General features: G+C 42.8%; 9 protein-coding genes across 11 annotated transcripts; 5 read left to right on the forward strand and 4 right to left on the reverse strand.

Annotated features, from left to right (window-relative positions):
* Nucleotides 1-13,511: 13,511 nt before the first annotated feature.
* LOC133908689 (phosphatidylglycerophosphate phosphatase PTPMT2-like) lies at nucleotides 13,512-17,586 on the forward strand. Of its 2 annotated transcripts, none has more exons than XM_062350811.1 (6): nucleotides 13,512-13,992; nucleotides 15,047-15,169; nucleotides 15,382-15,475; nucleotides 16,592-16,674; nucleotides 16,757-16,846; nucleotides 16,941-17,586. In XM_062350811.1, exons 1-6 carry the CDS (start codon nucleotides 13,780-13,782, stop codon nucleotides 17,337-17,339), a joined length of 1,002 nt encoding a protein of 333 aa, XP_062206795.1. In that variant the 5' UTR covers nucleotides 13,512-13,779; the 3' UTR covers nucleotides 17,340-17,586. The 2 variants fall into 2 exon arrangements, with proteins under 2 accessions (XP_062206795.1, XP_062206797.1); XM_062350813.1 differs by having other exon boundaries at nucleotides 13,853-13,992; nucleotides 14,992-15,169.
* A 13,710-nt stretch (nucleotides 17,587-31,296) lies between these two features.
* Nucleotides 31,297-41,418, forward strand: LOC133908690 (endoribonuclease YBEY, chloroplastic-like). Its single transcript, XM_062350814.1, has 12 exons — nucleotides 31,297-31,794; nucleotides 32,351-32,602; nucleotides 32,696-32,791; nucleotides 33,050-33,218; nucleotides 33,343-33,426; nucleotides 33,509-33,609; nucleotides 34,435-34,527; nucleotides 35,237-35,308; nucleotides 35,890-36,009; nucleotides 36,100-36,150; nucleotides 36,591-36,779; nucleotides 41,012-41,418. The coding sequence occupies exons 1-12, from the start codon at nucleotides 31,417-31,419 to the stop codon at nucleotides 41,177-41,179; spliced, it is 1,773 nt and encodes a 590-aa protein (XP_062206798.1). The 5' UTR covers nucleotides 31,297-31,416; the 3' UTR covers nucleotides 41,180-41,418.
* Nucleotides 41,419-41,621: 203 nt separating this feature from the next.
* LOC133908691 (protein OXIDATIVE STRESS 3-like) lies at nucleotides 41,622-42,592 on the reverse strand. Its single transcript, XM_062350815.1, has 2 exons — nucleotides 42,213-42,592; nucleotides 41,622-42,100 (listed from the first exon to the last, which is right to left on the reverse strand). The coding sequence occupies exons 1-2, from the start codon at nucleotides 42,461-42,463 to the stop codon at nucleotides 41,803-41,805; spliced, it is 549 nt and encodes a 182-aa protein (XP_062206799.1). The 5' UTR covers nucleotides 42,464-42,592; the 3' UTR covers nucleotides 41,622-41,802.
* Nucleotides 42,593-65,896: 23,304 nt separating this feature from the next.
* LOC133908692 (glucan endo-1,3-beta-glucosidase 13-like) lies at nucleotides 65,897-69,228 on the forward strand. Of its 2 annotated transcripts, none has more exons than XM_062350816.1 (4): nucleotides 65,897-66,264; nucleotides 66,624-67,898; nucleotides 68,784-68,814; nucleotides 68,899-69,228. In XM_062350816.1, exons 1-4 carry the CDS (start codon nucleotides 66,210-66,212, stop codon nucleotides 69,026-69,028), a joined length of 1,491 nt encoding a protein of 496 aa, XP_062206800.1. In that variant the 5' UTR covers nucleotides 65,897-66,209; the 3' UTR covers nucleotides 69,029-69,228. The 2 variants fall into 2 exon arrangements, with proteins under 2 accessions (XP_062206800.1, XP_062206801.1); XM_062350817.1 differs by having other exon boundaries at nucleotides 68,902-69,228.
* Nucleotides 69,229-70,646: 1,418 nt separating this feature from the next.
* LOC133908693 (profilin) lies at nucleotides 70,647-71,883 on the forward strand. Its single transcript, XM_062350818.1, has 3 exons — nucleotides 70,647-70,985; nucleotides 71,086-71,223; nucleotides 71,342-71,883. Exons 1-3 carry the CDS (start codon nucleotides 70,863-70,865, stop codon nucleotides 71,474-71,476), a joined length of 396 nt encoding a protein of 131 aa, XP_062206802.1. The 5' UTR covers nucleotides 70,647-70,862; the 3' UTR covers nucleotides 71,477-71,883.
* A 12,784-nt stretch (nucleotides 71,884-84,667) lies between these two features.
* On the forward strand, nucleotides 84,668-87,876 carry LOC133908694 (uncharacterized). The gene is made up of 2 exons (XM_062350819.1): nucleotides 84,668-85,485; nucleotides 86,965-87,876. The coding sequence occupies exons 1-2, from the start codon at nucleotides 84,839-84,841 to the stop codon at nucleotides 87,650-87,652; spliced, it is 1,335 nt and encodes a 444-aa protein (XP_062206803.1). The 5' UTR covers nucleotides 84,668-84,838; the 3' UTR covers nucleotides 87,653-87,876.
* Nucleotides 87,877-89,667: 1,791 nt separating this feature from the next.
* LOC133908696 (probable glutamate carboxypeptidase LAMP1) lies at nucleotides 89,668-95,515 on the reverse strand. The gene is made up of 12 exons (XM_062350820.1): nucleotides 94,362-95,515; nucleotides 94,208-94,275; nucleotides 92,298-92,379; nucleotides 91,950-92,042; nucleotides 91,701-91,853; nucleotides 91,461-91,529; nucleotides 91,127-91,214; nucleotides 90,953-91,042; nucleotides 90,778-90,866; nucleotides 90,528-90,644; nucleotides 90,285-90,425; nucleotides 89,668-90,201 (listed from the first exon to the last, which is right to left on the reverse strand). The coding sequence occupies exons 1-12, from the start codon at nucleotides 95,385-95,387 to the stop codon at nucleotides 90,019-90,021; spliced, it is 2,199 nt and encodes a 732-aa protein (XP_062206804.1). The 5' UTR covers nucleotides 95,388-95,515; the 3' UTR covers nucleotides 89,668-90,018.
* Nucleotides 95,516-106,875: 11,360 nt separating this feature from the next.
* LOC133908697 (probable glutamate carboxypeptidase LAMP1) lies at nucleotides 106,876-111,026 on the reverse strand. The gene is made up of 12 exons (XM_062350821.1): nucleotides 109,827-111,026; nucleotides 109,674-109,741; nucleotides 109,266-109,347; nucleotides 108,978-109,070; nucleotides 108,732-108,887; nucleotides 108,558-108,620; nucleotides 108,346-108,433; nucleotides 108,084-108,173; nucleotides 107,915-108,003; nucleotides 107,678-107,794; nucleotides 107,460-107,600; nucleotides 106,876-107,358 (listed from the first exon to the last, which is right to left on the reverse strand). The coding sequence occupies exons 1-12, from the start codon at nucleotides 110,853-110,855 to the stop codon at nucleotides 107,176-107,178; spliced, it is 2,199 nt and encodes a 732-aa protein (XP_062206805.1). The 5' UTR covers nucleotides 110,856-111,026; the 3' UTR covers nucleotides 106,876-107,175.
* A 2,508-nt stretch (nucleotides 111,027-113,534) lies between these two features.
* On the reverse strand, nucleotides 113,535-118,830 carry LOC133908698 (lysM domain receptor-like kinase 3). The gene is made up of 11 exons (XM_062350822.1): nucleotides 118,044-118,830; nucleotides 116,956-117,030; nucleotides 116,378-116,677; nucleotides 115,756-115,901; nucleotides 115,588-115,677; nucleotides 115,379-115,484; nucleotides 114,790-114,941; nucleotides 114,596-114,693; nucleotides 114,356-114,506; nucleotides 114,081-114,188; nucleotides 113,535-113,956 (listed from the first exon to the last, which is right to left on the reverse strand). The coding sequence occupies exons 1-11, from the start codon at nucleotides 118,678-118,680 to the stop codon at nucleotides 113,792-113,794; spliced, it is 2,028 nt and encodes a 675-aa protein (XP_062206806.1). The 5' UTR covers nucleotides 118,681-118,830; the 3' UTR covers nucleotides 113,535-113,791.
* Nucleotides 118,831-121,896: the final 3,066 nt, after the last annotated feature.

A 121,896-nucleotide genomic window follows, 5' to 3' on the forward strand; every position in this document is an offset into this window, starting at 1 on the left:
TGTATTCATCTTGATGCATATCTCTACTCCATGCATCACCTATAGAACAACCTACTAACAAATTTAATATTATTGTTAGTACATAGGTATTGTCATTAATTAACAAAATTACACATATAGGCTAGATGCACTTTCAATCTCTCCTATTTTGATAATTGATGACAATCTCATTATATGGTTATATTTGACAAAATTTAAAGTTCTAAGCATACATTTAATCCGAAGATAAATGTATACAAAGAACATGCTTTGGAAAGATCAAATATCACAAAGACATTTGAGATTGCTAAAATTAGCTTTACTAGCATCAAACACCATAAAGATTTTGATGTTACTAAAATCAGTATGTGTATAGTAAACTCCCCCATAATATATGCATATGTAAATGAATCTTGAACATCATTGCATAAAAATTAGAAAATATATACTAATTAAAAAAATAAAAAATACTATGCATCTTTTAGCCATTAAAAACATTTAAGAGAGGCTTACTATATATGGTGGATCAAAGAATGAAACATGTTATAGATATTAACAATGATGTCAAACAAGCATGTTCGTCATTTTCAAGATTCGATAAAGATATAATTTGGACAAAAATAGCATATAAGACTTAAATTTACCAAATGAAAGACAAAATACCAATAATGATATCCAAACTACATATAAGACCAAAAGATCAACAAATGGTCATTCACAAAGTTCAACAAATGAAGTAAGTGAAGATTGAGCATATAGAGATATGAAGAAGTGCTAAACATGCTTAAAAACTTATCTCAAGCAAGTATATGGAGAAAGATACAAATATTGAGATAGCAAGCTTCCATAAACTCCAAAAGGAAAGTTTCCGTGTAGAAACCAATTTTCCTATCAGGAGAGTTAAATTAATTCTTTCACACAGAAGGAAATTACTTGAAAGCAAAAATTGAAACAAAGATGATCAATAAGGATTATCACTTGTATTACTACCAATTGTAAGAAAACAATTGTATATAGAGATATCACAAGATGGTAATGGCAACTAGGCACAGGTCAACTTTCTTTCAAAGAAGCATGTAAAGAAGGTTTAGAAAAAAAAAGCACCATGCTTCAACATCATTCTTCACAAAATCAACGAACATAAATAAACATACAAAAACTATAGTTGATTTGATCCAAATACGAGAAAGTACGAAGAATCTCAAGTTTTAATTTAAGATCAAATGTGGATTAATTAATGGATTCTTGCCAAATTTAGTTTTATATGAGCTTGACATACCATATAGATACTAGATAAGCAATAATATCAATTTTAAGTGGTATTGCTCAAATTTTCACACTTTATGGGTATTTAAAATGCACAAAGCATAATACTCCTCTATAATGTGATATTCCATTAATTTATCCAAAAGAGCCAAAATAGAATTCAATAAGATAGATAAAATCAAATAAGACTCTAAAACCATACAATCAACAAATGAGTGTGCAATGCATCTTACACATCCTAGTTATATGACTTACATATACAAGTTGTTAAGAGAAGCTAGAAGCATCACAAAAAAATTATAGCATATTTAACAAGTAATCAAGACATGTATGGATATAAAATATAGACATGACAATATTGCAATCATGTCTACACATGCTAGGATAAGCATAAACTCTAAAACAAGTATAGATACAAAACCTACACATGCAAAGAGCTAGAAACTTCCAAAATCAAGAATTTTCAGATACAACCCAGAACTTTCGAGTTCTGGAGCACTTGGATATTCCGGTCTGACCAGAAACCTCCGAGTTCTGGAGCACTCGAATACTCTGGCCTGACCTGAAACTTTCCAAAAAATTGTGCAGAATAAAAATCTAACGCAATAAACAAGAATATGAATTTAAGGTATTATGATAGAATGTTACCTTCATAGAATGATATTGGATGGATAGTAAATATATTTTCATATAACTCACTCTTTGAACAATTAGATAGCTCTTCAAATAAATAGTCAAGTCTCCAATACCAATTCTCATTGACATCCTTGAGGATATTCATTTCACAAAGAGACTAAACACAACTTTTACTTGAAGAAATATTAGTCTCAAAGCACAAAACATAGAATGAGTCCCCCCTAAATATGTGCATTCAAATACTTGAATTACATGTAACATACACATAGTTCATTCAAGAATCTTGAGGAGTTTACCCTATATTTTAAGTTAAGACACAAAATAAATTTATAAATGAAATACTTGTGACAAGAATAAACTTACAACCATGAGATCATATAGATTAAGTTTATCTTCCGTAGCCATCACCAAGTCCAAATCCTCTAGTATTTCACTCTTCTTTTAAATGTCTCCTTGAATCATCGATGGGATGATCTTTTGGATTATTGATGAGCTATTGAACAAGGCACTTGTAGTGGAGGTTTAATTTTAACTCCTTTCTTCATCTCAATATACCTCTAACTTTCTACAGATTTTGAAACTTCCGAATTTAGGACGGAATGTCCGGTTTACAAAGATCGTAACCTCCGGATTCAATCTGGAATATCCGAATTATCCAAAAAGCTAAGATGCTTGTGGTTTTCATGAGTCTTGACCTTTTCTTGATATTTTTCTTTATGACCACCACCAAGTATTCATTGTCTGCATTACTCACAAGACTTTGTTCTAGAGAGCATTATTAAATGTATTACTTTATAAGAATGTAGACATTTAAGTAAAAACAACCTAGCCAACTTTGAGTGTTCACAATCAAAAAATATTGTGAATGACTCACACCTACATAAGGTTAAGAAGGCTAGATATTTCAAGGTAGATACATGTTATCGCGATGTCATTGGTTCTTAATGTTGGATTAATAATCTTCATACTTAGCGCTCTTTCCATAAATGATGAGAAATACGATTTGAAAGGAAACTTGATATGAGATTTCCAATAAATTCTTCTCAAGTAAGCTAAGTATTCAATGCATCTCTAAGTACATATTTAGCAAATTAAGAACTTTGTGATACTCAAATCATATTGGGTCCTTTAAGGTTATTCACGAGAGACTTAGATACCTAAATAGTCATTACATTAACATGAGGTGAACTAATCATCTTAGCAATACAAGTATCACTCTTAACCTTACTAGGTAAATATTGATCATTATTGCATAAGTTAGGCTTATAAATGTTACCATTGGGATAATTTTTACCAACATATCTCTTTGCCTGACAAATGTAGCAAAGTCGAATTTTGCTTCCACAAGATCTTTTCTTCCTCTTGTCTTGCTCCTTGTTTTGCTTGCTACAGGATTGCCTCTCACTCGATGACTTGCAAAGTTCTTACTTCTTATAAGGACATAATCATTCCATGTCCCTTCCCATTGCAACCATAACACTTCTTTTGTTGATTCTTGATTTTCTTGTTGAAAGTATTGTTTCATCATTAACTTTGCTATGACAATTTGAGGAAAAGTGTCCCGTATTGGTGCACTTGACGCACTTGATGTGAGCAAAAATTTTCTCATTTTCTTCTTCTTGTTCATTTTCTTTTTCTACTTTCTTCAAAAGGTAATCTCTCACGTGGTGGCCCTCTTTCTTGCACTTGAAGCAAGTGATGGGAGCCTTGATTTTCTTTTGATTTTTCTTCTTCATCTTGATATTGTTGGACTTGTTCTTCTTTTTGGAATTGACTCCAAGTCTAGTTTTATTTCTTGAATGCATTTGATCTTTGAGATTCTTACTTTTCCCTTTACTATCAATATTACAAGCAACATTAGGGAAAATTTTAGCTTTAGAGCAACAAGAATTAGTAGACAATTCATCATTGAATATGGAATTGACATCAAATGAATTGCTAGAACTAGCACATATCATATTTATATTAGGCAAAGAAAATGTGTTAATGTTCACATGAGGTTCATATGATTTTACCGTGATGACCATTACCTCACGAGCTATTTCTAGCATGGCATGAGAATCTACAAGATCTTCATGAGTGCACAAAAGCTTGTCATGATTTTCTTATAGGCTCGCATGCTTGCTAATAAGTCTTTTAAGTTGAGCTTTTAGCTTAAAATTTTTTCTTAAAAAGATGCTATACAAGAATTAGACTTAGTAGCATAAGCATCATCAATAGAAAAAATAGTAAATTTATCCTTATATAAAATATTGTAATTGGGATATGGTATTTCTAAATCCATTAGAGGCATAACATCTAATTTATCAAGCAAAAAAATATACTTAATTTTAAGATCCCTATAAAGATTAGATAAAAAATTATGAGATTCTTGAAGTTTTTCATATTTCACATTTAAGGTTTTGGGTTCCTCAATTTTTCCAATGAGAAATTCCTCTTGCCTCTCAAAGCTATCCTCTAAGCCTTCTATGACGGCCATGACCTTGATCATTTTAGATATATTATTTTTTCTCAAATGATCAAAGTTAAGTCCGTCAATGGCACTATCACTATCATCCTTACTTATCGGTTTCCTTTTATCTTTAGCCATAAGGCTCATGTGGGTGTCGGAATGGGGAGATGAACATCTTGGAGAGGTGAATGCTTCTCCACTTATACTTTGTCTCTCATAGACTTCTATTTTCTTCAAAAAGTTAGTCTCACAAGTACAAGTGGAAATAGATACATTGTTATGAGAATAAGTAACCATATCATCATGATCAATAACCATTTTTGCACTAGATGATATGCAAGAGTTAACAACATGAGTAGATATATAAATTTCATTGTAAATATTGTTAAAGTCCAAAAGGAGGGATTGAACACTTATTAATCATACTCACCATATTATTACTTTGCTCGGATACGTCAATTGGTGAGGTAGATGATAAAGTAATATCCTCTTGGACAAAGAGGAAGCCATTTTTTGCTCTTCATGGTGTGATGATGAAGTAGAGCATTCCACAAATGACGTCTCCAAAGAAGTTCTTTTTCATCACATTTGGGCTTATCATATCTTTCTTTAAGAGTAGTCCAAATGAGATGAGCGTCTTCAAGCGGCAAGATGAATTTAACCACATCTATACTCAAAGCATTAAATAAAGTATTAGTGGCTTTAGCATTGAGATGTATGCATTTCTCTTCCTCTTCAACTGATAAGAGTTTATCACTAGGAGGAGAAATGCTCACATCTACAACTTGCTATATTTGAGAACTCATGATCCTAAAGATATTTAGTATGCGAGTACTTCACTCAAAATAATTAGAGCCATATAATAAGAGTGGCTCTATGTGCACTAATTCACTAGTCGACATCTTTACTCTCTATGCGGTAAAGCCCTAAAAGGAGAGATTTGGCTCTGATACCAATTAAAATGACAATGATGTCATCTAAAGGAGGGTGAATAGACAATTTTACAAAAATTTATCCCTTTTTACTGTTGGTCTCAACTTACAGCGAAAAATAAACTAACAGATTTTTCACAAGTCAAAATCCTAAATATGCTAGAATCAACTAGTGCATAATCATCCTAAATAAGTGTGAAAGTTATAATCCTAGAATGACAAATATTATTTAAAACTAGCAAAAGATATGCAAGAAACTTTAGTTGAACATCCTAAAAATATTGTTCACCAGAGGTTCCGGGTTCAATCCGGAACCTTCGGGTTCATATATGATTATACAGAATCCAGAGTTTCCGGGTTAAATTTGGAACTTCTGGGTTTAGCAGAGAATGAACTCTAAACTGAAATTAAAATATGCCTAAAGAGTTCTAGTTCAAACCAAATGAAGTTGTGTGTTCCAAGTGATGATTCTAAGTAGATCCACAGAGAACCTACAATTAATTTCACACGAGCAAGTAGATCGAGCAATATGCACAAATATTAAGCAAGAACTCAAGAACAAGGAAACAAGAGAGGAGACATGCGATTTATTTTCCAAAGTTCAAACATCTTCACTATGAAAGGATAATGATGTCGCCTAGAGAGGGTGTGAATATGCATTTTTACAAAAAATCATCCTAAACTTGCAGTGAAAAATAAACTAATAGATTTTTCACAAGTGAAAATACTAAATATGCTAGGCTCAACTAGTGCATAATCACCCTAAATAAGTATGGATATTACAATCTTAGGGTGACAAAAATTACTCAAATCTAGCAAAAGATATGAAGGAAAACTCTAGTTGAAAAATCCTAAAAATACTGTTCACCATAGACTCCGAGTTGACCCGGATACTCTGAGTTCATAGCTGATTGCATAGTATCCGGAGTTTCCAGGTTATATCCGGAACCTCCTGGTTCAACAGAGAATGAACTCAAAATTAAAATTAAACAACCCCTAAAGGGTTCTAACTCAAACCAAATGAAGTCATGTGTTCCAAGTGATGATTCCACGTAGATCCATAGAGAACCTACAATCAAATGCACACGAATAAATAGATATAGCAAAATGCACAAATATTAATCAAGAACACAAGAATATGAAAACAAGAGAGGAGACACGCGATTTGTTTCCTGAAGTTCGAACACCTCCTCTAGAGGTTCCTACGTCTCCATTGAGAGGCTCAGTCACACTTGAACCGGGTCTCTCTCAACCCTTTTCCTCTTCAAGACCGGTCACACTTGAGCTTGCCTTCCACTCGTGGTTTCTTCCCTTACGAAGGCAAAATCGAAACCTTCACAAACTTCCTGCGGCACACCGCAACCTTAGGTGCTCGCTGATGATGCCTAACAGCCTAGGAGCTCCAAGCTCCAAGAGTAACAAACGCTTCGCGAACTTCTCGCTGATGAACTCGAGTGCTTAAGAATGGATTTTAGCTCACTTGCACTCAATCTTTCAATCTCTCAACCCAACTTACTTTTCTTCTCAAATCTCTCACTAAAATGGAGTGGGGAGGAGTTATTTTGGCTCTAAAGATGTTCTTTTTCGTGCTAGCAGCAACAAAGAATGGGGGTGAGAGGGTATATATACCTAACACCCCAAAACTAGCCGTTATACACCTTTTTGTACTGATCCGAAGTATCCGGGTCAACCCAGAGTCTCTGGGTTGGCATTAGAACTCGTAACCGAGAGCACTGGCCGGAGTACAACTCGGAGGGTCCAGAACCCGAAGTCTTCGGGTCAACCCAGAGTATATAGGTGAAACATTTAGGTCCTAACCTCACTCGGAGATTTCGGACAACCCGGAGTATCCGAGTTCATCACAGTTGGCCCTCTGAAAAACAGCGATAATTTTTTATCCTGAAATCCGTTTTCAACGATTTTGGACTCTATAGAAAACTTATTTAGAGGGATACACATCCCAACTGAATTCATAACCTCAAACACATTGGATCAAAATAGGAACACTTTGAAATCAAATTTGGACACTTTCACACTTTTCGCACCAAGCTTCTTAAGCTAACTCTCACTTTGGGTTAGTTAGAAAACTATTGAGCACTGAGACACAACAAATAGCTTATGTTGCACCCCTCTTAATAATACGACATACCTATACTCAATTTCAAAGATAAAACACGTTTGAATCACATTGAGACTTTGAATACCTTTGAGTACCGCTTCTTTCCTTCAAACTTAGATGGTTGCCAACTTATATATCATCGTCACTCCATCTCTTCTTGATTTTTTATGTGATTGAAGTGAATCACTGGTAGCTTTATATGACCTTGCACGGTATAGACGTAAAGTCTTCACTCGCTCTTCACCACCGCATTGGTCCTTCGGCGCCAAGCCATTTGTTTGCCCTTCACCACCGGATGGTCCATCGCAGTTGAGTCTTGCTTGCTATTCACCGTATTGCTATAGAAAACCACTTTGTATTCGATATGTTTAATAAATTCACTTTATCATATATGAAGTCCAATCTTGTTCTTCACTCTTGACATATAGAATATCTCAACTCAACGCATGTCTTCTTATGGATCCTAACCGTAACTCACTCTCAAACACAAAGCACATGGGTTAGTTCAAAAAACTTAATTGATAACTTTTATATCTTAAGTTACTTGATCTCTACAAGTAACTTATTAGCCTTCATGCATATTATCAATCTTATTGAGCTTCTTCTTCTCCTCATGAGCATCACCTAGCACCACATAGAGCTCATTCATCTTGATGCACTTTCAGTTTCTCTATTTACCTAGAGCTCATGCATATTTCTGCTCCATACATCACATATGGAACAACCTACTAATAATTCTCAATAACATTGTTAGTCCATAGATATTATCATTAATTACCAAAACCACATATAAGGGCTAGATGTACTTTCACACTAGAGGTTCCTACATCTCCGTTGAGCGACTCGATCACCTTGAGCGGTGTCTCTCTTAACCCTTTTCCTCTCCAAGCTCGGTCACTCTTGAGCTTGGCTTACATTCTTGATTTCTTTCCTTGTGGAGGTAAAATTCAAGCCTTTACAAACTCCTCATGGCACACCACAACCTTGGGTGCTCGCCGGCGACGTCTAGCCACCTAGGAGCTTAAAGGTCTAAGAGTAACAAACACGATGATAAGCTTCTTGCCGATGAGCCCAAGTGCTCAAGATGGGAGATATGCTCACTTGCATATCAAACTTGAAATCTCTCAACCCAACTCACTTTTTTTCTCAAATCACACACTATATTGGAGTGGGAGGGAGTTCTTTTGGCTCTAAAAGGTTTTTTTTTCGTGCCCAAGCAGCAGCAAACAACGGTGGGTGTGATGGGTTATTTATACCCTTCCCATAAAAACTAGCTGTTACACAGCTTTTTGTACCGAACCAAAGTATCTAGGTCAATTCGGAGTATCCAGGTTAGCACTTGAACAAGTAATCGAAAAACCTGGCCGGAGTAAAACTCAGAAGGTCTGGAGTCTGGACAACTACTAGAACCCAGAGTCTCCGGATCAATCCACAATATCCAGATGAAACACTTAGGCCCTAACAGACTACTTGACTTGGAGCTAAGCCCAGAGGCTCTTGCCAACCCGAACTATCCGGGTTAGCCCGGAATGTCTGAGTTTAGCATAGCTGACCCTCTGAAAACGATTTTGGAATCTACAGAAAGTTTATTCAGAGGGCTACACATCTCATCTAAAATCATAATCTCAAACACATAGGATCAAATTAGGAATACTCCAAAATCTAATTTGGACACTTCCACACTTTTCGCACCGGATTCCTTAAGCAAAATCTCACTTTGGGTTGATTAGAAACTCCTGAGCACTGGGACACAACAAATAGCTCTACGTTGTATCACTTTTAATAGTGCGACATGCATATACTCAATTTTAAAGATAAAACACGTTTGAATCACATTGAGCCTTTGAATACCTTCAAGTACTGCTCCTTTCCTTCAAAATTAGAGGGTTACCAACTTTTATATCGTTGTCACTTCATTTCTTCTTGATTCTTCATGTGATTGATGCAAATCACCCGTAGCTTCCCATGGCCTCCCACGGTATTGGCGCAAAGCCTTTACTCGCTCTTCACCACCGCCTTAGTCCTTTCGATGCCAAGCCATTTGCTTGCCCTTCACTACAGATCATCCATCGCAGCTGAGTCTTACTTGCCCTTCACCGTCTTGCTATAGAAAAAATACTTTGTATTTGACATCTTAAAGGAATTCACTTTATCATATATGGAGTCCACTCTTGTTCTTCACTCTTGACATATATAATTTTAATTCAACTTATGTCTTCTTATGGATTCTAATTCCAAGTCACTCTCAAGTGCAAAGCATATGAGTCGGTTCATAAAACTCTATTGACAATGGTATACCTTTAGTTATTTGATCTCTATAAGTAACTTAGCATTCACGCTTATCGTCAATCTTCTATGAGTTTTTCTTTTCTCTTATGAGCATCACTAATACCTCAATGACTTTGATGCAATTCTTTGAACTCATGGCAATTCTTAACAAATTCATGCTTCCTCATTTATGCATCTCATATGAAATAACCTAATAAGAATTCTCAACAGAATTGTTAGTCTATAGGTATTATCATTAACTTACCCGAGCATTACTAAGAGCTCATTCATCTTGATGCATATCTTTCTTTTGTGCATCACATATGAAACAACCTATTAACAAACTCAATACCCGAGCATTACTAAGAGCTCATTCATCTTGATGCATATCTTTCTTTCATGCATCACATATGAAACAATATAGGTATTATTATTAATTACCAAAACCACACATAGAGGCTAGATACACTTTCAGAGACCAAGAGATAAAATTTAGGGAAAATTGGAAAATTGCCATTGAAACAAAAAAAATCATTGTTCATGTGTCACTGACATAGTAGCATTTTTCCAAATGGTCCTAAAATTTAGGTAAAGCCTCTTACATTCTTGGTATTAAGATTCACCGAGAATGGTCCAAAAGGAGTATTAGGTTTATCTCAAAAGACATACATTAATAGAGTACTGAAGAAATACAATATGCATAAGTGCTCTGCCACGGTTTAAAGGAATATTAGGTTTGTCTCAAAGGGCATTAATTGTATATGGGGGAGAATGATGAAGCACTTGCAACTTCAAATCAAGATCGTGAGGTTGAGGTAGAGAAAGGCAATGGGAAGCAACAGTAACAGCGGAATGAGAAAGAGGAGGAGGTGGAGGCAAGCAAGAAAATGAAAGCTATGACATCAAGATCAGAAGTATGAGATAGCTTCACCAAGATCATGATTGCAGATGAAGCGAAGCAGGCTAGATGCAAGCACTGCTCCAGCATGCTTCGCTGCAATGTGAGGGATCGTGTGTATCACTGATCTGAATATATGTAAAGACGATAATGTGTTTGTCAATTATTATCATTGTAGAGATCTGTTTAAGTGTTCATGCTGCTGCATCAGTGCATAACTGGTCTGATAATATAGGCTTATCTGATAATGTATTATCAGTTTGTTTGTGTGATATGAGTCTGATATTAGATTAACAATCTGTTCAAGTGTTGATGATGCATCAGTTTATCAGTTTGTTTGTGTAATATCAGTTTATCTGTTACTCTGTTAGAACTTGTTCATATAACATCAGCACTTTGCTTGGATACTCTGATCTGAAACCGTCTGGTACGAAATTCGGTGAAAACCGAACCTTAAAAGCTGAAACCGAACTAGGTTATTTTCCAATATTTTTCATCATTTTTGGTTTGCATATATTGAAAACCGAATTGTTCAAAACTGAACCGTAAAACCGGATGCCCCAGGCCTATCATGTTGTGCCGCATAGTGCTAGGCGATGTGTGCATATCCAGAACGGATGCATACTGTCAGTTGATGCACCAGATGCATGTGTACGTTCTATTTTGTCGAGAATACGCGGAGTATATATACATAATATTCAAGTGTTTAGTGTTCCGCATATTGCGTACGCATTTTTGTTTTGTTTTTTTACATTATCTGTGTTGTCGTCAAAACACAGAAGAGTACAACGCACTCCACTGACCACTCAAAGGCAGCACGTCAGATGACGAGTAGAATCGCCCAGTCCCAGTGGCAATGAATCCGTTGGGTACAAGTCCAGCACGAGCCGGCCGCCCCCGCACCAAGTCAAACACCATGCGCAAGTGGTGGGCCCGCTCCAACCCGTGGGCCCAACATTTCATTATCGTTCCCGAGGAGCTCAGCCGCCGCGGGCCCACGTCCCGCCAACGGGATGCATCCAACCGACACCGTACCGAGTTCACGTCCGCCCAGCCGGGCCAGGCGGGTACACTGGACTGCTTCTGCAGGAACGGGTGGGCGACGTGGACCCGTGAGGGGGCAGGTCGTGCGCCGTGCGCGTACGTCACGCGTGACGCCGCTGACGACGCCAACTCGCCGCGGTCCAATCACGCGCGTAGGCGAGCAGTGCGGTGTCCGTCTCGGTGCTGTGGTGCCGATCTTGTGGATCATTGGATGGAAAATATACGGCCAGGATGAGACGAGGCACATTTGGCGGAAGGGGCGCGGCTGAGGCGCAAAGATATTGGAAGCGTATAATTCTCGGAATGTTAATGAAATTCTCCATTCACCACTAAAAAAATTTATGACATCTTTAAAAAAATAAAGTGATTTCCACGAAAAATAAAATAAAAAATAAACGCGCGGTTTCCAGTAAAAAAATAAACGCGCGGAGTTGACGTCATTCGAAGTGCTGGGCAATAAACGCGCGGTTTCACGATTATACCCCTAGAAAGTGATTGACGCGTGTGATTGGTAATTAGGAAAATTTTCGTCCATACCCTCCAATAACTCGTAACTGTGTATATGTTTGCTTGTAAGGTAGGTTTCGAGTTTCAGTATCAAAAGGGAGTGTATTTTAATTAGGTGTCGTTTTCATTAGCACTTCTAGTTAGTTGCCGTGTATTGCAACCGGTTATTATGTACTAGTACTGTTAACTACTCTATTATTTTTACTTATTGTTTAAACATTGACACAGTCTCTAATGAACATGTTTATCATTACTTTTCACTACTATTTATTATTAAAATTTGATGATGTGAAAATATTTTTTATGAAAACTCCACTAATATCATTTTCATATGATAATTCTCAAAAGTTTTATATATACTTAGTGAGCAAAGCTTATAAAATTTAACTATATGTATTTAGGACGTCTTTTATTTAAGAACCGATGTAGTAGTACTATTGACTGTGTAAAGCTAGAGTTATTTCCTATACATTCTTCGTCCAGTTGGCAGGGAATAAACAGAGAAGTTAAATATAAGCATCTTAGCTTTTCACTCACCGTGTGCTAGTTTGGTATCGCAGCTTTGCCCATCCTGTATGTGAGCATGACAACCTTCCTAATATGCTATATCATGCACCATATTTCCTTTGTAATTGCCTACAATTTAATTTCACCCTGGCATTGAGTAACAAAACTGAGCTCAAGTTCCTCGCGAAAAAAGGAGAGATTTTGTGCATTAATGAATAAGGATCATATACAACTTGTAGCTAATTTCCTTCAAGGCGAGGAATGCTGATTCATTAAAAGGGTAAGTTCATAGAAAAAAAAGGTAGCAATACAACTTTTCCTTACAAGGTCATACGGTGTAGTTCATTTTCAATTATGTTTTCCTAATCTTTTTAGAGGAACATCACTTGATCTATTCCCACGTCATCGATTTAGCATCAATTTTCTTGCAAGAAATTGAATGGTGATTTGTTGAGCTGTCATATGTCCTTCTTTATCAGAGATAATTGCCAATTATATTAATAAAATAGAAAAAAGATGCAACGCCATACTAACTTAAATAATTTCACACCTGATAAATAAGTCACCATAGGAGAATTCACTTCACAGACAGAACGTAACCCACACAAACCAACACAACGCTAAACTAGTGGCCAACACTCGACAAAAAGCTTCAAGTAGGGTACGGCTCGACAATGCAAAGGGTCCATATTGCGCAAAGCTTGAGAGATAGATAAGCACACTATTTTTTTGGAGTGCATTCTACTTCCTAATGATTTTCCACCATGTAAGTTAAGACCTTTCGAAGACATGGGTGCTGGAGCATGAATAAAACGTTGAAGAATTGTTGTTGCACCTACCAACAAGAAACATTACAATTATGCAAGCGTACAAGGAGCTAAGGAGAAAACGCACCCACGTTTCCGCCACCAATAAACCCACCAACGAAAAAAACAGCGAGCCAGCTCCGCCTCCTTCCGATTCGGCATTTTCCGTGCCACCTGTTTCCTGGGGTTTTCTTCCCATTTCTCGCGTCCCCAGGCCACGACCACGACGAGCAAAGCCACCCACTCTCTCCCTCTCTATCCACGGTTTTTTTTCCTCTTCCACGCCTAAGCGGATCTGCTCGCTGAGGAAGGGGAAGCGTTTAAGCGCCAATTGATCGGGTCTGAGCTGCTGGGGGAGGTGGGGAATGAAAATTTGCGAGCTGGGATACGGTGACGGGAGGCTGGTGGGGCAGGAGGAGGAAGTTGAGGCCAGAGGCAGCGGCGAGGTCGTGAGGCTGAAGGCGAAGCGCGCGCTCGTCGGCGCCGGCGCGAGGGTGCTGTTCTACCCGACGCTGCTCTACAACGTACTGCGGAACCGCTTTGAGGCGGACTTCCGGTGGTGGGATCGCGTCGACCAGGTGGTTGCCCAACTCCTGCCTTGAGTCCGGTTTCCATGGATCGGGTGATTATTTCGGATGGTATTATAGTCTCTGCTCTAGTACCCGAGAGCTTTAGTGTGGCTATTGACTTGTTCCTGTGAGATTAGTGCATGTTTTGACTTTCCAGTTTCTTTCCTCTGGGATTATGTCGTCTGTTTTTACATTTGCTTGCTTCGGCACGGTGGCACTTGATCTTGAGTTCTTTGCCGGGATCGCCTCTTTTTGTTAAGCTGGACGTGTGATTTTCACTCAGTAGTTGGGGAATCGAGTGCCTTGTTTCTCTCTTGGTAACAGTGGTTGTTGTCCTAAAAAGATCTGTCAATGTCTCGGCTTCTTATACGGTTCTGTAGCATATCCCAGTCTCTGATTCGGCACTAGTGGATGGATATGCATATGCCTCGGACCACAGAGCCCTGTCTTTTACATAAGAAGCTAAAGGGCATATGGTCATTTCTAAGTAGCATGCCTTTGGTTGCTGTTGTTATTGTTTTAGAGAACTTTTACAGTACACCTAAATGAGTGCATACCGTCCATTTTCTTCATCCGGTAGTTTAGATTGGCCTAATAATACTCTATCGTCCATCCGTATCATGAGTATCATTAAATAGTATCATGGGTATCATAAGGGTAGGATTGAAAAAAAAAACTATGATAAACTTGTAAATTATATGTTTAATTAGTGAAGATCAAAATGTTAGTTTATTCTTCGGATAAGCTTTCACTTATTCTGTTCATTTCATTTATTAGGGTTTCCATCCTCCATCGGTCGGTCGATGATGGGTGACGAAAGTCCGAAGTCCGGTCAGTCAATGACGTAATTACCCTTAAGAGTATCAAAATAATTACAATAATACCTACTAAAATGGACGGTTGGATCACAACAATGATACTCTCCATCATCTAGTATCATGGTGTACTGTAAAGGTTCTCTTGTTTTATTGTTGCTTCGCGTAACTTTGTACTTTGATCGTGTATCAGATGAATGTACACTGTAAAGATGCCGGCGCCTAACCTTTTCAACTCCCGTCCACAGTGTGTTTTGCTAGGCGCTGTCCCTTTTCCAAGTGATGTTCCACATTTGAAGAAGCTTGGAGTTCAAGGAGTTGTAACGCTGAATGAACCTTATGAGACTTTGGTCTCGACATCCTTATACCAGGTAAACTTTTCCGTCACTTGCCAGTTATGTGATTTCTTTTGTATTTCAATTTAAACACCCCCAATATCATTTTGGCTCGACTTCATATAGTGTGGTTTCATACGATTATGGTTTGTTCAGAGTTCTCAGAGAACTGTCAATCAAACTGTTGGGCTTATGCAGTGAGCAAAACAAGTATTTCATATGAGTAATAACGCACTTTCTTTTGCTAGGCCCATGACATTGATCACCTGGTGATTCCAACAAGAGATTACCTTTTCGCACCTTCGCTGGAGGATATTTGTCGAGCCATAGATTTCATCCACCGTAAGTTCATGCTCTATTGCCCTTTCTTTTTCTTTTTCACGCCCTTTCTGAATCATAACCCCAACTGTGATCAATTTGCGGTTCAGTTTTCCCAGTATCTGTAGTTCTTTGGCCTCGTTTGTTTCAGCTTTTAGATTGTGGATTAAGATCACAATCTGTAAACTGAAACAAACATGTAGATTGTGCAATCCAGCTTTTAACAATCCAACCTCCAGATTGTAACAATCCAGCAATCTGCATTCCACTAGCTTATGCAGATTCTACAATCCAGCTTCTTACAATCCACAATCAACAAGCTTGTAGTGGTTGACTAAAATCTCGGAAGCAAAGTAGGTAGCAATCAACTCAGACAAGGAGGTGATATTTTTTTATCATTGGTCGGATAATATTTAGGGAATTAGGTATTACATCTATTGCCGCTAATTAGTTTCTGATGTAGTAGGTATAGGCGTATAGCTACATCTAAGTTGCAGTACTATCTTTTAATGCACACCCCTTTCCCAACTGCAGGGTGAAGTTAGCTGTAATTGTCTACAACATCATGCACGAGAATTAGGTGAAATGTTTATTATATAGTTGCTGATGAAAATTTAGAACTAGTCCGACCACTAGACATGGTCAGCATTCCAGGCATTTAAATAGACTGGAAGGGTAACCTACCAAAGCATTGCTACAAGCTGTTTCTGCCATAGGTGCTTGATTTATGTGTGTCAACAGCCACTGAACACTATATTGAAGAACACCATTTTCTTGTGACCTGGAGTTTTTTCTGTTTGGCAAATCGTATTGCTTTCTGATTTCTGCCACACCAAAAGTTGATGATGGTGATTTGTTGTCTACAGTCTGCGCAACCTTTTAAAAAAGAATTACAATTACCTAAGAAATTATGAACTATATTCATAAGTTTCCTTGTGAAATGTGGTTTTCCAGTTCTGATCTGATGGCAAATGAATCATTAAGGCATGCATTTATGCATTAGCATTTAGCACTGACAGATATTCATCGGGTTTGAGTTAAGTGTGAAGAAAATAAAGAACCAATTTTATTCATCCTCTCAACAATCGACATAAATCTCAAATTTTTAGAACTAATATATAGTTGGGTTTTTTTTTTCAGGGAATGCAGCACAGGGTGGTACTACTTATGTTCACTGTAAAGCTGGAAGAGGTCGAAGCACCACTATTGTTTTGTGCTATTTGGTAAGATAAACTATATTAAATTCTGAACTCAACATTGTACGTGCTCCAGTTCAGTTTCCTGATGACAATCCTTGTGTTACAGATTAAATATAGAAGCATGACCCCTGAAGCAGCTTTGGATCATGTCCGATCCATTAGGCCTAGAGTGCTTCTGGCACCATCACAGTGGCATGTATGAAGCCTCTTTCGTGATTGCATTCTTAGCTATGATTACAATCCTATACTGGTCGCTAAGCTGTGTCATGATGATTAACACAATTTTGCAGGCTATTAACGCATTTGGCACTCTCACCACTGGACTTCATCCAATACGAAGTTCAAACCTGGGCTGTTTCCTAGAGGCCACCGAAGCCTGTGCCACTAACACAGAATTTGATGATTACCACGCCATGGAGTTTGATTGCGAAGATGGTGGTTTGCCGCTTTGTCAAGTTATGCTACCTAGGCCAACCAGTTCCACTGGATGCATTGATGCAGTCCTCATAACAGAAGAAGACCTTGAGGGCTACGATACGTACGTTGACACCAGGAAGGATGCCGTGTTGTTAGAAGTTGTCACTCGCAAGTCCTTCATGAGGAGATTGTCCTGCCTCTTTGGATCGCTGAAACTTGACAGCAATTGTGAACCAGCCCCAAGCCGGTTCACCGAGGTTCGGGCCTGCTAGGCAGGCTCTTTCGACAGTTTTTCCATGTTGTGAATCGCGAGTGTATTTCTAGATATGCAATTAGCCAAGCTGAGGAGTTTCTGTAGTCATGGCAGTGCCATCGGGGGGAAAAGTTGTGTGCATAGCCAGAGGTTGTAGGCTGTAGAGTGTAGAGTTGTGAATGCGTCGATTTTCCTTGTTTTTCCTTCAAAACATGTGATTCATTTGCATCATTGTTTCCTCGGAATAAAAGGCTAAATGCGTCGAATATCCTTGTTCTTCCTTCAAAACATGTGATTCATTTGCATCATTGTTTCCTCGGAATGAAAGGCTATTCCAGCCACGATGACACTAATGACCTCAATTCGATGATTCTTGACACTGCAGCTTGTAAATGCCTTCTGACTGTACAAGAAATCGATGCACTTGTGTTAGCAAGATTGTGTCACTGCCCTGTTGTCTCACGAGCATGGCGATCGGAGAACAGCAGCCGGAGGTGAGGGAGAGGCAGAACGGGAGGTTGGGGAAGACAGAGGTAGGAAAGTAGAATATTTTCTTCTATTGTCTGGCTGTCTCAACACGGCAGTCCAATCCCTTTTTAAACCCTCCACAGGCACGCTACACGGCCCACTCGGCCGAGGGGTACAACGAATTGGGCTTCGACACATGGGCCCCCTTCCTTCTGTCTAGGCTCGTGATCCTCATCTGGTCTTCGGCTTCTTCAGTTGTATCTGGTAATGCCACCGGTACATAGGTCGTGACATCCCTCCCTCCCTCCCCCTTAGGGCCCAGCTTGACCCCAAGCCGCCAGATGAGGGAAGCGGTGACGGAGCTCCGATTCATCTTCCCAGGTGGCCAACTCAGGAGGAAGGCCCATCCACTACACCTAGATCTGGTACACTGCCTTGGATCCTTTGCGATAGAGGTGACACTGCAGTAGGCGTTCTGGTACAATAGGTTCATCCATGTCTTCATTGGGTAGCTCTGGTTAGGATGCCTAGACTGCAGTAGAAGGCGGCAAACCTTTCTTCAACTAGGATACATGAACTACTGGTTGAATCTTGCTATGCTCCGGTAGTCGAATGCGATAGGCAATAGTGCCCAAGCGCGCCACCACCTGAAACGGGCCAAAATACCGAAAGGAGAGTTTATGGTTAGCTCTGTTAGCTATGGATGATTGCACATACTACTGAATTTTGAGGTAGACCCAATCATCCACAGCAAAGGTTCTCTCCGAGCGGTGCTTGTTCGCCTGATGTTTCATCCTTAGACGCGCTCCTGCTAGGTGTTGACGCAATAGATTCATATTGAGCTGCCTCTCCTTTAACCACTGGTGCAAATCCAGCACAACACAAGTTGCAACATCAGTCAAGCTGAAGTGGCAAGGAGGATGGTCGTATAGTGCTTCAAAAGGAGAACACCCTAGAGTCGAATGCCAACAAGTGTTGTACCAAAACTCCGCCAACGAGAGCCACTGCGACCATTTGTTCAGACAAGTATGAGCAAAGCAATGTAAGTAGGCCTCCATGCGCTGATTCACTCGCTTCGTCTAGCCATCAGACTTGAGATGGTAGGAGGAGCTCATACAAAGCTTGGTGCCCGCCAATTTGAATAGCTCCCACAGCAATGTACTAGTGAATATCTTATCTCGATCAGAGATCAATTCTTGCGGCATACCGTGCATTTTATAAATGTGATTGATGTGTGTTTGAGCTATTTGGAGCCTGTGAAAGGGTGCTTGAGAGGAAATAAGTGAGCATACTTGGTCAATTTGTCGATGATCACAAAGATGCAATTGAACCTTGATGAGCTCAGAAGTCCTTCCATGAAATCCATACTGGCAACTTGCCAGGCCTGTTGGGGAACTGACAATGGCTGGAGTAATTTGGGGGTATCTAACATGTTCTGATTTCGCTTGCAAATAGACCATGCACTGAGCAATGAACTCCTTAACACCTTGTTTCATCTGGGGCCAAGCAAACAAGCGCTTAACATGAGCATACATCACATGAAACCCCGTGTGCCCTTCAATGGTGTTGTTGTGCAGAGCTGTTAAGATAGAGGCTTGCACTGACATGTTGTTGTCCACCCATATGCGAACCTTGTATCACAACATACCATCTTATAAGCTGAAGTTGGGTATCGAAGAGCAATCGACTACCAATTTGGACAGAATTTCTTGGGCATCAGAATCAGATTTGTAATCGATGTAAATACCTCCCAACCAAGCTGGCACAACTATAGAAATAGCATAAGTCTTAGTTGTAGAACACCTCGATAGTGCATTTGTCGCTTTGTTCTCGGGTCCCTTCCTGTAGATCAACCGAAATTGCAGGCCAATAAGTTTAGTCATCACCTTTTGTTGCAACGGTGTTTCCAGCCGTTGATCATCCAAATGGACTAAGCTTTGTTGGTCAGTACATATTACAACCTCGACTCCCTACAGATATTGCCACCACTTATCCTCTGCTAACATGATCGTCAGACTTTCCTTATCAGACATGTCGATCTCCACTATAAACACCTTTGAGAAATCGGGAAAAATGAGGACAAGCGCTATGACTAACGCCTTCTTCAGAGTTTGGAACGCTCTTCTTGCTCAGCTAACCACTGGAACATTGCTTGTTTTTTGAGTAGCTCAGTCAGAGGGTGGCAAATCACCTTGAAGTTGTGCACGAACTTTCTGTAATAACACGGTGGCCCAAAAAATCATCTGACCTCCTTCGCAGTTTTGGGTGTTGGCCAGTTCACCACAGCCTGAATGTTCTTTTTGTTCATTCTCACTCCTTCAGCGTTGACTACATGACCCAGGTATGCGAGGCAATCTTTAGCGAATGAGCACTTTGATCATTTGAGTTTCAGTTTATTGTCGGACAAAAGCTAGAACACTTGTCTGAGCAATCAAACATAATCCTCCAAAGGACGGCTATACACCAAGATGTTGTCGATGAAAACCAAGACGTCCTTGTGCAGCAGCGAAGCCAAGATTCAGTTCATCACACTCTGAAAGGCGATCGATGCTCCCGTCAACCCATACGCCATTACTCAGAACTTGTAATGTCCATGGTGCATTTTGAATGCCATCTTTGGTTCATCCACTGGGCTCATCTGGAACTGGTGATACCCCGCGCACATATCCAAACTGGAAAACACTCAGGCGCATGCCAGCTCGTCCAATAGTTCATCAATCACCGACAATGGAAAACAATTTTTTTTATTGTGGTTGCATTAATGCACCAGTAGTCCACGCAAAATCTCCATGTGTCATCCTTCTTTTGCACCAGGAGAATCGAAGACGCGAAGGGCTACTGCTATATTGGATAACGTCTTGTTCAAGCATATCTGCCACATGTTGCTCGATCTCATTCTTCTGTGCATGCTGTAGCGGTAAGGCCGAAGATTCACGGGTCTTGCTCTGGGCACCAGTGGAATTGAGTGGTCATGCGGCCATCGCGGAGGCAGGCCCTTAGGTTTTGAGAGTAGGTTAGCGAATTCCTCCAGCAGTCGCTACACTGAAATGGGTAATTGTTCAGTCCCGACAGTTTCTTTGTTGCTGCACAATTGGACAATTCCTGCTATTGCCTCTCACCTCATTAGACTCCAGAGTTGGCTAGCTATTAGCATAACTCTAGGTTTCCCATTTTGCTAAACACCTCTCAATGTGACCCGCCATCCTTGATAATCGAAGGATAACAACTTCCTCCTCCAATGTACTGCCATTGGACTGTGCTCCTTGAGCTAGTCCATCCCCAAGATGATGTCGTAGCACGTGAGTGGTAGAATTTCTAGATTGGTACGGAAGGAGACTCCTTGAGCCCACCACTTGCACACAATCATTTCTTGGAAGCAATTTAGAGTTTCCCCATTAGCTATTCTGACAGAGAATGGTGATACCTCACGTCTAATTCCTGTCAGGTTGTTTGCGAAGGATCCACTAACAAAGTTGTGTGAGCTGCTGGAGTTGATCCGCATAAGTACCTATTTCTTCTGGATCCACCTTCTCAACTGAATTATTTTAGGCCCTTCTGTGCCATTGACTACAGCTGCCAAAATAGCCATAGTTTCCTCGCCTGCCTGTGACTGTCCCAGTCCGAAACGAGGGAAATGCCTTTCGGTCCGCCCAAGAACTTGAGCATCTCTTTGACCATATGTAGTTGCATAGTGGTGGCGCAACGATGCTCCCCAGACCACTTCTCCCCACACTTCATACATAAACCTTGCAAGCGGTGGTGCGCTCGAAGGGTAGCTAAGCAATCACCCGGTTGTCCCAACTTGGTTTCTTCACCACCTTTAGAATAGGGGTATGGGGGTGGTCGAGATCAACTTGGTGGTGGTGGTAGGGGCAAACCCGTATGCTGAATCGGACGCTCGGCCAGCTCAAACCTTCGGGCTCGCAGTGTCTTTCGTTCTTAAGGACCTCCTTTTGCAAACAGGCAAGCGCAACAACAGTGTTCAATTCCAGCAGCCTATGCAAAATAACAGGAGCTCTAACTTCTTCTCTAAGGCCATCTAAGAATTGGGTGACCAAAAATTGTGGATCCCATGGCTCATGATGCACCAAAAGGTTGTGCATCAAGCCATTAAATTTCTCTGCATACTGTTGAACAACTCCCATTTGCCGCAGATGAGAAAATTGACGCAATGTGCTATGAAATTCCCCCTTCCAAAATTTGTCACTAACTATCAGCATGAACTTTTCCCATGTTGCGAATTGGACTAGCAGATGTGTTTGTAACCACAATACCGCTCTACCAATCGAGTGCATCATTGCAACATTGACCCACAACTCCTCAACAATCCCAAACACATGAAAATATGCCTCACACTTAGCTGCCACACCTGCATATTATCCCCATCAAATTGGGGAAAATCCATCCGAGGTAGTACTCCTTGAGTTCCCCCCAAATAGCGACCTGGTCCATCTCTACCCCCCTTCAAAACTTGATCAAAACTTGAGGAAGAACACATACCCTTCTCCGGAGGTGTAATCGGGTGAGATTTAACCCCAATTGACCACCCACAGTTACAGTTGTGCTCGCAGTGGCCACCGAGCCTGGGTGCATGATCCGTGCGGCAAGCTGACAGGTCGCATTCCTTTGTTCACCCCGACATTGATGATGACGGTGGAGATAGTAGCGGTATGGTGGCCGTCTTCGTGACCAGTGAAGGTAGATCGAAGGCCTTCACAGACAGAATGGGATTCTGCACCATCTGCTCTCTGCTCCACTTGGTTTTGCAGCACCTGGATCTCTTCCCACATCCATTCCACAACCGTGTCCACCTTCAACTTCCAGCCTGCCAAGTCCATCATGGTATCCAAGATAGACTTGTTCAACTCCTACAGAGTCACAAGCACTTTGGTGATCTCCATCAGCTGCTTGTCCATCTCTGTGGTTAGATGTTGTTTGTGAGTGTCACACCTCAAAACCATAATATAGCCATTAAGCATGCATAATCATCACGACATCATGCTTCATGTGGTTGGTTTTAATTTAAGTAATTAAACACGTTTCGAAAATGTTACATTACTGATCAATGCGTGTTTCCACTATGTGTGTGTGTGTATGCTGTGAGTGGAAATCGTTTAGTGATAGTTAGGAAGACCCTAAAGTCATTTAAGAAGGAGAAGAAAAAAAAGGAAGAAATGGGGAAAAGAATGAAGGCTTTCAGCACGTGAGCCTTTCCCGCGGTCTGACCGTCAGAGTGCAGAGGCTCCACTTAAAGCCATCAATCAACTCTCTCTCTCTCTCTCTCTCTCTCTCTCTCTCTCTCTCTCTCTCTCTGCCTCTCTCTAGTTCATTCACTTCCTCACTCCCCCCCCTTCACCAAACTGGTAGTTTGGTGAAGGGGAGGGAGTGAGGAAGTGAATGAATGAGAGAGAGAGAGAGAGAGAGAGTCACCTCGACCACCTCGACAGCTGGAGATCGATGGAGAGGACTTCCCCAAACTCCCCTATGATTTCCCCAAGCTCCTTTCTGTCGTATTCTTTGCTGGAGACACTTCCACATGATTTCTTCCACCTCAAGGCCAACCCCACCCCGGAGCCCGATCTTCGAATCGAAGCTTTCCTGGAGTTGGTCAACACCCTAGAAAGCTTCACCACGTTGAGGTGAGACTCCTCGCTGATGTTGGTGACGGGCAGAAGTAGTGTGAACTACTCTATTGTTTTAGAGTGGTGCCTCAGGAAAAATGGTGCCACCTATATTTTGTTGTAACAAACTTTAATTCCACCTTGTTCCTACGTACATCTTTTTCCTTGTTCCTTTATACATCGGCTTGTACTGGTGCCCCATGTCAGTAAGCAGGGTCTATAGCATCCTTGGTAAGATCCCATGGCGAAATCCGTTGGAATGACGAACTCCGTTGAGGTCTGACTCCATCTGTAGGTTTAAACATACGAAGAAGGATAAGCAAACTATACTAGAAGAGAAGAAGGTAAGGGGTCTTTGAGCATAGATTTTATTTTCTCTTCAAAAGTTCCTGTTTTTAGGGTTCACCAGGTATCTAAGGCTGCGTTCTAGGTTGACATGACTCTGATACCACCTCAGTCGAGACCAGTTCTATAAATAAACTAATCTAAACTATGTGTTGAGCCTAGAAATCAATCCCAACACATAGTGACTTCACTGATGATAATCATTAAAATATTCATACTTAAATGTATTAACTGACTTACAAAAGTAACCTTCAAGGATCGAAGAACCAAATAAACTACAATGGAACTAAACGAACTACGAAAACTCTAATCCTTTACGACTCTTCCACAGATATTATCGGCGTAGAAAGCATCTTAGAACGATCCACCTTCAGCGTACTCCTCGATACCTTCTCCAACTGAGTGTTTGGTGATAGCAAGAGTGAGTAATTATCGTACTCAGCAAGTTGTGAAGAAAATAGTATGCATATGAAGGCTTTAACAAGAATATAGCTGAATGACTCTTTTGCATAAAACAATATTTAAGTACAAACATTTAAAAAGCAATAATAATTAAGTAAATAACAAACCACCTCAAGATTCCATCTATCTTGACCTAACCAACTTTTCATACCTCAACCAAAGTTCCATCCACTAAGGTTAACTCTCAATCATAGTTCCCACCACTATGATTGATCGCCCTCAATTATGATTCCCTCCATCACAGTTGACCAACTAACTAAAAAATAAATTTATAATCATGGTAGGTTTTTAGTGTCGCTCGTGACTGTGAGCACGACTGAATATTCAGTTTTAACTCTGCAAAGGTTGTACTTTACCCATAAGATGTTTCTTTCTATATTGCTGAGCATCTGTTGGCTGACGAAAAACTCTTACACACAACCCAGGTGTGAGCTAGGATTTCATTACAAAGCCTTTACAATGCCCCTCTCAGCATATGTTTACCCGCTAAGGTTTCACCGCCACATGATTCTACCTCAACAACGAAATCCCACTCTTGCGCCTTTCGGATCAAAAGAAGTCCACCCCGTCTATTCCTCATACTACCAAATGGTCTAAACTATACTAAGAGTAAAGCTAATTATTTAGCTAGGCCCGTTTCATACCAGGCTTATAGTTGTACTGTAAACACAGAAAGATCACCCCACGAACTGGTCCTTATATTTGAGCAAAACTACCACTTTTCCAACCGTACATCACATACCAGTCTTATCATACCACTTGCTCAAATTCCTATACCATGTTGCTAAAAAATCATTCAATCATATTTTATCATTGTTGCATAGGAACATTATCAAGTTCGTAGAGCAATTATTATGATTACCATCCCAAAGCAAGGCTAAGCATCATCTACTCTTCTATAACCCAAAATCATACTATGACGACAAGGATGATGAGGAAAAACTAGGGTAAAAACTAACTCTTGGGATTCCCAATAAAATTATTAGCATGCATGTTTGTAAAACAAAATATTTATAAAACTAGGATAAATATGTTCAAAAACACAACTTGCCTTCATTGAACTCAGATAGGTCTTCAAATCCTGATCCTGCAAACCTTCTACTCCTCTGATACGTTGGCGTTCACTCACAACATACGTGGAAAACAATAACACATAAACACCAAGATCCAAAAAGAACCAAGTATCATACAATAAACATCATCACATACAAGATCACACTATTCCAAATAATCTGGCGAAAGAATGGATCAAAACAGAGCTACGTTTGACAAGTTATGGTTTTCTAAGGATTAAAACACGACTAAAAAGATTATCTATAGATGAAATTATGTTTCTAGGAATTTTCTATAATTTTTTCAAAGTCGTCTATGAATTTCTGGGATTTTCTAGGATTTTTCTAGAATTTAATAGCATTTATTCGAATTATAAAACTATTTAAAACTTTTAAAAAATTAAATAAACCTATTAAACATTATTAAACATCATCAAAAATTAATTTTCTATTTATTATTATTTAAAATTATTTTATATTAGAAAACTATTTATTGCGTAATATTTAGTATTTATGATGTTAGCAAAACAATTAAAACAATTAAAAAGAAAAACAAAAGCTGACTGGGCTGCTGACTAGGCACTGCAAGCTGAGGTGACGTGACACATCGGCAAAAACGCTGACGTGACTGCCACGTCACCTTGCCGACTAAGTAACCGACTGATTGGGTTTATGGATCCCACATGTCAACACTAGATTGGATTGTGAAGGGGTATGAGGGGTTCTAATCATCACCGTTGAGTCTAGATCTGACGGCTCAGATGCTTTGGGTCTCGGCTCCGGCGAACAGAAGGCGACGACAGCTCTTCCCGTGGCGACACACGGCTAGAATCCCGCAAGAATAGCGCTCCGGTGGTCCAACAACTTCGGCGAGCAGAGGAAAAGAATTTGGGAAGCATGGGGAACTCACCTAGGGCATGCGTCGATGTCAGTGATGCTCCAGAGAAGCTTGCGACAGCGAGGGCGGCTTGAAGCTTCGGCTCTCGTCGGCAAAGGGCTCTGGGCATCGATCTCTTGGCGAGGAGTTGGTGAAATGGCTCTAGATGATGTGGGATGGTCTAGGGTCGTATATATATATGGGTCGGCAACTCTCTTATCTTGAGTTTGATTCAGATTTTGAAAAGGGCGATGACAGCGATCCGAACTTGGTTCTGGCGATTCAAACACGCTTGGGCTTGTATCTTTTGGGCAAAAGATCGCGTATAACTCAAGGATTCTTCCTCCTTTTGATCCATCGCTCATCTCTAACTCTATCATGCAGATTTGAGTGGGATTTCAGGTGGTCGACGGATGAGCTTAGGTGTCCAACACGAATTTGGCTCAGGCTTTGGCCAAATTGGCTCGGGTTTGAGCTTCTAGATGCTTTGGCGATCTCGTCTGGCGGTTGGGTGGTCGATCTTCGACTTGGACACGGTGGCATTGACACGGGCGACGGCCGGCTGCTGCTGCGCTGCACTGAGCAGAAAAGAGAGAGGAGAGGAAAGTAGCAGCTGGGCTTGGCTGAAACAGATAGTAGAGAGGGAAAGAGTGAAACAGAGAGATGGGCTTCGGTCCAAAAACTCTAAAGACTTTTCTAATTTCCTTATATATATATATATACACATGTATATTTATACATACAATATATATACCATATATATATATAATACTAGCTCACAAAATCAATCAATCTACCAAGCAAACTATCAAACGCATGAATGTCTATAAACACACTTTTATAGGAAAACAACCCCCAATGTATACATGTATTTATACACATAACACACATATTCACATAAATGTATATACATGTATAAAGACACACATACACACTTAGGGTTTTTATTTAATTTTTGAAAACTCTTTTTATTTTCTTTAGAAAGTTTTATTTTTCTGGTTTCAAGAATTTGGTTTGTTACAAAACCTACCCCCTTAAAAGAATCTTGTCCGTGAAGAAATACCTCCATAACTTAAGGGTACAACCTACCCTTGATGAGCAAGTCAAACAAGCCCATCACAAGGATCAAGAGTTGATTAAGATCCGTAAACACACCGGTGAAGACAAAGCTCTAAACTTCAGAATAGATGAGAATGGAATCTTATGGTGTAAAGATAGGCTTTATGTGCCATAGGAAGGGAATTTTCGGAAATTAATCCTGGATGAAGCTCATAACTCAGCTTATTTCATCCACCCAGGTGCCACAAAGATCTACATGGACCTAAAAATACTGGTGGAATGGGATGAAGGCAGACATAGCCAAGTTCATTGCCCTGTGCGACACCTGCCAGAGGGTTAAGGCAGAGCATAAGAAACCCGTTAGATTACTTCAACCCCTACCAATTCCAGTGTGGAAATGAAATGAACTAGGCATAGACCTCATAGTCAGACTCCCCAAGACAAAGAAGGGAAATAACTTAGTATGGGTAACAGTGGACCGTCTCACTTAGGTTGCTCACTTCAAACCCGTACGAACAAGCTATGGTGGAGATAAGCTAGCTCAACTGTACATTGAGTTTTAGAAGGTGATCCGGACTTCACCGAAGCAGACGGTGAGGCTGCCGAAGGTCTCCGTCGTGTCCGCACCCAAGTTGCCTGTGGAGTGGCGTGTCTTCATGTTGTTCCTACTGTGCTCTCTGATAACATGAATTCTGTTGATTGCAAGAATCTTTTATGTATTTTTAGAATTGTGGATCTTTCTCACCACTCCTTATGTTGTATGACTACGGTATTATCTATTGTAAGACTCCTATTTACCAGCGACTGATCTAAGAACTGATATAATAATAGTTTTAAGCACCGGGGGTAACCCGTGGCACTTCACCTATTAGTTGGACTTACCTCCACCCCTCTTCGCCGTTTTAATTTAAGTAACAATGACATCATGCTTCATGTTGTTGGTTTTAATTTAAGTAATTAAACACATTTCAAAAATGTTAATTGATCAATGAGCATTTCCACTATGTATAGATATGTTGTGAGTGAAAATTGTTTAGAGATAGTAGAAAGACCTCAAAGTCATTTAAGAAGAAGAAGAAAAAGAAAAGGAAGAAACAGGGAAAAGAATGAAGGCTTTCAGTACATGGGCCTTTCCCGTGGTCTGACCGGGAACCCCGCGGTCTAACCGCCAGAACGTAGAGGCTCCACTTAAAGCCATCGACCAACTCTTACTCTCTTTCTCTCATTCATCCCTCACTTTCTCCCCTTCACCAAACCGAGGAGAGAGAGAGAGAGAGAGAGAGAGAGAGAGAGAGAGAGAGAAATGATTACCTCGACAGTTGGAGATTGATGGAGAGGACTTCCCCGAACTCCTTTTCATTGTATTCTTTGCCAGAGACGATTCCACGTGACATCTTCCACCTCAAGGCCAAACCCCACATCGGAGTCCGATCTTTGAATTGAAGCTTCCCTGGAGTTGGCCAACCCCCTAAAAAGCTTCTCCACGTCGAGGTGAGACTTCTCGTACCATTTCCCCGTTGTTTGTGAGCTCTAACCGATCCTCATTTCATTTAGACCCGAACTCCACCCTAGCCATTGACTTCATCCATGGGGTCCTCAAGTTTGGCCCTGTGCATGTAGCCCAAATCACCCAAGAAACACTTCCCTAATCTTGTAGTGTATTTTGGTATCCTTTCATGGTCAAAGGCATCACCAGAGCCTTTGTCAGCGACCTTGCCGAGGTGTCGTCGACTAGGCTCAGTGGTCTGACTGTCGCTAAGGCCGGTCTGACCGCTAGGTTGTGACTTAATGGTCAAACTTTTAATCAAACTTCATAGTTAGGAGTCAGATCACGACTAGGGCTAGTTTGACCGCCAGGCCTACGGTCTGACCACCATGGGTCTGATCTGATCACCAGATCTACTTAGTATCATTTTCTTTTCTATTCGACCCTCACAGTCTGACTGCCATTTGGGCCGGTCTGACCGCCAGCTACCCAGCACACTGTAACCTTATGTTGTCTTATACGAGGTTCAAACCTCTTTTAACCCAATCGCTTAGGCATTTTTTTTTTGCAAATGCTTTTGAAACATAGCGCATTTCATCTTGTTCATGATAATACATCATAAGCATATATTTCTATTCGTTCGTTTGTTTATTCAATGTGTTCTTAAATTGTTTAGAGAGTGATGCATCGACGGTTCAAATAGTCGAGGCCGACATCGAACCAGAACTGTACGTGAGTGAAGTACTGGAGCAACAAGGCAAGCATGTAAGTATATTTCACCTTTTACTTTGGATATTCTGGTGTCTAACTTGATAAATTATCACTTTATGTATGTTATGCGAGTTAGTGAGTCGATGTCAAAATTTGTGGGTAGAACCTATGTTGATATATTGTTCCTACCTTGAACTATTGATGATTCATATCCTTGTAACTTGGGTATAACAATATTGTTATCTAACTTAAAAATTATCTAAGATGTTTAGCAATTCATATATCATCGGTAGAAGTCGAGCGATGGCTCGACGATCATTCATGAGCTATATGGCTTAATTATTGTTTCACAATGAAAATGATATTGGGATGTATGAGTTGTGAGAATGAGACGTGATGTGAGCGGTGCTAGGGATAGTTCGGGAGATGTACAAGTTGTTAAGTTATAGATGCTCTCACATTTGAGTCGATAAAATACTTTTGCATATAAATTCATTAAACCTTATAGCCGATTCCTTACTACGTATCCTCAAATACATGATTCTTAAAATCGGGTTATTATATGTACCTAATATAAATTAAATCTTGCGATTACTTTTGTACTCATCTTGTTTTGGTTGAGTTTTGCTAATGAAGAAGAAGTAGTGTACAGTTACTTCATGCTCGTTGATGTTACCGATGGGTAGGAATAGTGTAAGCTACTCGTGTTGTTTTGGGATGGTGTCTCAGGGCAAATGATGCTACCTATCTTTTATTGTTATGAATTTTAATTCTGTTATGTAGTAACTCTAACCGGTTAGGAAGTGAAACTGTGTATTTTGTTCTCCAAATGTTCATTGTTCTAGAAATTGTTGAAAATGTAATAATTTATAGACTTGTAATATAGTTACATTACTCGTTCTTTATTATGTCTTAATGTGATAAAATTTATTATAAAGACGTGTATTCTGATCTTGGCCATAAAACACATACTGGAACTATCAGAATTAGATTTAAGTTAATCATTGTGGGTTGCGATCGTTATGGTGAGATGCGGTTAGCACGTGGCATATCGAAAGACGTACGCTACATCTCATCTTATTAAATGATCGTCATAATGATTAATTCGAATATAATTTGAACGGTTCCTCATAGTGAGTCTAGGATTGGGGTTTCTTGAGGTACTCCGAAGGTTCCAATACGTATAACTTTGATACCAGTTGTCACCGTCCAATTGTCTAACATGAGCATGACATTAGAGGAGAACAACCAAAGGTGAGGGAGAGGGAGAACATGAGGTTGTGGAAAAGAGAGGTAGGAAGGTAGAATTTTTTTCTTCTATCATTTAACTATCTCAACACGGTAGTTAGAATTTTTTCTTCTATTATTTAACTGTATCAACACGGCAGTCAAATACTTTTTTAAATCTTTCACGTGCACACTACACGCTACATAGCCCACTCCACTAAGAGATACAACGAATTGAGCATCGACACACATACTTTCCTTCCTCCGTCCCAGGCTCAAGATCCTCAACTGGTCTTCCCCTTCTTTTTTCAGTCATCTGTGGTAATGCCATCGGCAGAGAGACCGTGACAGATTGAAGGAATTAGTCCGTTGTGAAATTGCCTTTGACTCAGCTAAAGTTATTCTGGTGCTGTTTAGTGTGGTGTGCTGTAATCCTGGTTTCTTTGCACATTCCGTACCTCCTTTCGTTCACTTGTGAGGAAGCGAGCAGCGAGCACGCCAAACAGAATAAAAAAGCTACGCCAAATAGATACCTGTGCACGTAAAGCAATTGAAAGGCATTTGAACTTGCGCTCCAACCAAATGTCCGAGCAAAAACGGCAATACTGAGCTCAAGCTCGGATTTCAGGAGGGACCCGAAGGAAAACCCCTGCACCGTCGGAAACAGGTTCCGCACGAATCACAAGTTCGCAAAAGGACGAAGCGAATCAAAAACCAAAAAAACCCTCCTCCACTCCTTCCTCTCCCTTCGCTCCCGCCGCCACACGACCACGGGCACGAGCGCGGCCATGGCGCGCATCGTGTCACGCGCGCTCCCGTTCGCCTCGCGCTCGTCCCTCCACCTCCCGCTCCCGCCGCCCCGTCGCGGCGCGGCGCTACTCCATTCCGCCCCCGCGCCGCCCCTCCCGCCCCCGGCCTCGCTGCTCTCCTGGCGCGGGCTCACGGCCAACCCCGAACCCTCGCTCCCGGAGCCGCCGCCACCGCCATTCGCGGGGTTCCTCGCTGGAATGCGCGGCTTCCGCAGGGGGCGGCGTGGACAGGCGGCGGCCAAACGGGCGCAGCCGCAGGCCGCCGCGCCGCCCCCGCCCCCGCCCAAGGAGAGCGAGATCAAGCTCTACGCCCGCATCGGCGTCGAGGAGGACATGCCCGACGACCCAGAAGTGATGGTACACATCGCACTTTATGAAACTTCGCTGTATTCTCGATGTAGCTGTTATTTCGAAGGTGTCATTTGGAAACACAGATGAAAATGTTCGCGATCGTTATTTTTGGCCTAGCATTAGCCTTTTCCTGATATTTCGAAACAGTTTAGAACTGCTGGACTGTTAGTCTTGTTGTTGTGATCAATGTAGCCGTTCATTTATGGTAATTGGCCGATTAGAAACTGTGTTTTGCCATTTCGAATTTGTATTGTTGTCATATCTAAATAGAAACGGTTGGAGTGGCACATCCTTAAAAGTACTTTTGCATTAAAAGGAAGTATGTATTTAAGGTAGTTCAGCATATGTCTTAGTAGATATATATTCGACCAAGACATCAGTATGTAGGTTATAGCTAAGCATATCTGTAAATCTGTAATTGAAGTGTGATTCTGGCTTTGGTTTTGGTATCAGTACCTGTTAGTTACTTAGGTTAATTTTATCTATGTTTAGATGTTGCTTGTGGAGTTCTGCCGTTCTTGTGTGATTGGCTTTTGTGAGTGGTCTGTTCCCCTCAGTGCAGAACATTATAGAAATCCTAAAGTTAAATGTTCCGATGGCGATGAAAATTGCACTTGACGGACTTCTGGATTCTGACTACAACACACGAGATACCTCAATAAGTGATGTTGGCAAGTATGAAAAGGTTGAGGTTTCTGTATTGCTATGCAATGATAACTTCATCCAGAATCTTAGCAAGGAATGGAGAGGCGAGGACTGCATTATTGATATGCTCTCGATGTCACAGTACATTCCAGATCTTGATGTTCCCATTGTAAGTACGAATCATTTGTTTGAATGCTGTTATACTCTTAACTCTGTCATGCCACCTTATTCTCTTCTCCCTCTCAGTATATTTTTTATGCAGCTAATGTTAGGTGATATAGTAATATCAGTCGAGACAGCTGCAAGGCAAGCTGAGGAGAGAGGCCTTACGCTTCTTGATGAAGTGCGGGTGCAAGTGGTATGTTCTTCCTTTTTTCATCCCAGAACTTGCATAATGATTTCCATTTCCCACAACTTTTTAGAAGTTTGAGAATAGTTTGTATGTTAAGTTTTCGTTTTGGAGTTCCCATCTGCTTTACTTGTGTATTACTTGCCCAAGTGAGAACAAATTCTTGTTTTTCAAACTGCTTAACTGCACCGTGTCTTCCATTGATTGCTTCACATAATATTCTATACACATGGACTGTTTATTACTTTATTACTTCTGCTCTATTAGGTTCGTGGCCTATTACACCTTCTCGGTTTTCATCATGAGACAAGCGATGAGTCTGCCATTGAAATGGAGAAGGAAGAGCAGCTCATTTTAAAAAGCCTAAGGTGGAAAGGAAAAGGTCTTGCTAAGAGTGCTCAGGATTCAAGCAAGATTCATACAGATTCATTGGATGGTATGTTCTTTTGAAATTTTTAAGTTGTTCTCCTTGCCACTATCTTTATATTGTTATCTTATAGGAATGCTTATCACACACATGATGATATAATCTAACTCTTTCTGTCTAAGAATGTTTACAGGGCAAGTGACAAATAGTCTAAAGAGAGCTGGCAGCCTAAGATTTTACAGACCAAAATTCAAATATATATTTTGTGATATGGATGGTATATCCTTTGCTCTTTGCACATATTTGCAGTTCAGGTGTGTTATAGTTTTGATTTACAAGGGCTCTTTTGTTTGAGCAAGGTACACTGCTCAATAGTAAAAGTCAAGTTACAGCAAGGAATGCAGAAGCTCTAAGGGAAGCTAGGTCAAGAGGAGTAAACATAGTTATCGCCACGGGAAAGGTAGTATAAGTTATTTTCTCTTGTTCAACTAATATATTCGATTATTTAATTATTTTATATGAAGCCATTAGATTACCTTGGTGTCCTAGGATACCAAGATGCCAAAATTAATCATTGTTAGAATTAGGATAATTGAGGCTCAGTTGGGGTATCCTGCAGTATCCAAGAGAAAGTCACCTAGTTTCAAAACCGCACACACATGTGGATCCAGGGGTGATTAATAAAGTAAACTAAAGGAACTGGCTCACTGGAGAACAGACTTTCTGAAGCGTAGGGCTTTGTCGCATAATACACTTGCTGAGAGAGGTTGACCACAGGCTAGAGTGTTCAGAGAAGACCAGTCGTTAAAAGGGCTTGCCATAGAAGGGACTTGCAGGCACAGAGAGAAAAGTGGCGTTAACTTGCCATAGAAGGGACTTGCAGGTACAGAGAGAAAAGTGGCGACTTGCTGGATATGCATGGGCTTCCTCCCGCAAATTGCAGTGGATGCCAGCTGTTCCTCCCGTACCAGATCAACAAAAGAGAAAAAAATGACCATATCATTGCATATTTTTTTTATTATCCTCAGCGTTAACTTCTTTCATCGATACTCCACCTTTTTTTGGCAAAGCCAAACACATCTAAAGATCAACTAACTTAAACACTCGTCTACATTCCTGCTGGAATGGGCCAAAAACAGGCTTGTTTGGACCGGATATTTTCATTTAAAATATTTATATGAAGCTTGAATGGACACTTTCTTTAGGGTTATCTAATTTTTTGGGCAATGTGATCTTTTCCAGGATGCTGATTATTATTCTATTTTCATGTTCATTTTGGAAACAGGCACGTCCTGCTGTAATTGATGCTCTCAGTATGGCTGATTTATCTGGAAGAACCGGCATTGTTTCAGAATCCTCACCTGGTGTATTCCTTCAGGTTGGTATAATGTACATTTAGTGGAAAAATGCAGTCTTTTGGGAACTTGTCTTGATTGATGAAAGTGCTGCATCTCTAAACATCCTGATCACTGGCAATGCATTCTGTTGATTGAAGACCGTGTATTGCCTACAACATGGCCTTATTGGGACCCTAAATAAATGTTCAGGAAGATAAGACATAATCGGAGAGTGATTACAGTGTGTGTATTTTTCCATACACTTTTCTCAAGCATTTATTAATTATCTAACAGGTAAGAGTGACGGAAATGGGAAAATTTATAGAAGAAGGAAAAGGTTGAGAAACCTTTCTAGCCAAAATCTTTTTGTGGCATAGCCACCCACAATCATGAATAAAGGTTTCTCTTGTCTATACTACTCAAAACTTCCAACTTGGGACTAATCCACCTCCACACCACACCACATGGTCCACCCGGGCCCCTAATAACTGGCTGGGATGATGCACTGACAACGTAGGACATACAAATGTTTATGACGTCTGTACATAATTCCAAGTGCTTCGACCCTTCATCTCGTGTTCTGCTACTCTGAGCTTGATGTCCCCTCACATTACGTATGTTAGTTTAATTTATTATTCTATGATGTTAGTCAAAACTGTAGTCATATTCTCATCAGGTACACTGTGCTTTATTGATTATACTCATCAGCATTATCCCCATCCTGATCATGTGCAAGACTTCCAACTGCAGGGGTTGTTGGTTTATGGTTTGGAAGGGAGAGAAATTTACAAAAGAAATTTGGATCAAGAAGTATGTAGAGAGGTAAGAAAATACTTTTGTTTCATTATGCTTTGAGATAAAAAATATGGACTGAAGTCGTAATATTGATGAAGGAAGGTTACGGCTCTGTTCGCTGTTCAGAATTGGTGGCTTTTATGAAGTACTTATTTTCAACTTTTTAATGCCATAACACCAAAACCGTACTAGAATTAGCAAATATTTCCGCAACTAACTAGATGGCCACAGTGCATCACAACAATCACAAACTGACGATACATAATTTTCAGGGTTTTGCGTGCATACTGGTATAGTGCCTTGTGCTATATCTCTCCAGGACTCTGCTAGCATAACAGCTTATAGCTTAATAGCTCTCTTGTCTCTGAGATAATACCTGAATGCTCAACAGAAAAACCTGCAGAACTGTTTATCTGAATACATTAATCTTACTCTCCATCATCAGTAGTTTGCAATGCTTGCTCTGTGCTCCTGTATTATCTTTGGAAACTAGCAAATGCTTCTAAGTAATTAGTGGCATATCACTACTACTTTTCTTTAAAGTGTTGGACAACTTATAACTATTCTTGTATTGTTGTTAGATTAGTGATATCCTTGGCATGTTGCAGGCACTCTTATATTCTTTGGAGCACAAGATACCATCAGTAGCATTTAGTCAGGATCATTGTTATTCTATGTTTGACCACCCTTTGGTTGATTCTCTCCACTATATATACCATGAACCTAAGGTATGATGGGGGTTTGTCAGTCCTTTCTTAAGCGCACTTCAGTTCTGGTATTCCTTTTGGTTTTGAATGTAGTTGGGATTTATTTTGCAGGCTAAAATATTGTCATCTGTTGATCAGCTTCTAGGAACAGCTCAGATACAGGCAAGCATGTTCATTTCTTCAGTATCAAATGATTTCTCGTGATCATTTCATTTGGTTCTGCACGGATCATTTTAGTGTTCCTTCTCTTGAAAACTATGAGCATAAGAACAATAGTTTGTAGGTAATTTATTGCTTGTATATCCATGCTTGAGGGCCTGGTTAGTAAGGTTCTACATTAATTACTATAAACAGAATAAGGTTTCTTTCAGATGCATGGAGGGTTAGGTTGTAGAAAAGGTTTCATCGCATTCGCAACAAAGACCCAAGTTATGCTATAAAAATATGCTGATCTTGATTGAGTTTTCCATTTTGTATCTATAAATAGCTATTAGTTTTTGGAACATCATCGGGCCCATTACACTTTGAGATGATAAGATCTGTTACAATTTGTGATGCTAAGATAAGTTGTAGATTAACAATGTCATAATTTTCAAATTCAGAAAGTGCTGTTCCTTGAAACTCCGGAGGGAATTTCGTCTGCATTGAGACCGTACTGGGCAAAGGTGATAGAGGGAAGAGCCCATGTTGTTCAGGCACAACCTGATATGCTTGAACTTGTACCACCTGCAACTTCGAAGGGCAATGGGGTGAAGATTCTGTTGGACCACCTTTGCATTAATCCGGATGAGGTATATGCTATCTAGTTCCAAACTAAATATTATATGCATGACACAAGCCAAAGTTTCTAGCCCTATTGTAGAAACATCAATGGTATATGAGGGCGTTTAGGCTCATTACTGCATCCTGTAGTGTGTGGTACATCGTGCACCTACTTGATTTAATAATTTAGGTATTTGCAGGGATCAGTATAGCATTTCCCCTTTATGAAATAGTGAGCCACATGTTGCAATAGGTCAGGTAGAACGTTGCAAGACATTTCAGCAGAATAAAAGATACTGCAACATTCTTCCAGAGCAATGAGATTAGTCTTTCCTTTGCACTGGCGCAAGAACTGATTGCAGGACACAAAATATAGTGGTATACAATTTTTGCAATCAAGATTAGTTAATTTTTCCTGAACACTTCCTACAACATTGCTGATCGTGGAGTTTTGCTGTTCGAGTCCTGGTTATTCTAGTGTTTGCTCATGATAAACTTTCAAACATAGATACCAGTGAATCAGCTGTTAAAATGCTTGTGATGTTAATACTGTCTTAGTCATGCTAATCGGTCCCAACCAGAGGAACTTACCGGGTGTTTGGTTTGAGAATGTGACGGTAAATGGACCATCCTATTCTAGCGTTGAACCTAATCTACATGTTTGGTTTGAGGAAGTAAAAATAGAATGAGTTGGTCCTGGTCCATCACTACCTCATTCCTCATAAGCACATGCTAGCTAGCATAAAAATAAGGAGTGGCCATCCCACCAAAAATCATGGAATGATTTCATGATGGACCAAAACATTTTAGGACGAGCTGCAGTAGCTCCTCAAATGAAACATTTTAGTTGCTGCATTTTGTTCTCAAGTTGATCTCTTCTATTGCTGATCTTATCTGTGTTATATGTATACTGAGTAAGCCTCTTCAGTTCTAAACTTCTAATGTTTTGAAATAGTTTACAGAACAAGACCACATAGTAAAACTTCATTTGTCATAGTGTAATGGTGGTTGTTTATTGGAGGGAGGAGAGGAGGGGGATGTCGACCGTAGAGGTCGCCGATGGCTATGGTGGGTGGCGGCTAGGGTTTGGGCGCAAGGAGGTGGCGGCGTGAGAAAGAGAACATAAGGGTTGGCCAGGCATTAGGCGTCTGGACGGCAAGAAGGGTTTTCCTTCTTATTCTTGCTTATCATCTTTATTGATGATTTGCTTTTCTTTATATAGAGAGGCTAACTTGGCCCTCAAGTAATTTATTACAATTTGAAAAGTTCTGGAAACCTTAATCTACTTAACGGTCAAAAAACGGCATGGACCGTTTGTCGCTACAATATACACGATACTGTTTACATCGGTGAACAGTACCCACAGGTGAGCTTTTGGGCCGGCCGGTCTTATTGGGCCATGGGTTGGATCTTGACACATGACATCTCTCCCCCCTTTCATCCTCAAGCTGCTAATTGGGAAAAGCTGTGCATGCTGCTAATTGGGGGCTATAGTTGAAGCCCGAGGAAACCTCATGTTGAAGAATGAGTTATGCTTCCATGCGGCTCCCTGACGTGACGAGGCAGTGCCAGATATGGTTGATGAACTCCATTCGCCTTGTTTTGATGTTGACGTCGGTGGCCTTGAGTTGAAGGAGCACGTAGATGATTGCATCGCCATTGATGTAGGTGAAGGAGGCAGACTCCACGATGAGTGTGATGAAGACGTGGATTATGGTGACGACGTCCTTGGAGATGTATAATCCCTTGAAGATGATTGCAGTGTCATTGGAGTTGCCATTGATGAAGGTAAAGCCCTTGCAATTCTGGTATCCTGCTGCATCATGGTTGCCAATGGGGACGCCAGCCAACTTGTCGGCTGTAGATGTGACAAACAGTTCTATCATGAACATTGAGGTGTTAGCGACACCACTCGGATTTGTCCCTTGAAGATCCGCTACGCGCTCCTCTTGAGCACTGTCATTGATCGTGACATGGCCTTCTTCCCTAGGCACAACGTCGAGGACAGCAGGTGCGTCGTCGGAACCTATTGCGAGGAAGCCGTTGATGGAGGATGTTACCTGGATGTTGATGACTGGCCTTGATTGGGGTGCGCAGCCTTGTTGAGCGTGGAGTCGGTGTAGAATGCCCAAAGATTAAGTTGTTAACAATAGGATGGACACGATCATTGATCTTGGTCGACTGCAGTAGAAGTGACAATCGATCGACCCAACATGAAGGATGTGTTGTCCTAGCTGGGAAAAAAGCACACCTGGAGGACACCCGGTGCTGCTAGGGTGGTGTTTGGTCGCTCTGCCGTTGTTGAGGTATAAGCGGCGGTGTCGTGGAACATGGAGATAGTTGCGACCTTGGAGCCTTCTCTCGCCATTGAAGGCAAGGTAGTCGGGGAGGGATATCGCACGTAGCCGTTGTATAAGGATGCGAACAGCGACGCACTGAACGACGAACCTGAAGGTGTAGGGAACTTCTTGTTGAGGGAGATGGTCGACAAGGGGAGGTTAGTGGTCGTAGCCCGAGAATTGACCTGGCCCCTTGAGGTGGAGGAGGTCGGATCAGGCAGCCGGTCCGCGCCACTGGATACGGAAGCCGTCGTCGGATTAGCGCCACTGTAGGGTTGTTTGGTGTCAAGCAGTGTTGTTTGGTGTCAAGCTCGAAGGTTTCCCACCGAAGGACTTGCAAATCAGCGGTGGTTCAGTGGCATCAAATGCCCTGGGGCTTCCTGCCCTGAGCGTGAACTCTAGGTTGGCCGTGGACGGCGAACGAGAGTCCGTGGCTGTTGAAGTGTCATAAGCTTTAGTGAGGGACTTCTTGATCGCGGACACCGCAAAATCCTATGTAGTGGCCGTGTGTTCCTCCTAAACACTATGGGCTGCCATAATAACAGGTTCTGCATTGTGCGCGATCTGACCATCTGCAGAGAAAAACTTTGGGTCATGGGAGGGAGCAGATGGTACGGCGAAACCTGCAGAAAGGAAGTCTTCGGTTACATCCTCCGTAGATTTTGGAGAAGCAGATGAGACGATGCCACGCGTGTCAGAGAAGAAGTTGTTGGCGGACGGCGCACAAAGGTCGGGGAAGCCGGTCAACTCCTGATGAACAATATCATTGATACCGTTCACGTAGTGTGTAGTAGAATCCACATGGAACTACCCGCCTTGTGCTGAAGTGGAAGAAGAGGCCGGAAGAAGCATCCTAGAAGGCGACGTGGTGGCGGGCTTGGTGAAGTCGTGGAGAACAGTGTCGATGCCGGCGACAGAGGAGTCGTTGTCAGGCACTCTTAAGGAGACATGGGCAGCACTGCCTGGCGTCAAGATAGGGTGGAAGACTGGCATAGAGGGAACACTAATGTTCGACGTGTAGGCGATGTTGCCGAAGTGTTCATCTGGCAGGACGACGGTTGTCGGCGGTGAAGTAGCTGAAGATGAGTCGATGATCAACAATGTGCTAGCAGGCGGTGGGATGAAGAAAGCATCCATCGAGGCAGCACAATTATCATGTTGTAGATCATCCTTGTTGGTATAGACATCTGAGGTTGGCGGTCGGCGCGATAAGGGGGAAGAAAGCTTAGGCGTCTCCTTTGGATCCCGAGGGCCGTTGAGTGCGACGAATAAATTAGTAAACCATTGTCGGCATTCTTGACGGTATTCCTCAAGTTACCGAGACGGATCAGCCCATGATGGCGCAGGATTGAAGACGAGTGGAGCATGAAGATCGGAGGAAATCGAATTGGCATGGGTACGGTCACAGACGGAACAATGATGTGGGTATTGTTCACATGAGGAACAATCATGTGGTTGTCGTTGTCGAGGTCGATGCAATCCTTCGTGATCGCATCTGCACATGTAGATCTTGAGTTGACTACAGGATTGATCCCTCCGATGGAATCCATGACATCAGAATGGTATCTGATACCAGATGTAATTGTGGTTATATATTGAAGAGAGGGAATGAGAGGGATGGCGACCATGGAGGTCGCCGGCGGCTATGGTGGGAGGCGGCTAGGGTTCAGGTGTAAGGAGGCGGCTGTGTGAAAGAGAAGTCGAGGGTCGGCCAGGCGTCTGGACGACAAGAAGAAGGGTGGTTGCTTATTTTTTTTATTGATGATTTGCCTCTCTTTAACTTGGTCCTTAAGTAATCAATTACAATTTGGAAAGTTTTGGAAAACCCTAATCTACTTAACGGCCTAGAAACAGTGTGGACCTGGCCACAGCTACAGTACACGTGGTAATGGCAATTCTAACTTCTATTTTTGTTATGCTAGGTAATGGCAATTGGAGATGGAGAAAATGACATAGAAATGCTGCAACTAGCTTCATTAGGTGTTGCTCTTGCAAATGGATCTGAGAAGACTAAAGCGGTGGCAGATGTAATCGGCGCCAATAATGATGAAGATGGAGTTGCACAGGCTATTTATGAATATGCCTTCTAATAGCCACTAAATCTCTTTGGATAGGATTAATTTCTGCTCTTATTCCCCCATTTTTCCTGGACTCACCAAAGAACAAGTTTCAATTACACATCTGTTCACAAAATTATACGGGAGTGTGATCTCAATTTGGGGCTAGAACTTTTGAATTGTTAGATTGAGACATTTTGGTTGGCAGACATTGAAGTTCAGCTCTGCATTTTCTTGACTGGAATATATAATCGAATTGTTATTTTTCTCAATCTGTAAGACTGTAACTAAGGGTTCCTTTCGTACTCTACTTTGTGCCTCTTCTTAACTTCGACCACAATAAAACCAAGTTAATTAGATCTACTGGTGGTATAATTAAGAATTCAGATATACAGAGAAATATATACATCAGCCCCTTGTAAGGAATGTCAGTATAGTATTCTCTGTTATTTACACGAACCAGTGTCTTCGTTAATAAGATGAAAGAAGATACTCTATTCATTAATAAGATGAAAGAAGATGCTCTATTGACTGCAGAGAAGGAAAACCTCTTGCATCTGAGACAGGCTAATATGCTTGTCAACAAAATCCCTCAAGAAAGAAGAAGGAACATAGGTGAAACCCTGGACAGAAACATTTCAATGATGTCCAAGAGTCTACTGATGGTATCCACTTCTGTTTACAGGAATTGGGGGAGGTCTGTAGAGCATGCTTGTGCTGTTGTTTCGAGCCATCAGATTTGCACAAGAACTTCCGGAGGGCTTCTTGGCTATTGCTCTGCTGTTAGGACCAGGTAAATGGCAATCCTGTTCTCCATCTAGTGCTACATAGCTCTTGGATGGTTTGATCTTCCTGTAGGGAATCTCTTTCTTGCGTAGATCTTCCAGACATCTCACCTCAGACATACACGCGAACGATTGAGACTTCCCGTCATAATATTTGGATAGCCCTTTCCTGTATAAAATAGCACAATTCTTGGTTAGTGATCCCCTCCCCCCTTATGATAAGGTCAAAACATATACTTATGTAGATTTACTGATTCATGAAAAAAATCTCAGAAACTTACTTGATAGGTAGTTGTGCCATCATAGATGACAGATCGTAGAGGCTATCAGAATTCAATTTCTGCATCATCTGCTGCGCCGAGGAAGCCGCCTGCTGCATAAACTGGTGCTCTAGAGGTCCGGTGTCTTCACCATCTGAGAATTGTTCCTCATCTTCGGAGTCACCGGAGATGGAAGATGATGTCTCAAACAACTCTTCGTCTTCATCTTCACGGTACACCGGGAGGGCTGTAGCGCTGCTGAACCTGCTCATGCTTGCGGCTTGAGATTTCTAGAACCCAAGAAACGGCAAGAAAAGGTACGAGTGGTGTATGGATATCTATATTCTTCCTTAGCTCGTCTTGCTTCCTCTCTTTCACGACCTTAGCGAGGGCTGGTGCCTGGTGGGAGGGGGTATATATAAAGCTCTAGCCGGGAACGGGATAATGCTAGGTGCCTTCGCCTTTATTCAAACTCGGCATAGTGCCCTTTGACTAGTATAATGCGCGCAATTTGCATCAGTGACATCACCATTTCGTTGTGTTTACATGGCTGGCGCCTGGTTGTAGTTAGGTTTTCTTAGGACGCTGGCATGGACCCAATCAACATGGTTTCTGCTTTTGCCCCGGTTTTCCCCAGAATAAAAAAACTTGTGTCAGAAAGAGTGTGAAAGTTGGTTGGCCATTTCCGCATGCCTTTGTCAGATTCTGCTTCTGGTGCCCTGATCTGATCTTATCTTCTTAGTTTGCTGAACGTGACCCGGATTTATTCATCTATCCTTTGGCAAGTTGGTGCTGAGCCTGACACGTGGACCATGAATGTTATGGTGGAGATGATGCCGCGTCGTGTTGCTTGTTTATGTGGGGAGGCGAGCGTGGACACGCGACGCACTGTTGTTGGGTTCTGGTCTTCTTTTCTGTCACTGGATAAGTCGGTGGAGGTTGGGTTAGATCTCATATTTTTCACGAAACCCTTTTAAAGAATCGTGTCATTTGAGGGAGATTTCAATTGTGATGTTTTTACTTAACAGCGTGGATAGGAGAAATTTAGTTGATCACACAGTTACTTTAGTCCCTGATTAGCGCCATTTAATACTCTTTGGCTGTCTCCTAATTCGGGACAGAAGCTCTGCATACGAACAGTGTGAGTGGAACACCTGGGTCGGAAGTTGGCTGCAATTTTACGTAAGCTTGACCACAATCTTACCTTACAAGTGTCAATTTTACTCTTTGTTCTGGACCATTGGATTTCCGGTCGCGCTATCGTCTCAGACAATTTAAGAGCAAAAGTAGAATCCATGGCCCCAATCTGAGTAGATGAGAAAACACGTGTATGGTTTTCCCATCACATCTGTGATTGCACAGCATTGTTCCTTGGCTTCCACTGCAAGGGAGTAAAAGAGAAGTACCATGCGTATGGCTGGCTCAACATATAAGTTTCTAAAGTAAAGCTCAAAATATAAGCTGTAGCTCACCAAAATAGTGATGGTTCACGTTACCGATTTTCCTAAAAAATTATGGAGGAAAAATGGAGCAATCGAATCTAAAGGAAAAATAGTGATGGTTCACGTTACCAGTTCATTTGAAGCTCTCTTTATTCTATCTTGCTAAATAACATCACATCTTAGATTCCTGTCTTTTTCCTGTGAAGCAACCGAACATCCAGCATGAGCAATTCCAGTATTGTCTATATGGAACTAGAAAGCCGGCGGCACTCTAATACTATGTTTTTCTTATTTCTACGTTTTGAGAATCTTGCGATATTCAGTCTTAACTTCCTGTATTTAATTAGTGTTCTTAAAAACCTGAAGTATTAGTTGGGGTTAGGAGGGACTAACCAAGAACTCACATAACCTGATGAGCTGCGCAAAACTGGACACCCGTCGCGCAATCTAAGCTACGGAGTACGAGACTACGAGCCGAGCGCATGTTCAGTGAACAAAACAAACGACACACCGCACGTCTTCTGCCACTAATGCAAACACTAGATAACAGTTTAAATAAGTAGTGTGAATACAATGTCAGTGGACACATGGCACGAGCAGCGTTTCTGACGACACGGCCACAGGCCGGGTGGACCAAGAAAATCGGCGACAGTCTCTCGTGTCCACATGTGTGTTGGCCGCTTGGCACAAGGCTGCTAAATGGTGTCTCCAACGTGGTTTCAAGTCCCATCGATGCAGACATCCATGTGCTGGTGTCTTCGCGTTTTTTCGCTCAACTACTTTGTTTTCCCCTTGTCCTCGAGCCAATTGCGCCCATGGTTTCAAAATGTGATGGTTACCGTCGAAAACTGTGGTTGCTGACTTTATCGCTCCGTATCGATTTCAGGATGATAACGATTTTTAAATTTGAATTAAAAAGTTCAAAAAAAATTAGAGATAATTCTAAGACCTTCTAAATTTTTTATAAAAATAATATTGTTTACATCATATTATATAGGGAGGAAGATTGAAAAAGAAAAGAAAAAAAATTGAAACGTACAGCTCATTTATTAACTTATATTAAGAAAAAGCTTAATATATAAACACATATTTTTCTTACGTATAACGTATCGTAAGAGAATCTTTAAAATTGTTTTCACTTTATTTATAGTTTTATTAATTTCTCCATAATTTTACAAAGTTCACAAGCATAAAGTGAATATGTTAATAAACAATATTGTAATTAACTTTTTCATATCTATCATTATTTTTCCTACATAAAGCATATTATAAGTAACCTAATAAAAGTGGTTTAATTAATTTTGGAGATGTGATAGGTTAGTTATAAATTAATATAGTCGCAACACATTTACATAATCCTGCATGTTACAATAACTAATTTATGAGTTCATGTATTTTCAAAAGACGTAGGATCATGTAAGAAGACTAACAAAATTAGTTTTATGATTTTTGGATTAGCAAATAGTAAACTATGCATTTAACTTGGTTTAGCAAAATACATTTTCTCACATAAAATATTTAACTTTTTTATGAGTATAAATACTTTTATAATGTAGATCATGTTACAAGAAAACCAACAAAATTTGTTTCACTTGATTTGAAGCTCAGATGAATTAGTTATTGATTTTACAAGGTTGAACCTTTTTTATTTTTTTAGTTGTACTTCACTCAAATTCGAGAAAATCGTTCGATAAATCGCGAAAATCGAGCGGTTACTGATAAAACCGAGTGGTTACTGACAATGCGGAAAATGCGCTCGATAAATCGGCGAAACCGCTCGGTAACCGGTGCAAACCTAGCGGTTACCGTTCGGTTGATTCAGTCCGAATTCTCGTCGAATTTTAAATTTGATCGAGTGAATTTTAAGCGAATTCTCGTCGAATTTCGAGCGGTTTCAATTTTCATGCCCTAAACGGTTTTGTAAACCCTGATTGCACCATGGTTCAAACATTAAGCCCTGTGCTTTAAAAAATCCCAGTGCTTTAGTCAGGAGAATGGCTGCTAAGAATCTGTACGTAGGATATCGTGGTGCTCTGTAATCCTTATCCATGTCTAGACTCGTTCAAGCTCACCGTGGTGGACAAGCTCAAAATCTTCAAAACTTGTCCCGGATATGGCCCACCTGCCTCACACCTCAGCAAAATTCACGACTTTATATTGGAATGTTAGGTCTTTTTTTTTCTTCTCTTTTCGAACTATTTAAACAAGCTTGATACCGAGGTTGACGAGTACGACTCTTCCGGTTGATTCTTTATGTGGAATCTACGTCAGAGGGCAGTCCAACCCCTAATCGTGGTCCAAACCGCATCGCATGGTAGAGAATCCCGATGGCTCTCTCCTGTGCGTTGTACAGCCCACGAAGGATTGTGCGCCGTGTGACACGAGTTCAGTGGCCCGGTGCGAGCGCGAGAGGGACAAAATGAGCGCCAGACACTAAAACAGAGGGAAAACGAACTGTTTTGGCACGAGCAGCGATCGCTGGATGGGAGACGGTGACGACATGCTCTGTGCTCCGCTTCTCTGCTCGTGTGTTGTGTGCGTGAGTACCCTCAGAATGCCATCATCAGGTTTCATTTGGAATTGATCAAGGTTTCCCTGTCTCCCTTGTCAGGTTTCATTGGGAATTGATCAAGCGCTTCCCCCTTCACCTACAGAAGAAGCAACCACGTGGATATCTAGGTTTGCACTTGTACTTACCACAAACCGTTTGGATATCTTTGTGTGTTTCATTCATAAATGACTAAGGTTTGCTGTCTCCCTCCTCAGGTTTCATTAGAATTGATCAAGGTTTCCCCTTCTCCCATAAAAGAAGCAACTAATTGAATATTTAGATCTGCTATCAAAGTGAATTATATAGTCTTAAGATGGAAGGACATAGGTAAGTAATACAACTCTATGCAATTTTTTGACAGTATGTGTATGCTATTATTGGTCAAGATGGTTAGCATCACGTGTATATGTTATTTTTTTTATCAGCATATGCATAAGTCTCATACTCGTGGTACTTTTGTTCATTGCAGAGAGAGCCTGGTGCCTAGTTTGGTACCTCATGTTGGCATGGAATTCAGAAATTCAGATGAGGCTTGGATGTTTTAGCTTAGCTATAGAGGTCAGAAGGGCTTTGAGGTCAGATAAAGGTACATAAACAAAACAAAGACCAATGGCAATGTTACATCATGTAGATATATTCGTGGAAATGAGGATCATCGAAGGAAAGACCAAAGGGATCATATAACAAAGTATCCTCGAGCTGAAACAAGAACTAACTGTCAAGTCCGCATGGGTCTTTCAATGGACCGAAAGAAGGGAAATTATAAAGTGACTGAAGTGGTTCTGGAATATAATCACAGCTTGCACTTGCCACAAACCTTGCATTGTATGGTGTCATAAAGAAAATTTTTAGATTTACAAGCCTTTGAGATTGAAACAACCGATGATGCTAGAATTGGGCCAAAGGCAGCACATGAGTTGGCAAGTCGCCAAGTTGGTGGATCACTTAATCTTATCTACACCCTTCGTGATCACAAGAACTATTTGCGTAGCAAGCGCCAACGAGAGATGGCATATGATCAAGCAGGTAGCATGCTTATGTTTCTTCAAGATAAAATTGACGAGAACCCGTCTTTCTAATATGTACTGCAAATGGATTGTGAAGAGCAAATAGCAAACATTTTGGTGTTGTTGTTAGTTTTGATACTACATTTGGAGCAAACAAAGAGAGCAAGCCTGAAAGGATCAAATGATCCAAGAGAGGGGTGAATTGGGCAATTAAAAAATAAGCAAGTTAGAACACAAAGTAAATATGGAGAGTAAATTTTGCAAGTAAATAAAATGCTAAAATGTAAATACGGGAAAGTAAGAAGATGGACAAGAGAACACTAATTTTTCTCTGAGGTATTGAAAAGTTGGCACACCTTCTAGTCCTAGTTGGATCATCCACAAAGGATATCACTCCCCTTGAGTCATGAAGTCTCAAGTGCTCACTCATGATTGTCACTTTTCCATTTCTGAATTGACGGACATCAAACTAAACACATAGCTCTTCTCGGGGCTCCCACAAGAACTCCAAAAGCTCATCAAGGCACCTCTAATCATCAAAGATTGGCTAAGTGTTGCCAACCATCGAGAGTAACAAGCCAATAATTTCACTTGACCAATACCAAGCCTAGACTATGACTAGATATACACTTGCTACTCTCCAAACACTAAAGATGTTCTTAACCTTCAATTAAGAATTTTGGAATTCACTCAAGTGCACTCTCTTGCTTCTTGATGACACACAGTATATGAGTTCTTTTGGAGTCACAAGAGAGCCAACTAAAACCAAGTGAGGGGGTATTTATAGGCTAGAGATCCAAATTTAGCCGTTGCTTAACAATCCACTTTTTCTGTTAACACTGGATGATCTGGTGAACATCTCCTCACAATCATCGAACAATCCGGTGAGTACAAACTTCAAATACCCACTGTGCTAGCTATCATTAGCCGTTACTGCTGATGATAGTCCGGTGTATGCATTCAGTGAGCATACCTTTAGCCCGGACCATCTGGTGAGTTAACCTTCATTTTTCAAACAGCCGCAACCTTCTCTGCAAAAATTAGTCCGGTGATTCCTCTTGCCTTCACTGGATCATCCGGTGAGTATAGCTTCTTCTAGAACCAACAAATCTTCTCTGCAAGAATTGCTCCAGTGTGAGAGTCCAGTGTACACACCATGATCACCAGATCATCTGGTGAATTGAGCTTCATACTTCATCACTTGAATCGCCTCTGGAATAAATAGTCTGGTGCTTTCATCATTGCATCACTACATAATACGGTGAGTTAAACTTTAATTTTTTTTTGGACAATTCCACTTCTACAGAAATTAGTCCGGTGCTCTCACCAAACTAACACATGACCATCCGGTAAAACACTTCTAATATTTTTGGACACATGTCTCCAAGAAAAGCATTCGGTGATTCCATCACCTTAATCATCGGAACATCCGGTGAACTCAACATCTTTCTGTTTTGACAAACAAAACATGCTCCGGCGAGAACAAACTTCACAAGATCGGACCATCCAGTGAAGCTAAATTCACTGAACTCGTCCAATTCAATCTTTTATTGAGCTATAACTTCACGACATCTCAACAATAAGCTTCTATGAGCTACCTAGCGCTAGACATTCACAAGTGTGCATCAAACCAAGTCTAGGCTCAACTAGATCAAGCTACTACTCTCAGCCCCGCTTTATAGTACAGTCAAAAAGACTAAGAAAGAGACTAAGAAAGAAGACCTATAGTACTCTAAGTGTCCTTCATCTCCTTTGTAACATTTAGAACTAGAAGATCCTTAATCCTCTTGCACATGTTCTTTTATCGTCCATATAATCAACTTAGGGACCAAGAACACCCAATCATCATTCTGAACTAATATTTTTTATACCCTTCAAAACAAAATTGTTAGTCATAATGATACGATTGTCATTAATCATCGAAAAACTTACCATTTACCTAGGGACCTAGATGCTACAAGGTCTTTTTGTGTGTTTGTTGGATTCAATCATTTTAGAGAAACGATAGTTTTTGGTGCGGCTCTTTGAGACCTTTCTAAAAGCACACAATGGGCGGTAACCTAAAACAATATATACATATAAAGATTTTGCAATGGGAAAAGCAGTTGGAGAAGTATTTTCAAAAGCATGGTATGGACCGTGCACCTTTCGCATTATGCAAAATGCTGCCAAACATCTAACTCAAGAGAAGAATGAAGAATCAAGTATTCTCTCATATCATGCATGTATGAGTATGAGGATGAGGCAAAATTTGAAGAGGCATTTGACATGATGAGGAAAAAGTTGAGCAAACAAACTTGGTTCAATAGTATATACAAGCTGAAAGAGAAATAGGTTGATTGTTATATGAAGGATGTTTTCACACTAGGAATGAGAATGTCGAGGGTTAACCTCTGACAATAATTCTGGGGTGTACCGGTCGATGGGTGCATGAACGACGCTTGCGGTGTGTGTGTTTGTGATGAACTCAAGAACACATAAATTATCTAGGTTTAAGCCTTCGTAAGGATAACAACCCTACGTTTTGTGTATTTTGCTATTAGTGTTTGTGAACCAGTTACATATAAGTTTTCTTGACTCCTACCTCTTCCTCCTTTTACAAATTGGGTCCTCCTTTCTTTATATACTAGAGAGAAAGAGAACTTACAAGTGGGTCATATTTAGCAGACTTATGCCTTACTAGATATTCTACTCTTGGATCATCACCATAAAAAATTGGGTTAACCCAACTTGCCTAAGAGCTCTGCATGCCCGTCCCATCCGTGAAACATGCCACACCTGCCTTCCCTGGTCACCCGGCCTGTCCCATCGCTGTGCGTCCTAAGTTTGTCTACTAAACCGCCCCGTCCCTGCACTCCTCGATTCTACATGCAAAAGCATCCACTTGCCTGGTTGTTCTGTAGATCCCGTCCCATCCGTTGCATGGCGAAGTCGGTCCACAATACCCCACTCTATAGCAATTAACGCTACGGGATGAGACACTGCCCATCTGCGTCGGTCACGACTTTGTTCACTAGAGGAGGTGCTTCGAGAAGGAAAATATTTGAGTAGACATCAATAAATGTGATTAGACAAGTTAGGTATGTGCGTCCTGCGATCAGCAATGGCTGATCGTGGGACCATATTATATCGTAAGGAGACTGATCACGCAAGCCTCGCACTGGTCGTGTAAGCCAAGGGCTGATTGCGCAATAGGCCAGGGTTCAGAAAATATCCTCCGCCGACGTCACATCCCTCACAGGACTCATTAGCGAGGATGTCCCCTTACTCAATACTCCGACAAAGAAGTACACAATTGAGTGAGAGTCTGAACAATGACCAGAAAATTCATTTCAAATCTAATTTTGATATCATTCAGTTTCTTAAGCATTTTGAAAGGGTGGTGCAAGGAAAAAAAATAATGAACTGAATTCAGAATTTGATTCAAGGAAAAAACTACCTAGAATCAAGATGAGGACACCTATGCTGTTGTAAGCTAGCAAGCTTTACACACATATTATATTTGAAGCTTTTCAAGGTGAATATGAAAGATCCATAGCAGCATGCACCAAGGCATTGGATGAAAATAATGAATATCTTGTAGCAATTGGAAGTCGTGAGGGAGATTTGATCTTTGATTAGGAGTACAAAGTTATTGGTGATCCTTTGGAGCAAACAATTGTATGCAGCTACAGGCAATTCAACATAATTGGGAAATTATGTGCCCATGCTTTGAAAGTTCTTGATTTGATCAACATCAAGTCACCGCCAACACAATATATATTAAAGAGATGGACACGGGAAGCGCGGAGTGGAACAATACAAGACAACAAGGAAGAAACATAATTGAGAATCCAAGGTTGGATGCTATGCTTCGCTATAAATTTCTATCCCACAAATTTCTCAATTTGGCACATCGAGCCGCCAGCTATTCATAATGCAGCTTGTTAGTAAACAATGTACTTGACATGCTTAGCAGACAAGTTGAAGAACAAATTAATGCATGCACTAGTACTGCTGATCCATGTACAATCTGCACAGATGTTATGCCTCCAAATGAATTGTTGAGTAATGCAAGCCTAAAGAAAAAGGAGGTACACATCAGAGTTTCAAAGCAAAAAAGAACTTGGCTTGATAAGAAGTGCAAGACTAGGAAAAAAATAGAGTAAAAAAGGAAAAAAAATCAATGGTATGTTCTTAAAAAAAACTCTGCATTTCAATGTTATTATTCAGTCATATATTTTTTTCTTGATCTTTTGATATTATTTTCTTGGAAGGAACACGAGGCTGGGGAAGAAACACTCCATGTTGGTGCAACAGCAGAAGTGGCAAATGATAGTGCTTCTAAGGATAATGAGAAATCTGGAGAATACATGGTCCTTAATAGCTTCACTCAACTCTTGACGGGACCAATCAATGATGATTTTTTTACTGAAGAATTATTTTAGCAATGGAGTCATATGTTTTAATTTCATTTTCGTTTGATTGTTTCCTGCAAGCTTGATTCTTTGGCTATGGACTGGTTTGATACAAGCATCACTGAATTTCCTTTTGGTTTTGATACTAGCATGTATTAGTACTTGCCACAAACCTTGCATTTGATGGTGTTACAAAGGAAAATTTCAGATCTACAACTCTAGTTCTGTTTATATGTCTTCTTTTGCCATTTTGCAAGTGAGCATTCTGGGAGCACTCTCCTGTAAAATTTCTTGAAGGTATGTATCTCTAAATGTTCAATGTTTAGTGTTTCCAGTGTTCAGTCTTCGACATTCAATGTAAATGCATTCTAGAGCCTTTTGCTCAATCTCATTCTCAAATGAACACACTAGTCGAGCCCAATAGGCACACCGACATGGTTTGGTTAGTCCACGATGGGAAATGGCAGTGAAAATTGGCAGCAAAATGCCACACATAATGTTCAATTGACAAAACAGTCAGTGATCACAATCTCAGGTCACAAAATAATCAATCTTTACATTCAATCTACATAATAATCAGTCGGTGCTACTGCCATTATAAAACATTCAGTCTTTACAAAACCACGTTATTGATGCTGCTACTGCCAAGGACGTCTAAAGCTACTACTGCAAAGGGCGTCTGAAGCTACTACTAATGTCGTGCTTCAGTCTAAATGTGTCGCTGATTCCGCTACTCCTCAAAGGGCAGTCCATATGACAGAGGAGCCGATTCCGAGGTAGGGCACCTGTGTCGCTGATAGGACGGCTGAGGCAAGGTTGGACGGGGGAGCGTACTTGGAGCCCGCATCCCCGGTCCACACTTGCCAGTCCATGTCACGTCGCAGTCCAACAGGATGTTGTCGCGAGGCGCGAATGCGGTGGAGTTGCCACCTCCCGCTGCTTGCACCCACGCCACCGCCACGTAGGCGGCCAAGAGCAATACGACTAGCAAAAAGGCCCTCATGGTGGGGTCCCTCTCATAGATCAGGCATCAAACCTTCAAACTTCGTTGTCGTTGGAGTGGAGCTCAGCATTACGCGAGACAGAGGAGGCGAGATTTGCTTGGAGCTTAGGGGAGGAAGAGGAGAAAGGGGAAGCTGGTAGACAGCCACGCCGCAGACAGGGAGGAGGGGTGGTAGCGTTAAGGGAGGGAAGCCTCAACATTTTTTATCGTGTTATTTGGTTTGGATGCTAATACGAGGTTAAACTGCCTCTCTGATATAGATTACTCTTACATCGGAGGAGTCGATTCCCTTTCTGTTCCGTGCCAAGACTGCGATCCAGGCCAACCAGGTGATATTTTTTCTCGAGCTTGTGTGCGTTCAAACGCTGTAACGCGTCCACGACGAAACCGACCGCTCTGACCACCTTGCTCGTGCGTAGAACATGGAATGCTATACTCCATTTTATCCGCAGAAGACTCTGAAAGCCATCACCCAAAAGGCACGCCGCGCTCGCGGTCCTCGTATAGCCCCCCCCCCCCAAGCCGATAAGGGCCCTGTTTGGGGGAACTTTTGGCAGCTTTTGCTTCTCAGAAAAGCTGAGAAGCTGAGAAGCTCCCCCAAACAGGCTGGTTGCTGAGGAGCTTTTCTGAGAAGCAGAAGCTGGTTTATGGTGAAATGAACTAAAAGCTGAAAAGCTAACTGAGGGTGGCTTTTCTGAAAAACTGATATGCTGAGAAGCTAAAAATTAAACCCATAAACCAAACCGCTTATTTCAGAAGCCATAAGCAACTTTTCAGAAAAACAGCTTTTCAGAAAAGAAAAGAAAAAAACTCATAAGCATCAGCTCCCTAAACAAACAGGGCCAAGGGCGCACCGAAACGATCCGTAGCGGACCCTGCCGAATCGTGCGAGGATCCGACGAAAGCGACCGGCAACGATCTTAGCGCGGCGCGGCGCGACGCGACGCCCATAAAAATCATGTGCGGCGAGACAAATTTCCCCAGCTTTTGCGTGGACCACACGTGGACTACCTGTCCCGGCTACGCGCCAGGCGCGGGAACGGCGCCGGCGGAAGCCGAGCCGAGCCGAGCGGGGCATGTGAATCCCGCCGCGACGATCCTAGTCCACGCGCTCTCTTTTTCAGTGTTTCTATCGTCGGAGGCTCGGAGCCGACTCAACAATAAAGTTACCTTTAATAATTATGTCAAATTATTATCTTTTATTTCTCTTAGTATTTTTTTAAAATATTTTATTCTTAATTTTACATCTCTTTTAAAAATTAGTTTTTTAAGATTTTTCGTTACATGGGCTAGAGTTTTCTCGATACCTGTTTTATCTCTACTTACTCATTTCTTTTCTCTGTATATATTATAATAATAAAAATTAGTAGCTATCTATAATTATTAGAGTTTAACTTATAGACTACCACTTAACGAAAGAGGTGAAAATGACGAGAAAAGGTGCGTAGGTCCGGCAGATCGATGCTCAGGTATATCCGTTCGCATATGCATGCTATTGCTACCTGTGCTTCTCCTGTGCATTAGTGAGTGCCATGTATATCTGTGAATTAACCATCTTTCTTGAGAAATCTTTTTCATTTGGCATTCTAAGGGCATATACCTAAAACTATTTGTAGGCTTATCTGGTGTTGCTTCAAATACTATCTCTATTTTTATACTTACCACTATTAATTTACGGTAATAATTTTGATTTTATATTTTTTTAAATATATATATATATATATATATATATATAACTCTAATATCATTACATTCATAGTGAAATATACTTTATTTGTATTATATATTTTTAAATATTCATAAATTATTTATAAAAATACAAAGTCGAAATTACTATAAAAAATTAATGGTGACAAATAATAAAATAGAGGTAATAAAAAGACGATAGATACGTGGTAGGCTACTACTAGTACGTATCTCTCTTAGCGTCTCCCATGAAACTTTGATTCAAACCTAACGCTGAAATCGTCGATGGTCGGATGCCAAGTCTTGCTAAGCTTCCTGCTTGGACAGAATCAGCGCTGCTGTTCTTGAACCCTGACTCAACTGCATGTCTGAATAAACGAGACACGACGGCCGTTGCAGACTTCTGCGAAACCAAAGACGCGCTGCCCTCGACACGTCCTGTCTGCCGTGACGACTGACGAGTGAAGGCTCAGGTTCAGGGGCTTCGGCCAAGTCGTCGCAGGTGGCGTGCGGTTTCAACCGACGGAGGGAGGGGCAGGTACGCCACCTCACCTTTGCCGTTTCGCGGCGGATGCCAGATGACGGGACCGGTAATCGGTTGGGTGGATGTGGATAGGTTTGGATTGGGCTGTGAAGAGATACTATTTACTAGTTTAACTGTGTAAATAATTTATTAATTATTAAGAATTGTATTTATTGTGAAGCAGTATTTTCTCAATAGATATATTTTTTATTATGTCTATTTAACATGTATAAATATGTAAATATCATATAAATCAATAAAAGAGTTTTTATTTTCTTTACTTCTTTGTCTCTGTACAATTACTTGTAATATATTATTAGACACGCTAGTTCTACGACTACTGAGTTATTAGGCCTCGACACATGGTAAGCATTCTCATGGAAGATGTTCATACCTCACACATAGCATTGGGAAAGAATAGCATCTCATTCTTCCTCTGTCTTGTCCTTACCGACCAAGGCGTGGTCTCTCTTGACCACACCTGAAACGATGTCCTTCGACATCCTCCTGGCTCAATCCCCATTGCCATCGGTGCTGGATCCACCCGATTCGAAGGGGGTGAAGCCACATTGACAGCGGCGGACCTCAATGTCCACGAGTAGCCACCCACACTTAGGTGCATCCCTCTCCTCCTCTCCACCGCAACAACAAACAGCTCAGATCCAAGGCAATGCGGTTCCAAGACCGCAACGCTCGTGGATCTTATCCACACCAACAGTGTCAGCTGGGGCCAACAGCGCCCTCCACCCACACTCGCTCGCGCGAACACACCGGCCTCTTTAGTGGTCAAGCCAACCTCGAGCCACCAGCCACCACCTCAATCGCGCGAATGAGGGAGGGACTAGAGCACCCCCACGACCAACGACCCCTTTCTAGGGCTAGCGGTGGCCCTCTGGCAAGACCTTAACATGGTGGCTCTACGGATGACGGTGGCATATGGCATCCACGCTCATCGCTGCACGATGATGCACCTGCATCGGTGCCTCCATCCTTCAGCAGTGGTTGGCGGCTCTTCGGCGTATCTGTGGCTGGCGTGTGGTGATGCACGAGGCTTGCCCATCCAAAACGGCGGTGGACGACCACTACCCGAGCCTCAGGCGCGGCTCATGGAACCCAGAGGCCCTCGACCTCCCCTACACCGCAGAGCACCGGCCATGCCAGGAACAGTGTGGCACATGGTTTGTCATGTCCCAAAGCCGTAACTACGTAATCAAGACTAATTATGCTTCATAAGCATCATGTTTAATTTTAAATAATTTTATTTCGGAGCATTAGAGCACTTGGTTTTAAGTCAATTGTATGAGAGAAATAAATTCAGCAGAGCCAACCACCCCATCTCCTCATGGGGCAGCAGCCCCCACCAACTCCCCCTCTCTCTCTCCCTCACTCTACTAGCTCTCTCTCACTCCCACCATGCAGCTGAGCCCCCTTTCTCTCAAGCTCTCTCTCTTTCTCCCTCGATTCCTTCCTCTAGAAGCTGAATCGAGGTACGCATATAGTATTCACACGATCCCTAGCTTCTAAGCTCCTCATCCATTCAATTAATTTTCATTTTCCCTAAGGATTCGAGCTGTTCTTGGTGTTTTTGCTTGAAGCACGAGGAACCGCAGTTGGACTCCTCTTCCCAGGCGATTTCTTCGTTTCCTTCATCATCTGGTGGTCACCAACCTCCACAAGCACCATGGGTAAGTCCCTTATGCTTCTGTTGGCAAGAATGTGTAAATTGGTGGGTCGATTTCGAGTTTAGAGCTAAGTTTATGGAGTTCTTGAGTTCTTGAGCTTTGGAGAAAAAGAGAGGATTTAGATAAGATTTGTGCTAGGAATCATGTTGCTAGGTTGGTGAGTGAGTTCTAGACTCTATGAACTATCTTAAACATATTTTCCTTTGGTTTGGAGAGGCTTACAAACCAAATCGGCTAAGTTTCCCCCCTCGAAGTAACCTCTCTGGACAACCCGAATAGTCTGGGTAGCCCAGTGAAAACTCTGATGATTTGTGCAAAAAAATCGTTAAGGTTTAGGGTGCATGTTTAGTCTAGAACCCTTTGTATAGTGTATATGTATGTTTATGCAGGATAGATTTAACATACGAGTCGAATCGGCCAAAGAAGATTATCGAGAAGTGCAAGTCTGCCTAACCCGGATAGTCCGGGTTAAATCCGGAGGGTTTGGGTAATTTACGATGCTTTTAACCGAGCACCTCGCTCGGAGCCTCAACCGAATAATCCGCCCAACCCGAATAGTCCAAGTTAAACCCGGAGGGTCTCCGAGTTAATTCGATTTAGGTTTAGGAGAGAACCCCCGTCCGGAGTACAACTTGAAGGTTCCGGAACCCGGATGTTGCGAGTTCAACCCGAAGTCTCAGGCCTCCTGTTAGCTTTTCGAAGTCATTTAGATTGTAGAGTTTGCTATTATTTCGCATGTCTTACACTTTTAGCTCGTTGTTATGCACATTATATCACACATTGTTGTACCTTATCCATGCTCATCATTGTATGCGTTCTTCTTTAGTGAACGAGGATCCGAAGCGTGACGCGGGTGTGGTTGAAGGTGACACCGAGCCACACGGATTATGTGAATTCAGTGTAGGTAGCATCAGACAGCCGCTTGAGCAGCAAAGCAAACATCTAAGCATGTTTCTCACATTAATTTGGATCATATGTGTCTAATGTGATAAAATACACTTTATGTACATTATGCATGTTGTTGAGTTGACGTCGAGTCTTATATGGGTAGAACCTATGTTGATCCATTACACCCCATCTTGAGTTATTGGTGATCCATCTCCTTATAACCGAGGTTTAACTTGATGATGGTATAGTTTAAAACTTGACCGAAATGCTTAGCCATGCTTAGATTCTTCGGTAGAAGTCGAGCAGTGGTTCAACCCCCGTTCGTGAGCTATAGGCTTTAACTACCATCACATTGATAACAATATTGGGTTCATGGTGTTGGTTGGTTGAGTAGTGAGGATAAGGCGAGATGTGGACGGTGTTAGGGGTATTTTTTCTGCCTCGATGTGGAGTTCTCTAGGGTAGGTCGGGAGAGGAACCCGAGCATCGTAGACCGCTTGCGTCGCTTAAGCACCAACTATTGTTGCAGTTGGCTCTAGCACTTACCGTACTTATCACATGTCGATCTTATGGTAAGATAAGCCAAATAATTTCGTAGTTGTAATCATTTGAGCTTGCACATCGACCGTGTGAGCGGGTAGGTTTATAAGAGATACTTGAGATTGCTCCGAGAGTTAACCTAAGTGGGCTCCACACCGAGTGATGCCTGCTTCAAATGGTTGGAGCTTATTAGGAAAGGTTGACACGAGTACCCCCTTCGGTGGACATGTGTGGTTACTCAAGCTGTATGGTCCTCGAGTCTTGTGGGTAAAGTTGTACCCTTTGCAGGGTGCAAAAATATTTTGAAATGCCACGCTCTCGGTCATGAGCATGCTTTTATCCATTTGCAGCAGTCGTAGTGTTACGAGTTTGGTTTGAAGTAGTTGTTGGGTTGAGATGGTTCTTTACAGATATTATTACTATGATTTCTTTTACATATATGTTCAGTTGATGGTTATAGGTTAGATAGTTATGTTGGTTAAGTATAGATACTCACACATGTTTTTGTTAAATTTTGCTTTCGCATATAAATTTACTTAACCATGCAGTCGTATTCTTACTAACATCCTAATTCATGATCCTTGGAGTCGGGTTATCTATAAGTACACAATATGGATTAAGTCTTACGAGTACCTTCGTACTCATGTTGCTTTTTCAGGTGCTACCGGTCCAGAGGAGTTGGTCTTTAGCTACTTCACATCCGTCGATAGTGGTGACGAACATGAGTAGGCAACTACTCGGAGGTCATGCTTTTGTGATGTAGTCTAAGGCACATGGCTCTATCCTACTTTTGTCGTTTATACTTTTAGCTTCTGCTACATAGTTCTCTTTTGTCTAGAAGTTGATTAATTTCAGTCTCCTCCTAACTCCCTTTTGCTGTAAATTGTAAGAAATTATGGATGCTTAAGAACTTATAATGTAATTTAATTACTTGCTCTTTGTTAAGTTTTGTTGTGGCATGATATTTTGAAAATGTATGTGTTTCGATCTTGAGCACAAAACACGTGTCGGGACTACCGAAGTGGTTTTCTGATTAATTATTTAAGTCTTGATTAAGTAAATGATCGATTTAATGATTAATTAGAATATTATTTGGACGGTTTCTTATAGCGTGACATCAGACTTTGGTTTAATGAAGTAGCCTAAAGATACTTAGGACATAGGTTAGCAAGTGTGTCAAACCTACTAAGCAACTCAGTAAAGTTTCTTTTTGTACCTCTTTGTGCTAATATATACAAATTTGTTATACTATGCTCCTAAGTGTAACGTGTCCTTAGTTGTTGCATTTAGAGTATTTCTTTATGCATTGTGGTGTTTCCTGTTATGATGCATCTGTTAATCATGTTGTATCGATGCATACTAATAGCGGCAAATATAGGAGGCTCAATCAATGCGAGGTGGGGGCCTAGTATGTTCCGTACAATGATGGTACATAAGGTGAATACGCTAGTTATTCACTTTAGTAATAACGTATGAACATCCACCATATAATTGTAGATATGGTTATCTACCTATGTGGTGATTACATGGGTGCCCCGTAAGGTGATGGAATGGGACGTGAATACGTTGGTAACAACGTATGAGACATCACTTGTGCGGTGAGTTGCATAAGCATCATTCGCACGAATACTTATTTTTTTCATGCGAAAGGTGATAGATGTGATTGTGGTGATTGTTTGGGAGAGATGCGCTCGAGAAAAAAATATGTAGATAAGGATCGAGAATATTTTTATACTCTATTGCTCATTTTGTACCATACCTTTAAGCATGTATTATCATCAACCAATAGTATATGGGTCCAAACAAGCGATTTCCGACATAGAGAAAATAGCACTTGCTTTATATATGTCGGAGTTTGACTTTTGTATTTTTTTTATCTTATCGTCACAATAGGATAAGGACTTACGGTAGTGATCTTCCTTAGAGTTCTAATGAGAATAACCCCGTGCTACCTGCTCTACCGAGTATGGTGGATGTCCTAATGAAGATAGAGCAAAACCGCTAAGCCCATGCAGCTCTCATTGAGGCCCTAGTGCGCAACATGACCTCTTATGGAGGAGGTGGGGCCGGGCGCCGAGATGAAAATATCATATATATATATATATATATATATATATATATATGTATGTATATATATGTATATATATATATGTATGTATATATATGTATATATATATATGTATGTATATGTATGTATGTATATGTATGTATGTATATATGTATATGTATGTATGTATATATGTATATATGTATATGTATGTATGTATATATGTATATGTATATATATGTATGTATGTATATATATGTATATATATGTATATATGTATATATGTATATATATATATATGTATGTATGTATGTATGTATGTATGTATGTATGTATAGCTTCGCAAAATGATCAACCACATAAAAGTCATGTGGCATTGGTTCCATTGAATCATCTACCATTATCTATGAAAATAATTTTGCTTTTATTGCTCAGATGCAAATAGACTATATAAAGAGCAACATCACTAAGCATATTGCTCCTAAATTATTTTATCCTCACGAGTTACAACAAAATAGAGAGATAAATATCTTACAAACTAAATCTTACAATAACCTCGCAGATTTATTCACAAAATCCTTACCAACTTCGACATTCCAAAAAATATGTTCATGGTATTAGTATACGATGACTTCGTTATTTGCAAGGAACAGGAGAGTTTTCTTCTGAATTTTAACATGTTCCTACATCATATTATACTCTTTTTCCTTATATGAGTTTTACTTACAAGATTTGCTATAAAAGATTTTAATGAGATAATATCTACATAAAATTATATATCATATCTCCTATTTTCCCTACTGAAATTTTTAAATTAGGTATCAAAGACATATTTGATCCACAATCATACCTATTGTTTTCTAAACTCGCTTATGAGTTTTTTTTCCTTTTAAAATTTTCTCATATGAGTTTACACTAAAGCAATAATCAACATATGTTATATCATTTTCTCCTTATTTTTTCACTGGGTTTAAAGGAGTTTTAACAGTATATCAACGTATTATATTTGTCTTCAAGTTTTTCTTACAGAGTTTTTAAAGGAGTTTTTACGTGATGTATGCAGATCATTAAATTGATCAAAAAAGAGTGTTGTGAAATAACTATCTCTAGTGAAGAGGCAACATTTAGGTTTAACTATATGATTAATTTATTAACTATTAAAAGTTAGATTTATTGAGAAGGAATGTCTTCTCAACAGACATATCATTTTATATATCCATTCAATATATATAAACACGTAAATATCTCATAAATAAACAACCAGAGTTTTTATTTACTCTACATCTTTATCTATATATAGTTACTTATAATAGATTGGATCAGGCGGGGACTGGGGAAGGTGGCGGCCGACTGACTGGTGGAAGGAAGTAGGAACGCACAACGCAGCACGAGCCGCCGGCGAAGCTGGCCCGTTATCGCGTGGACGGCTGTGCTGGCCAGACGGATGGATAGGGAGGGTTGGCTACTTCGGCCAATTAAAGTTATGTCATACTTAGTTACGTACTACTCCACTTTGGTAGATAATTGGACAGATCATTGCGGATGACGGAAAGAGTTTTCTTCTAGTGTTCAGCTCTGCACGTCCGCTGCCCAGATTAACATGTAGCACAGCAAAAAATGAAGAAGCAGGGAGGAACGGACGGGAAAAAAATGCGAGCCAGGGTTACAGAATATGGACTCTTTTCTTCAATACTTCATAGTAGATGAGCCAATATATGGTCTCCGCTCCCCAGAAAAGGGGGAAATTTGAAGGAGGCGTGACGGTGTGGGCCAGAATTATCTAGTAGGAGCCGGAGCTTGCAGGTTAGGCCAATACATTACCTATGCAAGTTCCGGCCTCTTCAAAGCTCTCTCTCTTAATATTCTCTCCATTCAGATTTAGTGGACGTATTTATTTTTTGGACGCTTGTTCAGATTTAGTAGGTATATATTTTTTGAACGTTTATTTAGATTTAGTGAACGTATTTATTTTTTGGACGCTTGTTCAAATTTAGTGGGCATATATTTTCTGGATGTTTTTCAGATTTGTTAGGCGTATTCATTTTCCAAAGCAAAAATATATATCTATATTCCTCATAAACCATGCGCATGCTAATTACTCTTCTAGTTGCTTCCCGAAGGGTTTGCACTTGCACTCACACATGTATGCATGCATGTTGTAGCATCGCGATGGTCCATTTAAAGAAGCCCATCACTGGCACTGGGCAAGAAAGAAGAAGAATGCCGCAAGTGGTCAAGATGGTGAAAGAACCCATCGGTAAGGTGGTCGCGGACTCCATCGACAAGTACATCGGAGATAAGGAAGAAATCATTGGCGAGGTGCCCAAAGACTACCTACGACGCCAACGACGAGAAGGAAGCCAGCCGAGATGTGGCCGAAAACTCCGCCAGCGAAAGTTGAAGCGTACCAAGGTTAATATTGTTACCAAAATTGAGTTCAGGTATGGGATCATTTAGGCCCAGAAGATCTATGTATGATGTGAAAAATATGAAGCCTAATTACTCAAACTCAACAAAGGACAAAAAATAAAAAAATAAAAGGTGTAACTTACCTAGGTTATCATTGTCTTTAGGCAATGGCTTATTGAGATCTGGCACTATAGACTCCATTGTTTCTTTGTTTAAGACTTCTACTGCTCTATTTCTTCTTGCTTCTCTTGATGTTGTCTTGTGTGTTGGTCATGCACCATGACCATACTTATAGGGCAGTACTTGGCGGGTACTCATAGTCTAAATTTTCATTTGAATCTTCATTAGGCGGCAGGCTGAAATTACTTATGGAATTGCATGAGGTGCCAACCTAATTTTTCAGCTGAACTAGTTTGGCGGCAATTTGCATTAGGCAACAATCTAAATTTTCAGCTAAACATCTCGCAATAGTAGCTTGATTTGGTGGTACACAGGCATGCATGCAGCTGCACTAGACTTTGAATGTGCTGCATGAGGAGATGCGAGACGATTATAGTGAGCTGCATGCATATTTAACGAATCAGTGAAGACATTCAGATCAATTTTACTATTTCTTTGGTCTTTGAGCTCGAAACAAATAAGTCCCTTAAATCCGAACGGAGGAAATACTCTCTCTCCCTATATATAGACACACACATACATACACAACTCGGCTTTCTCTTAAAAAAAACGTATCGGCAGTACGATATTGTCCTGCTTCTCCTCTTTTAATTTGCTACTCCACTTTACCACCTTTTCAGTGAAGTGACATTCGATGTCAGCCCTCCATGTATCAATGTTACAATATACTGTATAAATAAAGTTTTTGAGTAATGTTTTATATAAAATTACCGCTTAAACTTCTGTAGAGTAATGTTTTATATAAAATTACCGCTTAAACTTCTGTAACTGTTTTGATGAATATAGTTTTAACAAGTATCAAAGTTACGAGATCCAGAATTCCAAGAATTAGAAAAACTATTTTACCAGAGGCACTTGGTTCTGGTCGAAATCATAAGTTTAGATTATTTCTAATCACAATTCTTTTATTTCATTTCCTTTTTGATTCTTCATTTTATTCTCGATTCATTTATTTCTCTCATCTCCAACAATTTTCCTTCAAAGAGATTCGTGAAAAGAAAGTAGAGAGAAATCCATCCTGAAAGGAATGACTTTGGAAATCCCTCTGTGACGAAAATCGTGAAGATAAATCGTTAGAGCGCAGAAGTAAACGAAAATCACTTTATGAAGGGATTTTAGACCCTAACGAAAATCGGTTGAGGATGATCTTAGCGGATCTTCCATCTGACGGGTAAGAGCATGTTGTGCATTTTGATTAGTAGCATAAGTTTCTAGGTAAACTGGTTCATTACAGTCAGCCACCTCTAACTTGTGGACAAAAATAAACAAATCGGTTACCACTCTTACAATGAGAAAACATTGCAAGATTAAAAAGATTTGTCTCAGACCTCTTGCAAAGAGCATGCAAACATCCTGGGAAAAATCCATTTTATTCCCATCAACAATCTTATTTATTCGAATTGCTCCCTGATAAATTCTTTGACTGGATTTAGTTCACCGAACAATTCAAATATGGTCAATTTACCCCTAATAAGATTTGTATTTTTTGTTTCTTCTCATACAAGTTTTGTTTCAAGCTCATTTTTTTGGATGATACAAGACATTAAACCCTATATTACAATTTTTTTTAGAATTATTCATTATTGTATTTAGTGGGGGGGGGGGTAAATTGACCGTATTTGATTAGTTCGGTTGCTTAAATCTAGTCAAGTTTTTTTGTTTGAGGGGCAGTTCTAACAAAACAACTTGTTGAGGGAGTAAAATGATTTTTTTTTTCGTTTTATGACTTGTGTGGAAGATAGGTGGGTGCCTGACAATGAACCAAACATATCATGAGTGCTCATTTGGTTCGGGAAAAAAATCCATAATTTTCTCACTCCATGACCATTAAAGCATGCTATAATAAGAAGTGGCAGATAACCACAAGATTAAAGAACGGAAAATGAAAATATGTAACCACATTTTTTATATCATCGGCTAACAAATGTTTTGACAATGAACCAAACATATCAAATGCTGTGGCTGTGGGCCCTCCACATTTCTTTGCGTTTCGAAAAAAAGGTCTCGCACGGGGTTCCATATTTGTGCTCCCGAAAAGAAATACACAAAAGGCCCAACAAGCCAAGAAAGAGAGCACGGCGCCAGCTTTGCCGATAGAGGGCCCACAGCATGCTGGTGTGGACTGGCCTTACCAATGCGACCTGTCCTTCTCGATGCCTCGGTAAAATGGTCTGGCGTGTTTCTCTCGGGTCTCCCCTTCCAGTTCCCAGTCGCCACTATGGATGTCAACGAGGCCCCGATCCCCGTTCCCCGACGGGGAATTCCCCTATTAGGGGATGGGGATGGGGCCAATTTCCCCCCTGTGGGGGTTTAATGGGGGAAAATTCTCCCCCGTCGGGTATGGCGGGGACAGGGACGGTTCCCTGTCTCCTGTCCCCGTTTCCCCGCGGGGATAATTCCTCGAAATATTTAAACTCTCCATGGCCCATATATGCAAGAAATGGCCCAACTAAAGCCCAATCCATCAAAGCCCGTCAGCCAGCAGGCCCTTCATCGTGCTAGCGTAACGGGGACGGGGAACCCGTCGGGTATATTTCCCCGCGCGAGGACGGGATGGGAGAATTTTCTCCCCCGCGAGCGGGGACGGGGACGGGGACGGGGACGGGGAAAATTTCCCCCAATCGGGGTGGGGATGGTTACCCATTCCCCGCGGGGAATTTCCCCGTTGACATCCCTAGTCGCCACTAATCGCATTGCACTTGCATGAACCGATGAACACCCTCTTTATGGACAAAGAGCCTGTTTTCTACTCTCAATTCATAAATACACTTCGTTTCGAATAAAACATGGTTTATAGTGTGTAGTTTTAATCACTATTTTTTATTAAAATATATTTAATTTGTGATATTACGAAAACGATTTTAAAGACAAATCTACATATACGATTTTAAAATTTTAAAATTAAATATTTTAAGAACTATTATTAATTAATGGTATTTATGAGCCGAGGGAGTATTCAGTTTTCAACTTGAATCACCGCACACCGCAAGCAGGTGGACTGTACGTTTAATGTAGTATCGTAAATTGAGAACATGAATTTATGGCGTGAGCACAACGTCATAAACTCTTTCCATAAGAAAAGTATCCTTCCGAATCCTCCCTTCTTTGTTCTTAAAAGTAAAGTAATAATTGGGCCTCGGTCTTTACATTCAAATGCATTTGCACCTCCGGTCCTAAAAGTAGTTAGTTCAGTTAAACTTTGCATTTACTCTTAAAGTCATTTTTTACGATATCTCCTAGCGCCCGACATGTGGGGCCCGCTTGAGCCCGTGTGGTCCCAGTCCATGTTAGAATTTCCCTACCAGCAAACATTCCTCGCTCCCTCCTCTACTCCTTCCGTTTCTGTTCCGGACTTGAGCCGCTCTTGTTTAAACGCGCTCAACCCACGCCTCGCGTCCGCTTCCGCCGCTACCGTCACGCGCTTCCCTGCACGCCCTGCTCTGCTCTCTCTCTCTCTCTGCACAGCAGTGGCTCAGCGGCTGCGCCCCTCGTAACTCGTCAGCCCGTGACTGTCTCGTGTCGTCCTCTCGCCTCCCTCTCTCCTCTCTCCCCTCCTCGCCTCGACAGTCTGACCGCAGCCGTGCAGCCGTGCATTGCTACCGCAATCGCAGACACCGAGAGCAAGGCGCCGAGGTGGTACCAGGGCCCGGCGTTCTCACGGCAATGGCACGGCGGCTTGTACTGGCGCTCCCTGTGCTCCTCTTCTTGCTTCTCGTCGGTGAGTTGCTCCTTCTCGTTCTTCAATGTTTCGATGCTTCAGTTGCTCACTTGTGAGTATTGCTAGCAATGTGTGGACCGCGAGATGCCTTTCTTGTTCGAGGAAAAGGACACGATTCTTCTAGTTCTTTTGTCCGGATATTGTGCTGCATGTTCTTAAGCATTTTTGGGGGAAATATTCCATTTGTATTGCCCCTATTTTAATTGATCCTGCTAGCATGTTTGTTTGTTTCCATCGAGAACCAAAAACTGAAGATTGATCACTGCATTTAAAAAAAAATAGAACTTTCAAAACCAAATAGCTGCATTTGCTATGTTTGCGTTGGAGATAATCGAAACAGCAAATGCGCACTATCGCAGGGCACTGCCGCGGCGGCAAGATTGGCGTCTGCTACGGGCGCAACGCCGACGACCTGCCGGCGCCGGACAAGGTGGCGCAGCTGATCCAGCAGCAGTCCATCAAGTACGTGCGCATCTACGACACCAACATCGACGTCATCAAGGCATTCGCCAACACCGGCGTCGAGCTCATGGTAGGCGTCCCCAACTCTGACCTCCTCGCCTTCGCGCAGTACCAGTCCAACGTCGACACCTGGCTCAAGAACAACATCCTCCCCTACTACCCTGCCACCATGATCACCTACATCACCGTCGGCGCCGAGGTCACCGAGAGCCCCGTCAACGTCTCCGCACTCGTCGTACCGGCCATGCGCAATGTGCACACCGCACTCAAGAAGGTCGGTCTGCACAAGAAGATCACCATCTCCAGTACACACTCGCTCGGGATACTGTCCCGGTCGTTCCCGCCATCCGCCGGGGCGTTCAACAGCAGCTACGCCCACTTCTTGAAGCCTATGCTGGAGTTCCTTGTCGAGAACCAGGCACCGTTCATGGTGGATTTGTACCCCTACTATGCGTACCAGAACTCGCCGAGCAATGTGTCCCTGAACTATGCGCTGTTCTCGCCGCAGTCTCAGGATGTGATTGACCCAAACACTGGACTGGTTTACACAAACATGTTTGACGCGCAGGTCGATTCCATCTTCTTTGCGCTCATGGCTCTGAACTTCAAGACTCTGAAGATCTTGGTCACTGAGTCAGGGTGGCCGAACAAAGGGGCAGCCAAGGAGACCGGAGCGACTCCAGACAATGCTCAGACTTACAATACCAATTTGATACGTCATGTCGTTAATGACAGCGGCACGCCAGCGAAACCTGGGGAAGAAATCGATGTCTACATCTTTTCCTTGTTCAATGAGAACAGGAAACCTGGCATCGAGTCGGAGAGGAACTGGGGACTGTTCTTCCCTGACCAGAGCTCTATCTACAGCCTTGACTGGACTGGCCGAGGCAATGTGGATGTTATGACTGGAGCAAACATCACAAATTCAAATGGGACCTGGTGTATTGCTTCAGCTAATGCATCGGAGACGGATATGCAGAATGGCCTGAACTGGGCATGTGGTCCAGGCAACGTCGATTGTTCTGCTATTCAACCGAGCCAACCCTGCTACCAGCCTGACACTTTGGCTTCCCATGCTTCATATGCATTCAATAGCTATTACCAGCAAAATGGAGCTAACGTTGTGGCCTGTGACTTTGGTGGTGCTGGAATGCGAACGACGAAAGATCCAAGTAAGCATCATTTTATAATACCCATGTACTTATGTGACTATGGGCCTGTATCGCAAGACAATCGTTCCCATTACATTTACAACCCTGTGTCGTTGTGGCATTACATATATTCTGATTACGGTAGTACACTTATGTGTAGTCCTTTAAGTGATGTTGTAATGATAGATAAGCTGCTCATATGGTATAGTGCTACTAGTATTTACTAATAACTAATTACATGTTGATGAGGTGCTTTTGCTACTAGACTGTTGATATGTTTCTGAGAATCAGTTGCTTACTTGCAACCAATTGCGAGTTTGCATTCTCAACCTGTGGTTTTCTGTTTTTCTCCATTTCATCTTCTTGCATAGGTCATTGAAGTTAGGAATACAAGCATGAGCATTATTAATTTCGATTAATTCTTTTGATGCAGCATGTATGTTATCACAACTGATGGTATTCACATGTTTTAACCCTTCAAGTATTGAAAAGACTTGCGGTTACTGATGCTGTTATAATTTTCGAAGTATCTTAACTTCTGGTAGTTGACTTGGAGTCGTGGATCGATCAACTTATGCTCCGTTATGCATATGAAATAATGGAATTTTTTATGATAGAATGTTGGAATTAATATTTCAGTATAGTTTATTTGTTGGTAAGTTGCTGGTGTATAGAATCTTAGAAAAATACTGTCACCGTGAAGTGAGAACTAGTTTTCTAGATATTATAATTTGCTCCCTTGATACCGTTGTGCTCCAGTTTTCTTCTATAAGCTCTGTTAAGATGTAGTTTTTTTGCTACCTGGATTTGCTTGCTTGTACAATAATAACATGGAAGGCCTACTGTATGGTCCTTTTCTTACCAGTTTAATAAGCTTCTCATGGTTTATGTATTGCTTGCTTGCAGGTTATGACACTTGTGTCTACTTGGCTGCCGGGTACGAAAAAACTCTCATTTCTTTGTTCTAGTTTAAGAAACAGTTTCACTGACTATATTACCACCTTTTTCTTCTATCTCGAAGCAGTAAGATGAGCACGACAAATTCAACATCTCCTCCAGCTCTGACCGACTCCAGTCCACGACCATTGGCCAAATGCTTCACCCCCTTGGTCTCCATGCTGGCCGTTGCGATAGCTGCAGTGGTACTGTGATCTATGGAGAACGCTCTTGGTAGTCTTTTCGGATGAAAGGTGGAAGGCTAATCGCCTAATGCTGGTAACCAGTGATGTTCCGTTTTGCCATGAGTAGTAGACTAGCAGTAGGGAACCGTATCATGCAGTAGGAATTCTCTAGTCAGTTTAAGATGTACATCGTTGCGCAGACTATATATCAGCTGGCATTAAGAACCTGAAATCCTCTGCTGGAGTGCTGGTGTCTCTTATTCTCATCCTCGCTGCATTTTGCATCGATCATAGTATCGCTAAACGCAACTCCATGGTTCTACTTTTCCGAGTTGGTAGTATACTAGCATGTGAGAATATAGTACTGCTGGTTATCGAGTGTGGAGCGATGGATACTCTTCTGCAAGCCTGAAATACACATTTGTGGGGACAGAGTGAGTGAATGAGAATAATAAGGTGGGGACTGAGAGTACTCGGGCAAATCCTTGTGGAGCAGCTGAACCATCAATAGATTGCATGAAGCCCCAGAGTCAGTTGTCAGTGATGCCCTATTATTCATTATCGTTCTCTATGTGTTTCTTGATGCGCCCTTTTGAGCTGTATAGATGCTTCTTCGCTGTCGATGATCTATGTGAAATCAGGAAGGTGCAGTAAAACTAAACAGGATTAGTAGCAGGAGCAGGGTGTCTCCGTGTAAGCTTTAAGCAATACAAGATGTAGCATAAACAATTTGTCTTAGACTCATGAACTTGTGAATTAATCTCTACTATATGAAATATTAGTGGGTTCAAATACTTATGGTTTTTTTTATTTTTTAAGTCTTTGATGTACAACTTTGACCATTATTAGGATATAGTTATAATACCTAATAAAAATATAATATTATGAAAGTATTTTTAAGATAAATTTACACATGATTTTCATGTTTCTAAACTAATTATTCTAGAAAATATTGACGGTCAAGTTTTAAAATTTTAAACGGATTTTGGTCAAAGCAACAAGTATTTATAACTAGAAGTAGTAGTAAAAATCCTTAAAACTCGAATAATTTATCCACTTTTATCATCTATCCTTGTCCTTCAGTCTCATCATCTCGTTACCGGTTATGTATAGCTCCCGTTTTACTGACAAAAATAAAAAAATTAAGAGAAAAATTAACGGATAATCTTCTCATCTTTTTTTATCCATTTATCCATCTAAATCAAACTAAGGTAACGTTTCCAACGTATATGTTTTGCAACGCTCCCGTAATATATCTACATCCCTATATCTTAAATTTATATTTAATATTAACACGTTTAATATTTATATTTTTGTTGCAAGGCACGGCACTCAACTAGTTAGAAAAGGGAAAATGAGGTGGGGTGGGGGGGGTAAAACTAGGATAGGCAACCAGAATTTATGGGCTTAGGAAGCCCACCCCAGCCCAGCACCGGCAGCTTGGCGACCGCTTTCGGCCAGAGTGGGGGCATCGTGCAGTCGTGCAGACGGCTGGAAAGTGAGATTCGGATGGCCCGCCAGCCACTCAGCCGTACGAGTTGCAGGCCCGACGCACAGCCCTATCTCACTGTCGTGGGGCCGCGACCAGTGGCGAGCAGCGCACCAAATGAGGCGAGGTTGAAGGGCGAGCTGAAGATGGAACGGGTGGTTGCGACGGAAGGAAGTAGTGGCGATCCAGTCCTCCACCTCGCAGCGCGCGCGCGCGCGCGGGTCTCTCCCCGACCCCTCGATCTATTTATACCACGACCATCCCCTGACCACACTTACGTGAGCGTCACCACCGCGCAAACACGCAACCCCACCAGAGACCGGCGAGCCTCGATCGTCCCTTTGGTTCGCGGCGAGCCGAGGCCCGGGCGCGAAGATGTCGTGGCAGACGTACGTGGACGACCACCTGATGTGCGAGATCGAGGGCCACCACCTCACCTCTGCCGCCATCATCGGGCACGACGGCACCGTCTGGGCTCAGAGCGCCGCCTTCCCGTCGGTAAGTGGTTTCGTACGTTCCTTCGTTCTTGCTTCGCGTCGACGACCGATCGATCACGGCTGACGCGCTGTTTTCTGCGTGCGTGATCTGGCCGATCCAGTTCAAGCCCGAGGAAATGGCCAACATCATGAAGGACTTCGACGAGCCCGGGTTCCTCGCCCCGACCGGCCTCTTCCTCGGCCCCACCAAGTATATGGTCATCCAAGGCGAGCCCGGCGCCGTCATCCGCGGAAAGAAGGTACGTGCCGACCCATCGCCGGATATGCCGCCCTCTCGATCGATCTCTCCGCCTGATCGATCCTGCCGCTGTGCAAGGCGAACTGAAGTGTAACCTGCGCTGTGCTCTGCCTTTGCAGGGATCGGGAGGCGTCACCGTGAAGAAGACCGGACAGGCGCTGGTGATCGGCATCTACGACGAGCCGATGACCCCCGGGCAGTGCAACATGGTGGTCGAGAGGCTCGGCGACTACCTCGTAGAGCAAGGCCTGTAAAACCGATCCATCTCCCGTACGTCCACGGTTCAAGCAGCCAACCGCGACACAACCACCAGCACGTAGTAGTCTCTATGCCTTAATTTTTAGTCGCCGTCACGCATGGGATTGCGGTTTCCCGCACTTCTTTCCTCCCTGGCCCCGCCCGTCGCCGATCACCCAGAGATTTTCTTCTTCCCTTCCCCCCCCCCCCCCTGTTTGTTGGTGTCGTTTTGGCAAATAATTTTGTGAATTTGTTTTCCATTTGGGTTGTCGTCTGAGTTGTGAACCCGGAACAATATATATGTGTTTGGCATGCTTTACTTGTAATACGAGAATACATATGTATTTCCTACAGTCTCATCCAATTTTCCAAAGCGCAGCGCGAAAATAAGGGGGAAACTACTTGATATTGATTTGGACTTTTAGAGAAATATTATGTCTTCATTTTTTAAGGAATTTTGTGTGTTTGATGGTATCATTTACTCCAGCGGCTTTAGGATTTTGGATCCACATCGCTGTTGAAAAAATGATCGTCTTTATAAGCACGTAACTGGGCCTATGTCCTGAATATGTGTAGCTAAGCCGAACTTTTCTGGGCTGAAAATGGCTTTGTTTGTTCTGACGGGTGGCCAGGTTTGGAAAGAACGGAGCCCAATAAATTTTCAGACTTCAGGCGTGGCGAAAATCATGGCAATGTTTAGGAGGTTAGGTGTGTTTGGTTTGAGAGATAAGTGTGAGTGGGATATGGCTATTAACATTTTAAGTTGTTTGGTCGAAGGATGAATAGATAAGGCCATTCAAAAAATATTACTCACATATGTGAATAAAGTGAGCCACCTTTTTCCCTGATGAGGCCATTGGCCTTGTCTAATCTTAATCATGAGGAAAAAAATAGTGATTATTAGCATGTCACATTACAAATTAGTATTTATTACTTCGAGATTATAGTTGGTAATTGTTAGTGTGTTGTTTAGTATGTTGATTAGAGTACCGTGAGTGATAATTATCATGTTTTGTTTTTAATTAGTAATTAACATGGTAAGATTAGCATTAATAAGTGTTAATGCATGTTAATTGGTATATGATTAACTATTAATATTTGAAATTAAGAAATATAATTTAGTTAAATATTCTTATCCCACCCGCTATCATCTCTCCAACCAAACATCAAGTTGGCACATTTCATGAACCTAACCAAACATGTGACTTAGATAGTATTATCTTTAAAAACGTGGATGACCATAAGTACATAACTATTTAACATTGTCCTTCCAAACAAACACACATCGCACTGTCTCAGGTCAGGATCACTTTGACACCAAGCGAGCCTAGCTTTGCATTCGTTTATTTCCTTTTGGCCATAACCCCTCTAAACTTTTTGCTTTCTCCTATGCACTTCTAGTTTACAAGCTGGTCACTTCCAAAAGGGGGGAGAGCAAAAAGAACATCCGCAGCGGATGTGCTTATTCGCCGTTAATGCAAAGCATGAATATTGCTGCTCCTTTTTAAAAATCATTTTGGGCTATCTCGATTTCTGCGACAGGGATATCATGAACCGGTGGTGGTCTGCACCAGTGCAGTAGGTCCACGACGCGATGCTTATTCCAGTGTACCAAGTTGCTGTTTGTTTATACTGCGCGTGACATGCAAGCTGGTGAGTGGCAGTACATTTTACAGTGATCGTCGATTCGTTCGTACAACTGGCAATAGATTGTTTAGTACAAATGGCAGCCGAGTTCTAGAGCTTTGTGCACATGCTTGCTCTGCATGCAGCAGGTGAGAGCGAGGCAAAGCGCATCCAAGTCGTGATCATCAGCTGCCGCCTGCCGGTCGTTGCTGCAACTGGGTGGGTGCTTTGCGTACTCAGCAAAATCTGGTAAGCAGATCATGCATGGTAGTTATAGTGGCAGTTAAGGAGGCCTCTCTTCTTTCTGAGACCAGTTAAGGTCTTAAGGAGGCCTCGGTAGCTCCATCATTCAGAAAGTTCTGGAATTTCGAATACGCATACACGGTATACAGTATGCCGGATCAACCGCAGGGACCAATTTCAGGAACTTTCGTGAGGCAATCGGATCCACGAGAGCACCCATTTTTCTCAGGTTCAGCCTCGACATGAAGACCACTGCACGATCAACTTGGCTTGGCATCATCGATCGATTCGCTCGTTATCATCGCGTGTGATCGGTTAGTCCAACGCTGGCACATATCGGGGAGCGTAGCCGTCACCGAGCATGCATGCAATCCGAACCTTGAAAGCATCCGGATCGACCGCGAACCACCGGCCGAATAAATCACCTCGGTTCCGACACCACCTGCAAGGCTGCAACGGCCACCACCCGCCGGTCCATCGTGATACCCCAACCGCCGTGTGCAGTCAGTTCCGGTCCAAGATGCCGTCCAATCCAGCGGGTCAAAGCGGCGCCCAACCAGCCGGGCCACATGCATCCGCGCCGCGGGCTCGCGCGCGGCACCAGACGCACACCAGTGGATCCCCGGCCCGCCCGGCCCCCACGCGCCGAGGAGTGCGGGGCGGATGCATGACGAGCGACGAGACGAGACAGGCGTATCTCGCTGCGGATCACGGTGCCTGGCGATCATCCCCCGACCCTCGCGCGCGAGCCGCACGGCTGCATGCCTCCACCATTGGATCCTAAAATACTACAGAACCAGCCAATGGGCGTTCGGTGCGTGCAGCATGCAACTGGCATCGTGCTGAGTCGGATTGCCGGCGCGGTGTCGGTTGGGTGTCGGTCGGCCGGCCGTTAAAACCGTGGCAACTTGCCTGCGAAATACTCCCAGCTCTGCTGCTTAAATTGCAGTATTGGATTCTGGAGCTCCAGGTTCAGTTGATCCTTGGATTCTATCCAAGTCGCTGTCTGTAACCTTAACTAGCCAGTGCTCATCTGACATTGATCTAGCTAGTACATACTCCAACACAGTGGCTAAACTGTAAAGATGCATATGATGCAACTGTAAAAGTTTATAACTCTACGGTACATGCCTTAATGTCGACTTTGTCATAGGCAGATCAATAACACTGTGTTTGATGATACTGTACAGGATCACATCAGTCCAGGACCAGCCAGATAGGATATGTCCGCATCCAAGGAGGCCTGCTTTAAGTCCGGACAAAGACAGAGATCAGATTAGGTTCTCCATAAGTCCATAGCGATATTGCCATGTGAGCGCCATCTCTCACTGTCGCTTCATAAAATTATTATCTATGCGTACGTTGATTTGTACACTGATGATTTAAGATTGGAAAAGTTCTTCTTCTGGTCATGAACCTGCAATCGAAATGACAGAATGCTGATGAGCTGATCCTTACACATTAAACGCAAAACCAACTGCGGTACACTGATGGTGCACGTACGGGGTTCCAGCTAGCATCCATGGATACCGATCGATCGACCAATAGGTGAAACGTTGTGTCATGGGACCTTGATGCCTCACACAAATAAGGTCCTGATCTGTGGGGCCAATGTGCGCGAGCCCATCCTGTTACGAATAGACGCTTTTAGAAAAAGACATCTTTTGGTGTTAGTTATTTAATTAATTAGAGAAGTAACTGATTAGCGGCTACTAATTCAACATGGGTCGGTTAGTCAAACCGACTTCACCCAACAGTCACAAATATGACTATTCAGGTACTATATAATATAAAGTAATATTGTTCATCATTAATTGAGGAATCATTCTCTATTTCCTATCTCTGTTTTCTATTTTGTACTGTAATACATTATCAGCCACATTCATTCTCAACTGGGCATTAGCCACAACAACATCAGAGGCACAACGACCTCTCCACGACAGTGTTAAGCCATGGCAAATCGATTTTGCCCCATTCATGGCATAACTGCATCTTCTTCCTACTTCGCCGTCGTCATTCTGCCACCACGTCCACGTCCTCGCAGTTCCCGTTGTCGTTCGTGCCGTGGTGCTTCCCGTCGCTGATCTGGCCACACCAACAGCCTTGCACGTGCTGCAACCCTTAAGGGAAGCACCTCATGCTGCCCTACCACCGCCCTCATCGCCACTAACCTCGTTGCCCTCACCACCATTCTCCTTTGGAGTTAGGACGACTACAACACCGACCACTAATGTGGGGTCCTTCGTGGCAACCGCTGCCACCACGACAGTGGATGGCTCAAGCCTGTCACCCACAATGGCAGCCCACAGTGGTGCTATCCCCTTCTTCAACGGCTCGCCTCCTGGCTTTGAATGCACCCTGGCAACGATGACCGTGTACTCATCGGATGAGGACCCGGAGGAGTACGACCCTGCAACAAATATCTCCTCATTACAAAAAATAACAGATATGATAAACAAATACTAGAGAAAATTCTCTCTTTATCTTCAGAATTGTACTGCACATATATCAAATATGTACCACATGTTGCGTACAAAGTAATTTTTTAGAATGTAGACCCATTCCAAATATGGCATGATCGCCTTAGTCATCCCGGCTTTGGAGTGATGCAGAAAATTATCAGTAATTCATTTGGTCATGGCATGAATACTACCAAATTTTCACAATCTTCGGATTTTGTGTGCATTGTATGGGCCACAGGGAAATTGATTTTAAAGCTCTCTTACCTTAAAATCCAAACTGAACCACTCAAATTCCTTGAACACATTCAAGATGATATATGTGGTCCAATCTAACCATTATTTAGACCATTCAGATACTTCATGGTTCTCATTGACACATCTACACGATTATCACATGTGTATCTTTTATCCATACGAAACCATGCTTGTTCCAAAATAATTGCTCAAATTATTAAATTACGAGTGCATTATCCTGAACATAGTATACAATTTATTCGAATAGACAATGTGGTTGAATTCACCTCATGTGCTTTCAATGATTATTGTATGACACTAAGAATTCAAGTTCAACATTCAATATCTTACGTACATACTCAAAATGGTTTGGTTGAATCTCTTATCAAAAGAGTCAAGCTCATTGCACGACCACTATTACATAATTGTAACTTACCAACTTCATGTTGAGATCATACAGACTTACACGCTACGGACCTAATTCAATTGTGACCAACTGCATATCACACAGCTTCCCCATTACAGTTAGTACGTGAAAATCCTCCAAGTATTTACCATCTAAGAAAGTTCGGTTGCGCTATATATGTATTGATCTCACCACCACAACGTACATCAATAGGCCCACACAAGAAATTGGGAATCTACTTGGTGTATAACTCTCCGTCGATCATAACATATCTCGAGCTCCTTACAGGGGACCTATTTACAACCTGATATGCTGATTGCGTATTTGATGAGGAGCATTTCTCGACATTATGAGGAGATTTAAATACCAGAAAGAATGTCATGAAATCAATTAGAATGCCACAAATATTTTCTTCTCGGATCCACATACTCAAGAATTTGAACTCCAAGTTCAGATAATCATAAATTTACAATATATTACAAATAACCTATCAGATGTTATTAATAATAAATTTACCACTAAATCCTACAATCCTACTAGTAATGTGCTAGAAAGAGTGGATGTACAAAATAAAACTACTCAACTCCCAAATCAAAGTAAGGCCATTTGACTAAGTACGGTCAAAAAGACAAAGCTTTCTGCAAGCTAACATGGAAACAGAGGAATCCCTCCTTCAAAGTAGTAAATACAAATCAACGTCAAGTCGAACGGCACCCAAGACCTATGGATACTATACATCCAATGAATGGTCAACATCCACATGTAAGCTCAGTTGTGCACACACATATTGATGTTGGGTCATTGAAACACCTTACTCTATCGTAGTTGGAAATCATGATGAGTCAAAAAAGATAGATGAAATTTTCATCAATTATATGGATTCTAGAGAATCATTTGACCGAAAGACTATAATTATCAACAACTTATCCTCAAAGAACACAAACGACATTCACAATGACCTAAATCCCAAGACCATGGTAGAGTGTCGTAAGTGCTCGGACTTGACACAATAGAAGGATGTAATCCAGGTAGAATTGTGTTCGCTCTCCAAAAGGGAGGTATTCATATCAGTAATACCTACTCCTCGTAATATCTTTTCTGTGGGATACAAGTGAGTTTTCATCTGCAAACAGAACGAAAACAACGAGATCGTGAGATATAAAGCGAGGCTTGTAACATAAGAGTTACGCATATATCTGGTATTAATTTCAATGAGACCTATTCTTCAGTAATGAATAGAATCATATTCTGATACCTATTTCATTGGCAATTCAAAATTATCTATATATACAGTTGATGAATGTAGTGACTGTATACCTATATATGTCACTTAATTCAGACGTACATATGAAAGTCCCCGAAGGACTAGATATTCTAAATCCAAATGCAAATCATAACATATATTGTGTAAAGCTTAAAATATCACTATATGACTTAAAGCAGTAGGTAAAATATGGTACAACCAACCAAAAGGGTTTCTTCTAAAAAAGGGTACTCCAACAATGATGATTACCCATGTGTTTTCATAAAGAAGTCCTCAACATGATTTTGCATCATCTCTGTATATGTCAATGATTTAAATATTATTAGAAATATAGAAGATATAGATGAAGCACGCAATCATCTAAAGATGAAGTTTGAAATGAAGGATTTGGGTAAACCAAAATTTTGCTTAGTTATACAACTCAAGCATCTTCCTTCAGGTATTCTAGTACACCAAGCCGTATATACCCAAAAAATATTAGAGAATTTTAATATGAACAAATCATATCCATCTAATACTCTCATGGTTGTTCGATCTCTTGATATGGAGAAAGATCATTTAAACCACGAGAGGAATGAGAAGAGATACTGGGATCCGATGTTCCCTATCTCAGTGCCATTGGAGCGCTTATATATCTTGTTAATTGCACCAAGCCTGGTATCACATTTGTAAAGAACTTACTAGCTAGACATAGCGTTGCTCTAACTAAACGTCATTGGGCGGAAGTCAAGAATATTTTTTATATCTCCAAGGCACCATACATCTTGGTCTTTTTTTTTGAAGAAAACATGATATGAATATGATTGGATATACTGATGCTAGCTATCTATTAGATCCCTACAATGCCAAATCACAAATAGGTTTCGTGTTCTCACACAGTGGAACATCTATTTCATGGAAGTCTTCAAAACTGACTCTAGTGGCTATATCCACAAATCATTCTGAAATAATTACAGTATATGAAGTATCACGTGAATGCGTGTAGCTTCGCAGAATGATAAATCATATGCAACAATCAAGTGATATTGGTTCTATTGAATCACCAACTATTATCTATGAAGATAATTCTGCATGCATTGCTCAAATGCAAACATGTTACATAAAGAGCAATATAACCAAATATATCGCTTCTAAATTGCTTTATCCTCATGAATTGCAAAATAATAGGGAGATAGAAATCTTGCAAACTAAATCATGTGATAATCTCGCATATTTATTTACTAAGTTTTTACCAACTTTCACATTCCAAAAATATATTCACGATATCAATATGCAATGACCATGAGATTGCAAGGTTCAAAGGGAATTGATTGCTGAATAATAACATGTTCATATTATATTACACTATTTTACTTTATAAATTTTTTCTATACAATTTCTCATATAAGATTCTTAGTTAGGCAATATCTATTTTATATCTCCTATTTTCCCAAGAGGTTTTTCAGAGGTATTAATATAATCTATAGATCATAATTATTGTTTTCTAAGCTCACCAATGTGATTTTTCCTATATAGATTTCTCATATGAGCTTACAATGAAGCAATAATCAATATATGCCATGTCATTTTCTCTTTATATTTTCTCTTAGAGTTTTAAAGGAGTTTTATAGCATATCAATATATTATTTTTCTCCTTACATTTTTCTATGGTGTTTGGATGAGTTTTTAATAAGAAGTTTATATTATAGATAATTGATCGAGAAGGAGTGTTACAAATAGACATTTTTATGAAAAAAACAAGTTATGTGATAATTAGAGAAGTAACTTATTAGCAATTACTAATCTAATAGGTGTCAATTGGGCAAACCGACTTCACCCAACAGTCACAAATACGGCTATTCATATACAATATAATACAAATTACTGTTTATCATTAATTGAGGAATCATTCTCTATTCCCGTCTCTGTTTTCTGCTTTCTACTGTAATAGATCCATGCCCGCACCCAAATACGTGGGCATGGGCGGGGACGTATGCTCGCGCGTGTCGAAGCAGTGCACCTCGGCGTGGGGACTGGGGCACAAATGCATGCGATGACGTACCGCACTACTATCTGTTTGGCCAAAAACAACGTGCCACATCGTACCACTGCACCTAGACATTGTTGCTAACCTTGCTAAAGCTTTTATCTGAAGTACTTCCTTCGTTTAGACATAGTAATTATATATTTTTTTTCTATTTTTAGAGTTAAAATTTGATTAAGATTTTTTCATAAAACATATCATTTATAACTACAAAATCTACATATTATGAAATTATTTTGAATTGTAAATTTGGTTGTATAATTTATATACACTAGATTTTCTTATTACTTGATTAAGTATTAGTCAAAGTACATAAATTTTAACATTTTCAAAAAGAAATGTGCGACCTGTTTCTAAACTGATGGAGTAACATGTATGTGGATGTGTTTTTGTCACGGAGTTTTGGATGGACCCACACACACGGGACCAAAACGAGCTGGTGATGGGACGATCCACTGCTTCGTATGTTAAAATCCCCACACTTCCTATTTTTCAGATACTTGAAATTTAGTAGGTACGATCAGACGACTATGTTAATATATGTGAATGCACGATGATCACCATAGTTAGGGTTTTGAGGTTGGCGACGATGGTTTCCGGGGAGGATTTATATGCTACCAGGCTTAGAGGTGGGTTGGCGGGTGGTAGGCTAGCTTGCCGGAGGTGACGGACGCGGGGGCGGAGTGGCGAGATGGCTAGGGCACCGCCAGCTGCAGATGGCAGAGGACGACTGGATGAGCGATGCCAGAGCAGAGGAGGTGAGTAGAGCTAGGTTAGCACGGTAGCAGGCAATACGAATCTAGTGGCGGGAATGTCACCGGAAATAGGTAAAGTGGACGAGAGGCGGGGACGAGTATCTAGAGGGCACAATGTCAATATGGTGAGAGAAGGCGCTTGAGAGAACGGGAGATTGAAGAAGAGTATGGCGTCATGGATACCGGTCGGATGGCCAAGGATCGCCGCTGAAAAAAACAAGGCGGTATAACATCGGCCTAAAAACCCATGTAAGCCTTGAAATTGTGCAAATACGCGCCGGGCCCGGTACATTCTCGTGACTGTAGGATAGGTACGTGTTTGGATTAGGTGCATGCATGGTTCACGGTCGATCGGCTATGCAGTCCTTAGTTAAACTCAGGTCCTCTGCTGACATGCATGATCTGGATCAGTGTACCGGCCGTCTCGTGCCAAGAGGATGAAAATTGAAAAGTACAAACGTAATAGATCGGATAGATCTATAAGTGTAGGAAAGTGTATTTGTGCAATGAACTGGCACTTGATTTAGCTGAAACTCCTACATCAATATGTACTACTCATTAAGGTGGCTTAGCTATCCGGAAATATGATTATCTCGCCAACCAAATCCGCCCCTAAGACAGACGACCTTCGTGCATGTAGTTGTATTGGGCCGGGCGTCATCGATCGAGAACCAATTCCGCGATCAATGGAGACGCAAATCAAAGAGGTTTTTCTAATTTTAACTCTTCTTAAATTAATATTTTTAAAATATCACCTGTGACACTAAATTTTTAGAAAATAGAAACTAGCTTATTTTATCACATCAAAGTAGAGATGGCCAAATAGACCACTCGGAGCACGGCCCGAACGGTCTAACTACTGTAACGGATCGTGTCGTGTCGGCCCGCGTGTCTCCTCTCGGCCCACGACACGGTCTGTCGGTCACCATGCCGTGCCGGCCCGGGTACGATTGTGGCCTAGCAGCACAGTCGGCCTGACGGGCACGACAGGCATGGGCGATCCAACGGCACATGGGCTACCCATCGGCACAACCAGCCCGATAAAATAAAAAGCTACAAAGTTAAAAAATATATAAAAATAGATAAAAAAAATATGATAATAAATATAAAAATAGATAAAAAAAATAGCTATAAAATTAAAAAATATATAAAATAGAAAATAGCCAGACCCATGCGTACTGAACCGGATCGTGCCAAGCTGGGCTATGCTCGTGCCGGCCCGGGCTGGGCCGTGCCCATGTCGACCTGACTCAGGCAGGTCGTGCCGTGCCGGTACGCTGTGCCGTACGCTTGGCCCAGGTACGACCCGTGAGCTCATGTCGTGCCTATAGTGTCGTGCCTATAGTAGGCATGACCCATTGAACATCTTTACACCAAAGTACATATTATGACTCACAACTTAGTCACATTAATGTATGTGGCGTGACCAAGGTTGCCACGCTGGTGTCCTGTCCTGTTGTCTTGCCACGTGACCTCTTTTATCACGTTAAAGTACATGACGTGAATCACATGTGGTGTGATCAAGGTATGATTCACGTCATGTACTTTGATGTGATAAAATAAGCTAGTTATTGAAAAGTTAGTGTATCATATGCTTTTTTAAAATATTAGTTTAAAAAAACTAAAAAAAAAATCTCAAATCAAACTATACACCTGGTCGGCACAAAAAGTACGTGCGCAATCAGAAGCAACACGCATAACTGAATTGTTGGAATCTAGCATTGGGTAAGCGTAAGTATGACTGAATTGTCATTATTTGTGTTGTAGCAGAATTCAAGCAGCGCCAATCCTGAAACTGGTTTCCCCGAATGGTCGATGGAGAGGCAGAGAGCGAGCCAGCGATGGATAAAGCCCGAGTAGTGGTAGTAGACTAACTAGAGCTACATTTATTCGAGATAGCTATCACGTACGTCTAGTGGCGCATGCATACAGATGAGAGCATAGTTGCATGTGAGCACAGCTTGGCACCAGCGGAGTGTCCTGGCCCACGGGTGGGTCCGCGACGGGTCACGCCGACTCCATCATTCATGTCATCATGCATCATCTCCTAAATTTATTATTAGGACTCGTAATCTCGTCCAACCGTCGTATCTTTGCTGGTATGATCGCTAGAACCGCCTTTCATAGTTTCATTCTCCCTCCTAACGGTTCCTAGAAGCCTGCTTCATACACCATTAGAATTCGAACGCAACCCCTGGGCGCCTCCTTGTAAGGCGACGCGAGGGGTGGATCTCCTTGTCGCTGAGCCCCTGCTGCCCAAGCCTCGTCAGCTACCGCCGCCGGCCTCCCTTCCCTCTCTTTCTTCTCCTTCCTCTCCCTCCCCTCCCCTCCCCTTCCTTTTTAGGTGGTCTCCGGTGTTTCTTTTGGTATGGCAGCCCATGATCCGACTGATGGCAGTTAGGTTCCGCTCGGACGACCCGGATCCTATCGGTTGTGGGCTAAATCCGCACATGGAGTTTGTCATCTGGCTTGTGCTGGTCTTGTCTGTTCTTCGTCCACACTTGGTTTATCATTCGGTTGGTTCCTGCGGCACTTGTCTGTGGCCCGCAGGTGCTGATCGATGCTACCACTGGAGTGGGCGCGCTGGACGTGGTTGCACGTGGTGGGCGCCGACACCGCTGTTCCCCGTGCGTGGGGGCATTGGGCTCGGTGGGGCCTTCGATCACCATCATGTTGTCGTTGCATCACCTCCCCCACTGCGAAGTTCCGTTTGGCTTGGCCATTTCTCCTTGCTTCGGCTGCCCCCGTGATGTCAGGGCGTGGCCCAGTGGCACGGTGGGTCAGTAGGGGTTCTATGCTCCCGGTCGGCTTGGCGGCCTTGATCCGTGTGCTTCCGAGCATGACACCCCTAGTCGTGCCCCCGCGCGTGGGTTGTTGGTGGTTGTGCGCCTCCAGTATCGTGGCAGTGCTGCTCCTCTCCAGTGCCCCACATGATTATGGCTATTGGTTCTCCCCTTCTCGCGGTGTCTGCCTCTAGGCCTCCCATTGCTGCTTGTGCTCCTCCCCTTACCGAATCTATCTCCTTTCCCCCAGATCTAGCTCGTGGGGAGCCTGACAACATGTTGTTGGCTTAGGGATGACGCTTAAGGGTGGGAATGACGGTCGGGTTCTCGATGGTTGGGGTGGGGGGCTTTGGGCGAAAGCCCTGCTCGGCTTTCTACTGACGCCGATAACGGTGATGCCTTCAGGCGCTACTCTCCTCCCTAGAAGCGTTGTCGTGAACCCCTTGCCCTCCCACTCTCTCACGCGTGGACTTGGACTCTTCAGGTGAAGACCTACCTCCGGGCTTCTGGATAGGCGTTGGCGGTGTCCTTGGACGTCGTGCCCTCCTTAGAGGCTTCACTTTGGAGGTCATTTCCTTAGTTTCGACCGGCTTTAGCGCGGACTAGGATATTCTTGGTGGCGAACTTCAACTCCATTGCTGTTGCCTCAATTTGAGATGTTTTCCACCTCTCTAGGTGCTCAGGTGATGCGCGTTGGGCTAGCTGTGCAGTAGTGAAGTCAGAGTTGTTGCGTTATCGCGGTTCAACAAAGCTCGACAACAATGATATGGTGCATGGTTTGCCCACGCGACGGTATCAGTGGCGGCCTTTGGAACGTGGGTGTGGTGAGTTTGAGGCAATTGTGGTGTTTCATCGTAGGAAGTCGAAAACTGCTCTTATGCTTGGCAACGATAAACTACGGCGGACCTAGTGAGTTATATGGTTTTCGGATCTGATTTTTCTCGTAAACTAGATTAACTCTTTTCTAATATAAATTCGACAAAGCTCATGCTGTGGTTTAGAAAAAAATTCTCCCTCCTAATTTAGATTATTCCGACCCCTTTGATAAGGACACGTAGAAAGCTCGATAATGTGTTGATATATATACGAGAACAAGAGGTCGATCTTTTGTCACTGACGGAGATGTTCGTTTTACCCGTACCGAGTAGAACGAAAAGGCCAGCAACTAATGCTCGTAGATTAATTGTGACAAATATTTTGGATGTTAATTTGCTTGACATCTAGTTAAGGGCTAAGACATTGATCTGCCTAGACAAAGTGCGCCGCGCGCGGTGAGTATTATCTTGAAGGCCTAGGCACGAGCCAAATAGGCTACTGTCCAAAGGCTCGACCACACCACATGCCGATCCTATTAGCGTCCAACTTTGTCCAGCAAATCAAATCCCCCACCCCAAACCAATTCGACGGTTTGCCGCTGCCATCGATCCGCGCAGGCCGGACCCCAGGTCCCGAGCCCAAACCCGCCCGCGGCTACATATAAGCCGCGCGCAGGGGGGCGACACAGGCACCCTGCGCATTAGTTGCAAGCGCGCGGCAGTTGAGCGAGCTGAGAGCGCGAGGCGAGCTCGCGACCACCGGCCTCCATGGACCCCTGCGCGTTCGTCCGCCTCACGGTGGACCACCTCCTCCTCAAGCTCCCCTCCGTGCCACGCCCCAACTCCGGCGCGGGAGTGCACCCCTCCACCTCGCCCTGCTTCTGCACGCTCCACCTGCAGGACCACCCCTCCTCCTCCCGGACCGCGTCGCTACCGCTGGCATCCGCATCGGGTCCCGCGGCAGCCGCTCGCGCCGAACCCGTCGTGCTCAGCCTAGACGCCGAGGCCGTGCGGCGGCTCTCGGCGCGCCCCGCCGAGCTCGTGGTGTCCGTGCACGCCGGCCACACGGGGATGAACACCTGCGGCATGAGCGCGGCCCGCGCGCTGGGGCGGGTGCGGGTGGCCGTGGACGTGGCGCGCGCCGCGGCCGGGGAGGCCGTCGTCGCCCTCGACGGGTGGGTTGACGTGGGGAAGCCGGCGTCGGGGTCGTCCTCCTCCGGCTCCGCTTCCGCGCGCGCGCAGATCCACTTGGTCGTGCGGGCCGAGCCCGACCCGCGGTACGTGTTCCAGTTCGGCGGCGAGCCGGAGTGCGGGCCCGTAGTGTACCAGGTGCCTGGAGGAGGCGCCAGCCGCGGGCAGCGGCAGCCGGTGTTCAGCTGCCGATTCAGCGCCGGCCGCAAGGCATCTAGGAGCAGGTTGGTTGCTAGCTAGCTTCGCGCGCACTACACATCTATTCATATGCATGCAACGCCTTCGTTAATTTGCTTTATTTAGCAAGCCTTGTTCTTTTGGTGTTAATAATGTGTTTGATCAATCTTGTTACAATTTGATTTGTTTTTTTTTAAATGGTTACAACTTGATTTCTGAGCTAAGTGATTGCGTAGTTCATAGTTGCAAACTTGCAGGGGACCAAGAATTCTAGCTGCACATTACAGTAGACAAGGGTGATTAATAGTGGTCTTATGGAGCATTGTTGATCCAAATGAATAGATGGATATAGCTAGTGCAAATTTTAAAATTTAAGGAAAAAACATATGACTTATAAATAGCAAATCTGTCATAAGCTAATTTGACCTATATCGACCTGTAACTAATTTGTTTAATTTTATTAGAGTAAGGAAGGGAGGACATACAGCTAGCTAGCTCAATAATGAATATCACGCGAATATATTTCGGTGGCACCTCACTTCATTTTTTTTAAAGTCGAAAAGCATTTCCCCTGGCCTCTTTCTATTTTTCTTTTGTTATTTCTTCATACCTTTCCTCATAATACTGGATGCCAGCTCTTAGATACTTTGTTGTTTACCATTGTGCACTACCGGCATTATTTTGGCAAAGCCACTTGATAAAAATTATTGCAAGTTCAAGTTGCAACTAGGCATATAATTTATTTCCTGGAACGTAGCATTTCTTATTAGGAATTAAATTAATTGATACTCCTTCTAGTACAAAATAAGTGTCATTTTAAACATCGATACAGTCTTTAAAATATAACTTTAATATATTAATAAAATATAGCAAAAGTATATTAATGTGAATGTTTTTTCGAGACAAATCTACCTGTGTTATTTTTAAATATCCAAACTTAATAAAAATAATAATTTATAGCTAAAATTTAAAATAATTAACTGTATACAACCCTTATTTTAAACTGGATGGAGTAGTTCGATAGTAAACACAGGCGAATCCGTATTCCAGAATACATTAGTGCTTTTCTTTGACAGTCAAGTTGGTTCTCTAGATAAATCTTCTGTGTCAGTGCTGCTCACATCCCCATATATGCAGTAATCAAGCAAGCTTAAGAGTACTAAATTTTACCTATAGGAGTGATCTTAAACACATCCATCATGATCTGATAGTGTACACAGTACAGACACCAACCGTGCATGTGACGGATTTACCAACCTAGCTAGGCAGCTAGCTGCCTTAGTAATTTCGCTCATAGCTGGTTCAGAATCTTCCTTATATCCTGTTCAGATTTCCATGCATGAGGTCAGATTTCCACTGCCATTACCTGCTACTACTACTACTAAATCATCTTGCCGCATACACACTTGGCGCCACGCTGTAATCGATGCGCATCACTTTACTAGATTTACTAGGCATGCATGCATCCATTTGCATGTTACGTTCTTGTAAACTAATCTCGCATGTGCACTGCAAGTTTTGACCAGATCGCTGACGCCGCAATCGTCCATGACCCGGAGCACCAGCCGGAGGCTGCGGTCCTGGCTGAGCAGCACCCTCCACGGCGACGGCCGCGACGTGCACGCGCGCCGCGAGCAGCGCAAGGGCTGGACGGTGACCATCCACGACTTGTCCGGCTCCCCCGTGGCGGCAGCGTCCATGGTCACCCCATTCGTGCCGTCCCCGGGCTCCGGCCGCGTCTCCCGCGCCAACCCGGGCTCCTGGCTCATCCTCCAGGCCACGGGCGCGGGGCCGTCGAGCTGGAAGCCCTGGGCACGGCTGGAGGCGTGGCGCGAGCGCGGGCCCGTCGACGCGCTCGGGTACCGGCTCGAGCTGGTCTTCGACTCGGGCCCCCACGAGTGCGCCGTTCCCATCGCCGAGTCCTCCATCAGCACCAAGCGCGGCGGCCAGTTCGTCATCGACCCGGCCACGTTCCTCGAGGCCGCCGCCGGCGCCGCATGGCCGTTCGCCGGCGGGTTCGTCATGGGCTCCACGGTGGAGGGCGAGGGGCGGGCTAGCCGGCCCACCGTGCAGATCGGGGTGCAGCACGTGACGTGCATGGGCGACGTGGCGGTGTTCGTGGCGCTGTCCGCGGCCGTCGATCTCTGCATGGACGCATGCAAGCTCTTCTCGCAGAAGCTCAGGAAGGAGCTGTGCCAGGACCAAGACGAGTGAGAGACCGACCCGAACCGAACCGAGGGAGTGAATAATTTAGCACTCTTGGGTTTGCCTTTGTGTTGTGAATTGTACGGTGTGTGTGATTAATCTAGTCGATTAGTTGTTATTTCTTGTGGAAGTGATGGCCTGTGGCTGTTTTTAGTTCAGGCTGGGTCGGATCACAAGAACAGAGCGGGCTGTGATCATTCTTTCATTATGGCATTCTTTCGATTCTTTCTGTACATCTCTCTTCGTGTTGGTAGAGTTACATTTCGGTGTCCTAGGACGAGATAGATGGAAAAATATGTATACAACATAGGTGTGAATTACACCATGCACCATATTTTGAGGCCATTTTATTACCTTGCACCAGGTTTTAGAGTTGTTTCCACAGACCACCAATTTTTAAGGCCAAACCTTCCAACGGATAACATGTTTAAACATAAAAAAAATTACGTTTCAATACTCTTAAATTTTAAAATACTATTAAAATAGTCATTAAAAATTTTGTGATATAGATGATACTATTATCTAGCTCTTAAAAAAAGTTAATTCAAACAATTACTTATGTAATGAGAAAAAAAAGATAAATTTCAGGATCCCTAAAATTTGTCTTTTTTCTCATTGTACAAAGAGAATAATTTTTATTTATTTTTAAACTTGCCATCATATTTTTCAATGGGCGATATGAGTCTAGATTTATTATTTTTTAAAACGGGCATATATATTTGTAATTTTTTATTTAAAAAATATAAAAATAAAATATCGTGGTAACTTCAGTGGAGTGAAATCGGAGGCGGTTTTTTTTCATACAAGGAGCTACCCTTTTCAAGTAACCGGCGAGTGGCCCCCACAAATAGTGCGGGTAGACTCGCTACCACATATTCTTTTTTATCGTAATGCCTTTGTTCGCAAGCATTCGCAGCACCGACCATTGCATCACCTCTGCTCCTTATTTGTTTTTCTAGATGGTTACGCTCGCATGAGATGGCCAGTGTATTTTTCTCTACTTTTAAGTACTTTCTGGGTACGTGGCAAGAGGCTGTCTTATGTTTAAGTTTTCTATTAGACGGCGTAGATGAGTATAATCATGGAAAACAACTGCCTTATTTAGAGAAGACTTTTACAGTACAACTAAATAAGTGCATGCCATTCATTTTCTTCATCCGGTGGTTTAGATTAGCCCAGTAATACTCTATCATCCATCAGTATTATAGGTATCATTAAAGAGTATCATGGGTATCATAAGGGTAGGATTAGAAAAAAAATCATGGTAAACTTGTAAATTATATGTTTAATTAGGGAAGATCAAAATGTTAGTTTATTCTTTGGATAAACTTTCACTTATTCTGTTCATTTCATTTATTAGGGTTTCCAGCTTCCGTCGGTCGGTCGATGATGGGTGACGAAGGTCCGAAGTCCAATCAGTTAATGACGTAATTACCCCTAAGGGTATCAAGATAATTACAATAATACCTACTAAAATAGACGGTTGGATCATAATAATGATACTCTCCATCATCTAGTATCATGGTGTACTGTAAAGGTTCTCTATTTAGAATAGTGCACATGCTGGAAACTATTGATTGCAACACATGGTGCTCGAGAGAGAGGTTGATCACCAAATTTCTGTGTAGATCGTGTCGTAGTTTGTAAGTTCAGTTGTCGTTTTAGTTGATTAATGCTAGACCCAAACGATGAAGATAATACATTGATCAAGCATATTTCAGCTTGTAAGTTGGATTGAGATCCTCAGTGTTGGTGGATCGACATCGAAACATTAATCCATACCTTGGATGAGAAATTTGTAAGGCAATTGTGAATTAGAAGCCCAAGAATTTGTTGATCTGTGAGAGAAAGGGATCCAAACGTCAAAAAAGGTCATTTGTTTGGATGCAAGATTTTTTGAAGCAAACGAACTATACGAGGGATAAGTGATACATGCCCAAAATTCTAGGACTTTTTTATACCCTAGACAACGAAATCCAGAACCTAGGGTTCTATGAAATCTACTCTTACTTTCGGAACTGATATTGTTGAACAGCAGGTAGCATATCATACTTATATTGGAAGCCGCAAGCCTTGCAACGGTACTGCCCCGATTGATATTACATAGTTTCTTGAAAGATCTGCAAGACGTAATAATGAAGCAAAACTTTCTTTTTCGCAGCATACAAATACAAGCATCTGTGCATATCAGCCAAAATATCTGTACAGGTGACGTACTAATCTCATCCTGTGTAAATCAATCGCAATCAACTATTCCCTACTGCATCTTTTTCTTATCCAGAGGATCAGTAGTCGGCAGGTAAAAATTATCCGTTTATCCTGGGCCTGTATACTGCAATTGCTGAAACAATGTGTTCAATGTAATACCAGTTCTGTCATGTCAAAGTGCCACTAAGCACAGCAGATGCCTGTGTCACGGCCCTTGCTACTCTGTGAATCTCATGCTGTACAAACTTCCAGGATTCCGAAGTGTTGTTGCTCCTAGCGCTGGCTATGGCATTGGCTATACCGGGATAGACTGCAGTATCCCAGTCATTCTGTTCCATAGGCCCATAGACCTGCCAGTGGTAACACTTGCAAGTATGTATATGTAAGAGTATATGTCATTCCAGAGAAGAAAAGAATGCGCATGTTCACTCACCAAATGTTTAAACCATTCCTGCTTGTAGAGGCCTTCCCTGTTAGTGAATGCTCGTTCTGCCTGCATAAGCCGGTCATTGAGCTCTCGAATTTTCAGTGAATCCTTGTTCAGCAGCTTCCTCAGCAGTTGCCTTTGAAGTTCCTAAAAACAGTCAGAATCATCACAAATTCACAAAGCACAAAAACTTAGCCTGGTAGCTTGTAAGCCTTGCATGGTTGAGCAGAAATTCTGAAGTGAAGGTACCTTTCGCTCGCTATTTACTTTGGTAGCGGCCCTTCTGAGTGCTCTGATTGAGTTGTGCAGTGGGGAACAACTAACAGCTGTTCCGTTTACATCGTTCTCTACCGCCTTTGTGTATGCCTGCCATCAGCAGATGAAGTTTAAGAGTTCGAAATCTATTTCGTTTTTCCTCTTTGTGGGCCTAAGTTTATCCTCTTTGGGGCCTACTGGCCTCCAAATGTGGTTGCATTCAGTGGACATCGGACAGTGTTACCTCTAGCTCGACTACGTAGGACATGTAATTGAAGGGTATGATCTCTTCGCTGGCAAGCCTCAAAGCCATCATTCCCCAGATGCTAGCAGCTGCATGATGAATATAATGGTTACCATGTAGCGGTGCAGCAAGTTCCACAACTAACACGCTGCGGACGAACAAAAGAGAGCAGCACCTGCAACATGCCTACGGAATCCAGGATCTGCGAATTTCTCCATCCATATGTAGTCATCATATAGAGAATGGTAAACTGGATATCCAGGTCCTAAAAAGGCCAAAGCACCAAGCAACATCGATTAAAGAGATGAAAATTTTCAATAATAAACGAAGAATGAAGAGGAGGGCCTGCCTTCTCCAAAAACCATATTGGTTGAAGGAATGCCAGCATGTTGGACGAAGGCTGAAAAATCTGATCCTCCATTGCCTAGTCGTCCAATCTTTCATGCAGGAGATCAACAGTGATGTTAAATAGCTTGGCAAAAAGCCAAAAATTATCAAAAACAATAACTGAAATGAAAATAAGTACATACTTTTCAGGGTTGGAACTGAAAAGTATAGCTGAATAAATCAGAACTCACAATCCCTAAAAACGTTTGTTTTGACTCAAAAGAAGCTTGAGAGTTTTATATCGCTATATAAGAATAACGTAGCTACTTGAGTAAGCAAATCATTTTACAACTCACCATGGGAGAAATGTTGGATTTGACCCATGAATCGTACACAGTCAGAGATGAATTGTCAGGGTCTTGAACCTTCACGAATTGAGAAGTAACAGTTTTACTTTTCAGGCACAGTAATAAAAAATGTTATAAACATGAACTTGTCTCACAGGTGAAACACCCATCTTTGATTGCTATCATTTTTATTTTCCATTTTTTCTGCTGATATGTTGCTATCACTTGTTTCAGGTAGGATGCACTTACCAATTTAATTGTTTCCTGAAGTAACTCGTCAAGTTGGGGAGTTGCAGAAGGATGGAATACCGGACCAACTACTGAAACGTCAACATTTAAATAAGCAACAGCTCTCGAAGAAAGCATCTCCCGGTTTTCTTCAACCCATTCAGTCGATCCTGTCTGTGAGAAAACATAATTTGATCAATATTATAGCTGTTTTAAAGATGTCAATGATTTACATATAGACACAAGAGTGGTATATAGATAGGTACAGACCAATCCATACTCTTCGGCATCCCAGCTACAGAAGATAATGGTTCTTCGAGGTCTCCATCCTTGCTTTTGCAGCATTGAAAACCTTTGAGCTAACTAGATGGGCAAAAGGTGAAATAACATGACAAGAATCAGACAATCAGAAGACCTTGCATCATGCACAATATTTAAGCTAACAATAGGTCAGGCACAGAAAACATGAGAAGGAAATAAGCTTCACTCACTTGAGCGTACTCCACAGAGGACACGGTTGATAGCCTACTCTAAACTGCTCGTATTCTGGCCCAGCAGGTCAACAAACAAGCAAAGCCCACTCAACTGCAGAGAAGACATTTTGTAACCGAGAAGTACCTCAATCATAGCTGCAGTTCCGCTATTGGGGTCAGCTGCTCCAAACGTCCAAGCATCACGATGGTTACCCAGAATAACATATCTGTATTACAAAATGTCAAAAATTCAGCTCAGTCAAATCCTTAGCAGAAAAAAGAAATAAGATTCTGTGTGGTTCAACATGTGCCTACGTCTATCTGCAGATTGGCACGTCTCTACTCTGTCTGTTTAAACCGTGAGAATCCAGGACTGAGTCTTATTGTTTCCTTTCAAGGAATCGGTGTCCAGTAAATTAAAACGACTAAAAAATGGTGTTGGACTCTTTGAGTATAATACTTAACGATACTAGTGCCTGCTGTATTTCAATTGGTTGAAATCAGCGATTCTCTTGGTTGACGGTGTGAACGTGACCATGGCTCCTTTGCTGTGGGGCTTAGAGATTCTGGCCTGACTGTGGTGGCAGATGTGTGGGCGAGACGACGAGGCAGTGGAAACGACGCCGATCGTAGGTGGCGGAGGACTGCCGGTTGGATGGTGTTGGGGCGGGGAGGCACGGCGTACTGACCAGCAAAGCCAAGTTAGCGCGGCGGCGGCCGGCGGGCACAAATCCGGCAGCAGGAGAGCTGCCAAAATGGGTGCAGATGGGCAGGGCGGAGTAGCTATTTACCCAGGCGCATAGGGAGAAGAAATCGAACAGAGGAAGAAGACGATACAAGTGCCATCAGATCCAGATTTAACGGTCATCCTTCGTCGACTAAAAAGCTCCACGTTTTTAGGCGATCGAAGTAGCATCACCCTATTTTTCCTGTCAAGGAAACACTATTAACTATTCGTAGCTACATTGCACCGAAGGCCAAAAAGTGAGCACTCCAAGCCAATTCCAAACGTGATATGAAGTCGGAACAGTTAAATAGACAATAGTCTTTCGTATTTCCTCCTCCTCAATCGACTGAAATTGCACGATTCTTCAGTCGATAGTGTGAACATAGTGGTTAGCGGTGGAGGGTTGTAGGAGTTAGGGGTTTGGGGTTACTGGGGTCCTCCGGTGAACCCCAGGCTTAGAACGAGGGCCACGGGAAGCAGGTCGGGCTGGCGGTGGAGGCGGGCGTGAGGGCGGAGCGGTGAGACGGCGGGGACGCCGCTGGCCACGGGCGAGGCGACGGACCACCGGTGGGCAGGGCTAGGGTGGGGGAGCCTCGTCAACGGCACTGGCAAAGCCGGTTTAGTGCGGCGGGGGTGGAGACGGCGAACCCGGCAGTTGGGACGCCAAAGGGGACGGGAGAAGGCAAGCGGGAGGCGGGGGAGCGAGCGTTTACTGCACGTGCAAGAGAGAAGCCGTCAACCTGTTTGCTGAGGAAGAACATGATCGCTGGATCGTCTGATCATGATTGATAACTACGAATGTCGACTAAATGAAACGACGTTTTCAGTCGACTGAAAATTAGTCGGACCCATAGTCTTTTCCAAAAGACGGATGTGGCTGCAGAACTGTCCGACCTGCAAAGTGGATCCCCATAGGATATAGTAGGAATAGAAAATAATCTCGTGATTATAAAATCGTAGTGCAACAATGAAGCAAAGGTGCCATGCACAACTTGCCAGGATATCATACTTTTTTCTATTAAAATGCCATGTTTGTCCCTCAAATCATTAACATGGGCATCTTCTATCAGGCTACCACTACCAGTCCTAGCGTTTCAAAATTGTCAGGCAGGTGAAAATAGGGAGAGGTCCTCATGAACTATTCATCTAGAAGGTCAATGAATGGTCCAAAAGTAGTGCTTAGGAAATGGCCAAAGTGGGATGACTATACTACAATTACAGGTCTGCAAATTACGACTGAAGATCCATGACAAAACAGAACTACTACCAGTGTATCATTTAGTCGCTAAAAAACTGAAGCTGATGAAACACCACAAGGCGTTAGTTACCTATCAGGCTCTTCTGCGCCTTCGATAATACCAAAGACATTCTCAATCGTTGCCATCGTATCATTCCCCTGCAATTTCCAAAGTAAATCCATCACTAAACTGTTAGAAAAAAAAAATCAGTAATCGAGACAAAAGCGCCTTGAATTCTCCATACAATATACGTCAGGTTTAGAACTGCCGACCCGGGGCCGAGGCGGTACACGGGTCCGCCCTCCCGACCCTGCCAGTCTGCCGGCGCCACGGCCCCGCCCAGCGCGCCGTGGATCTCCATCGCGTCCCGCGCCGACACCGGCAGCGCCGGGATGAGCGGCATGTCGTCGGTTGTCATGGCCTCCTCCACGCTGACGCGTTCGCAGCCCTCCGCCGACGCCCACATCGGCGTCGTCGGGTCCCCCACACCCCGGAACAGGCTCCCCACCTGCACGCCGCTGGGAGGCAGCCACCGCGAGTTGGGGAACCACCCCTCCCCCGGGGCGCCATCGTACTCCAGCGGGTCAGTGTACACCACCGCGGCCGCGGCTCCGGCAGCGCGCGCGTTGTGCGCGATGTCCTCGCAGTGGATCTTCCCGTACCGCGCGAGCGCCACCTTGCCCGCGACGTCGACGCTGCGGGAAGCGAGGTAGGCGAAGTCCTCCTCGCGGCCGTAGTTGGCGTACACGGCCTCCGCGGAGACCGACGCGGACGCGGCGTACGCATAAAACGTTGGGATCGTCTCCGCCGCGGCGGCCGCGTAGGGGTCGTCAGGGTACGTCTCCTGAGACAGGGAGAAGGACGTGACGCCGCGGCCGGGCGCAGAGAGGGAGAGGGAGCGATGGACAGGGTAGGAGAGGAGGACGGAGTAGGCGGTGATGTGTGCGGAGAAGGAGAGGGCGGAGAACGCGTCGAGCACGTAGCGGGCGGTGAGGGAGTTAGCCTTGGTCCCCGCGACGTGGGGGTGGAGGGTGAGCGCGCGGAGATGGGCAGCTGCGGTATCGTTGGAGCCGAGGTAGAGGAACAGGGAGCCGTAGTCCGGGGCCGGTTTGGGCGCGGGGTGGAGGGCGAAGAAGAGGAGGAGCGAGAGGGAGGCGCCGAGGACGGCGAGTGTGGTGGAGATGAGGCAGAGGAAGCGGCCGCGGGGGTTGGGCTTGGCCGGCGGCGGCGGCGAGGGGGAGAGGAGGGAGGCGGCGTCGAGGCGGGACATGGCGCGGGAGTTGGGGTGGACGGGTGGCCGTGTGGCGGGGAGCGGAAGTGGTGGGAGCACAGAGCAGAGCGGGGTTTAACGTTAAGCGGTGCTCTGCTCTGCTTCCACGAGGTGCCCGTGCGCCGTTTCTCATCTGTCGCACCCAGTTTTTCCTACAAAAAATAATCTTCATCTTTCTCATGTTTCTTGTCATCGCTATAACCTCACCACTACTAACATTGTCCCGTCCTTGCCTCTTTTCTGCAACTCCGTTGCCGACCTCACTATCCTCGCCATGCACTATAGCATCTCTATGCCGCCATCATCACCAACCTCGTCATCTCATCACGTCCTGCGTGGTGTGCACATCCCACGATTCGTGGCGGCGCCACTTCAGCGACGTGCTGTCGTGTCCTCGACGTGCTCCCTAACCGCCTATAAACAAAGGACGAACCCCCGTTTCCCCTCACTCACACCTCGAGCTCTCTTTCTCCCTCCCTCCCTCACCACCACTTCATTCGAGCACAACTTGCCACCACCAGAGCACCACCGCCGTTGGTGAGCATCGAGCCCTCCTTCATCTCTCTTTCCCTAATCGAGAAGCCCCCAAATCCCCCAAATTCACCCCCATACCTTAGCCACACCGCGAGTCGCCTCCACCATGGTGTAGATCGGCCGCCGCCACTCGATCTGTTCTAAGCCACAGAACCAACGCTCCTCTCCTTATCACTTGAGCTGAGCCAAAACCCAAGCCGAGCCACCCTATTTACTGAGTCAAGCCGCCTTCTAAAGCCACCGAGCTGAGCTACTTAAATAAGCCCTAGTCGAGCCACTCAAACCGAGCCATGAGCCAAAACCCAAACCGAGCCGCTTGAGCGAGCTGAGCCAAAATTCACCCCGAGCTAAGCCACTTCACCGGAGCCAAGCCAAGCCAAGCCATGTGCCCAGCCGAGTTGAGGAATATTCTTTTTTTCTAATTTAATCTCCCGCAAAACTTCTGAAGCCCATTTCTCCTCCATCATAACTCTGTTTTTGACAATTCTTCCACAAATCTTCATTTAAATTCGAGATCTACCCAATCATGTCTATTTCATATTTTTTGTAATTTTAATTATTATTTTTTGATTATTTGATTGATTGTGTTCGTTTTTGTCGTTGGTTGCATACGTTAGAGGAAGGAGTGTTCGAGGATCTAGAGGACTTGGAGTTTGAAAAAGGAGCGAGCGAGGACTTCAATAAGGTAAGTCATACACCGTTGATCATATTGCACTCATGTTTTCAAATACAACCAGCAGAGCCTTAATTTAAACTATAGTCATATGCATGCTTAAATTATTAACTTTAATTTAAAATATTGAGATAGTTATAACCTAGCTTGTTAAAATCATGCCTTGTTATTGATTACCTTTATTCCGTTAAAACCCTAGAAGATCCCTAACATCAACTATATTGATTGGCTGGCTGATTGCTTGCTTACTAGCATGCTTAGGACTGCTATGCTTAAACAAAAGAATCAACATAATAATATAAATCATACTTTTCGAAATGTGTAAAATGTGTCTGCTTGATGGTGTGTGCGGGTGAGTTAATAAGAAAACCCCAAAGATGATTTGACGGGGGTAAGTAAGGTACCTCATATAGGGTGGAACTATCTTAGGAGTAAGGTTCACATGTAATGTGTTCTTGCTGGGAGGTACTCACCTCGGTCGCATAGAGGACCAGTTCATTTTGACATCTCACCTAGCGACCATCGTGCAACCACACGTCCTGTATGGGTATGACTTGGCCTTAGACCTCACTAGCATTAGCTCAATACCCACCCAGGAGGCAGGGGTTGCAGCGGGAACTAGGAGAAGACTCGAGCTGTGTGCAATCCGAGGTCTGGCTAGTGCTATGTTGATGGTCGTGTTCGAGCCATGCTTTATTTGTGATCTATGATTTAGGCCCCTGGCGATCCTGTGGGTGATTATCGTAGTAGTGTTGGTAAGTATGGACCTCGTTATGCCAGTTCCAGCCATGACGACAGTGCGAGTCTGTACATATTCATGTGAGTAAAGCTGTACAATCTCTATAGAGATTAAATCTATTCGAATAGCCATGCCAATGATCAAGGACGATACAATGGTGTGATCTTGATGATTAGCTCTATAGTGTGAGTATCCCTTGACGTATGAGTAGACAGTATGCCTGTGTTTTGGAAATGCAGGCCACGAGCCTTGAGTTGGCAGAGATAAGGTGTCGACTAACTATAAAACTTGGGAACTGACAGGACAGATTACATCTCCCATAGGCCTAACAACCTTACAATGTCAAACTCAACTATGATTTTCTCAACTGCTTTGAAAAGATCTTTGCGGACTGAACCCTTACATCCAAAACTGGCTTTTCTGCAAAACCTGAAGACTCTATAGCATTTCCTTGTTTTACCCTTATGCATCTACTTATTCCCCTCGAGGTAGGACTTGCTAAGTACCTTATGTACTCACTATTGCTATATTTGGATTCAGATGAAGAATCAGAAGCTGACTTCGTCGAAGTTGAAGGTGAAGAGTAGAAAGTTAGGTTTCGACCGCACTCAAGTTGTCTGTAGGGTTTGGATTGTTTTTGCGTTATTTCCACCGTGTCGTGAGACTTTGTTTATTTAAGGCTATGGGTCTTGTAATAATGAATTATGTGTTGTACTCTAATATTATACTTTAATTGATGTATGTCTGTAATATCTACTTTTGTTACAAACATATGCGTACCAACTCCTGATTTAGGGACTGATACAAATTACACAAGGTGACCCAAATATTCGGTCCGATATTATTTGGTTGTGGAGAAGATGTTTGATTGGTGGCTACTGACGAGTGGCCTGACGTAGCACGCCGCATTGGACTATTTGGACTGCCACTTGGATTGGTCTGTAGGTAGACCCTAGCATTCCAGGGCCGGGCCGGGTCAGGGTTGCTCGGCTCAGTAAAGGCATCCTAATTATAATTCTTGACTGTTTTCTTTGAGCTAGGCCGTTTGGTTATTTCTATATTATAAATAGAGTGAATTGCATAAAACTATAAATATTGCGCCATTTGTAACATAAAACTATAAATATTATATCTAATAACACAAAACTACAAGTATTGCGCACTAATTTTACACAAAATCTGATTTTAATTAGATTCACCAAAAAATAGTCTTATGTTTCTCTACAAATTTTAGAACTTTTTTACGTGTTCCACAATCAATGTGCAACCTATTTTAATTGGATTCACCCAAAAAATCTGTGTAGAATTTAAACTAAAATTCTCAAAAAAAACTATTTTATAACTCATAACAATTGTTAGTACCTCAAATAAAATCATAAAAATTCGGGAAACTTTACTAATATTCTTCTTATACGATGGACTAATTTCTAAAATTATTTTCATCCCTATGTTATATGGTGAAAAAGTGACTTCCTTTGTAAGCACCTAGGTATAGAAATAATTTTACAAATTATTATATCACATTTTAAGAATATTAGTAAATGTTTTCAGATTTTTAGGATTTTATTTGAGGTCCTAATAATTATTAGAAGTTATAAAGTAGTCTTTTTTTTAAGAATTTTAGTTTAAATCATACTCAGGATTTTTAGGTAAATTCAATTAAAATAGGTTGCACATGGATTATAGAAATGTACAAAAAGCACTAGTATTCAGACGGGAGAGCGTGGAAGAAATGCCAGGGAAGGAAATAAAGTTAAAATAGATGGCATACAAGGAACTTCAAAAATTTAGTGGCATACGGGGAATTGGAATAGTTTTTTATGGCATTCAAGAAATTCTCTCTATATGTATGAGCTTTCCAGTTAAAAAAATAGCTTTGCTGCTTTGATTTCTTCATTTTCTCTCATGCAGACGATGCGATCTTCATCCGCCTCCTACAACAGTCTTATTTTGGGATCCAATAATAAATCACTAATGCTTCTACCTAATACATACAGTTGTATGAATGTATGCACATTTCAATAATCTAGATCATCTATAATGTATTGTCATTACTTTAGTATTCAAGAGGATACTAAATTTATTGAGATCTAGCCAAGTGTTAGGCTACTGTACTAGCATGTTCCTTGAAGCTACAAGCTTACGGTTATGTAGCTCTCTAAAAGAAAGAAGAAGGTGGGGGTATCATTAATTACCAAAGAATATGTTATTCTTTAGGCTAGTATTATGATTGTTTTAGATTCGAACAACCTTTAGTGAAAATGAGCTAATTAAACTACAGAAAAAATATTAGCTTCATCAGATAATTAAAAGCAAGTGAAAAGAAACATGATGATTCTCGCAGAAAAAACGAACAACGGGGATGATCTTATTCTTCTCTAGCTAATTGGGATATTCTCGAAAGGGAGAATCGCATACTCTCCTCAGTCATTGCTACTAAGAAGCTAGACATAATGCTACATTTTGCAATATATTTGTAGAAAATATTAACGTAGTATATTATTTGATTTCTGAACTTTAAGTGTTATTTAATGTACTGAATATTATCTTTAAAAATTTATATTTTAATTATTTTTTGTTTTTATAATTTAATAGATTCTGTTTTTCGTTTCGCCTCAAATCATCAAAAATCTTAGAACCGGCTCTGGCTTTTCGCATGATCCTATGGTCTGGATTGTGTCGGCCAGGGCTGTGTCGATGTCATCGAGAGACAACGCTCCATGCGCGCGGCGTCGAGGTGGTCATCTTGGTGATCGGCGGCGCCAACATCCTCAACCACCTCTGCCTCATCGATGCTGTTGCATGAAGTGAATGTCTTCTTCTTCGGAGGCGTCGGACATGCCTTACACCTACATCTACTGCAACTCCATTATCGCCGGCTAGCCGTACTTCGACAACATAGACCTGTCAAAGGTGCTGTCGCCGTAGAACCGCTTCCAAAACTACAGCGACGGCACCATACGGTGAAGCCATAATCTTCCATAAATTTATTGACCTGATCACTAAAGGCAAGCTATCTTGCAGGACTTAATCCCAGATTCACGGACAGCTGGCCGTATGGAGCACTATTTCCATCTTGTCTACGTATACATCCTTATCATGATAGTCCTATATTGAATTATTAACCTGCTAATTATTTCTCCAAGATCGATTAATCTGGGCAACTTGGTCTCACCATTTGGATGGCTAGATCTTTCCGATTAACGTGGGAGCTTGCTGAGAATATATAGATAGATAAAAACTCAAGTCTCACGCGGTTACCCGTATTAATTAGGAAAATTTAGGATTATGCTATTGGTTCAATTGTCATTTTGATTTTTACCACTGCCTTTTGAATTATTAGGTTCATACCATTGGTTCGTAAAAATTCTTCGATTCATATCACTAGTTGACACATTTAGACTAAAAAACTGGTTCAGTTTATGCCTAATAAATTTTGAAACCAGTGACATAAACCGAATAATTAAAAAACGATAGCAAAAACCAAAACTATAATTGACACGATGACATGAACTTAAATTTCTCTATTAATTAATACGCGAAAAGTATTACAAGAGCAAAAGTTTGTCAATTTGAGTATTTGATACCGAACACATATTCTTCTTTTATTTTAGTGTTGGTAGTCGGTAGACGGTATTTGATGCCTCCCTACAACTGCTACCGTTTGCTTGTAGTCTAGAAGCCTACGGAACCAACGATGGTTGTGCCTCCATGCATGCAACGGAAGGGCAAGGGCCCTTCACAGGCAAGGTTGGAAAAAAATGGGGTGCAGCGAAGCAGCGCCGGACAAGGATGGGTGCGACCCAAAGATGCAAATGCACCTTGACGTTCTAGTGGGATCAGTGCACCAGATATGTAACATACGGATCAAAAGGCGTGACCTTGACGTTCTGCACGAGTTTGCGGTCCACGATGGACGCTAACGCCATAGACGCTTCGTCACTCCCAGCTCCAACTCTAGTACGTCTTCAGTTCGTCTGAAGAAACGTGGCCGTCTCCGCGCGCCATTTTCCAAGGGGCAAATGTGATGTATCTAGTGGGATCGTGCTGCCCGCTTCTCTAAAGCGCATCTGATGTGAGATTATTGTGCTGATTTCTAAGCCACTACATAAAAATCGGATAAATAAGATACAATTTGGTGATAGGTTATTATACGACTTGTCACTTATATATCATATCGGGTCGTGACAGGATAAATCCGTTACAAATATCAGGTAAAAGATGATGGTTCATAATATTATCTGTCACCTATAATATAAGTGACAGATGATGACTACACATGTTACTTATAACATGATCATAAGTGACGAGTTAATATGATTCATCGCTTATGACTTAGTATAGTTGATGGGTCTATCTGGATCAGTCATAAGAGACGTGTCGTAATATGACCCACCAGTTATGACAAGTAATAAGTGACATGTCATATTATCACTCGTTACTTATTACATGGATCTGATTTAAGAGCTCACTAGCTAATGTACGAGCGAACAATTACTTAATAGTGCAAATTGCAAAGTGCTAACGATTTTCACCGGTTCTGTTAGAGATTTTCTAATATCTTGTTGATTTGAAGTTTGAATTAGTGCTAGGTCTTTGAAGGTTCACATCTCCCACTTTCCTCCTCCTCTAATCCATATTTGGTATATTTATTGTACTTTGAGTTGTAATCAGTCACTTTATATCTTTATTTAAAATCTTAGTATAAGTGAGTTGTATTTATGTTAGAATTGATGCTAAGTTTTACGATCTACCGCGAGACGTCACTTATCCTAACTCATAGGTGACGAGTTAATATTAGTACCCGTCATCAACGTTCTAAAATAAGTGACGGGTGATTGTAATAGGTAACGGGTAATATGTATCACCCGTCACTTATTAGTTGTATGTATATATTAGCTGCGTTCCCGCACGCATCGCCTAAGTCATTCCCACTTGTGCGCCTAAGTCATTTCAAGCTAGGGTGCACCGCCGCCCTCCGTCGAGCCCGTCGCCACCGACGCCCCCGGGCCCGTCACCGTTGTCTCCCTGAGCCCATCGTCGTCCCCGTTGCCGACGCCATCTCTGCTCCTGTCGGAGCCCCATCGCACTCGGAGCACCACCATCGCCCCCGAGCGCACCGCGATCTTCCCCATACCGAGATGTGCCCCCGCCCCCGCTCCTCTCCCTCCATCTCCTCCCCTATCTCTCCTTGATGTTGAATGTTTCAACTGCATTAGAAAGAGACCTTCGAGTCTTGCGCTTTTGCACCAAGTCCTTGATCTTAGACAAGTTGGTTCAGTGTATAGATCAACACATCATGCTAATATTTGTTCTTGCTGATCTTGTAGTTAGTCCAGATTACTAATTATGATGTTCAAAGTAGTCAGTCCAGAATTTGTACTAAAAAATACGGGTTAGTTCTTAAAAAAGGGTGCAAATTATACTCAAGTTTATGATATATCTTGACCTAATAGAAAGTAATTTCTTGCTTATTGTGTTTTCCTCAGCTAGGTTACAAAGAGGTCCTTGTTTTTCTTACAGTTATGCTCCTTATTTTTGTTTACTAGCAATGCTTATTTCATGGTAGAATTGGTTGTCTTGATGTCCTATTAACATCTTGTTTTGTTGGCCATGTATATATTTTGGGTACTTTGAAATATAGCCATTCATAATTTCATAGTATGTGTTATCTGAATAAGCTCTTACTTTGTGAGTTTTCCCTATTTCTATTCTGGACAATACTGTTATATAGTCTAGTTGTTTGATGATAAGTTAAGACTGCGTAATTTATTAAGTACATTAATTAGACATGTGATATACTAGTTCTGTGATTTGTGTGATAACCTCTAGTGATTTACTTTAGTGTCTCACTACCTTTTGAATTTAAGTACTGAGACACATTTCATGTGTTGATTGTCCAGTGGGTAATCTGTTGTGGTTTTGATAATTAGTTTGTGTGTTGGGCAATCTGTTGTGGTTTTGATAATTAGTTTGTGTGTTGGGCAATCTGTTGTGGTTTTGATAATTAGTTTGTGTGTTGCTATTGTTAGTCCAGAGATAACTTACCAATTTTGATTCTGGATAATGAAGCTGGTTATCTTTTTTTGCTATTGTCAATACATAAGTGACGAATAACTAGGCTAACCGTCACTTATATTCAATATAAGTGACGAGTAACTAGATTACCAGTCACTTATATATTCCTCCCTAGCACATGGGTGACAGACATAAGTGATGGGTGAAGAGATTACCCGTCACTTATGTTTCTCACCCCAACACATGGGGGATGCTTATAGGTGATGAGTCACAGTTATGATCTGTCACTGATGATATTATTGATGACGGGTTTGTTGGTGACATGGGAATTAGGGGTCCCCGAGTCCTGAGGCCAGGACAGCAGAGTGCCACGTGGCGCTCTCCCTCGGGGGTTATCTCCCCGAGGTCCAAGAGAAGTCAGTTCTGGGAGAAGGTGCTCTGGGTCATGAACAGTTGTCCCCGAGTACCCGAGTTCCCCAATGACCTGAGAAGGCCAAGTTCCGGGAGAGGGTGCTCGGAGCCATGAACAGTGGTCCCCGAGCACCCGAGTTCCCCGATGACAAAAGAAGTTAGTTCCGGGAGAGGGTACTCGGGGCCATGAACAGTAGTCCCTGAGCACCTAAGTTCCCCGAGGACCCGAGAAGTCAAGTTCCGGAAGAGGATGCTCGAGGCCATGAACAGTGGTCCCCGAGCACCCAAGTTCCCCGAGGACCCGAGCAGTCAAGTTCCGGGAGAGGGTGCTCGGGGCCATGAACAGTGACCCCTGAGCACCCGAGTTCCCCGAGGACCAAGAGAGGGCATATCCAGGAGAGAGTGCTCGGGGCTGTGAACAGTAGTCCCCGAGCACTCACAGTTCCCCGAGGGCCTGAGAAGTCCTTTGCCGGTGGTCCCCACAGGGGCTCAGCGGTGAGGTGTCAATTGGTGAGAGACCCGATGCTGCATTTAAGAGGGCGCGTGGCCTGTTACTTCCAACCACTCCCCCCACGCTTGCTGTCAGTCCCTACCACGGTCTGGCAGGGAGGCGTGGGGACATTTAATGCGCGGGTCCCATCGCGCGTCATCCGGCGCGCCTCGGGATAACGTCACAGGGCTCGAGGCGCAACGCCTGCCGCCCTGCTGTGTCAGGCTCGCTCTGACCGGGCGGGCACGCGGGGCTGCTCGGTGGCTGCCCGGCGGGCCCTCTCCGCTGCACCCGTTGAAAAGCGGAATGATGACGACGAAGACCGGACAGGGGCGCATTTTCAACTTTTCCCGTCACCTCAAGCTGCAGCCCATGATGGTTGCTTTCCATTTATGGCGCCTTGGAACTTGCAACAATCCTTTCTGCGCACGCCACCCATCCCAACCGGGTATAAAAGAGGGGCAGGCTCCCCGGAGAAGAGGATGAGTCTTGAGAACACATCGGACGGAGATCGGACAGAGCACATCTGACGAACTCCGGACGACGACGACGGAAGAAGCATAAAGCTCTAGACTTAGACAAACATTCTTGTAACACAGCAGATCCTCAGAGAGACATTCTCAAAGCATTTATAGCATACACACAGGAGTAGGGTATTACGCTCAGTGCGGCCCGAACCTATCTAAAAATCCCTTGAGTATTTATTTCCTCCTGCATCCGATCATCCACTCCACTTACATCTCATTTACTCCCATTTATTTCACATATGAGGCGGACTCAGAATCATCCCCCGGCTGAATCTCAAAGAGGGTCTCTCCGGATCTCCGCTTGAGGAGTTCACCCTCCGATAGGGTCCTTACCCGTCATCAATAACTATTCATCAATGACGTCTTCGAGGTGATGGGTGTGGTACCCGTCACCCATGTCCGTTATGACACATCACCCTTGGTGTTTTTTCATGTAGTGAGCATGCGATTCATCATTTCCTGTTTGTTTCGTGTTTTCTCTTTCTTTTGTGACGCATCTAGAGCATCTCTAAGAGTCTCTTAATCTTACTCCCAATAATTAAATTTAGGGAATTTCACCTTAAATCCTAGCTACAACAGGCTCCTAATCTCACTCCTAATATTTACCAACCCCAAAATCGTCCCTCTCGCTAGTTACTTGTGGAAAGCGCCCCCACGCACCAAAAAACACGCCACCGCCTTAGGCCCACACCTTGTCTGCCCGCCGGGAGCTTAGCCGTCAGCCGACCAAAAAGAGCAGCGCATGCACTTGTCTGCCCGTCTGCAGGCAGACGCTGATCACCGGAGCGCGACGATGCTAAGGAAGGTCAGCACGACGACGGTGCTGGCGGTGGAGTAGGATTTGGGGAGCGGTAAGGCTAGTGTGGAGAAGTGGGGAGCCATATGGGGCGGTGTGGAGGCATGAAGGCGAGGAGAGGGTGACAGATGAGAGAGTTCGTATGTTGTTGTTGTGTGCGAGAAGGGACGGGGTGGTGGCAGGTCGAGGACGGGGCGACAACTTGAGGACCCGCACAATGCCGCGCTGCTTGAGCACCTCCTCGGTGACCTCTGGAAGTCACGACTCGAGCTCAACGCGCCTCTCTTCTTCGACCTCATCTCTGCCTTCGCGCTCTTCCTTGGGTTCTTCCTTGTCGGTGAGGTGGTGGATTTGGGTGGAGAGATGGGAGGAGGCAGTGGATCTCGTTGATGCTCTACTACGTGTATGCAGGAGTTCGGGAGAGTGATGGAGTTGCGGTTGAGCGCGGTGGTGCTGCTGCTACAAGAAGCAGGGAGATGGCATGGTGGATTTGGTGCTCTTCGGTGGGGAGATGCAATGGAGAGGGAGATGGTGTTGTTGGATTTGGTAAACCCGCGAGGAGATGGATTGGAGAAGATAGCTGTAGATTTGTTTGGATAGATGCTCTGCTCTGTTCTTGATTTTGTGTTGCTCTATGCGAGAGAGGAAAGAGAGAAGGGAGGGAGATGATGGCTAGGGATCCACCTGTTGATGAGATAGGAGAGAAAGCTATTAAAATATATGGATTGAGGTAAAAAAAAATATTGGAAAGTGTAGCAATATAGGGAGGAAATTTTTTTAGGATGACTCTCTGTGTAGAAATATAGAAGTAGGTTTTAGAGATACTCTTAGATATGCTCTTATTTGAACTTTTCTAAGTGGAAAAGTGCTCTCTTTTTTAGTCAGCCACGTGGTCACATGCTACAAGAATATATCGGCAAGGTAGCGTAAAAGAAAACAGAAACAAGCAGAAACTGGCAAGGTAGCTGTATTACGTACTTGGTTATCCAATCAGTGTTCAGTGTTTCAGTTCAAATTATGCAAAAAATCAAGTTGTGGATCCAGAATTATTAGGTCAACTGCAGATGTTGCCTTCATGGAATCTTTGCGTGTAGCCTGCTTCTTCATGTATTATATAGACAGAGAGCGACCCTCCATCAACCGGTACTGTATTGCTCTTCCAAGTTGCAGCCAATAAGCTGTGAGATCCAAAAACTTCTCATAGATATTCCTGTTAGGCCCATGGTGCTGACGCAGTATATACTACCCCGTCACCAAGTCAATAGGCTTTGAGATCCACATCCTCATTCATATATTTTACAAACAGATGCTTCATATTGCTCAATTTGCTGTGATACACTGTGAAAGCGAAAGCAAGGGTAATCATACAGCACCTAAGAAACTTAATTGGTGTTACTTTCAACTTTTCAAGAGAATCACCATGGGAGGTGTAACAATAACCATTATTCAGTATGATGCTAAAGTGTGGACATTTCTTCAGTCTTTGCACACAATGACCAAATTATACGCCTGACAGCTATTCCGTGCTCCTTTTACTAACAGGCCATCCAGCACTTTGATCTATACAAATGAAGTGCTGTAGTGATGCTCAATTTGCGTATCATGTTAGTCTACCCCCCAGGACTGCAGAAGCCTTGGACACAGCCCTTGCAACCCTGTAAATCTCATGCTGCAACAGCCGCCAGGATTCCGTTGTGTTGGACTTCTTTGCCTTGTCCATGGCGGAGACGATACCAGGGAACGCTTTGGTGCCCCAGTCGTCCTGGTCCGATGATGCATATATCTGCCGAAAATAAAGATGATTGCACATGGTTTGTCACTGTCAAATTCAGAGTTTAGAAACCCCTAAATGTTTGTACCATGGTCAGAGGCTCATCGACTCACCAAATGTTTGTACCATGGTCTCCCGTTGAGTCCTTCTCGATTGGTGAACGCTCGCTCTGCCATCATCAAACGGTCATTGATCTCTCTGACTTTTAGTGTGTACTGCCTTGTCTTTAGGCTCCATTTTTCTGCTTGCAGCAACTACATAGGAGAGATGAGGGATTTAATTGAAAGTTTCGGTCAAAGTTGCAAATCTAATCAGACACTTGAAGTGTTACCTTCTTCTCTTTCTGGATTTTAGTGACTGCGCTCTCAAGCTGCTTGATGGACGTGTGCAGAGGAGAGAAACTGACAGGACATCCTTTACATTTATCTACCACATCTTGTGTGCACTCCTGCAGTTAAACAAGATGCTAGATAATTCCTTCATGTCTCAAGCATTCATAAAAAGAAGTTAACCAATAAAACAGGAAGTAAATCATATATCTGAAATCTAAAATGCAAATAAGTGGTACCTCCAGTTCGGACGCGTAAGACACATAATTGAAGGGTATGATCTCATCATCAGCAAGTTTCAGAGCAATCAGCCCCCAAACGCTTGCCACTGCATGATTATGCGAGGAAAATTGATTTGCCAGTGCTTGGAGAATCTCAAAACCTTTTGAAAAATAGATGGTTCAGTACCTGCTACATGCCTGTGGAACAAGGGATCTCCAAACCTCTCCACCCAAATGTAATCATCGTACAGCGAGTGGTAAACAGGGTATTCTGCGACTGCAAGAGCAGTTATGTTACACCAAATGCTAGGGGAGTGATAGCTGATAGCAGTGCAGAGTGCAAAACTTTGGTTCCTAAGCCTGTGAATTCGTTTATATGTATCACACACGGAAATGATCCAACAGATAGGACTCCTTGAGATTAATGCTTCAAATATAGTTTCACTTACATAGTCCATAAGACATGTCAAGTGAAGGGACTCCAATATGCTGTATAAATGCTGCAAAATCTGTTCCCGCACCAGCCACTCTAGTAATCTGAAAATAAAAGCTTATCACTTCAGTCCATAACAGAAATAGTACATATCCAGTGGAATTTTGTTCTTTTCATCACTCATTTGGACCAGAACAGAATGATAGGACATTTTATCACTGAACACACCGGAGGATTATGGTGTATCATGGAGTCATACAAGGTCTGAGACGGCTCATCGGGATCTGGTACCTTCACAAAAGAAATTATGAAAAGGTAAAATTGGTGGTTCTGTAAAACTGTGACATAGTCTGCACATTCTTCCAATTCATACAAAAGAAAAGTGGGGTGGAGCTTAAATACCATTTTACTAGCTTCTTTGATCAACTCATCAAGTTGTGGGGTTGCACGGGGCATAAGACCTCCAGGACCAAAAACTGATATGTCCACATTCAGATAAGCAATAGCTCTTGAAGCTAGCATATCCATGTTCTCCTCAACCCATTCAGTAGATCCTATCTGAGGCAGTGTATGCATCTAGTATCAGTACACAGGCATGCGAATGGATATGCTTTATGTGAACAAGTGAGCAAAGAGATACTATCATACTAGAGCAAACTCTTCTGCATCCCAACTGCACACTATGATTGTTCGCCTAGGTCGCCATCCCTTCTTCTCTAGCTTTGAAAGCCTGTCCGCGATCTATATACAAGAGTACAAGAAATACAAAACATCCTTTATTAAAGACGTTTTCCAAAAATATGTTCTCTGAAGAATGAGTTAACACTTTAGTGTTTTTGTAGAGAATGAAATTCGCAGAACAGGTTTTCTCCAAATGTCCAAGATGCTTTCAAATCTGCCCCCATATGCTTTACTAAGATATGCAGGAGCAATTACCTCGAGCATGGCTGCAGTTCCACTGTTGGGATCAATTGCTCCAAATGTCCATGCATCACGATGGTTCCCTATGATCACATATCTGTGCATATGTCAAACAAAATTTACGTTAACCTTGTCAGGTTTCCACACGCCCATATGCATCATGAGGTTGGGGTCTAACTGTTCCATCTTGGCAAATTTGACAGAATAAAGAATCGGAGGAACCCTAAACTTGGTCAAACAAATATGCAGATTATAAGACACTACTCGTGCTTACAAACGTGCAGACATTTCGCAGTGGCCCTAAAGTCTAAACCATGTGAATACGACATGCACAGGAACGTGTGACCCGTTTTATGTTCCATTTTGTACGTTCCAGATACCCAAAACCATGCAAAACTGTAGAATTTAGGTGAGAATAGTTACCTGTCAGGCTCTTCTTTGCCTTCGATCACTGCAAAAACATTTTCTATGGTTGTTAAGGTGTCATTTCCCTGCACATCGTTCTCAGTAGTCAATTATGTTTTCTTGATTTACGACAATACTAGTTGGCAAATATAAGTGTTAGGCTCCACTCACAATGTATGTGAGGTTTAGCACGGCCGGGCCGGGCCCGAGCCGGTACACGGGCGCGCCCTCGCCTCCCTGCCACTTCGGCGGCGCCACGTCGCCACCCATCGCCTTGAGAATCGTCTCCCCGTCCCTGGCCGACACCGGCAGCGCCGGGATCCCGGGCATCGCCTCGCTCCCGTCCAACTCCTCCCTGCTCAGCCTCTCGCAGTCGTCCCCGGCCGCGCACGATGGCCACAGCGGCGTGGTCGGGTCGCCGTTCCCGTAGTACAGCGTCCCCACCTGCACGCCGGTCGGCGGTAGCCACCGCCCGTCGGGAAACCACTTGCGCTTCGCGCCCTTGGCCGCGCTGCCGCCGAAGTCCTTGGCGTCGGTGTACACGACCGCAGCGGCGGCGCCAGCGGCGCGCGCGTTCCGCACCATGTCCTCGCAGTGCAGGTCCCCGTAGCGCACAAGCGCGACCTTACCCGCGACGTCGACGCCGCGGGAGGCGAGGTAGGCGTAGTCCTCGCTGTGACCGTAGTTGGCGTAGACGACCTCAGCGGCGACGGAACCAGACCCCGAGTAGGCGAAGTACGTCGGGATGACCTCCGCGGAGGCCTCGGCGTACGGGTCGCCAGGGTAGGTCTCCTGCACCAGGGCGAACGGCCTGGCAGGGCGGCCCGGCGCCGCGGCGAGAGAGAGGGAGCGGTGGGCGGGGTAGGAGAGGAGCACCGAGTAGGGGACGACGCGGGTGGCGAAGGAGAGGGAGGCGAGCGCGGCGCGGACGTACTCGGCGGCGGCCGCGTTCGCCTCGGTGCCCGCGACGTGGGGGCGGAGCGTGAGCGCGCGGAGATGGGCGGCCGCGGTGGCGTTGGAGCCGAGGGAGAGGAAGAGCGCGTGGTAGCGCGAGGTGGGAGTCGGCGCGAGGAGGAGGAGGTAGGAGGAGACCAGGGCGGCCGTGACGGCTAGGAAGGCGAGGAACCTTCGCCTCCCGGCTGCGGCGGGCACGGGAGACGGGAGGAGCGGCTGCTGCTTGCCGTCGCGAGACGCGGCCATGGCGTGAGCGGTCTGCAGGCGGTGAGTGAGCGCTGGGTGGGCGCTGCTTAGTGCTTGAGCAGGGAACTGGTATTTAATCGGACTTTGAAGCGGATGATCCGTGTGGAGATAGCAGAAAAACTGCAGTAGATGTGGATCAAAGTTGCAGGCGCATCCTTTTAAGACAACAAATCCACTCAGGTCCACTCTATGAATAAACGCATGATGGTAACGCATGAAGAAATGGTGAAGCTATAGAAATTTGGAATTGTTTAAGACGACAAAAGGAAAAATAGATCTAACACGATTTTTAAATTCGATTCACCAATCGACCACTTCATCTGTGTTGCGCGGGTGCTTATCTAATATTTATAAGAGGATGTACAATGGATGCTGAGAGAAGTGTTTATGGAAAAAATAATTTTTTTCTTAACTGCAGTGATACATATGTTTAGAGTGTTTAGATAGAAAGTAAGGTGCTTATTTAGTCACAGTTTTTATATTAATACTAATAAGATAATTAATTATATTTAAATATATATAGTTTTTGTTTATATTGAAAATTACAATTTTAAATATATGTAGTTCTTGTTTGTATTGAAAATTACAGATTTTATACTGATATTTAGCACTCTCTTTCGTCACATCCTAGCTATAAGGGCATAAATAATGTAAAAACTTTAAAAAAGAGAGTGTTAAACACCTATATAAAAAATATAACTTTTAATACAAATAAAGACTATAGACGTTAAACATAATTAACTATCTTATTAGTATATAATATAGGTATGATTGCTTAAGTAAACATCTTATTCTCAGCCTAAGCACATGTGTTAGTGTAGTTGACTGTGACAATGTAGTTGAGAAAAAAACTGACTTTTTCATAAGCATCTCCTCTCTTATGGAGTTGTGTTTTTTTTTGGCATCTTTTCAGTCGACGAATACCATCCATCGGATCGGAATCCAACGGTCGCCAGATCTTCTTCTTTCTCCCGACAGATTTCCTTTCTGCACGGATTGGCTTCTTTCCTCCCGTTCGCCCCCGCCATGCCCGCTTCCACCCGTCTCCGGCGGCTCTCCGTCGCCCCTCGCCCCTTGCCGGTCCGGCTGCCTCCCCAAGCATCCCTTTAAACCCAGCACTCGATGAACCCACCCGACCCTAATGCCCCTCCCCTCCCCTCGCCGGCCGTCGCCCATTCTTCTTCTTCAGTCACCTAGGAAGTGTGTATCTATAAATTGAGCGGAAAGGGGGTGTTCGAACATCAGCGACTGCTGTGCGTTTGAAAATCGACCTTTTTTTAGAACGTTTTGGCCAGGTTAGTGCGGCGGTAGCAGTAGTAGAGGCGGCAGTCAGTTGAGATGGCAGTGTGGCACCGCTGTTGCAGGAGAAGGAAACGCTGATGGGGACGCGAGGTAGCATCTGCTGCACTACACCAATAATTGAGGGCAGAGCAAGCGTAAAATCAACGAAAATAAGGTTGGACACCCTAACGGCAGTGTGCTATTGGTGATGTTGACGAGGTGAGGCGGTGTTACTTTCCTTCTTGCTAGAAAAAAATTGGCTCGTAAACGGCGCTCTAGCTCGAGACATCTTGCACCTCATCTCAGGCTCTTGCACTACTCATGTAGCCCTAGTTACGTTCATGTGACTGTAGCTCTGTTCATCGGATTTGCTGTATCAAACATGGTGAAATTTGATGTATCAGGCGTCATGAGTAGGCCCAAGCTTGCTGTATCAAACATGGTGAATTTTCAGACTCAGGTGCTGGACTGGTTTTCCAGAGCTTCTTGTGCATATGCAGGCCTACCTAGATGCGACCGGCTCCTCCATTCAGTATTCACCCATCCATAGCAACTCTTTTTATTTTGGGTTGGGGGGGGGGGGGGAGTGGACCAAATTAGATTGTCTAACTTCATCCTACACCATAGAGTGATTTTAACGAGCTGTGAATCGTTGATTTGAGTTGAACGGACCAAATTTGACGGTACGGTATCATCAACAGCTAAAATATTGCCACAGTAACTACGGGTTTGCTACAGTTATATTACTACGGTACCGCTACTATAGTATTTATCGTCAGAGATACTGTTTATCTTCTCACGAAACACTGTGCTCTCTAACTTCGCTCCGGTGAAGTTAGAGTAACCGGGTCCGAGTGGACCAGGATGACGAGCGGTTCCAAATGGAAAAAAAAACGGAAAAAGTAAGGAAAAAAATAAATGTTGCAGTAGTAGACGAACGGAGATATTGGGAGTTGGAGTGTTTGTGATCTCTAGCACCAATATTCCGGCCCCGGTGGCCACAGCACGGCACCTCCGAGCTCGCCAGGTCGCCACCACACCAGTTGACAAATCCATCTATAAACATACCGGTCCCCGTGGAAATTGCAAAAATAGCGTTGCGGCGACGGCATCGACGACCCAAATCGAGTGGAGTTAGGGCCTTAAGGGGACACTGCACTCTTTTCTCGAAAAGAGGAAGAGGGAGGGCGCAAAGTTTTGGGCCGCACAAAGCCCAAGCTGTAGGGCCCATTGAACTCTGACGGGCCAAATAAAATATGCCCAGACACAATGCGTGCAATGGCCTTATACAGTCTGAGCTGTGGCAGTTAATGGATGGAAAAGGGGTCCAATAACGCCCCACAAGGACTCATACAGAGTCACAGGAAGTCAGGAACACACCAATGCATAGTAGCAGCAGCAAAAATAACACATGGCCATTGCATTGCCAGGTAGATACCGGTATACATACTTACATACTGTACCACCCACCAAGACATATATTTCATTGTGATAGATATTTCTCTCAAAAGAAGCCACAGAAAATTGCTCTACTGGACAAGGGACCAGTAAGATACAGGGCAGGATTATAGGAGCACATGCCTCCAGTGGATCAGTGAAGGAAATTGCCGAAGAGCACAGAAAGCAGCAGCAGCAGACAGGCCAATGCAGCAGGATCACCTCCCCGCCACAAGACCACTGAACACTTGGCTGTTCCCAGCCAGCGTGGCTTCCCACTCGATGGATGACAGGAGTATCTGCGAGAGCGTGATCACAACCTGCTTCATGTCCGGCCGTAGAACAGGGTCTTCGTCCACGCATTGTTTTGCTAGCATGGCCATCTTAAGCACAAGAATTTTTACGACTCTCAGAACCGCGAGCGAAGGTATCATGGAATGTGCAAGCAAGATAGATAGGAAAAGCAGGTTAGAATTGCAAGCAGAACATAAAGTTTAAATTTTATACCTTGTAAACGCAATCATGAGGATACAGGTCCCTTAAATTATGGTCAATGCAGTCTTTCAGATTCCCCATATACATTGAACTAGGGCAGTTCCTTAGAGCAGTCAACATCTGTGGAGTACAAAGAGGAAGTTGTTCAAAGCTTTGGGATTTAAAAGTGTAAAACAAGTAAAGTAGAATGAGAATTGAACAAAATCAATGGAAATGCCAGTAATTTGGATGGTATAAGACAACTATAAAGCCATAATGCTCAACTGCTAATGAACTTAGAAACTTACAACTGATGCCAGTGAGCGCCTTTCAGAGTTTGAACTTGCACCCATTCCTTCAGCCCGTGTAATTGCCTCCTTTCCAGATATTAACTCAAAAAGTACTACCCCGAAAGCATAGACATCACTTTTCGTAGTTGCCAGTCCATCCCGCAGGTATCTACAAGAACAACAAAAGATTGTTACGATACCATAACCAGAGCCAAAACTTGCTTTTTACTTGAAAAAATGACAGCAAAATGCACTTACTCAGGGGCCAAATAACCAAAAGTTCCAACAACTTTTGTGACAGAAGCCTCTGCATCACTGGATTTCACCACCAGTTTTGCTAGACCAAAATCTGAAATCTATAAAAGCAGAAAGATGCAATTCCATGACAAAACTGTAAATTGGTATTTGGAGATGCAGGAAAAAATGGAACAAAGTATTTCGAATCACCTCACCTTCGCTCTGAAGGAACTATCGAGCAAGATATTACTTGATTTGATGTCTCTATGAACATAATGATCCTTTGTGTGCTCGTGAATGTATTCAAGTCCTCTGGCAGCATCAAGTGCTATTTGGACCCTAAAGATCCATGAAAGTGATGAGTACCCTGGAAGAAGATCACCAAATCAATCAACAACGGTAATCCTGTGGAGATAGTATAATTTGGAGTTTAAACCAAAGGTTGGCTTAAGTGCCAAGTGAGGCATAAAAAATGAGTTGATAACCATTGATGAACAATAGGTTCAAGCAGTAAGCTTGCAAAACCTGTCCAAAAACTAACAAATAGCTCCAAGCAGTAAACTTGAGGAACTTGTCAAGTTAAGATTTTTCTATTGGTTACTGCTCTATGAATACAATGGTAAAGCAGGTTCTGGAACGAGTACATGTGAAAGTTATCAGGCATTATATATTTATATACCAATGCTGGGGATTCCACAGTCCTAAATAAATTAATGCTTATGAAAATGTTACTGCTTTATAAAGCTGAAATCATATCTAAGAATGAGAAATATTTCAAAAAACATGTGTCAGATGAGGGTATACCCTTGCTTTCAGGATCGTGTATATGATTTTTGAGTGGACCATTTTGAGAGTACTCATAAACCAGGAAAAGCTCATCCTTACTTGCTGCATAGCCAATCAACTCTACCTTTGACAAAACATTGAGTCACACAGATGATAATTCAGAAAACATAGATAAGTAAAGCACAATTTAGACTAGGATTTTATGATCGCAATAAAATAAACCGTACCAGACTAGCATGATGAACCTTACAAAGAACTTTCATCTCCACTATAAATTCTTTAGTTTTAGTGGCCATCATTCTCTTTATCGCAACCTCCTGTAGACAACATTTTGTCAGTGGGAAGGCATTTCTAAGGAATGCTATACACAGAAATGGGCGGTTCACATGTCAGACCTGGTCTCGGAGAACACCATAGTAAACAGAACCATATGTACCATGACCAAGAATATTTGCATCAGAAAATGAGTCCGTTGATGTGAGTATTTCTTCATACGTAAACACAATAGGCTTCTCCCTATCAAATACGTCTACTACCACACCTGTTTAGGAGGCTTGAATCAGTTTCTATATGAGAGGAGCAAAAGACAAATAACAGGACTCAACATTAGTGTATGCAGTTGCTTGTGCTTCTTTTTATTTGGTGCTACTTGAATCCATGCAAAACAGAATAGATTATGAAAGCAGTATTGCTTAAAATATTGCGCGACAGATAACAAAGTGATGCGAACAAAATGTTGGCAGGAGTGGTCTATGTAATAACATGTTGACAAGAGTACACAGTGGCATTAGGAATACAATTCCATCGATAACAATCATCCATAGTGAACTTAATTTGCATGTGGCAACATGTCATTATGTCAAAAACAAGTGTACCTTTATAAAGCACTAGTTTTATCGAACCAATCTTCTATTTAATATCACTAAATACATCCTCATGAATTAAACTTTGCAAAATCTTTTTTCCTCCAGGTCTGGAATGCCCTGGGCAAGGATAGTCAACAAACGGTAAACTGACCTTTGGGGACATTGATATGATGATCACCACCATCTGCTCTTGTTGGCTTCCCATTTCCGAATTGGCAGCACAAGTATCTTCCAGAACCATAACAGAAACTAACACTCTTAAGGACTTGAAATTTATGTGACATAGGTTGGTCTGAACTTTTTCTCTGGTTATTAGGAGCTTGGAGATTGTCTCGGAAGGATTTCCAGAGGACAAGTGCAAGGAGAGCAATAGCAATTAAAGCAAGCGCAACTCCCATGCCGCCAATAACCCATCCAAAAGGAAATTTTGTTGAATGATGCTCTGGTATCTCTGTGGTTGTATGTCAGAAAATACACTGTTAGAACAAGTGTATAGTCCTTGCTAAGAAACAAACATTTTCAACATATACTTGAACAAAATTATAGGATCAAGATCCCTACAGCAAGTGAATGATATGATGAAATTGAAATAAATAAATAAACAATCAGTTGTAGATTGTAATAACCACCTGACATTGTGTTTTCTGTCAGTGTTAATACTACCACATAGTCCTGGAAAGACTACATAATCAAAACATTAAGGAACGTGTTGCAAATTGCAATAGCTACCTGACAATGTGTTCTCTGTCGGTGCTGGTGCAGGAGCACGAGGAGGAGGTATTGCAACATACGCCTGACCAGGAACTGCAAATGGGTACATAGGAATGAAGTTGAAATAATGAACGAGGAAAGTTTCCAAAGTAAAATTCATTACAACACTAGATGGAAAGTTACGAGAAAACAAATTGGACAAGAAGTAAGATTTCATATTAATAATTGCAAGAAGAAAGTATTACACGAATAAGAATAAGAATATAAAAGAAAATATAACACTACGAAAAAAGAAAATATAACACTACAAAGTAAGAAAACATAATGGGAGACTTTTGCTGGTTCATATTGGGAAGCTCAGCATTTAAATGCCGGAGAAATGAGCACAATGCGGTCCTTGGGGGGTAACTATGCCTCATTGCTATTAAATATCTCAACTTACTGATACACGATAATGTTTGTGAAATGTACTTGGATGAGTTCATAATAAAAATTAGGTGCATGGCATGTGTTAAGTGCAATCACTCAATGTCACATGCGTCTCCTTGTGCCAACCTAGAACTACAAAGCAGCACACCAAAAGCCGCTGCTACCAGACCAGTAAGAGATTATTTTACTTCATTTAGTATCTGACCTCAAAGCAATCAAGTTAATTAGCTAATCTAAGCTGACAGCAATCTTCAGGAATTTGTGTAGACAGGGTGACAGACTGATGCAAAATACACTTCTGCAGTTTAAGGTGTGTTGTTGCTGCTTCCCAGTAGAATTGATCTGATTAATGGAGAAGCAGTACCTGCCACCTCACTAAAGAGCGCATCTATCTCTATGTGCGTACAATTTTGACATAATGATTCACCTTGTCCACAACATGTTGATGAAACAATTGGTAATAATTTCCAGGGAAGCCAGGAAGTAAAACGTGAAAGCCGTGGCACTACTCACAAGCTCAGACCAATAAATCCAGACAATCCGTACGAGCAATTATTTAGAGATCCATGCTTGCAACTACCCAACAAAGCAAGGGGAAAGAAACTATCAATCATTTCACTGCTTGTGAGTAGTGAACTTTGATCAATTTGCGGAAATGATCGCTAACATTGGCTCACCAGAGTTGAGTGGGATGTAGTACACCTTCCCCGTGGTGATGGGGTCGGGGCCGACCAAGCCATTGGCAGCCTCGATGGCATCCATGCTGGCCCCGAACCTACTCGACAGCGACTCCACCGTGTCGCCGTCGACGCCGACGTAGCTGAGGAGGTAGTTCCAGGGCCCGAAGGAACAGCCGCAGAGCAGGTGGAGCGCCACCACGGCGCCGGGCCGCGGCGGCCGCTGCGCCGCCCCACCTGGCGGCGGCACGGCGAGGCCCACGTACGCCGCGGCCGCCACGTCGGCCGCGGTGGCGTTGGGGGGCGCCGCGGAGGAGGGGATGGTGTAGGTGGTGTTGGCGAGGTAGGTGCGGGATGGGAGGCAGGAGCAGTTCTTGCGCACGAATGCGTAGCCTGGGCTGGCCGCCGCGTCGGCGGTGAGGTCCCCCGGCGCGGCGTCGAACATGGACTCGAGCAGTGTGGCATTGGCGGCGGACGCGCCGGCGGCAGGGAAGGCGAGGAAGGCCGTGCAGACGCGCGAGATCTCGGAGCAGGCGAGCGGCGCCGACGTGGTGTTCCCGGCGGCAGCGGCGGTGGCGCCGGAGACGGCGAGGGACAGGAGGAGGAAGGGGAGGGATAGGAGGTGGTGTGGAGGCATTGGGGCTGGCTAGGGTTCTGGTCTCGAGGCGGCGAGGTGGTGGAGGTGGTGATGGGGCATGGAGGTGGCAGTGGCGAGCGCCGAGCAGAGGCAACTGGCGTTGGATGCTTCGCGCGGTCGAGTCACTGACGCTCACTGGGGGCGGCGCTTTTGGTAAGAAGATGGGGTTAATTAGCGCGCACGGCCACAGCCGGACTGTGCTAATCCGCGCGCACAAGCCGGACGGTCCAAAACTTTTTTTTAAGAGTTTTTCCCTTTATAACTTTTTTTTAAGTTTTCTTAAAAAAATTCTGGACTAAAAATTTTGAGATAAAAGTTACAGAGAAAAATGTATCGAGCAAAGTTTTAAGAAAAAATATTGAGAAAAAGTTTTAAAAAAATATTGAGAAAAAGTTTTAAAAAAATATTGAGAAAAAAAGTTATACGAACCACGACTTGGGCTGTTAAGTAGCCTGCGCATGGTGCGCGAGTTGATCACTCAAGGACATATGTGAATTAGGATTTTCAGCCACAGCCATGGGAAAGACGAGGCACACGCAGAAAAGGGAGGTATTGCTAGATTTGCCAGTAAGAGCGAGGAGTATGGGTGTTTGTGGAGATGTTTATAGAAAAAACAATAACCGTATTAATACGGGTGTTTGACCCGACTATTTATATTAATATTAATAAAGTAGGTAATTATATTTAAACACTTATAATTTTTATTTATATTAAAAAAATATAATTTATATATATGTTACACCTTTTTTATTTAAACACTTAACCATAAGCTCCATGCCTTAATGCCTGGACTGCCTTTTCCCTTCCGTTTCTGTTCCGGGGGCGGGGTAGCAGTCGACTCAAGATGGTGAAAGGGGAAAACTTCATTTGGCACATTTGCCTAGGCCCGAGGGGAAACATTTTATGATCTATGACTCTTCTTTACCAGATGAAGCAGGAGGCATCGGTCCGGAGAACCTATTAAAAAGAGATGGTTGTGGCGCTAAGTACTCTTGTTCACCTACGTCACTCGGCTCGCGCGCAACTCCGCCGCGTTATGTTATGAAGAATTTAGCCAGCAACTGCCTGCCGGCCGATGTAAAAAGGAAATCCCCAAAACCAAACAAAATCCAGGGGCAAATATGGGAACAGGAAATCATGCCAACACGAGGATCAAGGTACGTACAGCAACAATGAGAGATTGGTACAATTACCCAACCAGGTACCGCACAATGAACGAGTATTTATAGTCTTTAAAAAGGTTAGCAATCCAAAAGCACCCGATGAGGCCAAAAGTTTTTTTTAGGGATTATACTGTTCCAGCCTTCCAGGTATGATTCCTCAAAAAAATACTGCTCCAGGCAAAAGAAACGGACACTGTTGCCTCCTGCTTGTGCTGACAGATTCACCGTCCAGCACGCCTGTAGCCGTGGTAGCTAGCGAGCGGTTGTCGTCCAGTTTGCAAGTGTTTTTCCTACTTGTGTCGTTGATTGCAGATTTGCTGTTTAATCTGGCATTATTCATTTCTTGTTCGGTAACGTTCACAGCATGCAGTGCCATCAGTCATGGTGTGTTCCCAACCTAGTGTACATCTCCTGCTGGCTGCGGTTCATTTGCTCCCTCTAGTACACTTTTGAGTTGTGCAGAGACACGCGGACTACGCTGAAATTCATTATGCTTGGAACGATTAATCCACCATCACTCCGGCAAATCTTTCCACGGTTCCATACACTTCTACCAGCATTAACTATGGAAGCACGGCGGGAGCAAGGTGGTTGCTGGACGTCGCCGTTCAAGGCTTTGAACAGCAGCAGGCATGCAGCAGATGAGGAATTGCGGATAGGGCCAAAGGCCCCGCACGTGGGGTGGCTGACACAGCTGGTTCCACTGCAGCATGGGCGGATCCACCCGGGGTAAGCCCTACCCGGCACACTCGACCACCCATAAGAGTCCGTTTGTCCGAGCTTCAGAGTAATTTCGATTAAAATTAAAAGAGTTATGTTAAACAGTAATTTTCAATTTTAGTTACTAGAGAGAATCTGTGAAGTGATTTTCTGAAATGAACTAGAAGCTAATAAGTAAAAAAAAAAGTTTTCTATGATTTACTTCCTGCACAGAATCACTTCCTTTATATAGTTTATTCTAAAGAATCATTTTTCAACCACAGAATTACTTCTCACAGAGAATCACTCTTCACAGAAATTTTGAGTCAGAAAGAACTCTAACAAACAGACTCTCGATGGCGATGAACGCAAAAAGACAGGCATTTTCCTGAGTTTTCTAGTGTTTCGTACGCGCACGCATACGTACGCTGGGATCAGATGAGATCTGATAGGTTGAGTTTGCAACGTCTCTCTACTAAAAACTAAAGCTGCATTTGGTTTGATTTATTCGGCATTTGCTTTTTAGAAATCAGAAGCTGAATCAAATAATCTAGCTGTTGAGTTGGTTTTTAAAAAACTAAAAAAACTAATTTCTAAAGAAATGAACTAAAAATTAAAAAGCTAAGCTAAGATGCACTTTTCATATTTTTGCTATGCCGAGAAGCTAAATATTTATTAAAAAATCAATAAAAAATAATAGATAGAAGCTGAAAAGGTAGCTTTTTAGCTAAAAGACAATAAGATCTCGGTCTAACCAAATATGCCCTAAAATAGCTCGCATGCGTGCGTTGGCACGGGTGGTGCTTTTGCGATTAGATGGTTTTATACGGTTAGATAGAGCGGCGTAGGGGCGAAACTGTAATATCTCACGTGAGTGCATTGGCATCAAAGAAAAAATTAAATCACAGCTATCAGTAATTTAATTTCGCTTCTTATGCACCTAGACTTAGATCGGTGAAGTGTATACTCAGGTGTTGCTCTAGCTTCGCCCCCGGAGCAGCGTGTGCTTACTGTCCGAATATTTCCATGGATTAGGTGGATTATAGTAGCCTTGGCTGGTAGGTGGTACGCTGGTACTGGTAGTTAGAAGTATCCTTGTTTGGGATGTGGATCATGTGGTAGGACCTAGGAACACAATACTACATGAGGAATTTTGGTGGATAACAACGCATCTAATGAGTGAGGTATGTCAGTACGCGTGGGCACTGTAAGCTTACGAACTCAGCAGGAGTAGAAATTTTCGTCGGAGTAGAAATGTGGATAGTAATCTGTGTACAAACTGGAAATTGAGAACAGCTGTAGGAATTGGCCCATGCTTGATGGGTTCTGCGTCAAAGATTGAACAGTGTTAGGT

Source organism: Phragmites australis, chromosome 2, assembly GCF_958298935.1.
Source record: "Phragmites australis chromosome 2, lpPhrAust1.1, whole genome shotgun sequence".
Taxonomy (NCBI): domain Eukaryota; kingdom Viridiplantae; phylum Streptophyta; class Magnoliopsida; order Poales; family Poaceae; genus Phragmites; species Phragmites australis.

Coding starts and splice junctions, on each gene's coding strand:
- LOC133908689 (XM_062350811.1), top strand. CDS start 13,780: ATGAAAATTTGCGAGCTGGGATACGGTGACGGGAGGCTGGTGGGGCAG. Junction 15,170..15,381: donor TCTCGACATCCTTATACCAG/GTAAACTTTTCC, acceptor TTCTTTTGCTAG/GCCCATGACATTGATCACCT. Junction 16,675..16,756: donor CTATTGTTTTGTGCTATTTG/GTAAGATAAACT, acceptor CTTGTGTTACAG/ATTAAATATAGAAGCATGAC.
- LOC133908690 (XM_062350814.1), top strand. CDS start 31,417: ATGGCGCGCATCGTGTCACGCGCGCTCCCGTTCGCCTCGCGCTCGTCC. Junction 32,792..33,049: donor ATGAAGTGCGGGTGCAAGTG/GTATGTTCTTCC, acceptor CTGCTCTATTAG/GTTCGTGGCCTATTACACCT. Junction 33,427..33,508: donor TATATTTTGTGATATGGATG/GTATATCCTTTG, acceptor TGTTTGAGCAAG/GTACACTGCTCAATAGTAAA.
- LOC133908691 (XM_062350815.1), bottom strand. CDS start 42,463: ATGAGCAGGTTCAGCAGCGCTACAGCCCTCCCGGTGTACCGTGAAGAT. Junction 42,101..42,212: donor ATGGCACAACTACCTATCAA/GTAAGTTTCTGA, acceptor TATTTTATACAG/GAAAGGGCTATCCAAATATT.
- LOC133908692 (XM_062350816.1), top strand. CDS start 66,210: ATGGCACGGCGGCTTGTACTGGCGCTCCCTGTGCTCCTCTTCTTGCTT. Junction 67,899..68,783: donor GCGAACGACGAAAGATCCAA/GTAAGCATCATT, acceptor GCTTGCTTGCAG/GTTATGACACTTGTGTCTAC. Junction 68,815..68,898: donor TGTGTCTACTTGGCTGCCGG/GTACGAAAAAAC, acceptor TCTATCTCGAAG/CAGTAAGATGAGCACGACAA.
- LOC133908693 (XM_062350818.1), top strand. CDS start 70,863: ATGTCGTGGCAGACGTACGTGGACGACCACCTGATGTGCGAGATCGAG. Junction 70,986..71,085: donor AGAGCGCCGCCTTCCCGTCG/GTAAGTGGTTTC, acceptor TGGCCGATCCAG/TTCAAGCCCGAGGAAATGGC. Junction 71,224..71,341: donor CCGTCATCCGCGGAAAGAAG/GTACGTGCCGAC, acceptor CTGCCTTTGCAG/GGATCGGGAGGCGTCACCGT.
- LOC133908694 (XM_062350819.1), top strand. CDS start 84,839: ATGGACCCCTGCGCGTTCGTCCGCCTCACGGTGGACCACCTCCTCCTC. Junction 85,486..86,964: donor CGCAAGGCATCTAGGAGCAG/GTTGGTTGCTAG, acceptor AGTTTTGACCAG/ATCGCTGACGCCGCAATCGT.
- LOC133908696 (XM_062350820.1), bottom strand. CDS start 95,387: ATGTCCCGCCTCGACGCCGCCTCCCTCCTCTCCCCCTCGCCGCCGCCG. Junction 94,276..94,361: donor TTCTAAACCTGACGTATATT/GTATGGAGAATT, acceptor TGGAAATTGCAG/GGGAATGATACGATGGCAAC. Junction 91,530..91,700: donor TTCAGGAAACAATTAAATTG/GTAAGTGCATCC, acceptor CAATTCGTGAAG/GTTCAAGACCCTGACAATTC.
- LOC133908697 (XM_062350821.1), bottom strand. CDS start 110,855: ATGGCCGCGTCTCGCGACGGCAAGCAGCAGCCGCTCCTCCCGTCTCCC. Junction 109,348..109,673: donor GGCAAAGAAGAGCCTGACAG/GTAACTATTCTC, acceptor ACATATGCACAG/ATATGTGATCATAGGGAACC. Junction 108,004..108,083: donor GTTCCACAGGCATGTAGCAG/GTACTGAACCAT, acceptor ATAATCATGCAG/TGGCAAGCGTTTGGGGGCTG.
- LOC133908698 (XM_062350822.1), bottom strand. CDS start 118,680: ATGCCTCCACACCACCTCCTATCCCTCCCCTTCCTCCTCCTGTCCCTC. Junction 115,485..115,587: donor AGGTTCATCATGCTAGTCTG/GTACGGTTTATT, acceptor GTTTTGTCAAAG/GTAGAGTTGATTGGCTATGC. Junction 114,189..114,355: donor GGCGCTCACTGGCATCAGTT/GTAAGTTTCTAA, acceptor TGTACTCCACAG/ATGTTGACTGCTCTAAGGAA.